This window comes from Primulina tabacum, chromosome 15 (assembly GCF_025594145.1).
Source record: "Primulina tabacum isolate GXHZ01 chromosome 15, ASM2559414v2, whole genome shotgun sequence".
NCBI lineage: Eukaryota > Viridiplantae > Streptophyta > Magnoliopsida > Lamiales > Gesneriaceae > Primulina > Primulina tabacum.
In genome coordinates this window covers 10,185,527-10,329,705 of record NC_134564.1, presented here as the reverse complement: position 1 = coordinate 10,329,705, position 144,179 = coordinate 10,185,527, and the positions used below count along the sequence as shown (strand labels likewise).

Sequence of the window (144,179 nt, the reverse complement as noted above, 5' to 3'; positions counted from 1 at the left end):
CGAACCCCGTGCCAGGGTCCATCGAAGGATCGGTGTAGGCTCGGTGAAAGTAAACCAACGGGAAATCATGTATTCAAGGCTTATTTCTCCTAACTCTATCATCCCGACCATAAATCGCATCTCGAGACCCGTCCTAGAGTGCTAGAACACTCATTCAAACTCAAACAAACGCTCCAAAACAACAACGTCCAACTTACAACGCAATACAACTCATGAACACGAAATTTCACACCAAAATGAATTCTTACGATTTCTAACTCAACCAAGTGCCAAAAGACGCGAAACGAAATACCAATATACATCCCAACATCATTCTCGATATACCTAAACGCAGCAATGACCACCCATCGATGCCCAACAAAGCCTGCAACAAGAAAATCTCAAGAACACATAAATAACATAATTTTTTTTCAGAAAACGCAGTTTGAGCAATCCCACGAAAATGATCATAACTCACTCAATTTTTATCTAAATATTTCGAATTTTATATAAAAGCGAATGTATCAAAAATTTCTACAATTTTCATGTTGAAAGTTTTCTCAAAATCACGATCGAAAAATCGCAGTTTTCGAAAGAACAGTAAATTTCGAAATTTTAGATCTAAAAACTTTTCAAAATCGATCCAACATGTTTCTGCCCAAACCTTGCACATAATACATGGATTTTTACGCATAAAACAATGCAACGCATACTATGACATGATCGACGAAGGAAAAATAGTATATATGTGCCTTTTTATAAATAACTTTACGGAAACGACGACTCCGACGCGGGAAGGAAGCGAGAGGTGATCTGGGACGAACATGGCACTAATTTCTTGCAGCGAAATTAAAGAAAAGTTGCTGGAAAAATCGAAGGAGAGGGGCGGCTGATACAAGGTTGAAGAACCCTAGGTTTATTTTCTCAAAAATCTGAATTAGAGTGTAAAGAGTTTTGTGTGTGTGTTTTAATATAATTAAGGGTAAGGATTGCTTAATTAGGGATTAATAGTGCTAATCAAAATGCTAATCAAATGATAATTAAAATGCTAATCATAAATGTAAATTCTCACTACTAAGCAAAGTCCCCTAATTTAAAACAAAGTGTACATTTGCTAAAATTTAAAAATTTTAAAATCCTAAAATCACTAACTAAATGAATTAGGCTTTTAAAAATACTACAACTAAGTAAATCATTTAAAATGTCCCAAACTTAATTTAAAATAAAATAGCACGTTTAAAATCGCCAAAATCATCATCGGTCTCTTTTCCTCGATCCCGCATCGAATAATCGCCTGAAACATGAAATCCGGGAAAATATTTTAACGGGCATCACATAAACATACATAATTTAAAATAATGAAATTTAAATAGGTTATTCATCCCAAAAAAATCATTTTAAATTTAAATAAATGATTTAACAATTAAATAAATGCATGGGTTATACGTGTACTGATTTTGGGCTCTACAGGACGACCTTCTGATAATCCATATTCCAAATCATCGTTCCTATTAGAACGAACACCAATACTAGAAGCATTTTTTATATATGCACTACAAAATGCCATTCGTTCTTCTACGAGGTAACACTCGGCTATGCAACCTTCTGGTCTTGCCCGATTCTTCACATACCCTTTTAGTATTTTCATAAATCTAAATCACAAAGCAAAATTCACATGAAAGAAGTTGATACGAATCCTCGTACGAATGAAAGGCAAGCACGAATATAGAAATCGCACCCTCAATTCAATAACAAACAAGGAACGATTATGTTGTCCCGATATTTTGAAACAAGTAACGATTTTGTGATATTCACCTCTAAGCGATTATAACTTAGCAACAAATATCAACGATAAAACAATTGAATTTCAAATGAATCTTCAAAGAACTTGTTTTGACAATCCGTGCGAAGAACAATCGACAAACGCCACAAAGATGCAATCTTTGATAAGTTTGATTTTGATAAACACAAAGCACAAGCCTTGCAAATTGAGAGAAATTCCCAATAATTTGATATAAATCTTCAATGATTTCGTTCATCCCCCTTACAATACATTATATAAACAATAAAAATAAGAAAATTTGTGTGAAAAGACTTAAATAAGATAACTAGCAACTTTGACACGGAAGTGCGCCAAAAGACCGCGGGTGCGGTGCTTGTTTGACCGCGGGTGCGGTGCAGCTTCGGGAAATTTTCTTAAATTTGATTATCATGGATCGCGGGTGCGGTTCCTGCTTTAGCACGGGTGCGCTGGACCTTCGGCAATTGCACTTGAATAACATTCCAAAGACCTCCAATATTATTCCCATGATTCCCAACCTCTTCTAATTTAGTCATCCAATTTGTAGATCCTCCTTGGTAGTTCATCATGAGTCCTTGAAGTGCTTCTTTAAACTTCTTGCTACGTCCCCTCGTTATAGGTCCTTCGGGCAATACCAACGAATCCCATGTTTTCTTTGGTGCTTGATCAACCACGTTTGCATCATTCTCCCCTTCTTGAAAAGGATTTGTCCTCAAATCTTGATCATCTCCTACATCAAACAACGAAAGATCACTAACATTAAAAGTAGAACTGACATTGTACTCACCTGGTAGGTCTAATTTGTAGGCATTGTCGTTAATCTTTTCAAGCACTTGAAATGGTCCATCACCCCTAGGTAAGAGCTTCGAACGTCGTTTTTCTGGAAATCTTTCCTTTCTTAAATGCAACCATACCCAATCTCCCTTTTCAAAAATCATCTTTTTCCTCCCCTTGTTGGCTTGCTTCGTATATTGTAAATTCTTCTTCTCGATGTTATTATTGACCTTCTCATGCAAACTTCTAACGAATTCAGCTTTCTTCTTGCCATCCATGTTCAACCTTTTACTCACAGGCAAAGACATCAAATCCAAAGGAGTTAAAGGATTAAAACCATAAACAATTTCAAATGGTGAATAATTCGTAGTAGAATGCACGCTACGGTTATAAGAAAACTCAACAAATGACAAACATTCTTCCCAATTTTTCAAGTTCTTTTTTAGTATAGCACGCAAAAGTATTCCTAGAGTTCTATTAACAACTTCAGTTTGTCCATCCGTTTGAGGATGACATGTAGTAGAAAACAACAGTTTAGTGCCAAGCTTAGCCCACAAAGTTTTCCAAAAGTAACTCAAAAATTTAACATCACGGTCAGATACAATAGTCCTAGGCATACCATGCAACCTAACGACTTCCTTAAAGAACAAATCTGCAATGTTGGATGCATCATCGGTTTTATGACAAGCAATAAAATGTGCCATTTTAAAGAATCTATCAACAACAACAAATATTGAATCCCTCCCCTTCTTAGTCCTTGGCAAACCTAAAACAGAATCCATAGAAATATCAATCCAAGGTTCACTAGGAACAGGAAGTGGTGTATACAATCCATGTGGTTGTGTTCTAGACTTAGCTTGTCTACAAGTAATGCACTTTTCACAAACACGCTCAACATCACGTTTCATATGTGGCCAATAAAAATGCTCATGCAAACAACTCAAAGTTTTAGCCACACCAAAGTGCCCCATCAAACCACCACCATGTGCCTCTCTCACAAGTAACTCACGAATTGATGACTTAGGAATGCACAATCTATCTTCTCTAAATAAAAACCCATTATGCAAATAAAATTTTTCATGTGGACCATGCATACATGTTTCAAATATCTCCTTAAAATCCTCATCCAACAAATACAACTCTTTCATATGTTCAAATCCCAAGATTTTCGACTCCAAGGTAGAGATTAATACGTACCTCCGTGATAGTGCGTCAGCCACTACATTATCCTTACCTTGTTTGTATTTGATTATGTAGGGAAATGTACCTTTGAATGCCACCCACATAGCATGCCGCTTGTTCAGTTTCTGTTGTCCCTTAAGGTACTTTAGAGACTCATGATCGGTATGGATTACAAACTCCTTAGGCCTCAAGTAGTGTTGCCACATCTCCAAGGTCGTCACAAGCGCGTACAACTCCTTGTCATACGTTGGATAGTTTAGTGCTGCTCCATTGAGTTTCTCACTAAAGTACGCCACTGGTCGTCCTCCTTGCATCAAAACACCTCCAATACCTACACCTGAAGCATCACATTCAATTTCAAAAGTATTAGAAAAATCAGGCAAAACAAGTAAAGGCGCATTAATTAATTTTTGTTTAATAATATTAAAAGACTTCTCTTGCTCCTCGTCCCAATGGAATGGAACGTTCTTCTTAATCACCGCCGTCATCGGTGCCGCCAGTGTGCTAAAATCTTTTACAAACCTCCTATAGAAGCTTGCAAGACCATAAAAGCTTCGAACTTGACTAACATTAGCAGGCGTTGGCCAATCTCGAATAGCACTTACCTTGTCCTCATCCACTTGTATCCCCTGTGAACTTATCACAAAACCAAGAAAGACAAGTTTGCTTGTACAAAAATCACATTTCTTAAGATTAGCATATAAATGTTCAGCCCTAAGTGTTGTCAGTACAAGTCTCAAATGCTCAACATTCTCTTCTAAATCTTTGTTATACACAAGAATATCATCAAAATAAACCACAACAAATTTCCCTATGTAAGCACGCAAAACATGATTCATCAACCTCATAAAGGTACTAGGAGCATTAGTTAAGCCAAAAGGCATGACCATCCACTCATATAACCCATATTTGGTTTTAAATGCCGTTTTCCACTCATCACCTTCCCTCATTCTAATTTGGTGATAACCACTTTTTAAATCAATCTTACTAAAAATACATGCACCATGCAACTCATCTAACATATCATCTAGTCTAGGTATGGGATGCCTATACTTGATGGTTATATTATTGATTGCCCCACAATCTACACATATTCGCCATGATCCATCTTTCTTAGGAACTAATAAAACAGGTACAGCACAAGGAGACATAGACTCACGCACAAAACCCCTATCTAACAATTCACTTACCTGTCGCTGAAGCTCCTTAGTCTCATCCGGATTGCTTCTATAAGCTGGACGATTTGGCAATGCACTTCCGGGCACAAAATCAATTTGGTGCTCAATCCCCCTCAATGGTGGTATTCCTTGAGGTAGCTCCTCCGGAAATATATCATCGAACTCCTGCAAAAGGGAAACAACAATGCTCGGAAGATTTCCGGCTATATCACTTGTGTTAAAGAGAATCTCTTTGTAAAGAATCAACACAAGTGTATCATGTGTGTGCAACAATTGTTTCATATCACTCTTTTGGGTCATATATGTTTTCTTTTGGACCTCTTTCCTCTCATTTTCTTTTCCCTCTTTTTTTATCTCTATGGTCATCTCATCATTTTTTTTATCACTTATTTTTTGACCATATCTTTTTCTTGTTTGTTTAAGGCCACCTCACTTTTCTTTTCACTCTCTCTTTCGGCCTCATCTCTTTTTTTCTTTTGTCGTTGGTCTTCCATGATTTGTTTTGGGGACAAAGGAAGTAAAACAATGGGTTCTTTCTTGAGTACAAAAGAATATCTATTTTTAAACCCATCATGTGTCACTTGCCTATCATATTGCCATGGTCTCCCTAAAAAAATATGATAAGCATGCATTGGCACCACATCACATAACACCTCATCAATATACTTCCCAATCGAAAATGCAACCAAGACTTGTTTGTTCACTTTCACTTCAGCACAGTCATTCAACCACTGTAGCCTATATGGTTGAGGATGTTTCAAAGTAGGCAAGCTCAATTTTTCAACCATCTCAAAACTAGCAACATTGGTACAACTTCCTCCATCTATAATAAGATTGCAAACCTTGTCATTGACAAAACACCTAGTATGGAATAATTTTTCCCTTTGGTTAGTTTCTTCTTCCTTGACTTGGGTGCTCATTATACGCCTAGTCACTAATACTTCGCCCACAACTGCCTCATATCCCTCATCAGGATCCTCTAATGCAGGCATCTCATCTTCATCCTCTCCATCATCTCCCTCACTATGAGATTCATACTCCCCATAATTATTCAACACCATCACTCTTTTATTGGGACATTGGCTAGCAATATGGCCAACTCCTTGACACCTAAAACATTAATATCTCTAGAACAATTAATAGTAGTTTCAGGTTTACCTTGCACTCCTTGCTTAGGCGCCTCCTGTTTAATGTCAACTTTGGGTTTGACCACTACCTTGCTTTCTTCAAGTTTAACAACGTTGGAACGCCAAGGTGTTGATGTATTCCCATATTGTGTGGTACGGCCAACTCCTCTCCTCTTCAGTTGTTGCTCCACTTTTATCGCCATCTGCATCATTTCATCTAGATCCAAGTAATGTCTAAGTTCCACATGGTCTTGAATTTCCCTGTTCAAACCACACAGAAAACGAGCCATAGTAGCCTCACTATTCTCATCTATGTTTGCTCTAATCATGACTACTTCCAATTCTTTATAGTAGTCCTCAACACTCTTCACACCCTGTCTCAAAGTTTGTAACTTCTTAAACATTTCTCTATAGTAGTGATTTGGTACAAACCTCTTCCTCATTACGCTTTTCATCTCAGCCCAAGTTTCTATAGACCTCTCATTGCATCTTCTCTTTAGTGGTCACTAATTGATCCCACCAAATAAGTGCATAATCAACAAATTCAACCACGGCCAACCTAACCTTCTTTTGTTCGGAATAATGGTGACAATCAAACACGAATTCAACTCTCTTTTCCCATTCTAAATAAGCCTCTGGATCCGACTTACCATGGAACGACGGAATTTTCATCTTAATGCTACCTATGTTATTATCTTCCTTATTCTCATCATCGTACCTACTCCGTAAGGCTTCTCTTCTTCCCCTGCCAAATCCTCTACCTCTTCTGCTCCTACCCCAATTCTCGTTTTGACTCTCCTCTTCTACTCCTAATTCATAATCATCCTCTTCTTCTTCGACTGTACCCAAACCTTTAGGTTTAGATTTATTTTCACTAGTGCTAACTTCAAGCCTATCCAACCTCTCATATAAAGGATCCAACTCGGCCCTCATCATTCTACTAAAATGCCCAAATAATGCCTCCATTTGAACCTTAGACAATTCCTGGTTCGAACTTTCTCCTACTTCCCTCTCCATTTTAATTTCAGATTTTGTACCTGCAATAAAATGTTAGTAGAAATAAAAGATTTTCCTCACCCAAATTCTCACGATCACTCCAAAGAAATAACACTCGCACTCAAATGTTTTTCACTCGAATTTGATAGTTCTCTCAAAGGTGTGCTCAATCTTTATATTTTCTTTTTATCAAACTAACAAGATTCAACTTGCGAACACTTGCAACTGTCTCACTTGGATTGCACAAAGCCAAGAACACTAGAATAACACGGATTTGAAAACAGAACAAAGGATTACACAGATCTGAAAAAAGAAACGAAGGAATAACACAGATCTGATAACAGAATGAAATTTATATTTTTCTTTTCTTAGATATATTTTTTATATATATATAGAAAGATTTGACAAAAGAAACAAAAGGATACCACAGATCTGATAACAGAACAAAATTTTAGACATATCTGAAAATTAAGAACAAGATACTTACTTAAATTTCAATGAGCCAAAGCTCTGGTACCAAATGATACGAATCCTCGTACGAATGAAAGGCAAGCACGAATATAGAAATCGCACCCTCAATTCAATAACAAACAAGGAACGATTATGTTGTCCCCTACTTGTTGAATAGATAACACTTTTGATTTGCTTCCTTGAGGCTCCATCTTCTCCTTGTAATTTTTATACAGAGAAAGCAAAGTTTCTTTTACTGTCTTTCCTACTCTTGCACCCATTTCATATCCATACAATTCTAACAACATGAATTCAACAAAGTCCAATTTGTGTCTTGGATAGATCACCACCGCAACATAGAGTAAATTATTCATTTTCTCGAGATCTCCCCAGTACTTGTCAATTTTTTTTTCATTTTAACTCCCATACAATATACACCAAAATCGTCACTTTCTTTCCATTCTTTCAATATTGTGTGAATGAAACTAATCTCATGTACAAAAGTATTGGATGTGACATACAATGAACCTGAAACTTTCAAAGTTAGTTCATAAAATACTTGCAATAAAGCAGCAAAAGTCCTAACATTTTCCCAATCGGCACTAGTAGGCCTCCCATCGAAAGTTCTAATTTCTTTTTTAGGTTTACCATCTGCACCGAATACCACCTCTCCACCATCATTCACAACATCAATCCATTTTGTGAGTTGAAGATCCAATTTATAACATGGATCTTGTTCATCAAATCTTTCGAAAGCCCTTTCAAATTTTTGAGCTACATTCAACATTAAGAAAGTTGGGTTCCATCTTGTTGATACGTCAAGACATAAAGAATTCTTGCTTTCAATTTTTTCAATCTTCACACATTCTTTAAACTTATTTAATCTAGAAGGAGATTGTTTAACATATTTCATTGTATCTCTGACCCTTGTCACCGACTCACTCATATCTTTCAAGCCATCAACAACAAGCAAATTGATTATATGAGCTACACACCTCATATGAATGCACTATCCCTTTAATATAGTAGAATCCCAATTTGCCATCTTTCTTTTCAAATTACTGATTGCGACATCATTTGAACTTGCATTGTCAACCGTAATCGTCAAAATTTTGTCAATTCCCCAATCCTTTAAGCATGTCTCAATTGCTAAACTAATGGACTCACCTTTATGACTTGTAATTGGACAAAAATTGATAATCTTTTTTTGTAAAGTCCAATTTTTATCAATAAAGTGAGCTGTCAGACACATATAATTGATCTTTTGAATCGATGTCCATGTATCTGTTGTCAAACAAACTCTTTGTGATGAATTTTTTAAGAAACTTTTTAACCTTTCTCTCTCAACTTCATATAAATCAACAATATCACGTGCAACTGTCCATCTTGAAGGGATTCGAAACTTTGGACATGTTATAGCCATAAACTTTTTAAATCCATCCCCTTCTACAAATTTGAAAGGGAGTTCATTAACCACAATCATTTTAGCCAAAGCTTTCCTACATACTTCTTGATCAAATTTCCAAGTAGTTAAACACGCCTCACTGTCTTTTGCACCTTGTTGTAGACTTAACTGTGCTTGATTAGTCTCAATAACATGTGGGTTTTTTCTACAAGAATTCATATGTGCCCTCAAACTCGCTGTTCCATTTTTATATGGATCACAATAAAATTCCTTCGCACAATACTTGCATTTAGCTTTAATTTCATTTTCAGAATTGGAAAATTTTGTGAAATGCTCCCATACCTCACTTCTTGGTTTCATTGCTTTTCTTTTGGTTGCCTTCACTTTAGAATTCACACATGTTTCTGTTCCAGTTGAAGGTTGTGGAATGGAACAACTATCATCAATATTCATAATTGATATATCTTCTTGCCTTGACATCTACAATTAAATCATAAAATTTTTCATCAAAATAGCAAATAACAAATCAATCTTGAATTTTTTTTGTGATTCCTCAAAGACTTTATGGTTACCGAATCAAACTTTATGCAACCCATTATTGAAAATGATGCATCATGATACCATGCACAAGCTGCAACTGAATTTAAGAGTGGGAATGAGACTAAGAAAGGAAGAAAAATAACTTCAACAAAGTAGAGAAGAATACTCAAAAGTTATTACTCCCTCTATCATGTTTCCATTCAAGTATATCTATAAACAATATTCCAATCCCTAAATGCCATATTTCTTTCTAAAATGTGTTTACTTAAGATTAATGATTTAAAGTCCACTGACTCTCGTCTATCACCTTTGCGGTGAAACTATACAAAGTCTCAAAACTCTTCTTGCCTTAAAACAATACTCCATTTCATAGTTATATAATTCAACTAAGATTAGTCCATCAATTAAAGGCAAATCTAAATCCCTTGTGCAGGTTGTGCTAAACATCTGTACACTGAACCTCATTACAATTTAAACGAACCACCCAACTTCATACACCCACTAATCGAAAACAAAACCAGCCAACACAATCATTAATCCATCATGGATTTAGATTTATTGCACCGTAATAAAACTTAAGATTAATCCTAAAAAAACTATAAAAATAACCAACCCAACACAAAAACTGAAAACTGAATTAACTAGCACACTATCTCATCATCCTCAAATCCATTTACAATCACTGCGAAAGAAGGGGCAGCACATGAAGAGCAAATCAACGGCAGAAATGTCAGAAGAAAACATACTTCTTCAAGAAATTGAAAGTCCACAAAAAAAGTGATGCAAGAACACTTGTACTAATAAATAAAACCAACATTGTCACCTCTGGCTAGCTTGTTTTCGTTGTTGAACAGCCAGCTCAGCACTTGCCGGTCTGCGTGAAATTTAAGCTTGCCGGTCTGCGTGAAATTTAAGTGATGCCTTCTCAATTAGGTCAAATGAAACTTATAATGGGTTGAAAAGTTTGGCCCATATATTAAAAGTTGGGTTTCTTTATCATTAATTTTTAATTACCCATTTACAATTTAAATTAATATTAATTATAAATCGATTTTTTGGGTTTAACCGAATTTTTAAAATTACAATTGAAATCCAACCGAATTAACCGATTCTTTAAAATCTCAAAACCGAACGTCCGAATTAACCGAACCGATTTTTTTAATTAATTCGGTTCGGTCGGTTAATTCGGTTTAACCGACATTTTGCATACCCCTAGCGTCAAGGATATCAAGAAGACCAAATAGTTACTGTAATGGTCCGAGTCTTTATATAATAGTATTATTATTTCTATTATTATTTTGATGACGCGGGAACTTGCAGCTGCTACTTTTCGGTGTGAAGTGGATAAACCTCTGGACTAACACAATAACCCTTTAACAACGCTAGTCAGGTAAATCGCACTGGACAAGCCTTGTACGACATACTCGTCCAAGAATGTGTTGATAGGAAAAATCGAACTTTTGATCACTTGTCAAGCTTTCACCTACTCCACCAACTCGAACATTCTCTTGGGGAAAGTTATGAAGAAAATTATTATTTGAATGGAAGAGAGATTGAATTTGTATGGAAAAAAAACAAGAAATCTTGATATTTTATAACTCAAACTTTTCTTTTTAACATACAAAAATGGGAGGCAACATCCATATTTATACTACAACCACCTCCTTAACCTATGCTCATGATTAAGCCAACACATTTTTAATCTGATGGACATTAAGATATCTAGGAGTTTTTTAATTTTTCTATAATTATCGATCTCATGTATTTCTTAATGTTTATCTAGAACAAGCCAACTGATTTTGTTACAAGATCATTCTAAAAATACACTAATTATTGCTCTAATAAATTCTCTAGAAATTTGGCTCACAATTTTTTATCCTATTCTTTGTGTAGCCCAATCATAATAATTCAAGATCAATTTTTCCAACACTACCTCTTAAACTTGATTTTCTAACTCCAAGCAATTTTCACATCTTGATAAAGTCTATACGAGTCTAATAATGGTTGTAGACTACTAAAAATTAGGCCTCTCGTGATATAGTTTCATCAATCTATCTGCGAGACGAATCGACCCGATCCAAATTCTTAGTGAAAATAAATAACTTTGACATTAAAAATAGAATATTTATAGGTAGGATCGGATTGGAGATTCATCTCACAAAATTGATCAGTGAGATGGTATATAAAAAAACCACTAATGTGATCTCACATAAGTTTTTGAGTAAGTCTCTTGTGAGACAGTCTCACGAATCTTTATCTGTGAGACGGGTCAACCCTACCGATATTCACAATAAAAAATAATACTCTTAGCATAAAAAATAATACTTTTGCATGGATGACCCAAATAAGAGACCTGACTCACAAAATACGACTCGTGAGATCGTCTCACACAAGTTTTCGCCTAAGTTTTTATAACTACTAAAATTCTCAAATCTTTGTTTTTGAAAGAAAATTCCAAATCTTAAAAGAAGTTAAACCCTAATTTTTTTAAAAATCCAAAAGCTTACATATTTAGTTTTCTACTAAACAAAGCAAATAATCGACCTCTGTCGTGCATAGAGATGGGGAAAAAATACCGAACATTCCGACATATCGCACTTACCGTACCACAAAATATATCAAATATCGAATTTTACGGTATATCGAAAATTTTGGTATAGTATCATATCGATACCGCATGACAATAGAAAAAATTTAGTATTTCAGTATAACCACATATAATTAGGGAATCAAGGAACAAAAGAATATATAGTAGCATTCACACCATGAAATATCAGCTACCTTGTGCTATGTTATCTCAGTAGAACAGAGATGGACCTACAAGGTATGGCGAGCAACACAGTTTCTGCCCAAACTATAGCTTTTAAAACTTTATATTTTTTTCATAAAAAACCAAGTTTTGGTGTAGCAGAATATACCAAGACGCAATGCCCAAATCCTAAGGGCCAGAAGCAAAGTTCAACTAACCAGTCATCCCCTTAGAAGTTTCATACCATCGCACACAACCATACACTAACCAACTCCAAAAAACAACTGACAGCCTTACAACTTCGATAATTCATACTTCAATCCACAAAAAAAAATTAAACAAATTGAGCATCAAATATATTTCGCAATAATTTTGATATTTAATCCAAATTATAGTAAAAAAATGACATAATGTTGCGGTTGTGGAAACCGGATTTTTTTTTTCTTAAGCATTATAAATCATTAATTTCAAGGAAAGTAGAATATTGACTTCTTGGGATTAGATGGAAAAGTATATTGTAAATCTTTGTATTGGGAAGTTTTATAGATTGAATATTTTATAGCAAGTCAATTATATCTACACCTTGCATATAATTTTTGAAATTTAGGGGATTATATTACAAAGATGGGAAGGAAATATACTAGACCTAGGAGACTAAGGCATAAATATTGTCTATTCTCGAAAATCTCCTCAAATTAGACACCATATTTTCGAAAATATTAAGGTGGGGAAACTAGGATTTAAATCTCACGAAATTGGAAGATAAATCAGCAACAATGGCAAGGAAATTTGAGTCAAATAATGTGAGATTTATGCCAATCTTGAGCATGATTTTGTGCCTTAATTAACCCCTTCTCCCTCACCTATAAATACACCATCAAGCCTAGCCATTCTTACACCTTTAAATTCGAAAATTCCCCTTGCTGGAATCTCGAAAATTTCAGCATCCCCTAGCCGAAACTCTGCCCGAATATCGTCTCAACATTAGCCTAAAAATCGAAGCCGAAGCGCCGTCCGACCGAAGAACAAGGAGCGACCCAATCCCCGAAGTTGTGCACCACGTTTTAGCATCATTATATACAGTAAGTGGGCTTATTTTTAAACTTTAAAATTTCGGATTTGGGTATGCATGTTTTCGATTTTTACAAGAAAATAAATAGTCGAGTACAATCTCCTTTCTACTCTTTTCGTGTAATTGTCATACGATTTCAAAAGCACTGTGAGGAGTCGACTGTATACGGGAGGGAGTCCCAACCACGACGTACCCTTACGCGGTGGGGGACATAACTGCTATACGGCCTCGCCCCCTTAGAGGAGTAAAAATTAGGGACTCACATCAGTAAACCGTAGAAAGTAGATGAGTCGCAGTGCTGGGTCAAAGTTTATGCATGTGTTATGAAGTACGTGTGAACTCATGATTTATGATTCGAAATTTATGCATGTTGTCTTTATTGTGCTCGATTTTCCCCCACTTGCTGAGTACTTGCCCAAATACTCACCCCCTTACAACCCTCCCCAGATAAGCCCGAAGAACAGATTGAGGAGGAAGAATCCGAGCAGTTTTGGGGATGGTGAATGCTCAAGGAAATCGATTATGTTTACGTTATTATTAATTAGATTTACGTTTCCGCATTAAAACTATGTCGTCTTATTTATTTTGGGAATTGTAAAGACAATGGTTATTTAATTTGAGATTATGATATATAAACTGGTTCGGTTTTATACTGTGCTACAAGAGGCTTGTTGTTGCGATTATGTGATTGTTAAACAACGCCGGTGTCATTCCCGAGTTTCGGGGCGTGACAGCGGTGAGAACCGAAAGATGGTCATGTAGCAAGATGGAAATTTCAAATCTATGATTAAGATGTTGCAAATAAATTAGGATCTTATTATTATTTTTATTAAATTTTGTGGCTTGATATCTTTGATTGAGCTATTATATATTATTCTAGTTTAGTTTGAATAAATAACATAATTTTCAAAAGATAAGTTATGATATGATTATCTTTTAGGATATGATGATCCTTTTATTTTAGATTAGGATAAAGTTATTTTTATTTTTTAAAAAAAATGATTTTCAAAAATTCATTTTGAATCATTTTATTATTTATCGAGTTTAATCTCTTGTCATTTTAGACGAATAAATTAATTAAGAACTTATATAACTTATTTTCAAATTTTTTCTCAAATCAATATTCAAGATATTGATTTTATGTTATATAATAACTGATAATGAAAATAATATATAGAACGAAATGAACCGAAACAAATTTTTTAAAAAAATTATATATATAAACACAACGTATAAAGCAGAATAACATAAAAATCAACCAAATTTTATATTTTTACCAATGAATAAAGGCAAAAACTTGTGTGAGACGGTCTCACGGATCGTATTTTGTGAGATGAACCTTTTATTTGGGTCATCCATGAAAAAATATTATTTTTTATGCTAAGAGTATTACTTTTATTGTGAATATCGTTAAGGTTGACCCGTATCACAGATAAAGATTCGTGAGACTGTCTCACAAGAGACTTACTCATGAATAAATCATAATTTACACAAGTGAAACACATTAATGACAAATAATTATCAATTTAAAATCTCCGTGACTAACTCATTAAAATTAAACAATATCAAAACTAATGACATAGTAATATTGGTAGTAAAATATAACCCATTATATTCAATTTAAATAATATTTAACCTCATAGGGATTTTTTTTTATTTTTAATTCTGTATTACATATAACTAATTATATATCAAAATCGATCTTTCGTAGACTAACATTGATGGATATTAATTCTTGTTAAATACAGTTTTAAAATAATAAATAAATCAACATATGTAAGGAAATACACATTCAAATAAGATTGTATGATAAATATCAAATAAAATCTTATAAACCCATACAATAATGATCAAATATAGATTTTAAACTACTCGTGTAAATATATATTTTAAACTACTGGTGTGATTTTCACCATTAAAATTTGATATATAACTAAAGAAATATTTTTTTAAAATGATACTTTTTGTATTTGTTGAATTAGTTAGTTTGATTTCAAAATAATTTAATAAATATATTAAAATATCATTCATAAAAACTCTAATACTTTGACAAGTGCTAATCAGGGAGCATTATAATTATATTTATTATAAAGATTATGTCATATATTGTTTTTTACAGTATAAAATAACTCACATGTTTTTTATTGCTAATTAATATCTCTTTTCATGCATTACATATTTAGGATTTTGATTGGCGATTGATTTTGACGAGCAGATGTGAGAACCCCAAATTTTGGAAGTGCAATTTTGAAATATAGACATTTATAAGAATTTATTTTCGAGTTATAATAAATTCAAAAATATTAAATAATACATGGTATTGGAAATTCCAAGTCAATAAATACATGAAATTCAATATTCAGTACAAATCGTGTAATAATTTAGAAATAAGGCTGGATATCAATCAATTTGGAAGGAAATATTACACACAAGGTATATTTTCTCAACAAGGTAACATCCTAATATTTAAAGAAGGAGTATCTCGATAATTATGGAATAATTATCTCGAAATTATGGAATAAATATCAATCGAATTATGGTAGGATTTTTACATCACCCTTATAAATAGGAGGACCCTCTCATTCAGAATTTACATGAAATTTTCGAGTTTCTCCCCAAATTTTCGAAATTTTGCTCCTAAAATTCTGCACGAGTCATCAAAATTCTGTTCAAGTTCAGAAATTCGTCTCTCTCACTCGGGTGCTCGGAATTTGATCTCCACCGTTCATAATATGATTTAATATGTTTCTAGTAACATATCCAAATTTCGAAAAAATCCAACGGTTAGTTTTTAGTTTATAGCCTTTGCAAGAAAACTGCCCAGATTTTAGGCCAGAATTCAGCGTACCTACGAGTTTTGTGCATAAGCATGTCAAAAATACTTTCAAACCCGATTCTCACCGTTCATAATTTATATAAAGTACTTGTGAACGTACTGTAAAAGTTTGAGCCCGATCCAACGGTTCAATAAGGTACAAGGAATTTTACAAGACGACTGATTTTTCGGTAGATGTGTTGTTGCAGTTTCGAAGCATGATTCGTCTATGGTTTCTGAGTTCTTCACGTGTTCTTCCAGTATAAGTTAAGTGGGCTTGTTTTAAAATATGTTGCGTATGAATTATTTCGTTTTCGAAAGTTTCGGTTGAGCACCTTCATTCTGTTTCTACGTCTTTTTGAAATTTTGGTACGTTTACGTGTTGGCACTGTGAGGATTCACTGAAAATGGGTGGGAATCCCAACATATGGCCCTTAACGGTGGGATAGAACCGTTTTATGGCCTCGCCCCCTTAGAGGATTAAAACTTAGGGACTGACGTCAGTAAACCGTTAAAGGTGAAAGAATCGCAGTACTTTTATGATATGAATATGATGATATGTTATGGAAAACTATGATATGTTTATGTGTCATTTTCGAAAATTGTGTAAATATTTTATGTTGTGCTCAAACGGCCCCCACTTGCTGAGTGACGACCATATCACTCACCCCTTACTCTACCCTCCCTAGATAAATCAGAAAAGAAAATCGAGGAAGATGAACATGACCAGTTTTGGAGCTGATAATAAGATGATTCAAGAAGTTTACTTTAGTTTTGGCTTAGTAAGTTGTAAACGCTTCCGCATATTTTTATCATTTTAAGAATCTACGTTGTAAAGACAATCTTTTGATTGAGTATGAGTAATAAACTGGTTTTTGGTTTATACTGTACTACGAGGCTTGTTGTTTTCAATTGTATGGTTGTAAAACAATGCCGGTGTCGACTAACCCCGGTCTCGGGGCGTGACATTTAAGTGGTATTAGAGCCGCCAGGTTCATAATCCAGTTGGGAAGAAAAAAAAATTTATCAGATTATGGCGAAAGGCACATGCAGTCCCCTTCGGAACGACCAACGATTAATACCACAACTTTGTTGTGAGGCGTGGTCCGAAAACGAGAAATTCCTTCATCTGGACCTCCGAAATCGTGTTTTTGCTATTTTAGGAAAGTTTCGTAGAACTTATGGCTTTTCGTAGGAAATTCATAATTTAATTCCGTCGACTGTTCTGGAATCCTCTCGACGTATTCTTTCTATCCATGGGTCAATGTCCAAAATTTCTATTTTTGGAAAAATTCTGGAAAATTCACGTTCAACGCGTTTTTGGGATTACTTGTAGAATTCTTATGGAATTGTATTATGGGGACAATTAGTATTTGTCTATATTGTTAGGAATATACCTATCAGAGATAAGTTGACTTAAGCTTTTGAATTAAGAAGAAAAATTTGACTCGAGGATGATAGGTTATTTACGAAAACTAATATAAGAAAAGTTGATATAAGAATTATATTATAAGTTTTGGGTATTCCAATAGAGATGTTGATTTTGTGTTAACAGTTTACTGTGCGAGCATTAAGTTTGGGTTATTAAGAATGTTAAGTGCTAACTTTAAATATTTAGGACCTTGGAATATCTTGTGATACAATATCATCAGGTTAAGGAATTTATAATATTTTGGGATAACAAGTAGGCTACGACCTTACGTAAATAAAATAAGTTATGAGATATTGATGGGTATCAAGGAAAGTATTGTACGATAAGTTTTGACTTTTATGGTATTAAGAATGATTCAAAGAGATTGACATTCAATGAACTCCTTTGTATTAGACCGTGATAGGCTCATGATCTTGATGAAAGTAAGATGTAGTAAAAAAAAAATTATTTGAGGTAACAACTAGGTTATAATTTTGGGAATTTAAGCTATAGATCGATATTGAGTTAAGTTTCAATATTCAATATGGGTTTTAATTTTTGAGATAATAATCATGATAATTTCAAGATAGAATAAAATCAGTATCCATTTGCATATGTTTAGTGCCGACTTGATTCAACTCACTTCAGTGGATTTCGACGCCATCCTAGGGATGAATTGGTTATCTAAGAACCGTGCAATAGTAGATTGACAGAATAAAAATGTCAAACTCTGAACCCCGAACCAAGAAAAAAATCAGGTACCATGGCAATGCCGAGGAACATAAATATATATTTTTTTTTCCACACTTAATATTGGGCGAAGAAATTTACCTAGCAATGGTAAACAAAGTGCAAGAAGTAGATGGGCTGAAGTTGGAAGATATTCCAGTAATACGAAATTTTTTTTTTGGACGTTTTTGCAGAAAGACTTCTTGGAATGTTCGGATTAAGAAGTAGAGTTCGAGATAAATTTAACGGTGATGCACTAATAGACGGCATTTTCGATCAACTTAAAGGAAATACAATCTTCTCGAAGCTTGACCTAAGGACATGCTATCATCAGCTAAAGGTCAGAGGAGAAGACACCCCAATGTCAACATTCAGAATAAGGTCATGTAGGATCAAAATCAGGAATATCAGTGGACCTAAGAAAGTAGAGGCAATTATAGATTAGCCGAAACATAAGAATGCAACCGAAATTAGAAGCTTCTTTGGATTACCAGGTTATTAGCGGAAATTCATCGAGGGCTTCTTTTCAATAGTCGTATCACTGACGAGACTCGTACAAAAGAACTATGTTCAACTGAAGAGAAAGATGTGAAAGAGCTTTCAAACATTAAAGGAGCTAGCTAGCATCTACACCAATGTTGGTATTATCTACTGAGGACAAGGATTTTACCATCTACAGTAAAGCATCAAAGGAAGATATCAGATGCGTACTCATGCGAGACAGGCGAGTCAACTGAAGCCGCATGAGCAAACCTACGCTACTCACGATCTCGAGTTGGCAGCAGTGATCTTTGCTTTAAAAATTTGGAGACGCTATCTCTACGATGCCAAGTGTGAAATATTCGCAGACCACCAAGCCTCGAGTATTTGTTCATGCAAAAAGAATTTAAAATGAGGCAAAGAAGGTGGATAGAGTTACTCAAGGACTATGACTTGACAATAAGCTATCACCCCAGCAAGAAAAATAAGGTTGTCGATGCTTTAAGTCGGAAAAACATGGGTAAGATAACCCTAGCATCACTCTCCGTGCAACCATGCCTTCAGAAAGCAGTCAAGTTAAAATAGAGTGGAGACACGACACTAGAGAAGTTCAAAGAACAAGTCATGGAAATAAAGTTGTCAGATTTTCATCTTGACCCAGACAGAATCCTTGGAATGAGAGGACGATTATGTGTGCCAGACATCAACAATCTTCGATAATAAATGATGTAAGAGGCTCATAAGTCAACATTCCCAATCCATCCAAGCAGTACAAAGATGTATAGGGACTTGAAAGAAAGTTTCTGGCGAAGCAGAAGGAAATAGATGTCGCCTAGTTTATATCTAAACGATAAGTATGCCAACCAGTGAAAGTCGAGCATCAACGACTGGAAGGACTACTGCAACCGTTAAAATCCTAGAATGGAAATGAGAACATATTTCCATGGATTTCGTTGTAGAATTGTCAAAGTCAATACAGAGTCACGACATGGTACGTATAATCGTAGATAGACTCATAAAATTTGCGTACTCTCTACTCGTCCGAAGGAATTATAATATTCACAAGTTGGCTACTCTATACATGGATAAAATTATACGGCTACATAAAGTGCCTACAATCATAATGTCGGATAGAGATCCAAGATCTGTGTCAAGTTTGTGGTAGAGCTTTCAAGAAGCCATGAGAACAACAGTTACTCTTAGTACGGCTCATCACCCTCAAATTGATGGCAAAACAGAGAGAATGATTCAAACCCTAGAGAATGTGGGCATGTGCAATAGACTTCAGTAGTAATTGAATTAAACATTTACCACTGATAGAGTTCGCTTACAATAACATTTATCACAACAATATTGGAATGAATCCATTTGAAGCCTTTTACGGATGAAAGTATCGATCACCATTGTATTAGGACAAAATAGAGAAGACATTCATAACCTGGCTAGAACTAATCCAAGAGACAATGGAAAAGTGGCCATCATTAGAGACAGACTCAAGGCTGCATAAGACCAACAAAAGAGTTAGTCTGATCTTAAAAAGAGACCAATGTAATTCAAATTGAGTGAAAAAGCTTATATAAGGGTCTCGCTAATTAAAAGAATCATCAGATTCAGTAAAACTGAAAAATTGAAACCTCGTTACGTAGGACTATTCGAAATTCTGGAGAGATTGACACATTGGCTTACAGAATAGCATTGCCACCAGATATGTCTAGAATCCACAATGTATTCCACAAGTCTAAACTAAGGAAATACACCTCAAACCCAGGACATGTTATGAAAATTGAACCGTTCATGATCAAATGTAACATGGGGGAAGAGCTGAAATATGAAGATGTCTCTATTCATATTGTGGACACCAAGAACCAAGTATTGAGACGACGTATCATTCCTTACGTCAAGGTGCAATGGTCAAAACAAACAGAACGAGAAAACTACTTGGGAGTTTGAAGATAAAATGCACAAGCAATATCCCTACCTTTTCGAAGGTCAAGCCGACTCAAGTTTCGAGGATGAAACTTCCAATAAGGAGGGAGGGATGTGATAACCCCAAATTTTGGGAGTGCAATTTTGAAATATAGACATGTATAAGAATTTATTTTCGAGTTATAATAAATTCGAAAATATTAAATAATACATGGTATTGGAAATTCCAAGTCAATAAATACATGAAATTCAATATTCAGTACAAATCGTGTAATAATTTAGAAATAAAGCTGGATATCAATCAATTTGGAAGGAAATATTACACACAAGGTATATTTTCTCAACAAGGTAACATCCTAATATTTAAAGAAGGAGTATCTCGATAATTATGGAATAATTATCTCGAAATTATGGAATAAATATCAATCGAATTATGGTAGGATTTTTACATCACCCTTATAAATAGGAGGACCCTCTCATTCAGAATTTACATGAAATTTTCGAGTTTCTCCCCAAATTTTCGAAATTTTGCTCCTGAAATTCTGCACGAGTCATAAAAATTCTGTTCAAGTTCAGAAATTCGTCTCTCTCACTCGGGTGCTCGGAATTTGATCTCCACCGTTCATAATATGCTTTAATATGTTTCTAGTAACATATCCAAATTTCGAAAAAATCCAACGGTTAGTTTTTAGTTTATAGCCTTTGCAAGAAAACTGCCCAGATTTTAGGCCAGAATTCAGCGTACCTACGAGTTTTGTTCATAAGCATGTCAAAAATACTTTCAAACCCGATTCTCACCGTTCATAATTTATATAAAGTACTTGTGAACGTACTGTAAAAGTTTGAGCCCGATCCAACGGTTCAATAAGGTACAAGGAATTTTACAAGACGACTGATTTTTCGGTAGATGTGTTGTTGCAGTTTCGAAGCATGATTCGTCTATGGTTTCTGAGTTCTTCACGTGTTCTTCCAGTATAAGTTAAGTGGGCTTGTTTTAAAATATGTTGCGTATGAAATATTTCGTTTTCGAAAGTTTCGGTTGAGCACCTTCATTCTGTTTCTACGTCTTTTTGTGAAATTTTGGTACGTTTACGTGTTGGCACTGTGAGGATTCACTGAAAATGGGTGGGAATCCCAACATATGGCCCTTAACGGTGGGATAGAACCGTTTTATGGCCTCGCCCCCTTAGAGGATTAAAACTTAGGGACTGACGTCAGTAAACCGTTAAAGGTGAAAGAATCGCAGTGCTTTTATGATATGAATATGATGATATGTTATGGAAAACTATGATATGTTTATGTGTCATTTTCGAAAATTGTGTAAATATTTTATGTTGTGCTCAAATGGCCCCCACTTGCTGAGTGACGACCATATCACTCACCCCTTACTCTACCCTCCCTAGATAAATCAGAAAAGAAAATCGAGGAAGATGAACATGACCAGTTTTGGAGCTGATAATAAGATGATTCAAGAAGTTTACTTTAGTTTTGGCTTAGTAAGTTGTAAACGCTTCCGCATATTGTTATCATTTTAAGAATCTACGTTGTAAAGACAATCTTTTGATTGATTATGAGTAATAAACTGGTTTTTGGTTTATACTGTACTACGAGGCTTGTTGTTTTCAATTGTGTGGTTGTAAAACAATGTCGATGTCGACTAACCCCGGTCTCGGGGCGTGACAGCAGATGCATGTAATTTTTTAGTTATACAATTTAAAAAAATAATCATGTCTAGTACATTTGTTGCATATAATAGTTTTCTTCAACTTTTTAATTTTTTTTGAATTTTTACTATATTTTAAAATCAAAATTATATGTGTATTACATTATAAATTTTAATATGTATATTTATTATTTTACTTGAAAGAAAAAATAGATACGAATATATAATTTTTTTACAATCAAATAATTTTCATATGCATTATATCATTAAAAAATATATAATTTATATTTTTCATCAATTCTTCAAATACAGACTATTGTCATGTTCTCTTTTCTTCTGTATTTGTGTGTGCTTCGTTCTTATATATATACGTACATTGGACATTTCAAATTATTTATTTTTTATGATTCATTTTTTAATATCAAATAGGTCGTAGTATTGAATATTTGAAATAATTTTCTTTTTAAATTTTAGAGTTCTAGCATAGTGAAATTATATACAATATTTATGTTACTTACTTGATTGAAATTTTTTTATTTTCTTATTATTGAATTTTTTTTATTTTCTTAAAATTTCATAAATATTGATATAAATTCTCATAAATAATTTATTAAACTCTTTACTTACAATTCTTTGTTAAAAGCCCATAAAATATGTTAGTATTAAATTTCATATTATCATATTATTCTATATTGTCATGTTATTCTATTACTGCATATATATTATTACGAAATTATATTAAAAAAACATGTAGAGAGAAAATTAAATGGATAAACATTTAAATGTAGTATAAAGATGAATTATTTTAGAAAATTAATATAGGAGTTACTACGATTAATGTATATTGTAGTGATAATTCATTATAATTTGTTAGAAATTTACTTATATATCCTTCACAAGTGGAAACAAAGCTCGAGAGGTTCTCTTCCAACGAGCCTCAAATTCACAATAGACAACCCACTGACATGATCCATAGTGTGGGACCATAAACAACCGATACCAGATCCAATCATCGTGGGGAATTTCAAGGCATTCGAGCAACAATTGGAAGCCTTTATGATGAGTTATCAAGAGGACAAGGCAGCTGCCAAGAAACGACAACAAGCTTTTTATGATCAGTTGGAGAAGATATCTAATTTTTTTCAACCTTGTGCGCACAAGAACGAGATCAGGGCGGAGACAATAACAATAAATGAGGAACAATCAACTAGCATTCCAAAGGAAAATGAGACAACCAGGATGGCTTATTCTATGTACCTCAAAATTCACAGCTAAATTTTCTGCAGTACAATAGCCAATCAGAGTTTTTGGGATGGCTTAATCGATGTGAAAAATTATTTCAATACCAATGAGCGCTGGGGAAAGACAAGGAATGGTTGGCCTCTTTCCACCTTGAGGATGTTGATCAAATATCTCAAATATAAATAATTTATGAATGAATTCCAAGGCACGTTTGCAACGCTTTCTTTTAAGAAATGTTTTCTCCTTCACTTTAGTCACAGGGATATGAAAAATCTCTCTCAGGATACAATGGAGATATTCTATATTTGTAAGTGACTAAATCAAATCAGAATCCAACAAAAAACAATAAAATTTCTTGATCTAATGATGCTATATATATAGAAACTAAAATTCGATTCAGAATAGACGCGACTCTTCATCAAACATTGCACCCCGTAATTTTCGCAGCGGTAAACATTGTTCGTTATCGACAAACTAAATAATTATTGTAGAACGGGTTTCTCAATAGTTTGGGCTGGAAGGTACTGGGCCACACAAAGGTGAAGTCCAATAAGCATGAGGAAGAAGCCGGGCCAATCAATATTGGTGAGGAAGAAAAGGCCCATAACCGGAAGAAACAGGTATGGCGGTTAAGGGGTGACTGTTGAAAAAAAAAACGATTTAACGGATACTGCAACGAATTCTTCATCTTCAAGAACAAGCTTCCAAACAGAGAAAACACAAGAGAGAAACCTGGTAAAACGATTAAAATCAGAAGATCACGAGATATACCGAGTTGATCAAGAGAGCAAGGAGCACAAGGAGATTCAAAGGAATATAAAGCTTGATCGATTCTTTAATATTTTATTTTGCTGAATTGTAGACTATGTATTGCACACTCTTCTGGAAATCAATAAAGGCTGGTGGTGCTTCTCCGTGGACGTAGGTCTCCAAAGGACCAAACCATGTAATCGCTTTGTGTTTATATATTAGTGTGAGTTTGTGTGTTCTAGTGTGCGTACAAACGAGAGTAAATTCCCATTGATAATAGATTCGCTTATCGTGTATGTTATTTGCTCATCTTGGTCACTGCTTGTCCAAGATCACTGAGTTGATAAGTACAACACAATTACACGTAGAGAAGGCGAAGAAACTAAAAAGTGGCATCATCCGTGGGAAAAACAAGAACAATGGGAACGATAAAGTGTGACATTGAAAAGTTTACGGGGAAGAATGATTTCTCACTATGGAGAATAAAGATGAGGGCCATACTTATTCAACAGGGTCTGTTAGAAGGGCTCAAAAAGAAGGAGGATATGTCCAGTTAAATCAAAGAAAAAGAAGAAGCCATGGAAAAGGCACACAGTGCTATCATTCTATGCCTTGGTGATAAACCCTTGTAGGAAGTAGCAAGGGAAATGAATGCAGCTGCTGTGTGGAGTAAACTGGAATTACTATATATGACCAAGTCATGAGCAAATAGGATGTATTTGAAACAGAGAGTGTACTCCTTCAAGATCAAGGAAGAACAGAGCCTTGAGGACCAAATTGAAGAGTTCATCAAGATTCTGGATGATTTAGTATTGAAATCAAATTGGAAGATGAGGATAAGGCTCTCATAATCCTAAATGGACTACCAAGAACCTTTGAACATTTCAAGGATGCGATGTTATATGGCAGAGAACAAAAAATTTGAAACGTCTCACTCATTTTTAAAAATGCGGAAATATTTTTTTTCTAGAAGCATTTTCGATTATAAATTTACATTTAAAATGATCTTAAATATTTGACACTAAAAATAGCGTCGTTTAAAAATTAATCAAACTCATCCATAATCATACGAAAACATAAAATAATAAAAATCTTAAAATCATCAACGTATGAAAATATTCATCTCCTCTCAATCTCATAAATCGTAATGCGGAAAACATGTGGTCCTCGGGTCGTGTCACCCCACCAAGTCTGCCTACTCAGAGTTCGGCACCTCCACTCTCCTCAGCATTTCGCTCACCTGCATCACACACGCCTAGTGAGTTTAAAGACTCAACACGCCTGTACCAGGAATAACAAGTACATATACATAGCACACAACAGTGAAAAATATCACACTCAACATATCTTTCATGAAACGTAAACGTGTTGTATAAAATCATATCGTATTAAGAATGTCATGTCATCATATACGTAAACGTGTCGTGTAAAATCATATGCCAACATACCTTTCATGAACTTTAAAACATGAACATAAACGTGTCGTGTAAAATCATGACGTGTCAAAACAGCTCATCGTTAATCATCATTTATCATTCATTGTTTATCATTTATCGTTCATCATTCATCCTTTATCGTTCATCATTTATCATCCATCCTTTATCGTTCATCATTTATCATTGGTGAATTCAGTTCATTAGAGGTGACTATCGTACATCATCATTTACGATGGATCCATCATACATAGAACCGCGGTACCCGGCGGCTGTCGGACATCAGTGACAGGATCACCCATCCACTGTTCCTAGGCCTCATCATCAGCATTTACATATACGTCTTAACCATTTACATATACTTCGATAGCCACAATTAATTCCCGTCATTCAAAACATTACCATTTTCATCACTTATAAAAATCATGAATAAATGCAATTTTTCTTAAATTCAAGCATGCGACGTATATCTTTATAAAATCTTAAAATCATGATAATGATGCATAAACATTTAAAATATAGTAAATTTGTGCTCAGGGCGCTGCCAGGACCAACATCTCATCCCAGATGCAAAATGACCATTTTGCCCCTGGAAACCCAAAAATTACCATTTTGCCCCTAGACGTAAAATTTCATGTTTTTTGAAATTTTCTTAATTCTATTTACTCTAACATGTCTCAAATAATTATTTAAGTCTACATGAATTTTCTCATATTTTTATTTGGCTTAAATCGATGACCTTTAAATTAATCTTTAACTATAACATATTAATGCGTTTTAATCCCGAATTAAACCAAACCTTAGCATAAAATTTCCAAATTAAAAACTTAGACTTCTAATAATTATTTGAGATTAAATATAATTTCCCATAATTTTATTAAGCTTAAATCTAGGCGTTTCAATTAATCCTTTAATTAACGTTTCGTGCGCTGATTAAATCCCGGATAATTCCAAACCTCGTTATTTTGATCCGAAGCATACCAAACTCCTAAAAATATCCCAAAACATATTTATAAGTATTCCTAGACGTAAACTCGAGCCCAAAACAGAACTTAACCAATTCATTTTAAAACTTATACCGGAGTCTCGGTTTTAATCCGAATCGAACCGAAATTTAACCAAAATTTTCCCAACTTTTTACCACACTTAATGAACATCTAAAAGGTCCTAAAGATATCAAAATTAGGCCTTTAAGCTATCGGTCAGACCCCTGAACAACTGCTAAAAAAAATCTGCTACTTCCTTTCTCCAACCCGCAAAGAACCACTGGCATCCTAGCGCTCCTTGGCTCGCACCAGCTTGCACCAGCCGCGAACCCACCTACTAGGGACCAAGACCAGACCCTAAGGGACCTACTGAACCCACACAACCAGCCCTATGCATGAAGCACAGCTCGCCCGATCGCTACTCTCACCAAAACACACAATTCGAACCCAACTCTCTCTTGCGGCTTCTAGGACAGGACCAGCAGCATTCGTGCCTTTCCAGACCATGGTTCATACCCACCAGAGTCTGTCCAATGTCTAGAGTCGCCCTTGCACCACCGGCCCTCTCCTACACCCCGATCTAACCAAAGAAAACGAGGAACCCCAAGCCCTCTACCCTCTCGGCCTTCACTCTAACCCCACCAAACCTTACACCAGCTTCACAACCTCGCTCTGCTCTCCTGAACGTTCCCTTAACATCAACAAAACAGCAGTCCCTTTGCACAATTCCAGAAAACGTGAGTGGATGCAAAGCATATATACATTTCATGCTCAACCGAAACAAACCCGTAAAAACGATGCATGAACTGAAAACAACATGAATGGCACACATATCAGCATGTATTATGGCGTATAAGATGCAGAAATAATGTACATGGCATGCCTTGGTGATTGAAGAACAAGAACGATGCAATGGACACCCGGAAGAAGTTTTTCCTTTTGCAAACCAAGAGAGAACCGAATTATGCCTACAGCTGTTGTACTCTAAAACCGAGGACAAGGAGTGTTGAATGAGGGTGTCGGCTGGTGGTGATTTAAATGGTGTAGGGTAGTCAATAATATAATATTTAAATGGTTAATAATCAAAATAATGGGTCTTAATTACTAATTAAAAATTTAAAATAGTTTTGAGTCCAATAAACTTAAAAGTAGACCCATTAAATCCAAACATACTCCCGAAAAATAATTCGTGTTGGAAAGTTTTTGAAAATATTAGCCGAACCTTCAAAAAGTCCGCCGATTTGATAAATTCGCGTACCGTTAAAAATACAAATCATTCGGGTAAAAATACCCAATAAAGCCTATTTTTGCAAAACACGCTTAAAAACACCTTAATTTAATTAATAAAATTTAATTATGTAATAAAAATAATTTTCTTGAAAATTTCTCGGTCTCCACTCCTCGTTCGTGCGCGAAATGAAACTTAAAAATCATAGTGCATGAACTTTTAAAATTTCATGAATTGAATCTTATCATGCAATAATAATGCATAAAAATAATTAAACACAATTTAATAAAATAAACATACATTTTATGCTTTAAAAGAATTTAATAAAATACCAAAGAAATTTAATAATTTGCATGCATTAGGTTCACGTGAACTTTTCGATTTTCGGGACGTTACAAAATTACCCTTGAAGAAGTCATGTCAGCAATTAGATCTAAGCAACTACAAAGGAAGATCACATAAAGCACAGAACCCTCAGGAAAAGTCCTAGTGACAAGGGGAAGGCCAGAAAGAAGAACACCAAAATTTAAACAAAACAGATCGAGGTGCAAAAGCCAAGTGAAACTAAAGTTCTTCATATGTCACAAGAGGGTCATTTCAAAAGAAATTGTCCTGAGAGAAATAAGTGGAAACAGCAGAAACCAGCAGATCATGGTGAAGCATCAGTGGTATCAGATGGTTATGAGTCAGCTGAAGCTGTAGAACCCGTAAATCAGTCTACGCATAAGCCATGCATAATTATAGATTTTTAAAATTAAATTGACTTCATTGCATGATTATTTTAATGCATTTCTTTGAAGTTAATTATTTTATTATTTCATTTCAGTAGTTTGATTTTTCGGTTATTTCAGTGAGGCCGGACTGGAGTTGGAGTTTTGAGATAGAATTTAAGATTCGAGAAATATTTTCAGAAGTTAATTTAGCTAGCAAGTAAGTTAATTTAAGTTAATAAGGAGATTTGGGGATTTATTTATGCAACTTGAGGTGAGTAGAAAATAAGCTCATTTGAGTTACTTAATTAAGGATTTATTCAATAAATTAATTAAAGAATTAGTGAGGCTTTTTAGAGTTATTAATTTAGTAAATAAACAACACTCCACATTCATTTTATTAGTAGATTTCGGCCACCCCTTGGTTACTAGAGGATTCAATTGCCAACTCATCAACTTTGACCATTTCTTTGCAGGTAATTAGTAGGATAAATCTAGGATTTTTGGGAGCACCATGTAATTAATTAATGTTAGAACATTATCCTAGTCTAGATGAGCATGTAGAATCGGTCATTGCACCACCATAGTCCCTCCAAGTAGAATTGATAGCAAACCACAATTCAAAATTCAAAAAAATGGAGACTTGGTCTTGATTCTTTCCCTATATTTTGCACCCATCTCCCTCACTCCCCTAACCATCATATCCCCTCCCTTAGTCACGAAATTCAGAGTGTTTTTGAGAGAGGAAAACCGTGGGACTCATAGCTAAGCGAAGGGAGAAAAATCGAGTAGAAGAGGAAAGGAAAGAAGCGCTCCATCTCCTCCGTGCCGCGTCGTTGTGGTTTCGCTCGTTTCTATTTCAAACGATAACCAGGCATGTCTATATCCTTTCAAAAACCTCAATCAAGTCCTATTATCATTTATTTAACATTACATGATTATTTTTTTTGGGTGCAAAAACCGAACACATATCAGATTTTTCAAAAGAAAATGCATGCAGAATTTCGGCCCTTCATGGCAGCTTCACGTTTTTTTTTTAGTTTTGATGGTTTCAGGTTGTGGTTCGACCCCAGGCTCCCAAGGCGACTCCTAGACATGTAATAGGATGCATTAGGACCATGTTGGCCCATTCATTCAGCCCCCATTCTTGGTGGAAAACCGAAATGACAGCAAGTTTCCCATAGGCGTAGATTGGTGTTCGAAATTTCAGTTTTTATGTCAAGGGGTTGGATCTGATCTTGGCTGCCCTAAAGGCTCTTAGCCATGGTTGGATCACTCCCCTAGCATGTCTAAGACGTGACTAAGTCGCCCTTTTGGTGGCTTGGTCCATGGCTCATCGGTTTTTAAATAAACAACAAGAACAGCCCCTCCCCTCTCGGTTTCCCTTCTTTTGACAGCAACATGTTTTTCGAATTGTGTGGTTTGATGTGGATCTTGGTTGGCCTATGGCCCTTAGCCACAGTTCATACCATGCCCCTAGATGTCTAGATCGTGCCATGGTCAATCAAATGGCCACTGGAACGACACGAGACATCAATCGAAGCAACACACTACACACGCATACAAAAGCATTCTCAGTATGAGTTTTCGGTTGTTGCTGGAATGGTGCAAACTATGGCTGGCCAAAAGCCCTTAGCCATGGTTCGAATCATTCCTTGGGACGTTGTGGAGAGGATTTGGTCGGTGGTTCAAGCCCCAATGGCCAAAAGTCTCGCAAACGACGCGATGCAACCAAGGTTGCAGCTGCTGGAAAATTTCAGCAAGTTGCTGTGTCGGTTCAGTGGCTCGTTCGAGTTCTTGGTTGGCTTTTAGCCCATGGCCTTGGACTGGACAGTGCCTCATTGAGTTAGGAAGGTCATGTTTTTGACCATTCGTCATTTGGATCATTTTTGAGGTCGTACGAGAATTTACGGTGCGATGTGCCAAATTGACTCTCGAAAGAGCGTTTCGTGTTTTGGCCTCCATTCCACCTAGATTTCGACCCTATCATTTTAGGAGCATTATTTAATGATTTTTCAGCGTATTTTAATCATGACTATACGTCGGTTTGGTGTCGGTTCAGGTTGGCTCGGATTCATGATTAAATGCGAAGTCATTAGGCATCATAGTCGCATCTTTTGAACGTAAATTGCATAGTTGATCAAGTTTAAGCTATTGCATATTTTTCATGGCACAGTTAGGTTGCAGCGAGCCTAGGGACGATCCAATCCAATCCAGTTGGTAAAATTACGGGACATTTTCATTATGCCAGTTAATTATTTTACGTGCATTAAATAGAAAATGATTATTTTTGAGATTTATGCGATATGGCTTGTGGTTCATTCACTATGTGGGAGTATTATTTTATACGGTCGCCAGTGACCGCTCAGTTCAGTTTGGTACCACCCGGTCGCCAGTGACCGGCCAGCTCAGTTCAGTTTCAAACTCCCCGGTAGCCAGTTACCGATCAGTTCAGCTTAATACAGTGGCCACAGGCGTAAAACATAATCTCAACAGAAAATTTTACCAGTTATTTCAGTACATGCTCCAAGGAGCAAACATTTTTTTTACTGTGATTATCAGTTCAGTTATGCACGTATTATAATTGCTCAGTACAGATTATTTTCAGCATGCCTCAGGACAGGATATGTTATCTCATGCATATTTTAATTCAGATTTTTACTCGTTACCTGCGATATATGCATGCTGAGTCTTTAGGCTCACTAGAATTGATTGTTGTAGGTACTGATGAGGCCAGGGCCGAGGGCGGGGACCAGTGAGCCAGCTTGGGTCGGCAGTAGTGGCACCCGAGGACCTCAGAGCAGCAGTTGTTATTTTATTCCGCAAACATTTTATCAGTCGTTGGATATTTTTAAATTGTGATTTTTGCCAAACTTTATTTTCTTTCGCTGCAATATTTTGAAATATTGAACTTGATTCACCAGTGATTTTATGAATGAGGCCATTTAAGTTCTTTTAAAAAGAAAATTTTTAATTTTCCGCAAATTTTCAAGCAAGAAGTTCTAGGGCCTTTTACAGAAGCGCTTGTCATTACCACTGAAAACTCAAATAATGAGTGGATACTAGACTCAGGTTTTTCTTTCCATATGTGCCCAAACAGATCCTCGTTTGAGGAACTAACAGATGCTGATGGAGGAATAGTTCTGTTAGGGAACAACAAAGCTTGTAGGATTAAAGGAGAAGGCAAATTCAGAATCAAAATGCATGATGGAGTGGATGGAATGTTACAGAATGTAAGATTTGTACCCGAGTTAAAAAGAACTTGATATCATTAGGAACACTGGATTCAGGAGGATACACATGCAAATCTGAAAAGGGAATTATGAAGGTGATGAAAGGGCCACTGGTAGTTATGAAAGCAATGATGAAAAACTCCATGTATCTAATGATAGGCAACACAGTGATAGGTGGAGCCGCTGTAGCACAAAAATTAGAACACAAAACAAAGTTATGGTATAAAAGGCTCGGGCATTTGAGTGAAAAAAAGACTACAAGAGCTGTCCAAACAGAAGCTGTTAGGTGATGAAACAATTCAGACTATGGAGCTCTGTGAATATTGTGTTTTGGGAAAATCAAAACGAGTTAGCTTCTCTGAGGCTAAACACACCACCATTAGACCCTTAGAATATATACATTCTGACGTATGGGGCCCTTCAAGAACATCCACACATGGGGAAGGAAGATACTTCATGACAATCATAGATGATTTTACAGAAGGGTATGGACTTACATACTGAAAACAAAAGATGAAGTGGCTAGTAAGTTCAAGGAATGGCTATTAATGGTGGAAAATAAAACTGACTTGAGAGTCAAACACATCAGGACTGATAATGGGCTAGAGTACCTGTCTGAAAAATTTAACAGGCTGTGCAAAGAAAGAGGCATCACCAGACATATGACAGTGGCAGGCACTCCACAACAGAATGAGATTGCAGAAAGGATGAATAGAACTTTACTAGAAAGGGTAAGGTGCATGATATTGAATGCAAGGTTGCCTAAGACATTTTGGGGTGAAGCTCTTTCCACTGCTTGTTACCTGATTAACAGGTGCTCAGCAAGCTCCATAGGATTTAAGACACCTATGGAGGTTTGGAGTGGTAGTCCAGCCGACTACAAAGGATTAAAAGTGTTCGGATGTCTTGCCTACGCACATGTAAAGCAAGATAAGTTGGATGCTCGAGCTTTGAGATGCATATTCATAGGCTACTCTGAAGGAATTAAAGGTTATAAGGTGTGGAATTTACATTCAACAGGACCAAGATGCTTCAACACAAGGAATGTTGTGTTCGATGAGTCAAAAATTGGATATGATTTAAAAGAGCAAAGCTCAGCAAGGGAGACATTGGAGTCTAAGGAATCACAAGTTGAGGTAGAGCCTGGAGAGGAAACTCACATGAATGATCAAGAAGCTCAAAATAAGTCGGGGGATGTCACAACAAAACAATCACAAGAAGGGGATACAAATGAAGAAATCAAGACATACTCTTTGGTTAGGGACAGACAAAGGAGACAAATTAAGCCTCCTAAGAAGTATGGTCAACTTGATCTGACATGGTATGCACTGTCAATTGATGAGCAAGTGAAAACCATGGAACCTTCATCCTATAAAGAAGCTGTGAACAGCAACAGCAGAAACAATTGGATAAAAGCAATGGATGAGGAGATGGATTCCTTGAAGAATAATGAGACTTTGAAACTAGTTGACAAACCCAAGGATCAAAGATTGTTAGGATGCAAATGGATTTATAAACCCAAGGAATCTAATCCAGGAACCGAGAATCTGAAATACAAGGCAAGATTGGTTGCAAAGGGCTACTCTCAGCGTGAAGGAATAGATTTCAATCTATTCGCCGGCAGTTAAACATAGTTCAATAAGATTAATCCTTGCCTTGGTTACATAGCTGGATTTAGAGTTATATCAACTAGATGTAAAAACCGCTTTTTTGCATGGAGAGCTTGAGGAAACAATCTTCATGGAACAACCAAAAGGGTATGTTACAAATGAACATCAAGGAAAGGTTTGCCTCCTAACGAAGTCACTCTATGGCCTAAAGCAAAGCCCTAGGCAGTGGAATAAGAAGTTTGATGATTACATGAGAGAGATTGGAATGCACAAAAGTGAGTAAGACAGTTGCGTCCACCTAAAGAAAGACAAGAAAAAGTTCATTATGTACCTCCTCATATACGTAGATGACATTCTCATTGCAAGTGACATCATGGTGGAAATCAGGATGTTGAAACAACAACTGAATGTCGTATGGATATACAAAGACATAGAGCAGATAAGAGCCTATTCATAAGTCAAGGACACCACTTAAGGAAGGTGTTAATAAGGTACAACATGCAGAAGGCTAAGGCAGTTACATCTCCACTTGGACAACAGTTTAAACTCTCAAAAGAACAAGTCCCACATGATAAAGAAGAAACTGAGAGAATGAAAGTCATCCCATATGCAAGGGGTGTTGGAAGACTAATGTATGGAATGGTATGTAGCAGACCAGACCTAGCATTTGCCATAAGTGTGGTGTCTCGATTCATGGCAAATCCTGGATCATGGCAAATCCTGGACCGGTTCATTGGGAAGGGCTAAAGTGGATTCTGAGATATATAAAGGAAGCAGCAGACATGGGACTAAAATTCAATCATAGAAATGGAGAAGGACCAGTGGTGGGATATGTGGATTCAGACTTCGCTTGAAACTCAGACACACGAAAACCCATAACTGGTTATTTCTTTACTATGTTTGGAACAGCCATTACTTGGAAAGCAACACTCCAGTCAGTTGTGGCACTATCAACCACTGAAGCAGAGTTTATACCTGCCACTGAAGCCATCAAAGAAGCTTTATGGATGAACGGATTCATAAGTGAACTGGGTATAAAGCAAGTTAAAGTGGTTGTATGTTGTGACGAACAAAGTGCAATACACTTATCAAAACATCAGGTATACCATGAACGATCAAAACATATTGACGTGAAGATGCATTTTGTGAGGGACATTTTGAATAAAGGAGAAGTGTCTCTGGAAAAATTGCAACAGAAGATAATCCTGCAGATATGCTAACCAAAACACTGCCTTATACTAAGTTCAGACTATGCTTGAACTTAGTAAATGTAGTGGAGTTCAAGTAAAGCCTATAAGGAAGAGAAGCAGCCAATCTTTCAAGAAAAGGTGGAGATTGTAGAATGGGTTTCTCAATAGTTTGGGCTGGAAGGTACTGGGCCACACAAAGGTGAAGTCCAATAAGCATGAGGAAGAAGCTGGGCCAATCAATATTGGTGAGGAAGAAAAGGCCCCATAACCGGAAGAAACAGGTATGGCGGTAAAGGGGTGACTGTTGAAAAAAAAACGATTTAATGGATACTGCAACGACTTCTTCATCTTCAAGAACAAGCTTCCAAACAGAGAAAACACAAGAGAGAAACCTGGTAAAACGGTTAAAATCAGAAGATCACGAGATACACCCAGGTGATCAAGAGAGTAAGGAGCACAAGGAGATTCAAGGGAATAAAGCTTGATTGATTCTTGTAATATTTTTTTTTTGCTGAGTTGTAGACTCGATGTATTGCAAACTCTTCCGGAAATCAATAAAAGCTGGTGGTGCTTCTCCGTGGACGTAGGTCTCTAAAGGGTCGAACCATGTAATCACTTTGTGTTTATATATTAGTGTGAGTTTGTGTGTTCTAGTGTGCGTACAAACAAGAGTGAATTCCCGTTGATAATAGATTCACTTATCGTGTATGTGATTTGCTCATCTTGGTCACTGCTTGTCCAAGATCACTGAGTTGATAAGTACAGCACAATTACACGTAGAAAAGGCGTAGAAGACTAACAATTATAATTATGAAAATTGTTCTAACAGAGGATGATGGTGAACCTTGGTTCTTCAATCAGGAACAAGATCGGCTTGAGTTACCGTCGAAGGAATTTAAGAACCAACACCATCTAATCTTGATACTTGAAATGCTCCAACAACTTGAAGAGATTGAAGTGATTTTAGAGAAGATGTTGAAATTATGATGAACAAGTACATATCCTCATGGTTGAGGACAATCATGTGTTGGTTTCTCAAACCGAATTTCAATTTGTTTTAATATATTTTGCCGAACCTTGGCCCAAATCGAATCGTATAAAAGAAAAACATTTTCCACCGAAATGTTGAACAATCGATATCTATATTAATTTAATAGATAATCAACAAGAGATAGAATATACCTTTTTTCGAATGAGATTGAAATGCTTTGAGTTATGACACCGTAATTTTTCCACGCCTAATCTCCTGAACAAACGAATTGACATGTGGGCATCATCAAAACCTTTTCGGTATGTTTATATACCAATTTCTATATTGCTCTCTCTTTTTTCTCCTATCAACACTGATATATTTTTCTATTTATAAATATCAGCCATTGAGAAAAAATTAAGAAAACATATTATTGTGTACATTATCTCAACTTAATAAGATTTTTCATACCAAAATCGTATCTTCTATATATGATAATAAAACAACTTTGTTTATATTTTAATATCACTTCCCTCTTATTAGGGAAGTGCTTTACATGTGATTGAAGTGGATGAGGCATGATCTTCTACACAACTCAAATACTAGAATCCCATCTCCTCCATAATTCAAAAAGCAGTTTCTCAAATATTTAACTAATAAAATTTTAAAGAGAAAATAATTGATATTAATAATTCAAAATTAAATATTTAGAATGTATATCCTTTTGTGATCTCTATCACAAAACATTGTTAGACAATTAATTCAAAATTAATTGATTGAGATGGAAATATAAGTATTAAAATCGCAAAAGAAAAAAACATTTTTCTTTACAATTTTCCAAACAAATTGAAATTGAGCAATAACTTAAAATTCAATAATTTTAAGTTGATAAATCTAATATACATATTATAAGTAAATCGGAGATGGCATGAGGAACTATGGACCAATAATTTCAAGCTCCAATAAAATTGATAACAAATTAAACTCTTTGATTTACATATATTAATTTTATTAATTTCAAAGTTATTCCACTATGAACTTGGAATTGCACTCTTGAAAAATAGCTATAAAATTACTGAACAAAAATGAATAATCCATTTATATATTCATTACATATGAATCAATCCTCCATAAATTGTTCATAATTAATGCTAGGTAATTTTCTCTTAACCTCTTTAATTATATCTTTTTCCTTAAGTATCATTGATTCTCTAATGAATAAAATATTTCTGATCTAACCATAAATTGAGCGCTCTTATTATTCAAGTCCCGAATCAACACTTAAGGGAAGCACTTATCTATCTTCTTTTACGAAAGAATGAATTTTATCTTGTATATTAATATTCATAGCTATTTATTTTATTGTATTTCCAATTTACCAAGAACTTTGACACCGTATAATTTGTCTCATTACTCGGTATGTCAAAAAATACAACATCATAAATAGGAGTTTATTAGTTACTCAGAATTAAGATTGACTCATATATGACCATCAATGATTAATATTGAATTCTCAATATGATACGAAAATTTATAGAGATTCAAAATTAATCATCCTCCTATTCTACATAATCAAATTATATAAAAAGTTTTCATTTCAATAATCTCATTAATAATGATCCGGATAAGATCATTTTATAATTATAATGAACCATGCTAACAATTTTAAATTAAAGATCCCAACTTTAATTTCTAATTTCGGACATATTTGGATCATTATATTTTAAATATTGTCCTCATGTATATAACACTTATATACAAATATTTAAAGTCACGTAATAATAATATTGGGATTTCAGATATTTATAAAGCATCAAATAACATGCATGCAAAACAATATTGAAATATTTCTCACATTGATAAAAATCATTTGTTTTTGGGCATAAATCCGAACACCATGTACTTCAAGAGATTTTTTGGGCATCCCACGTATGGATGGATTGAATCAACAAAGATTATCATAAAAAAAACTATTCATAATCTTGTTTTACGAGATCTAAGTTTCTCTCCCAACAAGCCTCACACCCAAGAGATCGAGAGATCTAAGTTTTCATGAATTATTCTTGATATCTGCAAATTGCTTGAAACTGAAATTGAGTGTGTATGATACGTCTGGCTGCACTTCAATTTTTGTAGTTACTTGGAAAAATCAATTAAAGTTTTGGGTTGACATTTGGAAAGGATTTATTAATGTTTTTAACAATAGGGTCGAAGATAATTTTTGGGTGTAATAATTGTCCCTGGTTGGTAGAGCGATCGAACCGTGGTGCTTGAGCTGTTGTGCGGTTTAAAAGATTTGAGTTGCACCATTTGTAACATACCGTACTTTTTACTACTTAAAAATTTGCGAAAAAATAAAAAAAAATTTCTTGATTATAAAATAACTCTCAACTTCGATTTAAAATAAAGTGTACGTCTCCAAAAGTTTTTGCAACAAAAGATCTAAAAATAAAGTTCACCAAAAGCATCTGATTAAAATCTCATAACCCGTAACATAAATCAGAGTATTTTGATAATTTCAAAAAGCTTAAAACATGGCGGTCCTCGGGTTTAGCCTCCCGCTCAGTCCAAGCCAGCTCACTGGTCCTCACCCCTCGTCTCCTCCAATGCATCCTCGCCTGCATCGATCAAGTCTAGTGAGTCTAAAGACTCAACACGTATAAACTGGAAGTAACGAGTAATACGTAATAAAATCACATGCAACTTCAAAATAGAACGTACATACTTGAACTTGAACGTGCATATAAAAGCTTGAACTTACATACATACATAGACGTGCCACAACGTAAAACTTTTCTTAAACATGCTTGCATACTTATACATACATGAACATACTTAAAATTCATCATTTGCGTAGAGGCAAGTTTCAAAGCAAGTGCCCCTTAACATAATTCGCCTGATCAGACTAAACCACATTACTGGGCTGACAGGGACGAATCCACTACCACATACATGAGATCCCCGTTCATGCTTTAGCGGGTGGATTGGTCCCCGTTCATGCTTTAACGCTTTCCAATCCTAATCTAAACCCGTTCATGCTTTAACGGGGTGGAGAGGTCCTCGGCCACGTTCACCGACTTCCAAACCCATTCATAATTTGGTCACAAGACATTTAGCATACCTCAAAAACTTGAAATATTTTCTTTCCACGTCGCACATACTCACTTGGCATTGAGGGATTCGTTGGATCTCGCTTGGGGCCGCTGCTGCAACATACTAACATGAGTTCAAACACTTATCTTTCATAGCTTAGACGTAGGTACTCGTTCTCACCACCGAAGTAAATAAATAGCTTATGACATTCTAAATCCCTCGTGACTTGACCTCGTTCAATAATTGTAAAGGCCCGTATTTCGTATTCATATTTTTGCGGAATTATTAAAAATTTTTTAAATAAATAATTATCTTGCCTCATTTATAAAATAAACATGTAAATAATTTTAATTTTAAAATAACAGCGGAAACAAATATTGTTTTCAAACAACAATTTTAAAATAATCCAACGTAAACAACAATTTAAAAATAATCCAACGTATTAAAACTGAGTTTGAATAATAAAAGATGTATAAACTAAAACATGAGGTCCTCGGGTTTTCTATTGCTGCCACAAGATAGCTCACTGGTCTACGCCCTCCGTCTCGACCTCATTAGTACCTACAACAATCAAGTCTAGTGATTCTAAAGACTCAACATGTATATATCGTGAATAACAAGTAATATATATCATAAAATCGCATGCAACGTAAAAATATAGTATCGTAAAGCGCATGGTGAAAATCGTATCATGAATAATTATAACTACGTGCATATCTGAAAATCATACGTAAAAGCTTTGCTCAATAGAGCTCTGTCATGTCATATCATAATTTTCTGGTAGATATAATGTTTCTAAGCAAGTGGCCCCTAACATAACGTGAGCGCCTGATCAGACTAAACCACAGTATACTGGGCGGTAGAGATCACCACAGCCCTTGGACTGGATATCCGTACCCATACATAATCGTAAACCGGTCGTAAGTCACCGGGTGGAGAGGTCCTCGGTTCCGCCTACCGACTTCCAAACCCATAAACGTAATGTGGCCACAAGACATATAACATATATCTAAAAAATAAACATTTTATATTTTTATGCACGTAATATAATTATAACCTTATTTTTACCGGATGAGTTGGATCGCTCCCAGGCTTGCTGCAACCTAATTCTAATATGTGACACATGCAAATATTCTTATCTTGACCAAAACTTAGCAATAGAACCAAAAACTCAACAATAGAACCAAAAATGAGACTATTAGGACCAACCACTTGATTTTTAATCATGGTATCGTACCAACCCGAACCAACATTAAACCGACGTTTAACCATGATTAAAAATACCCCAAACATACTGAAAAACATGCACAAGGACTGTAAAACACGAAAATACGTGAATGGAACACAAAACATAAAACACTCTTTCGAGAGTCATTTTGGCACCTTTCACCGTAAATTCTCGTACGACCTCTAAACTCGACCAAATCACAAACGGCCAAAAACACGACTTTCCTAACTCATTAAGGTAGTGTCCAGTCCAAGGCCATGGGCTAAAAGCCAACCAAGAACTCAAACCACCTCCTGAAACCGAACTCAAAGTTGCTGTCAAGAACAGAAATTACAACAGCGGCTGTGTTGCTTATTTAGGATGAAACTCTGAAACAAATGGCCGTGGGCTTGAACCACCAACCAGAGACTCTTACCAACATCCTAATGCATGGCTTGGACCATGGCTGAGGGCTAAAAGCCAACCACAAACCGAGCCAACACCTAGGACAATGTAACGTGCTAGCCGAGAATGCAACCTGCTGTGTCGTGTGATGTATGGACTTGGTTTACTGTCTTGGGTCGTTCCAATGGCCATTTGATCAACCATGGATCGATATAGACATGATGGAATGTTGTGTGAACCATGGTTATGGGCTACAAGCCAACCACAATCCATTCAACAATCAAAACCGAAACCATACTCCTATAGAAATTCAAATTTTTTTTTAAAACCGAAGAGCTCATGTCTTGTTTATGTAGAAATCTTAAAGATCCGTGAATCAAGCTTGGAAAGGACACCTTGCTCACGTCCTAGACATGATAAGGAAGGGTTCTAACCATGGCTACAGTCCCTAGGACAGCCAAGATCCGAACACACTCCTTAACCAACCAAGAACAAGAACCATGGCTCAAATCTGTATCTTTGGAACAAAGTTGCTGTCATTTCTGTATTTGTGAGGTTATGGGTGTAAAACAATGGACCAATAACGCCCTAACACACTCTATATCATGCCTAGAAGCAGCCATGAAAGCCTGGAATCGAGCAACTCCCTGTAATCAACAAAAACATTCAACCCGTGAAGCATAAATCATGAAGCCGAGAAGCAGGTTCTGAGTTTTGAATAAGTTGCTGTCAATCTTCGTGTTGTCACTTGATTCATGAACATATATTGATTTAAAATATCTAATACGACTTGATTGAAGAGCAAAGAAATAATATATACATGCCTGGAATTTGTTTTGTCAAAAACAAATCAAAACGACAATACGACGCGACGGAATCGGAGTTGGCTTTTCATTCTTGTTTCAGCTACTGTTATCACATTCCTAAGCTGCTGATTTCTGATATTTTTCGAGGGTGAGGGTGTGGGCTTGTTAGGCAATGAAGAAGAGTGTTATAGGAGGTGTTAAAGGTGTCATTATAAGCATTAAGGTGGGAGTTAAAAGTCAAGAAGTTGAAGAATTTTGACATGCACTTTGGATTCCCTTAGCTGCCGATTCCCTTTTCTATTTTGCTGCATATTTCGATGATTTACTTAGTAATTAGTTGGGGAGAAATAAGGTGTAATATTGTGTTTGAATTACTACTAATTAGTGAATTAAAAATGGGAATGAATACTCCATGAAGTGCAATTAGGAGTGGTTTGAATGGATAGTTATCAACTTTTGAATTATTTTAAATGTTGGACCCAAAATTATTATTACTAATTTGCATGGTATTTTATTGTTTAAAATCTTGTATTTTAATTGCTTAAAGTTTAGCACCCTCATTATATATTTTAGTGAATTTACACATTAAATTTAGGATAGATTATTGCATGGCATTCATGACCTCAAAATTAAATATTCAAATGCTATGATTAATTTCTTGAATATATTATACCTAGATTAATTCATCCTCATATGTTTACATATTTTAATTTAAGCTTTAATTAAATATTAACTTAAAGAATTTATTTACCAACTTAGCTCTAATTAATTTATTAAATCCCAAAGACATTCTTTTTTTTTAGATTAAATCATTCTTTGACTTAAATTAAATTTAGGAATATTTTTCTTATTATTAATCTTATCTCTAATCTCCAAACACTGGTTCGGCCTCGCGTATTTATCCTGAAAAGATAAAACTAAACATCTACTTTTAAAACAATTAAAACACTACATATATTCATAAAAATTCATTTTTAATTTAAATAATAGAAATTATGCATGACTTATACGTAATCTGATTTTCGGGTTCTACAATAATCGTACTAAGCCATGGTATAGAACCCCAAAACAATCTCAAAGGGAACCCTAAACTATTCCCAAACAGGAGGTACACGGACCCCGTGCCCAGGTCCGGCTCCGGGTCCGTGTAGGTACTATAAAAAGTATGTGAAGGAAAGGGAAGGCACGGACCCCGTGCCTAGGTCCGTGTAAGGGTCCGTGTAGACTCGGCAAAATGGCACTTCGGAAGGAACAAAGACACGCACCCCGTGCCTGGGTCCGTGTCCGGGTCCGTGTACCCTCGGTGAAAGCAAACCAACGAAAATTCAATACATGTGATGCTCAACATTCTAAACATGATTGCACGGACTATGACCCGATGCCTCGAGACCCATCCTAGGATGCTACTACATTGATACAACCCGTACAAACATCCCGAATCCACGACATCCAACCTACGACACGATGCAACTCAAAAACACGGAGATTGACACCAAATCACTTCTTACGACTTTTAATGAATTCAAGTGCCTATCGACACTAACCGGTACACCAATTACCAACCCAACATCATACTAAACATACCTAAATGCAGAAACAACCACTCGTCAATCCCCAACGAAGCCTGCAACAATAAAACTTCAAGAACACCTCAATAACATAATTTTTTTTCAGAAAACACAGTTTGAGCCGTCCCACGAAGAATACCATAACTCACTCAATTTTTATCCAAATATTTTGAAATTTATATCTAATCGAAGGTATCAAAAAGTTTTACGATTTTTATGTTGACAGTTTTCTCAAAATCACGACCGAACAATCGCAGTAATTCAAAGTACAGTAGGGTTCGGAATTTCAGATCTAAAAATTTCTTCAAAACACATCCAATAAATTTTCTGCTCAAACTACTGCATAACGTTCACATGATTTCATACAAAACACAATAAAATTTGTACTATGACAAGATCGACATAGGAAAAACAGAATATACGTGCCTTTTGATATTTAAAACTCACGATACGGCGATATCAAAGCGGAGACGGAGCGAGACTTGATCCGGGACGATGGTGGCTCAATTTTCTTTGAAAAAAATACAAGAAAACTTGCTGGAAATTGGAGAGGGAGGGGGCGGCTGCTATTGCTCTCAAGAACCCTAAGCTTTTCTCTCCTCTCAATAATTAAAAATCTGAAAGTATGTGTGTGTGTGTTTGTGTGTGTTAGTGTGTGTGTGCGCGTGTGTTTGGGTAGTGGGGAGGGGATTAGGGATGTTAATTAGGAAAATAAATTGCTTAATTAGTAATTAACAACTAATAAAAATGCTAATCCACCTCTAACTTTAACAAAATCCCTTAATTTAAAAATAAGGTGCACAAGAAATAAATCTTTAAAAGTTTTAAAACTCCAAAATTCCTAAATAAATAATTTAGGTTTTAAAGATGTGGAAACTTAACAAATTATTTAAAATGTCCCAACCTCAATTAAAATAAAATACCACATAAAAAAAAGTTGCCAAACTCGTCACCGGTCTCTATTCCCCGATCCCGCCTCGAATAATCGCCTGAACATGAAACTCGAAACACAATTTAACGTGCTTCACATAAACGTAAATAATTTAAAATAATGCGTTTAACTAAATCATGCACCACTAAGACTCATTTTAAAATTAAATAAATGCTTTAATAATTAAATAGATGCATGGGTTATACGTGTATTGAATTTGGGCTCTACACCATTACTACTAGCTATAGCTTTTGGTAAAGCGGCAAGCGTTCGGTCCTACAATTGGTATCAGAGCCAAGGTCATGGGTTCGATTCCCATTGATTGCAAGGAGTGCAATTATTGGGAGGGAGATTGTTGGGTGCAATAATTGTCCCTGCTTGGTTGAGCGATCAAACCATGGCGCTTGAGCTGCTGTGCGGTTTAAAATATTTGAGTTACACAATAACTACTAGCTATAGCTTTTGGTAAAGCGGCAAGCGCTCGGTCCTACAATAAGGTAGGTATTATTATTGCGCATCTAGTCTTGAAATTGCTGTATTGTACTTGTGAATAGAAGCCCATGAATCATATCTTGCTTGAGTTGAATGCATAATAGTTATCATAACGATGTTAAATCAACATATAAAATAATATATGAAAGTATTATATGAATTTGAAGTAAATACTTGATATTATATTTAAAATTTGTATTTGGTACATCACTAACCTTTTCATCCATGAAAATTAGTTTTCGAATGGATTTTGAGTTCAACTGAGTCTCCATCTAACTACCTTAGCGAACAACAATTACTCCTATTGATGCATCCTTTTGGTTTTCTTTCAAAGAATTGATAGATACAACTGTGTAATTATTCATAGGAGTTGATATTTTAAAGTAATTCTAAACAAATATTATTTTGCTCGACTTAGTTAACAAAAAATTATTTATATGTATGTCGGGTTTATCGGGTATTTATGGTGCCTAGTTGGGGTTCATGAATTGTTATTAGAAGTAAAAACGAACAGAACCTTGAAAGGCTCTTTGAAAGCCATGTCTTTTCGAATTTAACCACTACTTTAAATAAAAACAAAAAGATCATTGAAAGGCCAAAAGTTCCAATTAATAATAATAAACATAATCATTAATTAAATCCATAAATATAGGAATACAATTCACGAACAAGTCATTAAAATGAAATTATATTTCTCATAGATGAATAGACTTGCTGACATGTGACCATGTTTTTCTTATCTGTACTTACCCCACCCAAAAGACTTGTCTTTGTGATAGCGGTGGAACTATATATTTAATTAAATATTTACACATTTATATGTTTTTTGACCTTGGCTTAGCGGTGGAACCATATATTTAGTTAAATACTTACACATTCATATTTTTTTTAAACCCACATTTACATACTTGTATACTTATTATAACCGAAACGCTGAGCGTAAAGTTCACCAACAAAAATAAAATAATAAAATGAGTTTCTAGATGATTCATGATAAACCTGAGTTCCTTGGACTCCATAATGGATCCAAAATCCAATAAAATTAAACTTGTAGCACGTGAAATAAAAAAAAATGACTTGCTAGATGACTCTAGAGTAAATCATCAACCAAAAAACCGTTGTCGTAGACGTCTAAAGACGACGGTGAAAAACCGTTGTCGTAGGTCTTGTAAAACTGTTGTTAAAGGTCATGTGGTTAAAGAGTGCGCTCGAATACAATGGTGAAAAACCGTTGTCGTAGACGTCTAAAGACGACGGTGAAAAACCGTTGTCGTAGGTCTTCTAAAACCGTTGTTAAAGGCCATGTGGTTAAAGAGTGCGCTCGAATACAACGGCGAAAAACCGTTGTCGTAGACGTCTAAAGACGACGGAGAAAAACCGTTGTCGTAACATTGAAAAATCGCTGTTAAAGGTCAATTAGCGACGGTTTTTCATATTATTTCCGTCGCTAATTAGAGACTGTTGTTCATATCATTTCCGTCGCTATTGTTTTACGTAAAATAAAAAAAAATTACTTTTATAATTTAATAAATCTGACAAAAAAAACTTACAATCTTACTAAATTAATAATATTTATAATCTTAACACTTAAAAATTTATCAAGAATTGAAGCGAAATTAAAATCGTGGAAGAGAGAAAAATTTATTGTAGGAACGCGGATATTTATAAAAAATTTGCGACGGTGTGTGTTTAACCGTCGCTAATAGCGACGGTTGTTTAAACAACTGTCGCAATTTTTAAATTAGCGACGGTTTGATTTACAAAACCATAGCTAATTTAAAAATGCGACGGTTTTATAAAACCGACGCTATATTTAGCGACGTTTTAAGAACAACCGTCGCTAAATAAACTGCTTTGCTTCTTGTAGTAATAGGACAACATTTTTTAAACCGTTGTCTTAGACCCTAAAAATGTACATAGACAACGATTTTATAAACCTGTCGTAGCTACTAAAAAAACCATTGTCTTTCACTGACGTTAATAGACAACGGTTTTTAACAAAAACGCGCTCATAGACAACATAAAAACGCTACATAAAAACGCGCTCATAGACAATAGAATTAATAACCGTTGTCGTAGCTACTAAAAAAACACGCTCGTAGACAACGGTATAAAAACCGTTGTCGTAACCCATAAAAGACAACGGTTTTAACAAAAAGCACGCCCATAGACAACGGCTTGCTAAAACCTTTGTCGTTGACCCATAAAAGACAATGGTTTTGAAACGTCTGCTTAATCGTTTTCTTAAAATGTGCTAGAATTTTTTTTCCTCTTACAAATATATATAAATACTTTGAAAATACCTTGCACCATTTTTAAAAATAAACGATTAACTATTATTTAAAAAACAAAGGAAAATATTTTAAATCGACAAACGTTTTACCAAACCTAAAAATACCATTTGAAAAGCATAGCCCATACTAAACCTCTCAAAAATATCTCTCAACAAGCATAAATAAAAAGTCGAAAAATCTTTTGACATAACTTAAAATCATGAATTATAATTAGTGCGGAAAACTAGCGTCGGTTCTCGGGTTATGTGCACCTTTAGTCCAGCAAAGTCATCCATCAAGACCTCCATTGTCATATTCATAATCAATATCACCTGCATCAATCACACCAAGTGAGTCTAAAGACTCAACACATCATATTTTTGTTAACGAGTACTACATATACATATCACATACAACAGTGAAAAATATTGCACTTAAATATTGTTTTCATGAAGATGCATAAACTTTAAAAAAATCCATTTTCATAAACATTTTCATGATGCATAAACTTTAAATAAAAAAATTTTCATATATATTTTCATATAAACATAAACATATATTCATATTCGTATCCATATTCATATCAATTTATTCATATTCATATTAATATATTCATATTCATATTCGTGTTTGTTGAATTCAGATCGTGATTGTGACTCGTATTCTTAAACATATTGGGCGATGGATCCATCTAGAGAAAACCACAATACTGGGCGGCGAGAACACCAGCAACACTCTCACCGGTCAACTGGGCCTTGGCCAACGTATTAACATATTCGTATTTAATTTTATTCGTATTCGTATCCGTATCCAAGGAAACACGATCGTCGGTCTCCCACTGGACCAAAACCATCACGATATTTCCAACATATCACGTACTTAGTCACAATCCCTTCACGTCCTTCAACATGTTATCATCACTTAATAAAAATCATGCATATACGTATCGTTTTTATTTTTGAAACCAAGCATGCATCATATCTTTTAAATGTCCAACAATTAACCCATAAAAATCCATGAACATTTAAAAATCATAATTTAACATATAAAAATTCATAAACATCCATAATCATTGAAAATAATCATTTTAGCATATAAAACAGCATTTAAGGCACTGCCATGACGTTTACTAATTTTCAGGTGTAAAAAGACCGTTTTACCCCTGAACGTGACATTTTACGTTTTTGACTTTTTCTTGATTTCTTTGACTCTAACATGTCCCAAATAATTATTTAAGCTTAAATTTAAATTCTCATAATTTTATTTAGCTTAAAAACTAGGCTTTTTAATTAATTCGTAATTAATCGTTTTGAAGGCGTTTTAATTCCGAAAAATCCCAAACTTTAATATAAAATTCTTAAATTAAAAATTTAGTCTTTTTATATTATTTTATCCCTCGTGAACCATGACTCAACCCCCCGTGAGCCGTGTTTCAATTAAATTAGCAATTAAAAACCCTAACTTGACCCTTATTAGTTAGCACCGAGCCATGTCTCGAATCCCCCGAGCCACCCTCGAGCCATCATGAACCAAACCCTGACCAACACCCTTAGACACCCTACTGGACCTTAGAAACCCTCGGAAACCATCCCTAGCCCCATAATCGAACCACATCAGCCTTCCCTTGAAGTGGCCGAGAACTCCCATAGTGTTAGGACTCTTCTTTTTGGTGCTTAGGACCATGTACCGTGACCCAGCCCTTGAACCAGACCCCTGTGCACTCACCTAGGACCCTAAAGACTCACTCAAGCCCAGCCCTCAAACTCAAGCCGAGCCCCTGCTACCTACGCAATTCTGTAAACCTGCGCGTGCCTCATGAAACTCTAGGGGAGGAGTCCTTGTGGCAAGGACTCCTCCCAGCCCAGTTAGCTCGAGTCCTAGCATGGCTAGGACTCCACCCTGGACTCACCCACGGCCCTGGCTAGCCTCTGGTCCCAGCCAAACCAAGCCAAGCCCCCAAGACATGAAAATCGAACCCACATGAGCCCCATGACAGCAACAACGATTCCAGCTTGCTTCCTTAGATTATGTGGTGTTTAGGGTGTGTGTGTAGGACTCTAAATCATGTGTAAACCAAGCTTGATCTATTCCTATATCATAACAGCCCTTAATCAATACAAAAACATGCTTTTTGGATCACACCCATGCTTAAAATTCCATGCTTATGAACAAAAACGAAAATAATTAACATGTTACTTGATTTTCATTCAAACATGCATAAAATCATAATATGGTGCGATGATGTTTGAAAGGGAAGGATTATGCGTGCCTTTGCGTTTTAAACGCACGATTATTCGTTGACGATTCGCGAAGAACGGGGCAAGACCTTGGCTAGAACTTTTCCTTGAACTTTTTCTCGATTTTTCCTCCAATTTTTTGTGTGTGTGTGCCGTGAATATGATGTGCAATTTTGTAAAAAGTGGCGTGTAGAAAAGTGTAGGGTTTGGGGTGATTATCATATTATATATTAATTATTTCCTAACAAGACTTTAGGCCTATTAAGCCTAAGTTTAGGCCCACTAGTACTTGATTAGGATTTAATTAAAATATTGAAATAGTTTTGTTAAAGTAAGTTTGTTAATTTATTAGCCGGGTTGCTAAAAAGTTCGTATTTTGTTGAAAAACCAACACCGATAAAATTTACGTCTCAGCGTATAAAATCACCTCAAAACTCCTTAGTTTCAAAAAAATGCAAAACCATCGACCATATTTTAAATAATTAAAAACAATTATTTAATAAAAACATTTTACGTTTTTCAACCGTCGGTTTTCGTTCTTCGATCGCAACTTGAATAATCCTTTAAAAATACAGTTTTATGCATAATGACAATTAAATCCTATTTAACATATAATCATGTATGTCACATAATCAATTAAGCAATTAAATCAATTAATTACTTATTTTTCATATTTCCTAGATTTGCATGCAGTGGGATTACGTCGTCTTAATTTTGGACCTTACAATTCCTCCCCCCCCTTAAAATTAAATTTCGTTCTCGAAATTAGAACTTACCGAACAATTCTGGATAGTGATTCTTCAAGTCCCTCTCGGTTTCCCAAGTAGCTTCTTCTTCCGAGTGATTCAGCCACTTGACCTTGACCATTGGAATGACTTTGTTTCTCAGTCTTCTTTTTTGCCTTGCCAAGATTTGGACAGGTCTTTCTTCATATGTCATATTTGGAGTCAATTGTAGAGGTTCATAATTTAGCACATGTAATGGATTCGACATGTACTTCCGCAACATCGAAATATGGAACATATTGTGAACTCCAGAAAGCATTGGTGGCAACGCCACTCTATAAGCTAGTCTCTCAATCGTCTCCAATATCTCAAATGGACCAATAAATCTTGGACTAAGCTTGCTCTTCTTACCAAATCGCATAACACCTTTCATAGGTGCTATTTTCACAAATACATGGTCGCCCACTGCAAACTCTAAGTCCCTTCGTCTCTTGTCAGCATAACTTTTCTGTCGACTTTGTGCAGTTCTCATTCTCTCACGGATTTTGGATACAAGCTCGGTAGCCTCTTCAATCACATCCGGACCAATATCTCTTCTTTCCCCAACCTCGTCCCAATGAATAGGAGATCTACATTTTCTTCCATAAAGTGCCTCAAAAGGAGCCATCCCGATTGATGATTGATAGCTATTGTTGTAGGTGAACTCCACTAGAGGTAATTTTGGTTCCCAACTGCCTTGGAAATCAATAACACATGCTCGCAGTAGATCTTCCAAAATTTGAATAATTTTTTCTGACTGACCATCGAATTGAGGATGGAATGCTGTATTGAACAATAACTTGGTCCCCATTGCTGCATGCAAACTCTTCCAAAAAGATGACGTGAATCTCGGATCTCTGTCAGAAACAATAAATACAGGAATTCCATGCAGACGAACTATCTCTCGAATATACAACTCTACATACTGAATCATGGTGAATGTCGTCTTAATAGGTAGAAAATACGCTGATTTCGTAAGACGATCAACTATCACCCATATAGCATTGAATCCCTTAATAGTTTTTGGCAATCCCACAACAAAGTCCATAGTGACGTTTTCCCATTTCCACTCGGGAACAAGAAGTGGCTTAAGTTTTCCCGCTGGCCTTTGTATCTCCGCTTTAACTTGCTGACACGTCAAACACTGGGTTTTTTTTCAAACTAATTTAAATTTTAAATTTTTTTTCAAAAATAATGTAAAAAAAAAGTTTTGCAAAATTACGGCAAACCGTGTTTTGTAAGCACGGATTGAAGTCAATGTTGGGTTATTAGCGACGGTTTTCCAAATCCATCGCTAATAGCGACGGTTTTCAAAACCGTCGCAAATTCAAAAGTTGCGACTTAAAACCGTCGCTATATTTGCCGTGAATAATAATATTGACGGCGTGCGATTAATGTACGCCGTTAATGTTCAAACATGATGTTTTTAAAGATATTTTACTATTAACAGCGCACATAAACATGCACGCCATTAATAATACTATTAACGTCGTGTCTTTATTGTGCGCTGCGAAAATTGCATATGTTATTAACAGCGCACATAAATGCAAGCTGCAGATATTACTATCTGCAGCGTGCTTTTATTGCACGCTGCGGATAGTACTATGCGCAGCGTGCTTTTATGCACGCGGATAGTACTATGCGCAGCGTGCTTTCAAGTGCAACAATATTAACCGTGCTTTTAAATTGTTGCACTTGACAGAAATAACGGCGTGCATAAAAGCACGCTGCGCATAGTAATATCCGCAGCGTGCATTAAAAGCACGCTGCGGATAGTAATATCTGCAGCATGCATTTATGTGTGCTGTTAATAACATATGCAATTTTCGCAGCGCACAATAAAGACAATCCGTTAATAGTATTATTAACGGCGTGCATGTTTATGTGCACTGCTAATAGTAAAATATTTTTAAAAACATAATGTTTGGACATTAACGGCGTACATTAATCGCACGCCGTCAATATTATTATTCACGGCAAATATAGCGACGGTTTTAACAAAACCGTCGCAACTTTTGAGTCGGCGACGGTTTTCAAAACTGTCGCTATTGGCGACAGTTTATTAAACCGTCGCTATTAGCGAAGGATTTGGAAAACCGTCGCTAATAAGCCAACGTGGACTTCAATCCGTGCTTACAAAGCACGAACGATGCTCCACGTGTGCAGGGTCCGTGCTTACAAAGCACGGTTTGCCGTAATTTGGCAAAACTTTTTCTTTTTACATTATTTTTTTAAAAAAATTTAAAATTTAAATTAGTTTTAAAAAAAACCCTCAAACACTCGGATACAAATCTCAGATTGTCCCCCTTCATGCCCGGCCACCAATATAACAACTGCAGATCTTTGTACATTTTCGTGCTTCCCGGATGAATGGAATATGGTGTGTCATGAGCTTCCTTCATAATGAGATCTCTCAAAGAATCATCACTAGGAACCCATAAACGATCTCGATATCGAACTATACCATCCATCTCATAATATAACCTCCGGCCCTTGGCTTCATCTCTAGTTCTCAACTTTTGCAATTGCTCGTCAGTAGACTGCCAATCGCAAATTCTGTCTCTCAAAGTCGACTGACTGTACCAATAATGTGGCAAGATTAGGGGCCTCGCCCCTAACATAAACTCTAAGCTCAAACCGCTGTATCTCGGACTGCAACGGTATTTGAAGTGATAGATGCGTGATAACTGCTGTTTTTCTACTTAATGCGTCTGCCACTACGTAATGGATCCAAAATCCAATAAAATTAAAATTGTAGCACGTGAAATAAAAAAAATGACTTGCTAGATGACTCTAGAGTAAATCATCAACCAAAAAAAAATAAAATGACTTTTTTTTGACTCCATAATAGATTCAAAAGCCAAGAAAATCTAAATTGCAACACGTAATATAAAATTTGATATTAATAATGATAATTAGAATCATTAATAATTAAATCATGAAATTTTGACTTGACCAACACAAATGTTTTGACCAAATACCAATATATATTATACACACACGCTTTTGGTTATTATTAATAATAATTAATAATTAAATCATGAAATTTTGATTTGACCATAATTAATAATTAAATCATAAAATTTTGGTTTGACAAAAAATTCCTAATTTTAAGTTATATTGTCCACACATTATCCACATTAACTCATACAAATCACACACACCAAAGGACATAAATGATAATTCACAATGATCAATATTGGCTCTTTTATATAGGTATTTAGTATTTATTTAGGGGAAATTTGCCAAAAAATCCCTATTCCCATTCTCAACCTTTTCTTTACTCCCTACCCCACTAAAACTTTTTTTCAACTCACCATATCTATAAAATTTCCAACTTTATCCATATATCTTTATTTTTAAATAATTGATTTTTCTTTTTAAAATAATGCCCCATCACGCTTCCGTAAAATAAATTAAATCCCTTACCTCTTTGACCGGAGTACCACCGGATTATATCCACCGTATTTTACGAACTGCTCCTCACAGTACAACCACTTGATCGCAACCGATGGTTACCGACGCAGATTCCTTCAGCAGTACTTGGCACAACCCTAATTCGTTTCCTACCTTAGGGTGTACAATAAAAGATAAAATTTTGAAAATAATACATGAGAGGGGCTAAGAGCAAATATTTCTTTATTCAAACACAAACATTTATTAATACATTGAAACCTCCTGTAGAGGTGGAGGAACTTGTTTAGCTACTAATAGAAGCCGAACTCATAAATTAGAAAGAGAAAATGTTACAATTTATTGTTTGAAAGAAATGAGGAAAATGTTCGATGTTCTTCACTTCTTCCTTCCTGCCTTATTTATAGAAGGCTTCTTCGGATTTGAACTTCGGATTTCAAATCTTCATAAACCTTTACAGCTTGCTCATGGACCATGTAGTGGTTGAGTGGTCCCTTGAGATGTTTCTGTCTTTTTCTAGATTATTAATCTAGAAATTAACTTTTCATCTTCTTTTACCTCTCCGAGATACCAGTAACGATGAGTTTGTAAGAGATCTGCGGTAATCTCATCTTCTATTTCCTGGAAACGTTGGACTAGCCATTTAAGAGAATCCGCCTCTTTTCTCTTATACTTGATTCTTCTTTTTAAAACTTTTAGATATGTGTAATACATTTTCTTTATGTTTCTTTCTGGTGTGATTTACTGGTTCCCATTTACCCTTATTTATAGTATAATACTTGGGTCCAGTTTTCTTGTCTTTTTATCAGATTTTCATTATCTTTAAAGATAAGGAATCCAATGTCCTTTGCCATTTCCCACCTATTATTGGTGGTCCTTGTTCTTTTTCCACAGATTATTGGTGGTCCTTGAATTCCACTCACATGATTTTCACATGGAGGTCCTTCTTTTCTTGGTGGGATGATCACATGTTTTTTTTTAACTTTGTCGAGGAATCTTTGGCTTTTTTGTATCCTCGAGGAAAATGTGATTGTGGTCCTTCCCTGCTTGTCCTTGTTTCGGTAAAATGTTTCCGATCAGATCTCGGTTTGAAACCTTTGCCCAATTCTGGTTCTTTCTGATTCTGGCATTCAGGACAGATGTTTTCTGACCATCTTCCTACATGTGCCATATTGCAGAATTTCCGACGACTCTCTTTACTTGCCGGGAGCTTGATGTTCCACAGAAAATTTCTTTTCTTTTCAAATATTTCTTCTGCAAAACTTGTGGTTTTTCCTGTCATTGTATTTAACAGGAACGGTCCATTCAAAGAATTTTGATAAAACTTGAATGGAAACTTGACTTTGTCCATCTCAGTGAGACAGACCCATAAACCCCATGCTCTTCTGGTTGAAATATCATCTTCAGTAATTGAAGCAACCAGTGGTGTTTCTTCTGTCGGAGGGTCCTTGATAAATTTCTGAATATTTGTATCTGGCCTCCTTAACTTGATAAAATGAAAGGCTTCGTGTGAACCTTTCCTTGCTGGTTCTGGTGCTGCACTGAAAAAGTATAGCTCCAAAACATCTCCTCTGGACAAATAATCGTTATTCGCCCAAGTTTCATGAACAGCTTCCTGAATCCATTTAGGTATTCCTGAAATTTCCGGAAAGCTGGGTGAGGTGGTATAAATTGAGGCAAGAGCCCCGAATTCATACTAGGCTTTGACCTCCTTGGGATATGAATTAGGTTTAATCCATACCCTAGGATATTTTCCTGAAACATCAACCCTATTGGTAGCTGGGTTAATGCCAACTCTTGTTTTTAATTTCTCCCAGTTCTGTTGGTAAACCTGAAATGGAGAAATTGCAACTTCATTAGTACCAACCTTAGATTTGCCTTTGTCAGTACGAGGCATAAGGTTGATCTCTCCCTCTTCAATCCCCGAGGTGGAGGGTTGACTTGAGGACTCAAGATAAGGATCAGGAGTCTCAATTTTTGTTCCAGCCGACTCATCTGGAGATGATCCCGACTTAACACTTGTGCAAGGGGTATTGGAATCCCCTGCTCCAGGTATAGAGTCCTGTACTCGAAAACTCAACATTTGGGAAACCAATGGCTTCTCAATGCCTTGGAGGATAGACTTTTGTGTTACAGACCATAACTGAGTATAAGCCTGTAAACATCCTGTAATTCGATCAGAGACAACTCTCTTATCGGCTAGTTGTAGTCTTCCCGTAACTTCTGCATTTAAGACCAGCTTGTTAAACTCGTTTTGAAGAATTTCAAGGTGTTTCCTCAAATGGCTCTGCATCTTGATGATGGCATCGATATCACCGCTGTTCATTTCTTGTTAAAAAATCTGTAAGAATATTTTCATGAGATTTTATTATCACAATATCAAAAATATAATTCTGACATAGTGCCTGCCATCTTAATAATCTGGTCTTCTCAGGTTTAGACTCAATTCTATTCCTTAAGAAAGCTTTTACCTATGCGTTATCAACCTTCAAAGTAAATTTCTTTGCAAGTAAAAATAATGGCCATTTTTTAAAAGCCCTTTTTACTGCATAAAATTTCTTCTCGTTGATATGCCATCTGATGTCTTTTGCATCTGAGAATAACCCACTGCAATATCTGCATGGTTGTTCTCCATCTGGTGTGAGTTTAGTAAGAACTGCTGCCCACCAATGATCACTGGCATCGGTATATAATACCAGATCATCTTCGTCTTGAGGAATAGCCATTTTTGGAAGATTCTTACAAATCTCCTTTAAATAGAAAAGTCCTTCTGTGTGTTATTTTGTCCATATAAATTTTGCATCTTTTTTCAATAATGGACTGAACACCTTCCTATGTTTTGCTAGGTTTTTAGTAAACATCCCAGCAAAATTAATAACTCCCAAAAAACTTTGAAGTTGTTTCTTGTCTTTGAGACGTTCTCGAAAATTTTGCACGTTTTCGACTATATGGTCTTGCAGAATTATTCCTGACACATCGATTTCAATTCCGAGGAATTCAATCTTTCTTGTTGCAATGACTACTTTCTTTTCAGATAAAACCAGTCCTTCTTTTTTACAAACCTTAGAGAAAATCTCCAAGTGTTTAACATGTTCATCCATATTTTAGATGCTATTAAAACATCATCAATATAAACAAACATAAATTTAAAATAATCTTTGAAAAGATTATCCTATTTTCCTTTGAAATATCTGGGGTGAATTAGCCAATCCCATTGGTAATACTTCCCAAATATAATGTCCTTGAGGTGTGGAGAAAGCTGTGAACTTCTTGCTTTCTTCCTGCATCCGAATTTGATAAAATCCAGACTTACAGTCGAACTTAGAGAATATCTTGGCGTTGCGTATGCAACTAATCAAGTGTTCTCTATTAGGTATAAAATACCCATCAAACTCCAGAATATTATTAATTTCTTGATAATTAATAACCAGTCTGGGTTTTCCTCGTTTTATCTCACCATGATTTCTTACCAGGAAACCTGGATTGCTATATGGTGACATACCTGCTTTGATTAAACCAAGGTCTAAAGTTCCTTGATTATAATCTGCATATCCCTTTGATCAATGATATTCATTGGGATAGGCTTGCAACGGACAAATTCATACTCTTTGCCTTCGTTAATTTTAAGGCAAGCTTTGAGTTGATTTCTGTCCCACCATGCCAAGGGATCTTCATTGTAATTTTCTTTGATCCTCTTCTTGACATCTTCCAATGATACCTTAGATTCGAACTCTACTTCATTCGTTTGTAGAGTTATCTTCAGGCATTCTATATCTTCTGGTTGGAGTACTTTGTCTGCTCTTAACTGGAGCATTGTTTCTCCAAACCGTCTGGAATCCTTCATTTTGGGTTCAGAAGTTGTCCTAAATCACCACGCTTGCTGCGAAACTGGATCGGAAATTTTCTGTAAAATGCCTCTCGTAGTCTCTGGAGTATGATTTTGTGATTACAGGGTGTTGTGAACACTAATCGTCGAGTCTCATTCTCCTGAGTATAGGACTTGAACATTTGTAGGAAATTGTTTCCTAACAATATGTCAGCTCCTGTATCATTAAAATAAATTGGTGGTGTTTCCACCTTGTACCAAGGTGTTTTTCCAGCACCGCCAATCATGATTTGAGTCATCTTAATCCCTTTACATAAGATTAAGATTCTTCTGGAAAAATCTCTTCCAGCTATCTTTGGTAATTCTTCTTCCAAATTATCTGGAAAAACCCCTCATTTTTCTGTGCAAATTCTAGCACCTGAATCAATATAAGCAGCAAAATATTCTGCCTTATATTGTTCATATAACATTCCTACTGGAATGTATATGGAGAATGGACTTGTGGTCATTGGATTTTCCACATCTTATCATCTGCCATAAACTCCATTCCATACTCTAGTCGTTTCCAAGGTTTGTGTTCTTCGAGAAACTCTAGTCCAAGAATCAGTCGATCTGATTATTTCCCTGAAATTCCTTGAATATGAACTTCCAATTCTCCGATATTAATCAGTCCTTGGTAAGTTCCTATCATAGGTTGTTCCAAATAGTATATTGAATTACAAGGAAATTGATTCCTTTGCTTCGTAATATCAAATACTATTTCTACTTCTTTCCGCCCTTCTGGGCATCTAAGTTTTCCCATTGTAGAAAAACTTTTCGGCTCCTGTTGGGTTTCTATGACAGGCGTTTTTCCCCACCTGTAACTAGTAATTCTATCTCCCTGAAAAGATAGTCTTCTTGATTCTAATCTAAGACTTTGATTCCTTTGTAAAATTGGTTTGTCTTGTATTTGGATATCTGTTTCCTGTATTAAAGGAAACTCAACTCGTTCTGGATAAATTGCCTGAGCAACTTTCCCGAATATCTCAGGGATTTCAATGAACTCATTTCTAATAAACAATTAGGAATGATGTGTATTAGATCGAGCATATGAAATCTGATAAGTAATAGAATATGGTCTATTACCTTCTTTCATCAGCCTCTTTTCCTTGAAATTCTGATGTAATGTCAAGGCTCGGCTGAAATCTCGATCTGCCAAGTTGTAGGCTATCCTTGGATAGATTACTCCTACAATCTTTCCTGCACAGAGATTTCCTGATATAGTTTGCAGTACTGAATCTTGTAGATTCTTCATTCTTTTATCGCATATAGCAATATCAATAGGCGAATCTATTTCTTCTTTGAAAGTAGCCTTTATCATAATCTGGATTGCTCCAATATGAATCTAGGACATAGTCCTTGCTACTTCTATCTTGAGTTTTTGTAATTCCTCCTTAATTTCTTCGGAAGGAATTAACTGCATCTCCATTCTATTGCCTGTAAGTTCTATCGGGATTGTCATTTCCCTTCTAGAAACTTTATAGATTAGATGATACTTTCTGTTTCTTAGGCCAAGACTTCCTAAGAACTTTTCTACCTGTCCTGCAGAGAATCCTTGATATCTCTCATGATTCTTTGGACCATGTTATGAGATATTGTTGTCTGGCTGAAAAACCCAGACAAATCTTCATGTGTTTCGTGTCGAAACACCTCGTCTTCAGTCAGATTCCGATTCTGTTCCATCAGATTCTCCCTGACTTAAGACCTCTTCTTCTTCATATATACTTTCATCCGAGGCAATGTCCTCAAATCGGTATACCTGAATAAGATCTTGGTAATAAACTGCTTCTTCAATATCCGGGGTTGGATCGAAGCGTTTAATACCTCTTTTTTCATTTTCTGGACAGTTGGTCGAGATATGACCTCTTGCTCCACATGTCCAACAATTACAATCCTTGAAACTTTCATTTGCTCGAGTATGAGCTCTTCTGAAAGTTTTCTTCGTAGGTGTTCTTCCTGTGCTTCGAGATGTACTCGATGCCTAGGATGATATCCTACTTCTTGATGGTCCACTTTTTTTCCCAGATTTATAAGATTTGGCTTTTTGTCTAGACCAAACAGTTCTTGGCTTCCAAGAACTTCTTCCATTTCTAGCATAAGGATGAGTCCTGAAACTTTTCCTCTTATGCTTCTGTGGTTTACTTCCAATAATTTTTGGAAGATCATTTTCCTTACAACACAAAGGAGTTCTTTTGTTGATACCCCTTAAGCGTTTGTAATTATTTTGTAATGCTGCCATATGACACCATTCTGCCAATTTTCCTTTATGGAAAGAGGCTCTTCTTGCCAACGTATCTGGATTTCAAGGTACGCATTCCTTTATGAGCATTTCTCTCCAGGGACTTGGCATTTTTGCGAAGAAAAACTGCATAGCTATATCTTCTTCGACTCCTGAATTCCATCTATATTTAGTGAATAACATGATGTATTCATCCACTAAACATATATCATGTAATTGAAGACTATACAGAGCTTGAGTACATTTTTTCTTCTTCTCTGTATCTTGACTGTTAAAATAGTCTACCCCTATAAATTGTGCTTTAAATAGGGTAGCCATTTTTCGGGCTATCTCGCTAAGAGATTCTCCGGCCAGGACTGACTCTTTCATTTCTAATGAATTCATGTCCCAAGCAATTTTTACTGATCCCAAAAGACTCATTTCTAGAAGTTTAATGAATCCTTCTTTGTTGAGATCTAGTGTTCCTGCTGCGATTCTCACAGCAGATGTCCAGTCATCTATGAGATCTTCTCTGTTTTTGAAATCTAATACATCAAGGTTAAGCATAACCCCACAAGGATGTACCGGATCTAAAACAATTTTCCCATAGGGTGTTTGGTGCAAGAGAATTTGATTTCTCCTTGTCCTTGTACCCGCTGGGTGTGATCCTCCACCAGTATGGAAATCAGATTGGGATTCTCTCATATTAACATTCTGAGATCCCACACTTTCCCTTGGTGGTTCCTGTGTAGATGACCAGGTTATAGCAAGTATTCACCTCCTGCTGTGTTCATCTTTAGATCTACAACTTTGAGATTTGCGAAGAATTCCGCAAGCTCTTGTAAATCCTCCAGACCAATCTTTTCTAAAGTTGTCATCAGATAAATTTCTTTTCTGAGACAGATTTAATTAGATTGATCATCTTTTTTTCTTCAGTCAATGGTTTTGACACCACTCTGGCCTTCCCTTGTTGATGTAACAAAGGTTCGGTGCCAAATGATGGTGGTAACCATCCTCCTAAAGTTCTTTTACTAGAACTTGGTTGTTGTTCTAGTTTCTGAATTCTTGTTTGAATATCCTTTAATATTCCAAGAATTTCTTCCTAGGTTTTAAAGATTTCTTCAACTCATTGGGGTACAAAATATAGCATGTTGCTATAATTTTATACTGTTTTCTGGATTTCTCTAAGATCTAAAGAGAGCTTAGAGGAGTCTGGTACTATCTCCAGAAACTTATTTGCTTGAATCATAAGTTTACCTGAGAGTTTACCTGAGGGTGCTGATGTGTCCCTTTCTGTTCTTGATATCTAACCAGGATTAGATAAACTTGTGTATATTCCAAAATATTGGAATAGATCTTGTAAATTATTTTTCTCGGACATAAGTTCGGATTCATAATTTTTTCGAAATTCTCCTCCTCAAACATTTCGTTTCTTTGTAATAATAAATCATATGTTTGAAATAAATCAACCTTAAGCTCTGATACCATTTTCGGGAGCGCGGGGATCAATTAAAATCAAATATGGAATAAGGGTAATCTTGTCAATTTTATGGTATTAGGGAGTTTAAAGAAAGATTTTGGTGTGTAGGGAGTTTGGGTAAAGTTGAGTTTGGTTTTTGGGAGTTATGGGCAATTTACCCTTTATTTATTATATAAGTATAGGTATAATAATAATAATAGATAGATAGATACCAAATGGTGGGCAATATAACTTTTCTCTTCACATATGTGTGTGTGTGTGTGTGTGCTGTTTGATATGATGTCCAACAACCGAGTGTCAATCTATGTGTCAACTAATGAGGTGACACAGGTATTGGATATGATGTATCATATGTCACTTCATTGGTGGGCACAGATGTGGACATGGTTGGTGGACAATATAACAAAACTATATGTGTATATGTTTGTAAATGAATTTATAATAATATCTAAATAACCCACACCTATAATTCAAAGAAGCATAATTAATATTGAAATTTTTTACAAAATACTATAAATATGATTGACCTCCAAGAAATTAAAATCGATTTTTTTAAAAAAAATACTACTTAATTAACATGATCATTATTAGCCTCAAAGAATAAAATTTTAAAAATACTACTGAATTAATATGACTGGCCTCCAAGAAATTAAAACCCATTTAAAATGCATTCCCAACAAACCTTGTTTTTGGTGTTTTCCCAATGGCTTCTCAATGCGCATGGTTCCTTTCTCTCCCAGATTCTCTGAAGGGGGTCATCTTCAATAAACTGGAGGATATAAAGGCTTTACCAATTCTACAATGTTTCCGAGAAATAGGCGTCACTTGTTTATGATAGTCGCTCTCTTTGTCTCGTAGTGCCATATGACATGGCATTGGCATCTAGAGAAAAGTGTTAAAGACCCGAACTTGGCACGCGAGTCGATGAGCAATGTTTACAAGATGTTATGTTCATTCCGGAAAGTTCTAGCCTCGTATGAGGAAAGAAAAGTCTAGAAGGTTTTGGAACACTCAACAGTTTGGCAGAAACAAGTTGATTCATCTAGGATGTTCATGAAGGGCCTTGAATATCCTAGAATCGTGTATAAGGATCCGGATTAGTACAAGATTATTCTGGAATGGTGTAGCAACTTGAAGGGCCTTGAATATCCTTGAACATCCTAGAATAGTGCTAGATTATTTCAGAATGGTGTAGCAACTTAGAACACCTTAGAATAATATAGTTGTATATGGAAGACAATAAAGTAGAGCACTCTATAATCTTTCCATTGTACATAATTTTAGAATATTCTAGAAAGTATTATGAGTAAAATAAATAGGTTGATACCTTTCATTTATAAATGGCCCCAAGTTTCTCAAGTTATAGCAACAATACATTTTCTCTCCAAACATCTATAAAATTCTCTTGTGCTCTTGTTTGGTTAATGCTTACTTAAGCATCTTTTGGAGAACTTTTCATAAGTGTCGCACGGTGCTCCACTTAACATGACAAAAGGCTGAATGGCCGAAGGGTCTTATGGACTTTCTTGAAAAATTTGTATGCATGAGATCCATCACCGTAATATTCTCTCCAACTTCTCCATTGGATAACATGAACCATATCCTAAGTTGGAGAGGAGACATTAGGATTCGTTTTCGGTAAAGCCTGAAGATTCGATTCCATCCAGGAAAAAGTGGATTTGACACACAACAGGCCGCCATTGCCTGATTTTCCAACTAGGATTGGATACATAATGGATCTTGCATTATGCATTTGATCCTAAATCATTTTTTGGTACATTATGTATTCGATCCTAGTTGGAAAATCAGACAATGGTGGCCTGTTGTATGTCAAATCCACTTCTTCCTGGACGGCATCGAATCTTCGGGCTTTACGGAAAACAAAGCCTAATGTCTCCTCTCCACCTTAGGACATGATTCATGTTATCCATTGGAGAAGCTGGAGAGATATTACGATGATGGATTCCATGCATACAAATTTTTCAAGAAAGTCCACAAGACCCTTCGGCCATTCAGCCTTTTGTCGTGTATTGATTCTTTAGATGGAGCACTGTGCGACACTTTGTACTTATCTACTTGATTAGATTCGATTATCCAAAATTTTAGCCAAAGATATTTTGGTCTTTCGATTCTTTTACTTTTGTGTGTTTAGAATTATAAATGACAAATAATAATATTATTATATTAAAGTTAGGTCCACGTTAAACTATAAACTTTATTGTGCATGTTTTTCTTCAAATTTTAATCTATCTCCCTACCTTTTTTGCACTTCTTTATTTGATTATTATCTATAGTTTTAAGTCTCAAATGTTAATCAAAAAACTCATTGTTCCCATTTAGCTGTCCAATTAATTCCAAACCATATTCTTTACTAGTTATATAAGAAAAGAAAAATGTTTAATTAAATACAAGAAAACCATAATCTTGACACATTATAAATATATATGTATCATGGTCGTTACAAGTCAGAATTTCTACTATGAACATCAAAAAAATCATCCAATCTGTTGTGCAAATCAACCAAGAGCATACAACACATCCTATAAAAATTAAAATGAAAAATAAAATAACCCCACAATGCCACAAAATTTGCTGGGACACACCCTCCTCCAACAAAAACTCAAATCACTTCCACAACCTCCAAGTATAGGATCAAATTATCCAGGTAAAATCTAAATTTCCGATCAGATGAGTGGGGGATTGCAAAACATTGGGAGATATTCGATGAAGTGATAAATAAAATCTATTTGTCGACTAAGGTTATCTCGAACGGGATCACTTTCAGGTTAAAAATACCTTGACCAAAAACATTCCCAGCCCATCAACAGCCAACGATGCTAAGACCATGGAAAACTTGATGGGTTCAACATATGGAGTTTCACCTCTGTCGTGTCTTGTATCGCAATGTGATCTTATGGAACTCACATTTTCTCATGCAAGGATGTTAAGATTGGCGAGCTGATGCATGACTTGACATTGTATACGTGTTATGTTCGATAGCTGCCACAAAAGTTTGACCAAAGTCAATTTTGGTAACTAATGTTATAGGCAGAATCCTGCAATAGGCCAGCCCCAACTTCCTATTTCATATCTTGTCTAGGCGATGGTTCTTTAATGGTACACTTAATGACGAATTTCTTGCTTCCTCCCAATTAGCCAAAGAGTCTTCTTTGATAGGAGATGGTTCTTTGGTCGGACTTTTGTGAAGTCGACCTAGATACGATAGGTCGAAAACGATGAATAAATCAAGTGAGATGGATATTCTTACAGAAGCTTTACATACATTATTACATCTAAATTTTAATTAATTTACCCAACTTGCCGATGCTGCTGGTGAGTTTCTGTTCATCTTCAACATGTTCTTATATGTGCATCCCCTGTATGAGTGTGACATACCCCCACTAAATCAAGTAACAAAATAGTTCAAGGATACGATGCCCTATCACTTGATTAAAACGGTAATGGTTAATCGTGGAAACTCACATACAATATTAATAGATAGATATCCATTGAATCGAGACAGTTAAAACTTTTATTTTTGAGCTTACAAGAAATTAAGTTCGGTTATACGCGAGGAACTCTATTATGGCAAGAATCCAACTCATATCACTATAAATACGCATATTATTAAATACAGCTCACTAGCACAACACTTGAATAAAATTCATGCACCACAAAAATTTATACATTATCAAGAAGTAAGAACATCTGGAGACTCAAAATATATAGGATAATAAATGCACCTTTTGAGATTATTGATTCTTGTTGGGGCCCTTTCGGCTGAGACTCTGGAAAGTGCTTCATTAGGACTTGAGACAAGATCCTCATCTATGCTAAGTTTGGTTCTCAAATCATCAGGCAAAGCCTGTCAATATCAAGATCAGAAATGCCTTTGGGAAAAAAAAGAATAAGAAGCATTAAAAAAAGGTATGCTATTTGTCATACATGACATCATTGATCATTTTCTCAAGCTGTATTTATTCAATATAAGTACGTAGAACATATGAACCTTCCAATCCCAGCTGTTCAGCTAGACATTTTGTCATATTTTACGACGAGGCGGTCTCTAAATTGCACCTGTCTCAAATAAAGCAGTTTCAACTTCTTAAATAACCACATGGAACGCAAATACGCCAAAGTCCATCACTTCACTGCTAGTTTGCCCCCTTTATAGATAACTATCTCATGAAAAAGGAGGAAATTTGAGCTATATACGCGTTAATTATCAGGAGGAAGATCGTGATAGAATGAGTAGCCACACTGAAAAAATTTAAATTGCATACGTTTAAAAAATGGAAATGGGAAAACAAGAATGGAAAGGGGAAAACAATGGCAAAACCATACGTAGCAACTGACATTAGCATTGGCCTCAGAAGTTTCATATCATCGCACAAAACCATACGCTGACCAACACCAAAAAGCAACTGACGGACTTAAAATTTCGATAATTCATAGATCAATCCACCAAAATAAATTAAACAAATCGAACATCAAGTGCTCAACAGCATATCTTTCGTAATACTTTTGATTTTTCATCCAAATTATATTATAATAAATAAAATGACATTGGTATTGCACTGAGAATCGAAAGATGATCAACATTAGAACAATGTGCAAAAATTACAAGAATGCACTAATAAAAATCATACGCAAATTAACAATTACAAGAAAATCAATTCTAAACAAAAGTAAGAAAAGAAAAGCTATAATTTAAAGCGCAAAAAAAAGAGAGAGTTATTGATACGCTTTCTGATTTAGATGTCAAAACAAACCAAACCAATGCAGCCTAACAACAAATAACAGATCAAATCAGTGTCCCATTTAAAAAAAAAAAAAGAATCAACCCTAAAAATACAGGAGAGAAACAGATATACCTGATTAACAATATCAATATTTAAGTACACTAATCACCCTGGGCGATACTCTGATTCAATTATATAAGTGGGGTTCAACAAGAAAGGAAAAGGGTGTTAGCATATGAGCATGAACTCCTTTATACCAGCTGATTTTTAGCATAAGCGTTGGATTCTGCTTTTTTTCCGGATTTTCTCTATGTTCCCTCGTTTTGTGTGCTTGACTTTTATTTACAAATTACACAAGATTGTTTGATGAGATGCGAATTGTGATTTCGTCCGGAGTTTTTGAGGAACTGGGAAATCTTGAGAATTTGCTATAAAAATTTCTGCACAACTGCACAAGAGTCACAAAAGATCGTAGAAATTAACAAGGGGTGGATCTGTTTTGTTTGATTAATAAAAATCCACTTTTCAACAATGGTACTTACCAAGAGCCGTGGTATGAACTCTGTGAATATATTCTTGGAAGGAAACACACTAGTCCCAAATTGTGGTTATTTCCTTCCAATATGCATATAAAAGTGTATAGGTTGTCATGGCATGAACTTTGTGAATAGATTCTTAGCTTCCTATCGATTAGTTCCGGTTGTAAACAAAATGGCATTCTCAAATTAATTAATATACGCAATCATACAAGACTGAAATATAATCAGAAGAAACAAAAGTTGAATCTACCTAGAACAATGACACCAATCAAATAAAAGTGGTTGGTTATGGGCAACACTTGAAACAAAATACTGAAAGTTTTTTATAAGATTAACTCGTTGGGAAATAATAAAAAAAAAGTTGCATAGATGAAATCTAGTTAGCCATCAGATAGACGGAATAGTACGAAATCGAGAACACATGTTGTCTCCCACCCGTCTGGAGCCGGAACGCAGCGCGACATGAAGGAAGTTTCCTTACAGGGATATTCCTTCATCATGGTAGCGGAAAGTTCACGATATTCGTCCTCTTCAAAGCAATTCATCTCATGGCCAGGTTCAATTTCTTGGATGGAAATAAGAATTGCATCGTTGATCGCACATCCAGAACATGGCAATTTGACCAAGGGTGCTGTCCATAGCTTTACACAGAAATCCTTCAACAGCTTTTCCTTTGTTCTTCTGGCAATGTCTTCTTCCCAGCAAATAGTCCCCAGCTCCGTGGATTCAACCGCCCAAATATTCTTCAAATTTGGAAATAAAGCAAGAAGCTCTTTCTTAAAAGCAAACCTACGCTTGAAATGGAACATGTGCCTGATAATTGAAGCAAGTAAGGCATGACGATACTCAATTTCGTACTCAGACGTGGCTTCAAGCATGGGATCAAAGCTTGTAGTATCATCAATAAGGCTCTTGGCAGAATCTAAGATGAAGCTCGATGAATCCGATGTATACACAAGGAAAGGCAAACATCTTGGTAGTTTCAAATCGCAGGAGAATTGGATGCTTACATATTCAACGCAAGATAACTTTTTCAGAAACTTGTGAATTCCCGGTGACCAAGAACAACTACCCAAGAGAGCAAGACGAATTTGCACAGAAATAAAGCGGGCGTGAAGAACAACTGCGGCAAAAAGCTTAGACACTGAAGAACAAATGCATAGACATTTGGCATCACTGATTTTTTCGAAAATATAGACAATTACCTCCGTTGGAAGGCGATCGAAATCCGCAGAGGCCATCGTTTTCTTCCATAGAAGCGACTAATAATATTTTATCTTTTGCCCTAGATATAAATTATAATATTTAAATTAATTAGATAACATCTCTTGATAGTCCAACCCAAATCAAATATTTAGGAAAGTGTACTGGTTCTAGATTTTTAATGATTTTTATGGAGTTTAAATGTCTAAAGGTATTCAAACTAGACTTTTATACTCTATAAAAGTTTAGCGATATTCAATTTAAAGGGGTTAAATTTGTTGGTAATTTTTATATGAGCTGTGCGGAGATCAGGTTCAATAAACGCCTTATACATAGGATATACCTGCAAGGAGAAGTGTGGCTGAGAACTTGTGGAAGGGGTACGATGTATTTCATGCTTTACTTAAATTAGTTACGAGGAATACCCCCACGGTTTCAGATATTTGGTGAATTATTTCTTCTGGTTCCTGCCCAGCAAGCTGTATGCTCCGTATAATCCGTTTTACGAGATCAAAGTGAACACCACCTGTCACAGATACCCGGAGATCCAGCAGAGGACGCAATTTTTCACTTAAAGCATAGATGCCTTCTATAATCACAATACGAGAGCTTGGGACTTCAAGAGTCCTGCAGTAGCATGTGACTTCATGAGATCACAAATGTAGACTCCACTGGCAGTAAAGAAGAGTGATGAGATAATAAAAGAGGTTTGCAACATCAAACAAACCAATCAACTTTTATGACTTGAATATTAAGAGTAAGGTAAAAAAACCTCAACTTAAATTGCTAAAATAAAGGTGAGAAAAAAGGAGAAAACTTCTCCACCATCACCCCCAAAAATAAAAGTAAACAAGACAACTCTGTATCAAGAAATAATACTGCTCACTTATTAACTAAAATAGCCTCTGAGAAACTTGAAGAAAAAGTTATCTGTATTCCATTTGTTCCAAGCCTATTACAAGTTGCAGATATCCTAACTAAGGGCCTATCCGAACAAACCATTGAAGAACAAGTGAGCAAGTTGGGGATGATGAAATTCTTTGCACCAACTTGAGGGGGAGTGTCGAAATAGTTAGGATTTCGTAAGACGATCAACTATCACCCATATAGCATTGAATCCCTTAATAGTTTTTGGCAATCCCATCCATAGTGACGTTTTCCCATTTCCACTCAAGAACAGGAAGTGGCTTAAATTTTCCCGCTGGCCTTTGATGCTCCGCTTTAACTTGCTGACACGTCAAACACTAGGATACAAATCTCAGATTGTCCCCCTTCATGCCAGGCCACCAATATAACAACTGCAGATCTTTGTACATTTTCGTGCTTCCTGGATGAATGGAATATGGTTTGTCATGAGCTTCCTTAGGAACCCATACCATCCACCTCAGAATATAACCTCCGGCTCTTGGCTTCATCTCTAGCTCTCCACTTTTGCAATTGCTCGTCGGTAGACTGCCAATCGCGAATTCTGTCTCTCAAAGTCGACTGTACCAATAATGTGGCAAGATTAGGGGCCTCGCCCCTAGCATAAACTGTAAGCTCAAACTGCTGTATCTCGGACTGCAACGGTCTTTGAAGTGATAGATGAGTGATATCTGCTGTTTTTCTACTTAATGCGTCTGCCACTACATAATGGATCCAAAATCCAATAAAATTAAAATTGTAGCACGTGAAATAAAAAAAAAATGACTTGCTAGATGACTCTAGAGTAAATCATCAACCAAAAAAAATAAAATGACTTTTTTTGACTCCATAATAGATTCAAAATCCAAGAAAATCTAAATTGCAACACTAAATATAAAATTTGATATTAATAATGATAATTAGTAATCATTAATAATTAAATCATGAAATTTTGACTTGACCAACACACATGTTTTGACCAAAAACCAATATATATATACACACGCTTTTGGTTATTATTAATAATAATTAATATTTAAATCATAAAATTTTGGTTTGACCAAAAATTCCTAATCTTAAGTTATATTGTCCACACATTATCCACATTAACTCATACAAATCACACACACCAAAGGACATAAATGATAATTCACAATGATCAATATTGGCTCTTTTATATAGGTATTTAGTATTTATTTTTTTTTGAAGGTGTATTTAGTATTTATTTATTATATAAGTATAGGTATAATAATAATAATAGATAGATAGATACCAAATGGTGGGCAATATAACTTTTCTATGCACATATATATGTGTGTGTGTGTACTGTTTGATATGATGTCCAACAACCGAGTGTCAATCTATGTGTCAACTAATGAGGTGACACAGGTATTGGATATGATGTATCATATGTCACTTCATTGGTGGGCACAGATGTGGACATGATTGGTGGAAAATATAACAAAACTATATGTGCATATGTTTGTAAATGAATTTATAATAATATCTAAATAACCCTCACCTATAATTCAAAGAAGCATAATTAATATTGAAATTTTTTAAAAATACTATAAATATGATTGACCTCCAAGAAATTAAAATCGATTTTTTTAAAAATAACATGATCATTATTAGCCTCAAAGAATAAAATTTTAAAAATACTACTGAATTAATATGACTGGCCTCCAAGAAATTAAAACCCATTTAAAACGCATTCCCAACAAACCTTGTTTTTGGTGTTTTCCCAATGGCTTCTCAATGCGCATGGTTCCTTTCTCTCACAGATTCTCTGAAGGGGTCATCTTCAATAAACTGGAGGATATAAAGGCTTTAACAATTCTACAGTGTTTTCGAGAAATAGGCGTCACTTGTTTATGATAGTCGCTCTCTTTGTCTCGTAGTGCCATATGACATGGCATTGGCATCTAGAGAAAAGTGTTAAAGACCCGAACTTGGCACGCGAGTCGATGAGCAATGTTTACAAGATGTTATGTTCATTCCGGAAAGTTCTAGCCTCGCATGAAGAAAGAAAAGTCTAGAAGGTTTTGGAACACTCAACAGTTTGACAGAAACAAGCTGATTCATCTAGGATGTTCATGAAGGGCCTTGAATATCCAAGAATTGTGTATAAGGATCCGGAATAGTACAAGATTATTCTAGAATGGTGTAGCAACTTGAAGGGCCTTGAATATCCTTGAACATCCTAGAATAGTGCTAGATTATTTTAGAATGGTGGAGCAACTTAGAACACCATAAAATAATGTAGTTGTATATGGAGGGCAATAAAGTAGAGCACTCTATAATCTTTCCATTGTAAATAATTTTAGAATATTCTAGAAAGTATTAGGAGTAAAATAAATAGGTTGATACCTTTCATTTATAAATGGCCCCAAGTTTCTTAAGTTATAGCAACAATACATTTTCTCTCCAAACATCTATAAAATTCTCTTGTGCTCTTGTTTGGTTAATGCTTACTTAAGCATCTTTTGGAGAGGTTTTCATAAGTGTCGCACGGTGCTCCACTTAAAGAATCAGCACATGACAAAGGGCTGAATGGCCGAAGGGTCTTATGGACTTTCTTGAAAAATTTGTATGCATGGGATCCATCACCGTAATATTATCTCCAGCTTCTCCATTGGATAACATGAACCATGTCCTAAGTTGGAGAGGAGACATTAGGATTCGTTTTCCGTAAAGCCTGAAGATTCGATTCCATCCAGGAAAAAGTGGATTTGACACACAACAGGCCGACATTGCCTGATTTTCCAACTAGGATTGGATACATAATGGATCTTGCATTATGCATTTGATCCTAATCATTTTTTGGTACATTATGTATTCGATCCAAGTTGGAAAATCAGGCAATGGTGGCCTGTTGTATGTCAAATCCACTTCTTCCTGGACGGCATCGAATCTTCGGGCTTTACGGAAAACGAAGTCTAATGTCTCCTCTCCACCTTAGGACATGATTCATGTTATCCATTGGAGAAGCTGGAGAGATATTACGATGATGGATTCCATGCATACAAATTTTTCAAGAAAGTCCATAAAACCCTTCGGCCATTCAGCCTTTTGTCGTGTATTGATTCTTTAGATGGAGCACTGTGCGGCACTTTGTACTTATCTACTTGATTAGATTCGATTATCTAAAATTTTAGCCAAAGATATTTTGGTCTTTCGATTCTTTTACTTTTGTGTGTTTAGAATTATAAATGGCAAATAATAATATTATTATATTAAAGTTAGGTCCACATTAAACTATAAAACTTTATTGTGCATGTTTTTCTTCAAATTTTAATCTATCTCCCTACCTTTTTTGCACTTCTTTATTTGATTATTATCTATAGTTTTAAGTCTCAAATGTTAATAAAAAAACTCATTGTTCCAATTTAGTTGTCCAATTAATTTCAAACCACATTCTTTACTAGTTATATAAGAAAAGAAAAATGTTTAATTAAATACAAGAAAACCATAATCTTGACACATTATAAATATATATGTATCATGGTCGTTACAAGTCAGAATTTCTACTATGAACGTCAAAAAAATCACCCAATCCGTTGTGCAAGTCAACCAAGAGCATAAAACACATCCTAAGAAAAATAAAATGAAAAATGAAATAACCCCACAATCCCACAAAATTTGCTGCGACACACCCTCCTCCAACAAAAACTCAAATCACTTCCACAACCTCCAAGTATAGGATCAAATTATCCAGGTAAAATCTAAATTTTCGATCAGATGAGTGGGGGATTGCAAAACATTGGGAGATATTCGATGAAGTGATAAATAAAATCTATTTGTCGACTAAGGTTATCTCGAACGGGATCACTTTCAGGTTAAAAATACCTTGACCAAAAACATTCCCAGCCCATCAACAGCCAACGATGCTAAGACCATGGAAAACTTGATGGGTTCAACATATGGAGTTTCACCTCTGTCGTGTCTTGTATCGCAATGTGATCTTATGGAACTCACATTTTCTCATGCAAGGATGTTAAGATTGGCGAGCTGATGCATGACTTGACATTGTATACGTGTTATGTTCGATAGCTGCCACAAAAGTTTGACCAAAGTCAATTTTGGTAACTAATGTTATAGGCAGAATCCTGCAATAGGCCAGCCCCAACTTCCTATTTCATATCTTGTCTAGGCGATGGTTCTTTAATGGTACACTTAATGACGAATTCCTTGCTTCCTCCCAATTAGCAAAAGAGTCTTCTTTGATAGGAGATGGTTCTTTGGTCGGACTTTTGTGAAGATACGACAGGTCGAAAACGATGAATAAATCAAGTGAGATGGATATTCTTACAGAAGCTTTACATACATTATTACATCTAAATTTTAATTAATTTACCCAACTTGCCGATGCTGCTGGTGAGTTTCTGTTCATCTTCAACATGTTCTTATATGTGCATCCCGTGTATGAGTGTGACATACCCCCACTAAATCAAGTAACAAAATAGTTCAAGGATACGATGCCCTATCACTTGATTAAAACGGTAATGGTTAATCGTAGAAACTCACATACAATATTAATAGATAGATATCCATTGAATCGAGACAGTTAAAACTTTTATTTTTGAGCTTACAAGAAATTAAGTTCGGTTATATGCGAGGAACTCTATTATGGCAAGAATCCAACTCATATCACTATAAATACGCATATTATTAAATACAGCTCACTAGCACAACACTTGATTAAAATTCATGCATCACAAAAATTTATACATTATCAAGAGGTAAGAACATCTGGAGACTCAAAATATATAGGATAATAAATGCACCTTTTGAGATTATTGATTCTTGTTGGGGCCCTTTCGGCTGAGACTCTGGAAAGTGCTTCATTAGGACTTGAGACAAGATCCTCATCTATGCTAAGTTTGGTTCTCAAATCATCAGGCAAAGCCTGTCAATATCAAGATCAGAAATGCCTTTGGGAAAAAAAAGAATAAGAAGCATTAAAAAAAGGTATGCTATTTGTCATACATGACATCATTGATCATTTTCTCAAGCTGTATTTATTCAATATAAGTACGTAGAACATATGAACCTTCCAATCCCAGCTGTTCAGCTACACATTTTGTCATATTTTACGACGAGGTGGTCTCTAACTTGCACCTGTCTCAAATAAAGCAGTTTCAACTTCTTAAATAACCACATGGAACGCAAATACGCCAAAGTCCATCACTTCACTGCTATTTTGTCCCCTTTATAGATAACTATCCCATGAAAAAGGAGGAAATTTGAGCTATATACGCGTTAATTATCAGGAGGAAGATCGTGATAGAATGAGTAGCCACACTAAGAAAATTTAAATTGCATACGTTTAAAAAATGGAAAGGGGAAAACAAGAATGGAAAGGGGAAAACAGTGGCAAAACCATACATAGCAACTGACATTAGCATTGGCCTTAGAAGTTTCATACCATCGCACAAAACCATACACTGGCCAACACCAAAAAGCAACTGGCAGACTTAAAATTTCGATCATTCATAGATCAATCCACCAAAATAAATTAAACAAATCGAACATCAAGTGCTCAACAGCATATCTTTCGTAATACTTTTGATTTTTCATCCAAATTATATTATAATAAATAAAATGACATTGGTATTGCACTGAGAATCGAAAGATGATCATAATTAGAACAATGTGCAAAAATTACAAGAATGCACTAATAAAAATCATACGCAAATTAACAAATAACAAGAAAATCAATTCAAAACAAAAGTAAGAAAAGAAAAGTTATAATTTAAAGCGCAAAAAAAAGAGTGTTATTGATACGCTTTCTGATCTAGATGTCAAAACAAACCGAACCAATGCAGCCTAACAACCGAATAAGAGATCAAATCAGTGTCCCATTTAAAAAAGAGAGAATCAACCCTAAAAATATAGGAGAGAAACAGATATACCTGATTAAGAATATCAATATTTAAGTACACTAATCGCCCTGGGCGATACTCTAATTCAATTATATAAGTGGGGTTCAACAAGAAAGGAAAAGGGTGTTAGCATATGAGCATGAACTCCTTTATACGAGGTGATTTTTAGCATAAGCGTTGGATTCTGCTTTTTTCCGGATTTTCTCTATGTTCCCTCGTTTTGTGTGCTTGACTTTTATTTACAAATTACACATGATTGTTTGATGAGATGTGAATTGTGATTTCGTCGGGAGTTTTTGAGGAACTGGGAAATCTTGAGAATTTGCTATAAAAATTTCTGCACAACTGCACAAGAGTCACAGAAGATTGTAGAAATTAACAAGGGGTGGATCTGTATTGTTTGATTAATAAAAATCCACTTTTCAACAATGGTACTTACCAAGAGCCGTGGTATGAACTTTGTGAATATATTCTTGGAAGGAAACGCACTAGTCCCAAATTGTGGTTATTTCCTTCCAATATGCATATAAAAGTGTATAGGTTGTCATGGCATTAACTTTGTGAATAGATTCTTAGCTTCCTATCGATTAGTTCCGGTTGTAAACAAAATGGCATTCTCAAATTAATTAATATACGCAATCATACAAAGACTGAAATATAATCAGAAGAAACAAAAGTTGAATCTACCTAGAACAATGACACCAATCAAATAAAAGTGGTTGGTTATGGGCAACACTTGAAACAAAATACTGAGAGTTTTTTATAAGATTAACTCGTTGGGAAATTATAAAAAAAAAGTTGCATAGATGAAATCTAGTTAGCCATCAGATAGATGGAATAGTACGAAATCGAGAACACATGTTGTCTCCCACCCGTCTGGAGCCTGAACGCCGCGCGACATGAAGGAAGTTTCCTTACAGGGATATTCCTTCATCATGGTAGCGGCAATTTCACGATATTCATCCTCTTCAAAGCAATTCATCTCATGGCCAGGTTCAATTTCCTGGATGGAAATAAGAATTGCATCCTTGATCGCACATCCAGAACATGGCAATTTGACCAAGGGTGCTGTCCATAGCTTTACACAGAAATCCTTCAACAGCTTTTCCTTCGTTCTTCTGGCAATGTCTTCTTCCCAGAAAATAGTCCCCAGCTCCGTGGATTCAACTGCCCAAATATTCTTCAAATTTGGAAATAAAGCAAGAAGCTCTTTCTTAAAAGCAAACCTACGCTTGAAATGGAACATGTGCCTGATAATTGAAGCAAGGCATGACGATACTCATTTCGTACTCAGACGTGGCTTCAAGCATGGGATCAAAGCTTGTAGTATCATCAATAAGGCTCTTGGTAGAAACTAAGATGAAGCTCGATGAATCCGATTTATACACAAGGAAAGGCAAAGATCTTGGTAGTTTCAAATCGCAGGAGAATTGGATGCTTCAATATTCAACGCAAGATAACTTTTTCAAAAAATTGTGAAATCCCGGTGACCAAGAACAACTACCCAAGAGAGCAATACGAATTTGCACAGAAATAAAGCGGGCGTGAAGAACAAGTGCGGCAAAAAGCTTAGACACTGAAGAACAAATGCATAGACATTTGGCATCACTGATTTTTTCGAAAATATAGACAATTACCTCCGTTGGAAGGCGATCGAAATCCGCAGAGGCCATCGTTTTCTTCCATAGAAGCGACTAATAATATTTTATCTTTTGCCCTAGATATAAATTATAATATTTAAATTAATTAGATAACATCTCTTGATAGTCCAACCCAAATCAAATATTTAAGAAAGTGTATTGGTTCTAGATTTTTAATGATTTTTAGGGAGTTTAAATGTCTAAAGGTATTCAAACTAGACTTTTATACTTTATAAAAGTTTAGCGATATCCAATTTAAAGGGGTTAAATTTGTTGGTAATTTTTATATGAGCTGTGCGGAGATCAGTTTCAATAAACGCCTTATACATAGGATATACCTGCAAGGAGAAGTGTGGCTGAGAACTTGTGGAAGGGGTACGATGTATTTCATGCTTTACTTAAATTAGTTACGAGGAATACCCCCACGGTTTCAGATATTTGGTGAATTATTTCTTCTGGTTCCTGCCCAGCAAGCTGTATGCTCCGTATAATCCGTTTTACGAGATCAAAGTGAACACCACCTGTCACAGATACCCGGAGATCCAGCAGAGGACGCAATTTTTCACTTAAAGCATAGATGCCTTCTATAATCACAATACGAGAGCTTGGGACTTCAAGAGTCCTGCAGTAGCATGTGACTTCATGAGATCACAAATGTTAGACTCCACTGGCAGTAAAGAAGAGTGATGAGATAATAAAAGAGGTTTGCAACATCAAACAAACCAATCAACTTTTATGACTTGAATATTAAGAGTAAGGTAAAAAAACCTCAACTTAAATTGCTAAAATAAAGGTGAGAAAAAAGGAGAAAACTTCTCCACCATCACCCCCAAAAATAAAAGTAAACAAGACAACTCTGTATCAAGAAATAATACTGCTCACTTATTAACTAAAATAGCCTCTGAGAAACTTGAAGAGAAAGTTATCTGTATTCCATTTGTTCCAAGCCTATTACAAGTTGCAGATATCCTAGCTAAGGGCCTATCCAAACAAACCATTGAAGAACAAGTGAGCAAGTTGGGGATGATGAAATTCTTTGCACCAACTTGAGGGGGAGTGTCGAAATAGTTAGGATTTGATAGAGATTTGTTAGGCTCTATTTTGAACTAGGATCATATATTGTTGGTATGATATGATAAGATCCTATATTAATGGTGTGATAGGATATTTCCCATATATTATTGGTATGATAAGATAGGATCTTATATTATTGGTATGATAAGATATTTCCCAAATTTAGTGGGATTTAATGTCTCTTTGTTGACATATATAAAGTGTACCAATCCATGTCTTTAGAAAACAAGAAATAAGAGAAATCATTAACCGACTAGCATAAACAGAATACCTGTTGTTCTGTCATTTGTAGGAAACCAATGGTATAGTAAACCAACTCTTTCACATTGTTCATAACAACCTGAATTGGAAAAATATTAACATTTCTGGAAACTGACAGTCTCGTGTAACAAAAAGAAGAAAAAAACTGATTAAAAAAAGTCAAAGCATACCCTTACAAATTTTGGGCTTCCAACAATGCTCAATAAAAATTCAAATAACTGCATCCAAAGATAAGCAGGCATGTCACGAGGCTAGCAAGTGAATGCCAATAGTTTACTCTTAACAACAAAAACAAGGAAAATATTACAAGAAAGCATACTCCTATGTCGAAATGTAAATCACAGGCTTATTCCTGAACAGAACAGGTACTCCAATTTTTGCAATATGAAAGAGTTTCTCAGATCACTCGAAGGATTTACAGAGGGTACAAACTGAAACTGTTATTTTCAATGTCGCAATTTGAATTTTACCATAACAATCTTTTGACTGAAAATCCTTACATAAATCGACGAGGCACAAATTGAATGGTTAACTGTAATTATAATTGACCAGATATATGAAAGCTGGCTCATATAAACTTGCTTGGAGAAAGGTTTGGTGCTATATAATATGTCAGAAAACATGCTGATTCTACACACTGATTGATAATATTCAGCATCTTTTTTTGTTCATTTCCTTATGCCAATTATCTTTTGATAGCCAAAAGGTCTAGTGAAGAAATTTGGGTCATAAACCCAAATAAGTACTCCTAGAAAAGATAAATAGATCTGGATTAAACTATTTTTTTTTACTTTTTTCTGGCCTGTAGAAGACGGATGCATGATCGATAACAATGTTGTACACTGAATGTTCAACTCAAAACTTTTTGGAGAAATAATAAAGTAGACATTACACGTAAAGTTAAAAGATAAAAACCAATGCGTGAAGTCCTAAAGCCAGTAGGAAAAACAAACAAATACCATTATCCTTAGTCCATATGTTCAAGATAGTTTTCAAATAACGAGTCAAATATGATAAAATCGTGTATAAAAGGACAGAAAAGTTCAGTCTGCAAGTAAAGAAGTAAAATCAAGCACTAAAGATGAAATTAAAGCAAGACCACAGTTTGCTAATAAAGATAATGTGGTACTGCCACAGTGTCAAACAAAAAGCAAAATTAACAACATGAAACCAATAAGAATGTTGTACAGTTTTGATATTTCAAAGGAAATTCAAATCTTCAGCATTGAACACCAGTGCCGTAGTCAATCATATTTTACAGTAACACTTATAAGTTGTCAAACATCATTACACAGTGATTATTATAATTAACCTGAATGACAAAGGACTCCAGACTTTTTTCTGCACCGTCAGAATCATATCTTCCATCATAGGAATCTTCAACACCTTAAATTGAAGATCGCTCATAGACTCCCAAGGATGTTATAAATGTATGCCACAATAACTGAAACACCACCACAGTGTCAAAAAAAAAAAGGAAAGAAAAAAGAACAAGAACAAGTAAAAGGAAAGTAAATGTATCAGCACATTCAATAGATTACTGCAACATACCCGTAAAACGAGTATCGGCTATGGCTGGAAAGTATTGAACAAACTGATTCAGGAACTTTAAAACCTGTACCAATAATGGAAAAATTTTTCTAGAAGTCAGAACTTTTCACAGAGCATCATGAGAGACAAACCAAAAGAATAACAACCTCCATCTGAATGCTCCAATCATCCGGATCTTCAGATGGCACTGGGTGCTTTAGGATTGAAGAAAATTTCTCCATTCAAGGCTGGAGCATTGGTAACAGAAAGGCGCTTATTTCCATCTAATTACCAGTAATCAATCCACTAATCATTAGCAATAACAAATACATTCATTCAATCAGCCAGCTTTTAGAAGCAATATGCCTTATATACACCACTCAAAACCCCGAGCACTGAAGTACAATTGTACACTATTGAAGAGCTTTAGACCTGAGACATTTATCATAGATCTGTAGTGATAAATATCCAAAAAGAAAAAAATCAAAGATAAGTGGATTCATATGATGCCTTGTACATCAAATAAAACATTTCATAATAATTTTGCAAACCAACAAATAAAGCATCAATTTTTCTCATATACTTCTTGAATAGAAATGAACATGGATATGTAATCAGAAGAAAGGTAAAACGTAACTTGAGTGCCTCTATTGTTGCATCAAGTTTCTGATTTGTTGAGTTAAAAAAACATCAGGTGAAGCTAAGACAAATGAAAAGTTTCAACCAAGCCACATAATAGACTACAATTCACACCCTCCTTAGGCATACACAAACACCTTTTTCAAAAATATGATCAGAGGACAAACACCACAAATAGCATTCTTCAGTCAGTAAGTACTACACAAGAACCTTTTTAGAAAACAACCTCCTTTTCTGACATGGATAAATATTTAAGGATGAAGTTATCGTCTCTAAATTATATATTAAATACATCTTCTAATCTGTAGAATAAATTGTTCTAATAGAAGTACAGAACATAAAAAATATAACTAATTCTAGAACAAGTCAGCAAAGGCATACGTTCCCAGAGCTAAATATTGGGGAAACAAAAGAATTCTTCAGGCTCTTATTTAGGATTATGCATCCCATACACAAGTGCAAACCTCTAGCCTATACATTATTATGTAAAGTAACAAATAAAGGGGTATAAAGTGATTAATCAAGTTGTGCTGGTGATCTCTTTATTAACCAAAACTGTACTGTACCTTTAATATGACTAGGTCTTCTCATGAGACGGATCATAAACCTAGTGCAACCGCAAGCCACAGTTTCCAATACTTGCTGATAAAGTGATGGACTCATACAATTTATATTTCTTGTCTAAACATGATAGTTATAGCCTAAAAGTTTAAACCAATGTTTCATATCACTTATTTGTAGTTTATTAGATAACTACGATATGGAGGTAATAACGACATTTACCTGAGGATATGACACAATAGTGAGCAAGCACGGGAATAAAACTGGTATAAGTTTAAGAACAATCTTATCATCCATATCCAAAGAAATAAGTGCCAAGCATCTTATAGCCCCATGCAATGGGACGATCAGCAACAAAGATTAGATTCACTCACAAAAAATGAATCCACAACTTCAAAGGAAAACAAAGGACTCACCAGCGTTCAGTTTACTCTGGTCATTAATCAAACTAAGAAGGAAAGGAGCTAGATCTGGCCAATAATCCGGCCAGTCATACTGTGCAATTGTTGATACAGCCACACTAACTGCAGTACAGATCTTCTTTTGTGGATCATCTAACAATGAAAGAAGTATTCCACGTATGGATGCCTGAAAAATTAACAGAATGAGTGTCATTTTATATGTAACAAAGTTAAAAGGTATCTAACTTCTAGTGCTTTCCAGTTTCCACTTTATGAAACCAACCCGGGGAAGCATAGTATGAAATGGAATCAGTTCGGAAAGAAGATTCAAAGGCCCAAGTTTCAGACAATTGTGTCCATTTCAGTTAGGCATGTGATAAATTTGAAACAATAACAAATAGCAGTTAAAGGACACAAAAAACTGCAACCTAAAAGAGGGTTTAGAAATTAAAGTAAAACTCAAGTTTTAGATAACTAAATGAAGTAAAATTCAAAGTCGAGATCTTTAGACCAAGGCATTCCCATTTCTGCTGAAATGCGTAGATTTGATCCATGGTGAGACATTCATCAAGAAAAAGGAATAATATTTTCATCGCTGGAAACAACAGGATGCTCAAAGCCTTCCTCATCTTCATCCCAGTGTTTCTTTATATATTTGCTTTAGCAGGACTGCCGCTAAGTAATGATTGTTAAGCACACAACCAAAATACAAAAGGAAAGAAGAACAAAATGCACTCACTGAATAGACATTTATTTTAATAAAACATGGAAAAGATAGGCTATTAAAACAACTGGAGCACAGGATATCTGTCGCAATCCAAATGAGAGTTTCCGATTTGCAGCAACGCAAGCTAAGGCCACACCAAAGCCTATTGAAAGAAAAACAAAATCAGTTCCCATACTTCAATGAGGAAGCATAAAAACAAATCATAAAAGAACTTTTCAGAAACAGTAAAGTTAGAAAATAAAGACAAGGATAAAAATAGAAATGGATTGCATTGTGAAAACGAACAATAATATTTCTAATGATTCAATTACAAACAAAGCTCTCCCTTATTTATACACTCCTATGGCTAATAGCTAACTGACCAATGGAACTAATATGCTAAATTGTTACAACAAGAATAACTAACTAATATTCCTCCACAAGGGATAAAATCTATCAACTAGGTTCTCTCGATTCTTCTTAGATTTGGACCGGATCATCTTGCAAACTTTATGGGCTAGCTGAAATAGATTTGTCAAGAGTTGGGCTTTGTGCTAATTGGGCTTGATCCTTATCTTGCCCCCTCAAGTTGGGGCGAAGTTTTGGGAACAACACACAGCTTGGAACGTAGGCGAGTAAACGTGATTGCTGTCAAAGGTTTGGTCAAAACATCTGCTGTTTGATCTAACGATGGAACATATTGAACATTAAGCGAACCTGATGCAACCTTATCCCGAACAAAATGAATATCTAACTCAAGATGCTTTGTTTTGGAATGAAGAATAGAATTAGCACTTAATGCTACAGTGCTAATATTGTCACACCATATAATGGGAATGCCATAGCATTGAACCCGAAGTTCTGTCAGAAGAGCCTGAATCCATAACAATTCTGAAGTGGTATTAGCTAAGCTCCGATATTCTGCCTCTGTACTAGATCTTAAAACAACAGTTTGCTTCTTCGAACTCCACGATATAGGAGAATTTCCCAAGAACCAACAGAAGCCAGAAGTTGATCTCCGATCATTAATATCATTTCCCCAATCTGCATCACAATAACCACGAAGAGAAAGGGGTGAAGACGCACTAAACTAATGCCATAATCTAATGTGCCAGCGAGATATCGAAGTATGCGTTTCACGGCTTTCCAATGAGTTAAGAGCGGAGTTTGCATAAATTAACATACTTGATTTACACTGTATGCAATATCAAGTCTGGTGATTGTAAGGTATTGCAGGGCTCCTACAGTGCGTCTATAGAGTGTAACATCCTCAAAGGCCTCACCATCTTTAGAAGAAAGCTTAGCTCCAGTAGACATCGGTGTTGGTAAAGCATTGGCAAGATTCGTTTTGGTTTTGACCAGTAAGTCTTGAACATACTTGGTCTGTTTGAGCAGCAAAGAGTGATTAGAAGTTTTGACAACTTCAATACCCAAAAAATATGATAAAATACCAAGATCCTTCAGAGAGAATTGCTTGTTGAGCTGCCAAATGATTTCGATCACTCGATCTTGATCAATGCCTGTGATGACAATATCATCAACACAAATAAGAATGTAAATAATAAACTTGGAGTAATGTTTAATAAATAAAGACGAATGAATCAGCCCTTGAATAGTTGAATTGATGAATCCGAGGAGATGAAGAATACTTCGGAGCTTATCAAACCACGCTCTAGGTGCTTGCTTGAGCCCATAAATTGCTTTGTGTAATTTACAAACAGGAGGTGTGGAACCAGTTTGAACTTCATACCTAGGAGGTTGCTTCATCTACACAGTTTCAGTGAGAGACCAGTTCAAGAATGCATTGTTAACATCAAGTTGCTTAAAAAGCCAACCCCTCGAGATAGCAATAGTTAACACTATGCGAATTGTTGTCGGTTTGACAACTGGATTAAAGGTCTCAGTATAGTCTAAACCTGGTGTTTGTGAGTAACCTTTGGCCACAAGTCTCGCTTTGTGACAAGCAACAGTCCTATTATGATTCATTTTGAGCTTATAAACCCATTGCAGCCGATAACAGGTATCTCAGAAGGTAAAGGAACCAATGAGCATGTATGATTAGTCATCAATTCTGCATATTCTGAATCCATTGCCTTAACCCAGACTTGACTGTTCTTAGCCTCCCATACTGTCTGTGGCTCATGAAAGATAGATAATTGAGCAGTAATAACTTTTGGCTTAAATGTTCCATCTTTAGATCTAGTAATCATATGATGTTCATTTACAGGGACTGGAGAAGAGTTGTCTTGCACAGTAGGAGTACTCGAATTGCTGGAGTATGTTCCAGAGGTGGAACTGGAATTAGGAGAAGAAGAACCAGATGGAATGACAGAAGACACAGACTTAATTGAGTTAGAAGACAAGGAGGTGGATGGAAAACTAACATTGGGTGGTAAAACGGAAGGAAGAAAAAGCGGAATTGTTGAAAAAAAATGTGGTTGAGGAACTTTAGAACCTTCCACAAAACTATGAGCAAAAGGAAATAAGCTTTCATTAAACCGAACATTTCTGGAGATAAAAAGACGACTATCACTAGTAATGCATTTTTATCATTTATATTTGTCACTATAACCAATAAATGTGCATAGTTTTGACCGAAATTCTAGTTTGTGGCTGTTATAGGGATGCAAACACGGAAAACACAAGCATCCAAAAATTCGAAGCATAGAATGATCAGGAACTTTGTTGAACAACTTTGTAAGAGGAATATCTCCAGAAAGCGCAGAAGTAGGAAGCCTATTAATTAAAAACACAGCTGTAAAGAAAACATCTTCTCAAAAAGAAAGTGGCATAGAGGCATGAGCTAATAGAGTGAGACCAGTTTCGACAATGTGACGATGTTTGCGTTCAACAATCCCATTTTGTTTGGATGAATGAGGACAAGAAAGTCTATGTTGAATCCCATGAGTGTGAAGAAACGTGGTTAAGGATCAAAATTCACCTCTCCCATCAGTTCGAAGTGCTTTAATTTTGTGATTGAATTGAACTTCAATGTATGTGGAGAATGTTTGAAACACGCTGTTGACTTCCGACTTGAGCTTTAAAAAATAAATCCAATTATAACTAGTGTAGGCATCGACAAAGCTAATATAGTATCGACAACCATTTCTAGAAATTGTGTTTGAGGGACCACATATATCTGCATATATTAGATCAAAAGGTGCAGAAAAGACGGTATGAGAATGCGAAAAAGGGAGTTGATGGCTTTTTCCTAATTGACAAAAAGAACATAAAGTAAGCTTTTCATTTCTTGAAAAAGGAAGATTACAATGTAGCAACACATTTTTAACAGTAGACATTGCAGGATGGCCTAGCCTAAAATGCCACTGATTTAGGGAATGAAAAGATGTTGGTGTTGACTCTCGAGGACTGGAAAAACTTGAAGAAAGAATCGGCATGAAGACAAGCAGCTGGACCATCTGGAGTAGACAAGGGCTTGCCAAGATGAAATTTATAAAGACCATCATGTAAACTTCCTCGAAGAAGCACCACTCGAGTTACTACGTCCTTCACAAGACAAAAGTTAGAACGAAATTCGAAGAACGCATGATTATCAGAAGCAAACTTACTGATACAAATGAGATTTTTAGTTATCTGAGGAACATGTAAAAGGTTTCGCAAAGAGAAGGACCAAGAAAAGGAACGAAAATTCGAGTGTCCTACATGAGAGATAGACAAACCTTCTCCATTGCCGATATGAACTTTACCAGTACTAGAATAATCTAAGGCAAGAGATAGATTGCCTAAATCAGATGTAACATGATGAGAGGCCCATGAATCGGGATACCACCATTCCTCCATATATGGATCAGTTTGTGAACAAGCAACAACAGCAACAGGGGATTGTGATGAAGAAGTAAATGAACGTGGTGTCGGAGAAGAAGAGTTGCTAGGTGAGCGTTGAAGGGGAACAAAATCTGTATCAAAACGATAGTAGCACTTCTCAGCAATATGACCAGAAACGCCATATATTTGACATACCAGACGTCCGGAATTATTGTTCCAACCACGACGACCTCCACGAAAATTCTGTCCACGACCACGTCCTAGAAAAGGAGAACCAGAGTTTGGGTTTCGAGAATAGGACTTTGATGATGGCCGAAATGTAGTGGCGTGCACAGAAGGAGATGACGACTCAACATGAGTAGTATAAGAATCAATCCTTGCTTCATGTGCTAATAATAGAGCAGCAACATCAGATAAATGAACAGAATCAACTCTAGAAGTAACGTGAATAACAACAGAATCATACTCAAGCCCAATGCCTCCAAGCACATGAAGAATCTGATCCATCTTCAGAAAGGGGATGACCACAAGTGGCAAGAGTGTAAATGAGATTCTTCATTTTTCCCAAATAATCCTTCATAGAGAGATTGTCTTTCTTTAATGTCTGGAGTTGCAATTTATATTGCATTACCTTAGCTTTGGAATGAGAAGCAAACAAACGTGAAACCCGAGACCAAAGCTGGCTCGAAATGAGACACCCAATCATTTGTCCCTGTACTCCTTCAGTCATTGAGGCCAAGAGAAAGGAGAACAATTTCAGCTGATCTTGCCGACACCAAGACATAAAACTAGGATTGAGAATTTCAGCTCCTGTGTCGTTTGGAATAATTTGGGAAGGGACGGGTGGGTTATCAAGAATAAAAAGATCAAGACCCAACCCACGGATCCCAGCCAAAACCTGAAGATTCCATCAAAGAAAATTATCATCACTGAGCTTGACGGAATTGATTTGGTTGGCAGGATTCACAATCAAAAGGGGTGAGCCACCATTGCTGTTTGCTGGAGGTGAAAAGGCTTCCGCCATAGCTCCGATACCAAGTTAGAAAATAAAGACAAGGATAAAAATAGAAATGGATTGCATTTTGAAAACGAACAATAATATTTCTGATGATTCAATTACAGACAAAGATCTCCCTTATTTATACACTCCTATGGCTAATAGCTAACTGACCAGTGGAACTAATCTGCTAAATTGTTCCAACAAGAATAACTAACTAATATCCCTCCACAAGGGATAAAATCTATCCACTAGGTTCTCTCGATTCTTCTTAGATTTGGACCGGATCATCTTGCAAACTTTATGGCTAGCTGAAATAGATTTGTCAAGACTTGGGCTTTGTGCCAATTGGGCTTGATCCTTATCTAGTAATACTCGTGTCATTTCTCAAATCATTACAAAATTGCATCAAAATAATCGAAATACCTGCTTCGATCCTCCAAGGTAACGCACTAATCAGGAAAAATTAAATTCAACTACACAATTTGCATGTATTTGAGTTTAAAGTTTCATCTCCAAGTTCCTGATATTGGGTTTTCCTTTGAAAGTTTCGGAAGTTTCATCTCCACTCACAATGGAAAACCCGACGTCAAAAACTGACAAAGCACACAAACCGAACCAACCAATTTCACATCACCACGTGAAATGAATTACAAATCCTCAATTAAAAACCTTTTAACCATCCAAGTAACAAAGATTATCAGAATCAAAGACAGAAACATCACGTTTAACGACCGACTCTCAACAGAAAAACATAGCGGATGGACCTGACTGCGAAGACGCTTGCTGAAGTAAGGTCTCCGCGAATGTTCGAACTTGATGGTCGGGATCGAGCGACGCGTTCAAGCAGTTGATCAGCCATTGCAGATCTTGATCCATGAACAAATACTTTTCAGATATGTACAACGTATAATATGTGTGACTGTATCTATATGTGCGCGTTAACTCACCACAACTGTGTGTTTTCGATGGGAGAAAAATGGTGTTCCCCGTCAATAGCTGAAATTACCTTTCTGCCCCCAATAATTTTATATTTTTAAAAATAAAACCAAACAAACAATAGAAAAAAAATTTCTTTTTGATTTCAATGACCTTAATGAAATTTTTCGAACGTCTAGATAAAAGCATCGATCGAGAACTCTAAGATGGAATCTGGGGGAGATTCGCCAGATTCTTCAGCCCATCAGCATTCCAAGAAAAACAAAGCGCCCCTTGAAGGTGAAACACCCGTCAATGGAGGAATTCCCTTTCTTCCTGAAGAAATTATAGTGGAAATACTTGCAAGACTACCAGTCAAATCACTCTTGAAGTTCAGGTGTGTTTCTAAATCGTGGCTCACATTAATTTGTACCCATCAATTCATCAAAAGCCACCTCAACAGTTCTAGAGTGGGTGGGAATTTATCGAATTACGGAATCATGTTGACCATCTGCGTTCCCGCTTTTGACCTCAAACATTGTCCGTTGAGCTCCTTGATGCAAGAACCTTCGACTGATGCATGTAGCATTGATTATCCTAAAAAATATAAGCAAAGAGCTGTTTGGTTTGTGGGTTCCTGTAATTGTTTGATTTTCGTGGCTTTACATGAAAAAGAATTGTTCTTTTGGAACCCATCCACCAGAAAATCGAAAAAATTACCGACGAATGTCGATATCAAACGAGGTTTCTACAATATATATGGCTTTGGTTATAATGCGTGTGATGATGATTACAAGGTTGTGGGAATTTTCTGTGTCTTCGGAAATGAGGGTGCATATGAGTCGATGGTTAAAATTTATAGTTCGAAGACCAATTCTTGGAAGAGGATGGGGGATTTCAAGGGCGGTGTTCCTCTAGATGACTCAGGCAAGTTTGCTAGCAGGAAGCTTCACTGGTCCATCTCTAGTAAACTTGGTTTGGATTTCAGGTGGGATATTGTCTCTCTTGATATGGAAAATGAGGAGTATGGGACAGTGGATCAACCAAATTATGGCGAGAGAGAATTTGACTCAACTCTAGGGGTGCTGGGAGAATGCATTTGTGTTCTTTGTAACTGTCAATGTATCAATGCAGATTTGTGGGTTTTGAAAGAGTATGGTGTTAAGCAGTCTTGGACTAAAGTGGCTACCGTTCCTTACATGGATATTCCTGGGAAATTGTTGTACTCGAAACCATTATTCATGCTACAAAGTGGTGAACTGTTGTTGGTCTTTGGGATGCATTTTGTAGTTTACAATCCGAGAGATAATTCTGTCAGGATTACTGAAATAAGTAATCTCGAGAAGTTTCTGGTAGCGAATATCTATTTTGAGAGCCTTGTTTCACCTTTTGCAAATGGAAGATGAAGGATAATCTCAATTGATAGCAGAAAGGTGCCAATACTTTTCTTGGTATTGTATGTTTTTTTAAATATCATAAACCTGCATTTCAAATTATGATGGCATTATAAATTTGATTCCTTAAGAAAAATAGTATGATGCTAATTCTCTAGGCTCGGATGACATCCTATTCCTTCTAGTAGTTTATAATGTTATTTAGGATCAAGCAGACGTTGAAATTAAGATGGGGGCTTCTGTTTCATAGTTTCAAATAATGTACTGAATCAACTGGCATAAACCAGTTATTTCATGTGTACACTCAATATATTATGTGATTTGCTTGGAAGGAAGCTGATGAAAATCTTGAGTTGTAAATGGAAATTGTTTCTTGATTTTCTCATCCTTGTCTAGTAACATTCATGCAAGTATTAGTTACCATTCATTTCTTGCTTAAATGTATTCGTGTGTTGTTCATTCCATAAATTGCAATCACATTAATCCCTTTTTCGCCAAGTATTTTAATTTTTAGTGTAAAAAATTATTCACTTTTGAATCTATATATGGCTGTGGAATATAATGTTCTCTCAAACCAATTCTTCCCTTAATAGGTCTGGTTGATAACCATAGTTGGCTAAATTGCTATCACCAACTTTGCACCGACGGATATATTTCAATTTTGATTAGTTGATGAAATTTAATAGTTTGTGGATATTTTCATCTTTACTTTCGTAATTAACAAGAATTAACTCCTTAATATGACATTTGATCAATATATTGTCCTTTTATGTTGGGGCACATAGAATTAGATAATGTGGTCGATCATTTTCACGATGATAAAAAACTGAGGAACATGCCAATTGACCTTCAAGCATGCTTAATGTCTGGTCCAGCTTCTGGACCGATTGCCAACAATACGAAGTTCCAGTTGGTGAAAGTGGAATTCCTAGAATGCCATTTTTTGTTGGAAAATCGGTGATTTCTTGGTCGTGGCAAAAGTTCGTGTGAGACGGTCTCACGGGTCGTATTTGTGAGACGAATATCTTATTTGGGTCATTAATGAAAAAATATTATTTTTTATGCTAAGAATATTACTTTTTATTGTGAATATGGGTAGGGTTGACCCGTCTCACAGATTAGGATCCGTGGGACGGTCTCACATGAGACTCACTCCTTGGTCGTTGGCTCGTGCAAACTAGAACTGCTGTTATGGAACATTTCTGTTTTTTGGGTATCCTGTAATGATATGCTTTTTAACGGATCACGGCGATTTGTTGGCATCCCAGAATTGGTATTGGACAAAATGTTTTTTTGTTGGTATTTAATTTGGTGGTGACTTTCTTTTCTCAAAATCATGATTTTTTAAGCCTTTTATGTTTATAAATGCTTTTTAAAAAATATTCCAAATTTTGTGATTATTCTACGAAAATCCGCTGCCAGTTTGGTTTCTCGTAAATTTTGATGATGTTTGTGATTTCGGCCGTGATGAAGATTCTATGCAAATGGAACATAACATCTGATATTGTATATTTCTCAACTCTCATCAGTCGTAAATGCTTCTTGGTTCTGAATAAGCGATCACTTTCTTCATGTCCTTGCCCCAACCATTTCCATTATCCACCATATGGTTTCAACAAATCAAGGTCCATGCAGAAAATGTTATACCGAACAATTTTACTTTAATCAACCGACGATTCTTTCGCAGTAAATATCGGAATGCCATATTGAAGCTTTTTCCAGGAATCTATTTGAAAAGGTGTTTTAAAAACTCGAATATTTGGAACTCAGTTTCACTTTGGCCTTTGTGCCTTATGGCATGTGTCATTTAGGAGTTGACACCAGTAATGTTTTTTTGTGCTGCTTCATACATGCGTATAAGCAAATTAAACATAGAAAACCAATTCCCACATTATAATTTTTTTTCAAAAAAAGAATTGCTTAGTACATATGAAAATGAAATTTTTTAAGAGAAAAAAATAATTATTGAATTTTTTAGATATAAATATTTTTATATAATTTTCTCAAATTTTATATATAATATAATCATGTGAATTGATAATATAGATTTTGGATAAATGATGTTTTGTAAAATATTTGAAAAAGATTTAAAATTTATGAGTAAGTTATATAAATTTAAGACTAAAAATAATTTTATTGTTTTTCAAATTCAAATCTATTAAATACCAATCATATTTTAAAATCCCATTTTGTCAAACGTCTGAAACCAAATCTCATGCAAATGCATGAATGCTACCAAGCACCACTGTTAATATATAAAATCCCATCAAATTCTTCCTCTGTTTGAGCTTGTTCTTCTGCATAACTCTATTTCATGATCTGCAGCCATAAACATCAGTGATCTTCGCCTAACAAGCTCTCGTGAATTCTAAGATGGATTCGGTCTCCAATATTCCTGAAGACATTATAGTGGAAATACTCGCAATGCTACCAGTCAAAATCACTCTTAGGATTCAGGTGTGTCTCCAAACCGTGGCTCACATTAATTTCAAGTATCAGAATGCACCTTGATACTTGTACACAGGATATGAATTTTTCTCATTACAGAATCATGTTAACCGTTTACGACCCCATTTTTGACCTCATACACTGGCTTCTTGATGCATGAAACTTCAACTCATCGTGTATCCTATGCATGGAACATCCAGAGAGAGCTGTTCGGGTTGTGGGTTCCATTAATGGTTTAATTTTCTTGATTGTCAAGGAAAAAGAATTGTTCTCATCTATCAGAAAATCGAAAAAATTGCCGTCAGTGAAAATCGATGTTAAAATAGGTTTCGATTATATCCATGGCTGACAAAGATTACAAGGTTGTGGGAATTTTCTCTACGTATCCAGATCTGGATGCACACGAGTGAGTGGTTATGATTTATAATTTGAAGGCTAATTCTTGGAGGATTTCAAGGGTGGCGTTCCTGTGGATGATCCGGGTAGGTTTGCTAGTGGGCATGATGTGCATAATGAATATTAATTACTGTTAATATTTTAATTTCCAAATTTAATATATTTTTTAATTACCTTAAAAGTGGGCATATTATTATTTTCTTAAATGGTATATGTCTTCGAAAACCTTGTTGAGTTAAAAATTTTGACATCTAACAATCAAATTTGATAATAAGATTTAATACAAATTAAAACTAATGTATTAATTAACGAATTCATAGTAAACATGCCATACTCGGAAAGAAGTGGGACAAAAAGTTAAAAGCAACTATATATATGATGATAAACATATTTAAATACAAATTTCAAATAAATCAAATTTTGACAAACAAAATTTTATATTTATTGAATCAACTAAAATGTTAGTTAATGAATTTTCATTTCCTGAATTCGTCTATAGTATTAATATTTTAAATTTTTATTAGCAAATTTCTAGTTGTTCGAAATATTTTCAGCTATACTTACACTTCTCACAAACCCTTATTAAAACTCAATTAAGAAAAGAAACATATCTCCTCAGCGAGCTCATTTTCTGAATTATCACGACTTCCATTTCAATGACTTCTGAATTTGCGGATCTTTTTCTAATCACGACATCCATTTCAATGACTTCTGAATTTGCAGATCTTTTCTTTCGCCTCCCCCCATTCTCTTGTGGTTGTCATCTTTAATAATTAAATTGAATTATGTTAAAAGAGTATCATTTCTATTCTATTTCGGACAAATTGGCCTCCCTTATTATTCAAACTCGCTCCATCTTTGTTGAACTACCATACAACATGACTTTATCTTTTGGATACGATGCTGAATGGCCAAAGGACCTAATGAACTTTTTGGGAGAAATTTCATGCATTGAATCTACCAGCCATTGATTTTCTTCATGATAATATCAACCATTGCAATGCAAAGAAACTTTCTATTAGTGCTCTAGGAGAAAAAATGGCCAAGAACTGATTCCCAACGAGAGCAAAATACATAAAAGCACTAATGGAAAGTTTCACATCAATAAAGAAAATATCCACTTTTGATTATGCAAATCAAGGGGTACACATTCTCAAGAACAAGAATTCAAAGTCGGATGGAAATGTCCATGTTAAAATATGGAGGATACCATTAGAATAAACTTTTATAACTTTAAGAAAGAAATAAGAAAATTATTATTATTATTATTATTATTATTAGCGGAACATTGCACACGTCTTATCTGTATAACATAATTTATGAATATTATGTTTACTATTTGTAACATATATGTTTGTTTTAAATTATGTATTAACAAGTGCAAAATTAATAAATGACTAAATAAATAATGTAGGTGTGTCATATAATTTTCTATATCATAATACAAAAAAAATTATTACTTTTTTTGTCTCAAGGGTTTCAAAGTTCTACTTTAAAAGTTGTAGGACCGAGCGCTTGGCGCTTTACCAAAAGTTATAGCTAGTAGTCATGGTGTAACTCAAATCTTTTAAACCGCACAGCAGCTCAAGCACCACGATTCGATCGCTCTACCAAGCAGGGACAATTATTGCACTCAACAATCTCCCTCCCAATAATTGCACTCCTTGCAATATGGGAATCGAACCCGTGACCTTGACTCTGATACCAATTGTAGGACCGAGCGCTTGCTGCTTTACCAAAAGCTATAGCTAGTAGTAATGGTGCAATTCAAATCTTTTAAACCGCACAGCAGCTCAAGCACCACGATTCGATCGCTTTACCAAGCAGGGACAATTATTGCACCCAACAAAGGTTCAAGCGTCAAGGATGTCAAGAAGACCAAACAATTACTATAATGGTCCGAGTCTTTATATATTATTATTATTATTATTATTATTATTATTATTATTATTATTATTATTTTGATGACGCGGAAACTGGCAGCTGCTACTTTTCGGTGTAAAGTGGGTAAACCTCTGGACTAACACAATAACCCTTAAACAACGCTAGTCAGGTAAATCGCACTGGACAAACCATGTACGACATACTCGTCCAAGAATGTGTTGGTAGGCAAAATCAAACTTTTGATCACTTGTCAAGTTTTCACCTACTCCACCCAACTCGAACATTCTCTTGGGGCAAGTTATGAAGAAAATTATTATTTGAATGGAAGAGAGATTGAATTTGTATGGGAAAAAACAAGAAATCTTGATATTTTATAACTCAAACTTTTCTTTTTAACATACAAAAATGGGAGGCAACATCCATATTTATGCTACAACCACCTCCTTAACCTATGGTCATGATAAAGCCAACACATTTTTAATCTGATGGACATTAAAGATATCTAGGAGTTTCTTAATTTTTCTATAATTATCGATCTCATGTATTTCTTAATGTTTATCTAGAACAAGCCAACTCATTTTGTTACAAGATGATTCTAAAAAGACACACTAATTATTGCTCTAATAAATTCTCTAGAAATTTGGCTCACAATTTTTTATCCTATTCTTTGTGTAGCCCAATAATAATAATTCAAAATCAATTTTTCCAACACTACCTCTTAAACTTGATTTTCTAACTCCAAGCAATTTTCACATCTTGATGAAGTCTATACGAGTCTAATAATGGTTGTAGACTACTAAAAATTAGGCCTCTCGTGATACAGTTTCATCAATCTATCTGCGAGACGAATCGACCCTATCCAAATTCTTAGGGAAAATAAATAATTTTGACATTAAAAATAGAATTTTTATAGGTAGGATCGGATTGGAGATTCATCTCACAAAATTATCCGTGAGACGGTATATAAAAAACCACTCCTGTGATCTCACATAAGTTTTTGAGTAGGTCTCTTGTGAGACGTCTCACGAATCTTTATCTGTGAGACGGGTCAACCCTACCGATATTCACAATAAAAAGTAATACTCTTAGAATAAAAAATAATACTTTTTCATGGATGACCCAAATAAGAGATCCGTCTCACAAAATACGACTCGTGAGACCGTCTCACACAAGGTTTTGCCTAAGTTTTTATAACTACTAAAATTCTCAAATCTTTGTTTTTGAAAGAAAATTCCAAATTTTAAAAGAAGTTAAACCCTAAATTTTTTTAAAAATCCAAAGCTTACGTGTTTAGTTTTCTACTAAACAAAGCAAATAATCGACCTCTGTCGTGCATAGGGATGGGGGAAAAAATACCGAACATTCCGACATATCGCACTTACCGTACCACAAAATATATCAAATATTGAATTTTACGGTATATCGAAAATTTTGGTACAATATCATATCGATACCGCATGACAATAGAAAAAATTCAGTATTTCGGTATAACCACGTATAATTAGGGAATCAAGGAATAAAAGAATATATATTAGAATTCACACCATGAAATATCAGCTACCTTGTGCTATGTTATCTCAGTAGAACAGAGATGGACTTACATGGTACGGCGAGCAACACAATTTCTGCCCAAACTATAGCTCTTAAAACTTTATATTTTTCATAAAAAACCGAGTTTTGGTGTAGCATAATATACCAAGACGCAATGCGCAAATCCTAAGGGCCAGAAGCAAAGTTCAACTAACCAGTCATCCCCTTAGAATTTTCATACTGTAGTGCCCAAATTCAGTACACGTGTAGCCCATGCATTATTTAAATTGTTAAATATTTTATTTAAGCTTAAAGTGATGTTAGTGATGCATGATTTATTTAAATGCATTATTTTAAATGAATTATGTTTATGTGATGCACGTTAAAATGTTTTTCGAGTTTCATGTTTCAGGCGATTATTCGAGGCGGGATCGAGGAAAAGACCGGTGACGATTTTGGCAATTTAAAATTTGGTATTTTATTTTTAAGTTGAGGACGGTGCATTTTAAAGGATTTACTAAGCTCTAGTATTTTTAAATAAGCCTTAATTGTTTATCTAGTGACTTTAGAATTTTAAAATTAGCATTGTGTATCTTATTTTACTAATTAGTAAATTTTGTAAAAATTAGTGTGTATTTTTACTTCAATTAGGGGAATTGCTAAGTTAGTGTTTGATTAAATTTTAATTGGTGTCTAATTATTTAGTTAAGCAATATTTTAATCCCCTAATTTAGCTAAACACACACACACCGAGATACACACTCACACACGTTCTTCACACACACACACACACACTCTATTTTCAGGTTTTAAAATTTTGAGATGAGAGAAAACCTAGGGTTCTACAAGTCTTACAGACGCCCCATCCCCTTCATCATTCCCAGCAATTTTCATGTGTTTTCTTCAAAGATTTTAGCGCCACGTTCGTCCCGGATCAACCCTCACGCAATCTCCGCTTCGGTATCGTCGTTCGGTATTTCAAATCATCAAAAGGCACGTATATTCTGTTATTTTTGCATCGATCTCGTCATATTATGCGTTGTGTTGTTATTTATGCGTAAAAATACATGTGTGATGCGTAGAAGTTTGAGCAATTATGTTTAGAACACTTTTGAAACCATTTTAGTTCTAAAATTTTCGATTTTTGCTGTCTTTTAAATACTGCATTTTTTCGGTAGCGTTTTTGAGAAAACTTTCAACACAAAAATTGTAGAACTTTTTGATACCTTCGATTTGACAGTAAATACGAATTTTTTGAATTAAAATTGAGTGAGTTATGATCATTTTCGTGGGACTGCTCAAACTGCGTTTTTCAGAAAAATTATGTATTGATGCGTTCTTGAAGTTTTAATGTTGCAGGCTTCGTTGGGGATCGATGGGTGATTGTTGCTGCATATAGGCGTAATGGTAATGATGTTGGGAGTATTATTGAGGTTTCGTTTCATGTCGATAGGCACTGGGATTAATTAGAAGTCGTAGGAAATGATTTGATGTCATTTGCCGTATTTTTGTGTCGTATGTGTCGTAGGGTGAACGTCGTTCCTTTGGGGCGTTTTTACGAGTTTGGTTCGATGTTATGGAATACTAGGATGGGTATCGGGGTGTCAATTTATGGTTTGTATAATCGAGTCTAGGATAATAAGCTTGGCGTGTACAAAATTTTCGTGAGTTCGCGTCAAACGAGGGTACACGGACCCGGGCACGGGGTCCATGTCTTTGTTTCTTCTTGACTGTCCATTTTGCGAGCTGACACGGACCCCCACACGGACCAGGGCACGGGGTCCGTGCCTTTAATTCTTTTCGGTGTCAAATTTGCGAGGCTACCCGGACCCCCACACGGATCCTAGCACGGGGTCCGTGTCCTTTTACTTTTTGGTATGTCTTTTAGCGAACCTACATGGACCCGTAGCCGGACCTGGGCACGGGGTCCGTGTAGCACCTGTGTTGGGAAAAACTTTATTGTGCTCTTGGGTTTTCATATCATGGATCAACGCAATGATTATATGAGGTCAAGTCCCGAGTGATTTAGAATGTCTTAAGTTATTTATTTAATTCGGTGGTGAGTACGAATACCTACGTCTAAGATATGCAAGTTAAGCATTTGAATTCATATTAGTATCTGCAGCAACGGCCCCAAACGAAATTCAACGAACCCCTCAACGCCAAGTAAGTATGTTGACGTGCAAAAAAAAAATATTTTCAAGTTTTTGAGGTATGCTAAATGTCTTGTGACCAATGTATGTATGGGGTTTGAAAGCGTTAAATCATTAACGGGGACCAACCCACCCCGTTAAAGAATGAACGAGTTTAGATCAGGATTGGAAAGCGTTAAAGCATGAACGAGGACCAATCCACCCGTTAAAGCATGAACGGGGATCTCATGTATGTGGCAGTGGGTTTGCCCCTGTCAGCCCAATACTGTGGTTTAGTCTGATCATGCGATTTATGTTATGGGTCACTTGCTTTGAAACATGCTTCTACGCAAAATCATGAAGTTCAAGTATGTATAAGTATGCAAGCATGTTTATGAAAAGTTTCACGTTATGCCACGTCTAAGTTATGTATGTATGTTCATGTTTAGTGTGAGTTCAAGTTTCAAGTATGTACGTTCTATTTTAAAGTGCATGTGGTTTTATGACGTATTATTCGTTACTCTCAGTTTATACGTGTTGAGTCTTTAGACTCACTAGACTTGATCGATGCAGGTGAGGATGTTTATGAGAAGGCTGGAGGTGGGGACCAAGGAGAAGGCTTGGACTGAGCGGGAGGCTAAACCCGAGGACCGCCATGTTTTAAGTTTTATGAAAACATTCAATACTTTTGGCAAACTTTAAATTTCAAATCTTTTCTTGCCACAAATTATGAGACGTACAGTTTATCTCTTTTATCGAATCTTGAATGTTCACGTTTCAATTAAGGAAATTTTAAATTTTTTCGCAAATTTTTAAGTAGTAAAGGTACGGTACGTTACACATAGCATCGCACACAACCATACACTAACCAACTCCAAAAAACAACTGACAGTCTTACAACTTCGATAATTCATAAATCAATCCACCAAAATAAATTAAACAAATTGAGCATCAAGAGCATATATTTCACAATACTTTTGATATTTCATCCAAATTATAGTAAAAAAATGACATAGTATTGCGGTGAGAACCGAAAGATGGTCATGTAGCAAGATGGAAATTTCAAATCTATGATTAAGATGTTGCTAATACATTAGGATCTTATTATTATTTTTATTAAATTTTGTGGCTTGATATCTTTGATTGAGATATTATATATTATTCTAGTTTAGTTTGAATAAATAAGATAATTTTCAAAAGATAGGTTATGATATGATTATCTTTTAGGATATGATGATCCTTTTATTTTAGATTAGGATAAAGTTATCTTTATTTTTAAAAAAAATTGATTTTCAAAAAATCAATTTGAATCATTTTGTTATTTATCTGAGTTTAATCTCTTGTCATATTAGACGAATAAATTAATTAAGAACTTATATAACTTATTTTCAAATTTTTTCTCAAATTAATATTCAAGATATTGATTTTATGTTATATAATAACTGATAATGAACATAATATATAGAACGAAATGAACCGAAACAATTTTTTTTAAAAAAATTATATATACAAACACCGTGTATAAAGAAGAATAAGTTAAAAATCAACCAAATTATATATTTTTACCAATGAATAAATCATAATTTACACAAGTGAAGCACATTAATGACAAATAATTATCAATTTAAAATCTCCGTGACCAACTCATTAAAATTAAACAATATCAAAACTAAAGAAATAGTAATATTGGTAGTAAAATATAACTCATTATATTCAATTTAAATAATATTTAACCTCATAGGGAATTTTTTTTATTTTTTAATTCTATATTACGGATAACTAATTATATATCAAAATCGATCTTTCGTAGGCTAACATTGATGGATATTAATTCTTGTTAAATACAGTTTTAAAATAATAAAAACATCAACATATGAAAGGAAATACGCATTCAAATAAGATTGTATGATAAATATCAAATAAAATCTTATAAACTCATACAATATGATTAAATATAGATTTTAAACTACTGGTGTGATTTTCACCATTAAAATTTGAATTATAACTAAATAAATAATTTTTTTAAAATGATACTTTTTGTATTTGTTGAATTAGTTAGTTTGATTTCAAAATAATTTAAATAAATATATTAAAATATCATACATAAAAACTCTAATACTTTAATAAGTACTAATCAGGGAGAATTATAATTATATTTATTATAAATATTATGTCATATATTGTTTTTACAGTATAAAATAACTCACATGTTTTTTATTCCTAATTAATATCTCTTTTTATGCATTACATATTTAGGAATTTGATAGGCGATTGATTTTGACGAGAAGATGCATGTAATTTTTTAATTATACAATTTAATAAAATAATCATGGCTAGTACATTTGTTACATATAAATTTTTTCTTCAACTTTTTAAACTTTTTCGAATTTTTACTATAAAATCAAAATTATATATGTATTACATTATAAATTTTAATATGGATATTTATTATTTTACTTGAAAGAAAAAATAGATAACGAATATATAATTTTTTACAATCAAATAATTTTCATATGCATTATTTCATTAAAAAATATATAATTTATATTTTTCATCAAGTCTTCAGATACAGATTATTGTTATATATTTTTTTTCTTCTGTATTTGTGTGCGCTTAGTTCTTATATATATATATATATATATATATATATATATATATATATATATATTGGAAATTTCAAATTATTTATTTTTTATAATTCATTTTTTAATATCCAATAGGTCGTAGTATTGAACATTTGAAATAATTTTCTTTTTAAGTTTTAGAGTTGTAGCATTGTGAAATTATATACAATATTTATGTTACTTGATTGAAATTTTTTTATTTTCTTATTATTGATTTTTTTTATTTTCTTAAAATTTCATAAATAATTATATATATCTTAAAAAAAATTATATATATCTTAATGTATAAATTTTTTTATTATTGATTTATGAATTTTTATTATTTTCTTATTACTGAAATTTTTTATTTTTTTAAAATTTCATAAATAATTATATATATCTTAATGTATAAATTTTAAACAATCTTAGTAGATGTTTAAAATACTACCAACTTTTCATATTGAATTTATACTTTTGTCATATATATTTTTAAAAAAAGTGCCATTAAAATCTTTAAATTTCTTATTATAGCTAAAATTTTCGAATTCTTCTAACAAATTCAAATTTATGATATTATTATTATATTAACCTTCATAATTATTGATATAAATTCTCCTAAATAATTTATTAAACTCTTTACTTACAATTCTTTGTTAAAAACCCATAAAATATTTTAGTATTAAACTTCATATTATCATATTATTCCATATTTGGCATGTTATTCTATTATTGCATATATATTAATTTTTTTTATATATCTTCTTGTGATACTATAATTTATTACTTAATTAGAAATTGTAATAAAAATATAATCACAAAATTATATTTAAAAAAAAAAGATAGAGAAAATTAAATGGATAAACATTTAAAGTTAGTATAAAGATGAATCATTTGAGAAAATTAATATAGGAGTTACTACGATTAATGTATATTGTAGTGATAATTCATTATAATTATAATTTGTTAGAAATTTACATATATATCCTTCACAATTGGAAAACAAAGCTCGTGATCCACGCATATATATATATATAACCCCCTGACAAGATCCATAGTGTGGGACCATAAACAATCGGTACCAGATCCAATCATCGTGGGGAATTTCAAGGCATTCGAGCAACAGTTCGAAGCCTTTATGATGAGTTATCAAGAGGACAAGGTAGCTGCCAAGAAATGACAACAAGCTTTTATGATCAGTTGGAGAAGATATCTAATTTTTTTCAACCATGTGCGCACAAGAACGAGATCAGGGCAGAGACAATAACAATAAATGAGGAACAATCGACTAGCATTCCAAAGGGAAATGAGAGAACCAGGATGGTTTATTCTATGTACCTCAAAATTCACAGCTAAATTTTCTGAAGTACAATAGACAATCAGATTTTTTGGGATGGCTTAATCGATGTGAAAAATTATTTCCATACCAATGAGCGATGGGGATAAACAAGGAATGGTTGGCCTCTTTCCACATTGAGGATATTGATCAAATATATCGAATATAAATAATTTATGAATGAACTCCAAGGCACGTTTGCAACGCTTTCTTTTAAGAAATGTTTTCTCCCTCACTTTAGTCACAGGGATATGAAAAATCTCTCTCATGATACAATGGAGATATTCTATAATTTTAGGTGACTAAATCAAATCAGAATCCAACAAAAACTAATACAATTTCTTGATCTAATGATGCCATATATTTAGAAACGAAAATTCGATTCAGAACAGACGCGACTCTTCATCAAACATTGCACCCCATAATTTTTCGTAGCGGTAAACATTGTTCGTTATCGACAAACTAAATAATTATTGTAGATCGAGTTTCTCAATAGTTTGGGCTGGAAGGTACTGGGCCACAAAAAGGTGAAGTCCAATAAGCATGAGGAAGAAGCTGGGCCAATCAATATTGGTGAGGAAGAAAAGGCCCATAACCGGAAGAAACAGGTATGGCAGTTAAGGGGTGACTGTTGAAAAAAAACGATTTAACGGATATTCCAACGACTTCTCCATCTTCAAGAACAAGCTTCCAAACATAGAAAACACAAGAGAGAAACCTTGTAAAATGATTAAAATCAGAAGATCACGAGATACACCGAGTTGATCAAGAGAGCAAGGAGAACAAGGAGATTCAAGGAAATAAAGCTTGATCAATTCTTTAATATTTTCTTTTGCTGAATTGTAAACTCGATGTATTGCAAACTCTTATGAAAATCAATAAAGGCTGGTGGTGCTTCTCCGTGGACGTAGGTCTCTAAAGGGCCGAACCATGTATTCGCTTTGTGTTTATATATTAGTGTGAGTTTGTGTGTTCTAGTGTGCGTACAAACGAGAGTGAATTCTTGTTGATAATAGATTCGCTTATCGTGTATGTGATTTGCTCATCTTGGTCACTGCTTGTCCAAGATCACTGAGTTGATAAGTACATCACAATTACACGTAGAGAAGGAGAAGAAGACTAACAAGTGGCGCTGTCCGTGGGAAGAACAAGAACAATGGGAACGATGAAGTGTGACATTGAAAAGTTTACGGGGAAGAATGATTTCTCACTGTGGAGAATAAAGATGAGGACCATACTTATTCAATAGGGTCTCCTAGAAGCACTCAAAAAGAAGGATGATATGTCCAGTTCAATCAAAGACAAAGAAGATGTCATGCAGAAGGCACACAGTGCTATCATTCTATGCCTTGGTGATAAACCCTTGCGGGAAGTAGCAAGGGAAATGAATGCAGCTGCTGTGTGGAGTAAACTGAAATCACTATATATGACCAAGTCATCAGCAAATAGGTTGTATCTGAAACAGAGATTGTACTCCTTCAAGATTAAGGAAGAACAGAGCCTTGAGGACCAAATTGAAGAGTTCATCAAGATTCTGGATGATTTAGAAAATATTGAAATCAAATTGGAAGATAAGGATAAGGCTCTCATACTCCTAAATGGACTACAAGAACCTATGAACATTTAAAGGATGCGATCTTATATGGCAGAGAACAAACAATTACCCTTGAAGAAGTCATGTCAGTAATAAGATCTAAGCAACTACAAAGGAAGATCACATCAAGCACAGAACCCTCAGGAGAAGTCCTAGTGACAAGGGGAAGGCCAAAAAAGAGAACACCAAAATTTAAACCAAACAAATCGAGGTCCAAAAGCCAAGTCAAACTAAAGTTCTTCATATGTCACAAGGAGGTTCATTTCAAAAGAAATTGTCCTGAGAGAAATAAGTGGAAACAACAGAAACCAGCAGATCATGGTGAAGCATCAGTGGTGTCAGATGGTTATGAGTCAGCTGAAGCCCTTGTCATTACCACTGAACACTCAAATAATGAGTGGATACTAGACTCAGGTTGTTCTTTCCATATGTGCCCAAATAGATCCTGGTTTGAGGAACTAACAGATGCTGATGGAGGAATGGTTCTGTTAGGGAACAACAAAGCTTGTAGGATTAAAGGAGAATGCACAGTCAGAATCAGAATGCATGATAGAGTGGATAGGATGTTACAGAATGTAAGATTTGTACCCGAGTTAAAAAGAAACTTGATATCATTAGGAACACTGGACTCAGGAGGCTACACATTCAAATTTGAAAAGAAAATTATGAAGGTGATGAAAGGGTCACTGGTAGTTATGAAAGCAATGATGAAAAATTCCATGTATCTAATGATAGGAAACACAGTGATAGGTGGAGCCGCAATAGCAAAAAAATTAGAACACAAAACAAAGTTATGGCATGAAAGGCTCGGGCATTTGAGTGAAAAAGGACTCCAAGAGCAGTCCAAACAGAAGCTGTTAGGTGATGAAACAATTTAGACTATGGAGCTCTGTGAATATTGTGTTTTCGGGAAAATCAAAACGAGTTAACTTCTCTGATGCTAAACACACCACCACTAGAACCTTAGAATACATACATTTTGACGTATGGGGCCCTTCAAGAATATCCATACACGGGGGAGGAAGATACTTCATGACAATCATAGATGATTTTACAAAAAGGGTATGAACTTACATACTGAAAACAAAAGATGAAGTGGCTGGTGAGTTCAAGGAATGGCTATTAATGGTGGAAAATAAAACTGACTTGAGAGTTGAACACATCAGGACTGATAATGGGCTAGAGTACCTGTCTGAACAATTTAACAGGCTGTGCAAAGAATAATAAAACTGACTTGAGAGTTAAATACATCGGGACTGATAATGGTCTAGAGTACCTGTCTGAACAATTTAACAGGCTGTGCAAAGAAAGAGGCATCACCAGACATATGACAGTGGCAGGCACTCCACAACAGAATGGGATTGCAGAAAGGATGAATAGAACTTTACTAGAAAGGGTAAGGTGCATGATATTGAGTGCAAGGTTGCCTAAGACATTTTGGGGTGAAGCTCTTTCCACTGCCTGTTACCTGATTAACAGGTTTTCAGCAAGCTCCATAGGATTTAAGACACCTATGGAGGTTTGGAGTGGTAGTCCAGCCGACTACAAAGGATTAAAAGTGTTCGGATGTCTTGCCTACGCACATGTAAAGCAAGATAAGTTGGATGATCGAGCTCTGAGATGCATATTCATAGGCTACCCTGAAGGAATTAAATGTTATAAGGTGTGGAATTTAGAGTCAACAGGACCAAGATGCTTCAACACAAGGAATGTTGTGTTCGATGAGTCAAAAATGAGATATGATTTAAAATAGCAAAGCTCAGCAAGGGAGACATTGGAGTAAGGAATCACAAGTTGAGGTGGAGCATGGAGAGGAAACTCACATGAATGATCAAGAAGCTCAAAATAAGTCAGGGGATGACACAACAAAACAATATCAAGAAGGGGATACAAATGAAGAAATCAAGACATACTCTTTGGTTAGGGACAGACAAAGGAGACAAATTAAGCCTCCTAAGAAGTATGATGAACTTGATCTGACATGGTATGCACTGTCAATTGCTGAACAAGTAAAAACCATGGAACCTTCATCCTATAAAGAAGCTGTGAACAGCAACAGCAGAAACAATTGGATAAAAGCAATGGATGAGGAGATGGATTCCTTGAAGAAGAATGAGAACTGGAAACTAGTTGACAAACCCAAGGATCAAAGATTCTTAGGATGCAAATGGATTTATAAACTCAAGGAATCTAATCCAGGAACCGAGAATCTGAAATACAAGGCAAGATTGGTTGCAAAGGGCTACTCTCAGCGTGAAGGAATAGACTTCAATGAAATCTATTCGCCAGTAGTTAAACATAGTTCAATAAGATTAATCCTTGCCTTGGTTACATAGCTGTATTTAGAGTTACATCAACTATGTAAAAACCGCTTTTTTGCATGGAGAGCTTGAGGAAACAATCTTCATGGAACAACCAAAATGTATGTTACAAATGCAAATCAAGGAAAGTTTTGCCTTCTAAAGAAGTCACTCTACGGCCTAAAGCAAAGCCGTAGACAGAGGAATAAGAAGTTTGATGATTACATGAGAGAGATTGGAATGCACATAAGTGAGTATTACAGTTGCGTCTACTTAAAGAAAGACAAGAAAAAGGTCAATCTGTACCTTCTCATATACGTAGATGACATTATAATTGCAAGTGACGGCATGGTGGAAATCAGGATGTTGAAACAACAACTGAATGTCAATTTTGAAATGAAAAACTTGGGTGAAGCCATGAAGATTCTGGGTATGGATATACAAAAACATAGAGCAGACAAGAGCCTATTCCTAAGTCAAGGACATTACTTAAGGAATGTATTAATAAGGTACAACATGCAGAAGGCTAAGGCAGTTACATCTCCACTTGGACAACAGTTTAAACTCTCAAAAGAACAATCCCCACATGATAAAGAAGAAACTGAGAGAATGAAAGCCATCCCATATGCGAGTGGTGTTGGAAGCCTAATGTATGGAATGGTATGTAGCAGACCAGACCTAGCATTTTCCATAAGCGTGGTGTCTCGATTCATGGCAAATCCTGGACCGGTTCATTGGGAAGGGCTAAAGTGGATTCTGAGATATATAAAGAGAGCAGAGACGTGGGACTAAAATTCAATCACTAGAAATGGAGAAGAAGGACCAGTGGTGGGATATGTGGATTCAGACTTCGCTGGAAACTCAGACACACAAAAATCCATAACCGGGTATGTCTTTACTATGTCTGGAACGACCATTACTTGGAAAGCAACACTCTAGTCAGTTGTGGCACTATCCACTGAAGCAGAGTTTATAGCTACCACTGAAGCCATCAAAGAAGCTTTATGGCTGAAGGGATTCATAAGTGAACTGGGTATAAAGCAAGCTAAAGTGGTTGTGTATTGTGACAACCAAAGTGCAATACACTTATCAAAACATCAGGTATATCATGAGTGATAAAAACATATTGACGTGAAGATGCATTTTGTGAGGGACATTTTGAACAAAGGAGAAGTGTCTCTGGAGAAAATTGCAACAGAAGATAATCCTGCAGATATGCTAACCAAAACACTGCTTTATACTAAGTTCAGACATTTCTTGAACTTAGTAAATGAAGTGGAGTTCAAGTAAAGCCTATAAGGAAGAGAAGCAGCCAATCTTTAGAGAAAATGTGGAGATTGTAGAATGGGTTTCTCAATAGTTTGGGCTGGAAGGTACTGGGCCACACAAAGGTGAAGTCCAATAAGCATGAGGAAGAAGCTGGGCCAATCAATATTGGTGAGGAAGAAAAGGCCCATAACCGGAAGAAACAGGTATGGCGGTTAATTGGTGATTGTTGAAAAAAAACGATTTAACAGATACTGCAATGACTTCTTCATCTTCAAGAACAAGCTTCCAAACAGAGAAAACACAAGAGAGAAACCTGGTAAAATGATTAAAATCAGAAGATCACGAGATACACCGAGGTGATCAAGAGAGCAAGGAGCACAAGGAGATTCAAGGAATAAAGCTTGATCGATTCTTGTCATATTTTCTTTTGCTGAATTGTATACTCGATGTATTGCAAACTCTTCTGGTAATCAATAAAGGCTGGTGGTGATTTTCCGTGGACGTAGGTCTCTAAAGGGCCGAACCACGTAATTGCTTTGTGTTTATATATTAGTGTGAGATTGTGTGTTCTAGTGTGTGTACAAACGAGAGTGAATTCCCGTTGATAATAGATTCGCTTATCGTGTATGTGATTTGCTGCTTGTCCAAGACCACTGAGTTGATAAGTACATCACAATTACATGTAGAGAAGGCAAAGAAGACTAACAATTATAATTATGAAAATTGTTCTAACAGAGGATGATGGCGAACCTTGGTTCTTCAATCAGGAACAAGATCGGCTTGAGTTACCGTCGAAGGAATTTAAGAACCAACACCATCTAATCTTGATACTTGAAATGCTCCAACAACTTGAATAGATCGAAGTGACTTTTAGAGAAGATGTTGAAATTATGATTAAAAAGTACATATCCTCATGGTTGAGGACAATCATGTGTTGGTTTCTCAAACCGAATTTCAATTTTTTTTTATATATTTTGCGGAACCTTGGCATAAATCTAATCGTATAAAAGAAAAAAATTTTCCACCAAAATCTTGAACAATCGATATCTATATTAATTTAATAGATAATCAACAAGAGATAGAATATACCTTTGTCGAATGAGATTGAAATGCTTTGAGTTATGACACCCTAATTTTTCCACGCCTAATATCCCGAACAAACGAATTGACGTGTGGGCATCTGTTGCATATTTTCACTACCGCAAGTGTACGGTGTCAAGTTTTAGTACTGGTATGAATACAGATGTCGATCCCACGAAGAGTAATTATTTAAAATTGTATATTAAGTACCATAATTGACATAGTTCAACTTTATTTTGAAAAATCAAAGAGTTGATTTATAATCAATTCAGATAAAATAACGAATTATGTAAATCTTATGCACACAGTCGAGATTCAGTGAGTAAAACAATCTAGAGATATGATTTCGTCGAGTCTCCCCTATGCTATATTAAAATCGTCTAACATATTATTAATTTACACCATATTTATTAACCAAGAACTCACAATATTTTCTATTCCCTTTTTCAAGTGATAAATAGAATTGTATTACCTATTACCGATTTTAATATGTCTATTCAAAATTATGTAACACGTAATAAATGCAAACAAGGTTCTCTTATGGATTCGCCAAAGTTATACGTCTTTTGCACGTTATAAACATCTGACGATATGATTTCCTCTGTCCTAATTTCAATTCCCTCTTTCGAGTGTTAGATCTCAATTATTAGATCAGTCGAATTATGGCCAGTAATCCAAAAGCATTAAATACAAAAAATCACAAATTAACACGATGAATTAATTCAATGAAAATTCAAAACGTCAATAACATAGGTTCTACCACGACTACGTCAATCTCTAGAAAATAAAATTAGTTCACACTCAAATCTAGATCACAACAAAACCTGTTTGTAATCATTAAAACGTAAAAGTAAAGAACCGAATTAGAAACATGTTGAAGAGAGATGAAAATGCGTCTCCGTGTCCGGATTAAGCGTCTTCAGTCTCCGTTCTTCGAGCTCCGTCTCCGTTGGCTCTCACTTTTTTCACTCCTTTTCTCTATGATATGTCGGCTGTGTCAAGAAATTTTCGAACCCCTTCCAAAGCCCACGTCGAAACCTGCGCGACCTAGACCAGCGCATATGCGCGCCTCTTTCTGTATGGAGCTTCTTCTCTCGCGCATATGCGCGCCCAAGTTCCGCGCATATGCGCGAGACTCTCTGTCTTGTGCGTCTTGAATTTATTCTTGCGCGCATATGCGCGACCTAGACCGGCGCATATGCGTGAGTCTTTCTGGTTTGCTATGTCTTCGGTGTATCTTTCGCGCATATGCGCGCCTTTGACTCGCGCATATGCGCGGATCTTGCTGTCTTCAATAGAGGGCCATTTTCGCCATTTTCTTCTAAGCGTCATTTTCGATCCTTTTTACGCCCATGTAGTAGCTTCCCCTATATTCCTGCAAGTACACCAAAAAATAACAAAAACACATAATTCTGCCCAAGAAAACTAACACTCTATATGAATTATAAGGATAATTTAAGTGCACCCCCCAAACTTGAACTTTTGTTAGTCCCGAGCAAAATAAAATAGTAAAAAAAACATTAGCTAGTCTAAACTTAACACATCCTAAAGAAAGTAACTGAACGAACAAGAATTGTTGAATAAAAGGATAACCAATAGCCTCAGAGATTACAGTCCCCATCATATTGAATCAAGCACATGCCACATTACTCACAGTTCACGTGCGTGTGTGTTTTGCTATTTTTGTTTACCCAATCCAAATGCCACGATAAGTTCATAACTTTTTATCTCAAAAAAAATTCTGGACTCCTCGACACATATGTAATTACCAAAACCATTGAGGCACACATTTACCTTCACAAATCAACATGACTTATAGGGTAACATTTGGCTAAACAAAATGGCAATCTGAAGACAATAATTAACCAAACAAAGTCCAATATCATGAGATGTGCACATGTACACAATCAAATTCTATGTCTATCGATGGCATTTTTCAAGTGTCCATAGGCTTAACTTTGGCAACTCTTCTCCACTAGTATATTGGGTACATGTGACTTGGTTAATAGGTCTTTTAAGCTTATAACGTTAGGCTATGGTTAATGGCTACAAATGAAGACAGGGAATCAAAAGTGAGAGAAACAAACCAATTTATTTTTCAACACGCTTCTCCTTCTTCCTCTTGTTTCACATCCACTTGCTTTGCCACAACATATTCACCATTTTGTCCTCTTTTTCACGTCAATACGTCATACTCTTTTATTCTTTATTCATTTTTTTCCTTCTCCCTTTTCTCAACATCTTTTTTTTTTCTTTCCATAGAAATTCATTTCTTTCTTTTCATATTTTTCCTCTTTTTTCGATGATATTCTTATACGCGCACAAGGGAGAAGAACTTTTGTAGTGATACACAGGTTCGTTTTCTCTCAGTTTTCGGTAGGTACTAGTGTATATGCTCAAAAGTTGGTAGTTGACGTAGAGATTTAGAATTGATACGAATGGAGGCTTTTGTGTGCCTTGGCACACTCCATTCGATTTTCATTAAGCTCAAACATGGGGCACTAGGGTATAATATGATGTTATGGGTAGGCTTGAAAGGCTCAAACGTTCCAAAAATCGCCTAAATCATCCCTAAGTCCCACAATACCCGTATTTTGCCTCGAAGAGTGCCAAACCAAGTTCTAGACTACTTTCAATTTACCAATCAACAAACACAGATATATCATGTTTTCGGGTATTCAAACAGAACAAATCACACATCTCCTTCTCATTTAGGCTCAAAGGGCTAACAATTGACAAATTATTCAAGGAAAAACAGGCCCAACATAATTCAAAGATTGCCTGAATCATTTTTGTGTTAGTGAACATGTAACCCAACAAGAAGTAATCAACATGCAGGTTTTGGAGTCCATTCATACATTCCAAATCACAAATCACATGAACACTCTCTTGACATCAGATGTATAAACAATCATAGCAATCGTGAATTAGTGTGTAAACGGTTAAGTAAACGACATGCATTTAGATTCGTAATCATGGAACAACATGTGTTTCGGGTCAACTTTCATAATTGTTTGGTTATTACCTTAATTCCACAACTCTAAACAAAAAAAAAAAATTTAAAGACTAAAAATGGACATAAAGACTAAACTAATTTTTTTTTTAAAAATCAAAATTAAATTACTCCCCAAACTTAAAGTATGCATTGTCCTCAATGTATAAACAGGAAAGAACGGAACAATCATACCTCCCACGACGAGCGTTAGTGCTCGCTGTCACCATCGTTGTCATCCTCGTCCATGTTCTGGGGTGGGGGATTGTAAGGGGCTCCAGGATACTGAGCTGGCCATGCAGGTGGCTGGGGAAACATCGGATCCTCTGGACCTATAGATGGGAACCGCTGAGCAAGAACGGAAGTGAAGTCCATCATGTATCCCATGAAATGGCCGGTGCGTTACTGAAGCGAATCCAGCACCTGGTGCTTCTCAACGAGTAACCTCCTCTGGTCCTCCATCTCTTTCTCAAGTCTACGAAATCGGTCTCCCCTGCGCTGTCTGGCTGCCTCAGGTGGTGGTGGCGGTGGAAGCTGTGGCTGTGGGAGCTCCTCTTCATTTGGATACTCGTGGGGAATATAAGAGGCAGCTCCAAAGAAGGCAACAATGGGGGCCTTCGGCTTAAGCACTTGCTCATCAGGGGACCATGACATGCCGACCTGTCTGCATAGCTCGGTAACAATATGAGGGCATGGAAGGGCGACCGTGTCGAACCCTGTGCCGGTTCTCATAATCGATCTATAAATTATTTTTCCCAAGTCAACAGATTTGCCCATCCAAATAGCAAAGAAAAGTGCAACTTTGTCTTTGGTTACATCATGGTAGTGCGAGTATGGGAGAACCCGGGCCAACACGAACGATGTCCACGCACTTGCATTGGGGCCCATATCGGATTTCTTTAGAGAAATTGGACCACTAGAGCTCATTTTCCATGCAGCACCTGCCTGACATACGGTCCGAATGACCTCTGAATAATCAACCCCCTCTTCCAGAAATTCACTGTACTCGTCTTGGTCGAGGCTAGGCATCTGATAGATCATGTTTATCGTTTGAGAGTCAAACGATACCAATTTACCTCTCACCAATACTTTCGACTCGTCATGGCGTATCCGAAGATTAGCATAGAACTCCCGAACAACTGAGATCACAGCATCTAGAGGGGGGTGAGCAAATTCAACCCATTGTCTTCGTTCCAGTTCATTCACAATCACATCACGTGGAATCGATAAATTAAATCCCCTCTCCGGGATGATGGACTGAGTCATAGAGCTCTCATAAATTTGCTGGGCTTCCTCATTCCAAAATCGGTGCGTATCAAAACTTGCGGAAGAAGAAGCACCCTTCTTTGATATATTTTTCGGTGCCATATCAATTAATAATGCAAGACTCACACCCACACACTTAATTCAACAACTGAAGAGCCAAAATCCGGTAATCGCACCCCAATGTGCGTAGCAGATATAATCTAACCCACAAACTAATCCGGTTAGCAATAGAACGTGCAAACCCAGTCACAAACTACTTTAGAACAACGAGAAGTAACAAATTGATGATATCAAACACTCCCCAAGTAGATCGAGCACAAATTCCAACTATTCTGAAGAGTAGAACAAAATCTGAATAAAACCTTACTTGCACGAGAAAACGGTCAGAAATCGAAGTGTGTCGGAAATTGTGGCGGTGATTCAAGCTTCGGAGTGCAACTTGTAGAGAGGGGCGGCGGCGGAGTTTGGTGTTTCGGGCGAGGAGGCGACGACTTGTTTTTGAAGGAGGGGTGCGGCTGTGTGTTCTGAGAAGAATGGTTCGCGATTCACCTTTTTTTTTCTTAAATTAAGTCGCGCATAATGCTCGCCATAAGGCGGCGTATATGCGCCGAGGCTACTGTCAACTTTGTTGTCAAATGGCTCATATGCGTGTCCTTTGTGGCGCATATGCGCGAATGTCTCTGCCTCACATTTGGTCTTTCGCGCATATGCGCCACTCATATGCGCGTCCATGAGTGGCGCATATGCGCGGGACCTTCTGTCTTCCGAGTGTAATTGACTTGTCAGCTCGCGCATATGCGCGTCCTGAGTGGCGCATATGCGCAGCACCTTCTGTCTTCCGTGCTGGGGTCTCGCGCATGTGCGCGAAAATAAATTGCGCATATGCCCGAGGCACACTGTCCAGTAGCTTTTCGATTTTTTATTTTTTTTAAATACCTGCAAAAATGAAACAATTCAAATTAATACTTGAATAGAGAAAATTAGAATTAATAAACTAAAGAATTGAAATAAAATAATAAAAACAAAATGAATGCAAAAATAAAAAAATAAATGTGGGTTGCCTCCCACATAGCGCTTGGTTTATAGTCATCACCCTGACTTTCTCCTGTCTACTTTGGTTCTCCAAGTGGAATGTTGTCCATGTGTCGCACTTCACTTCCAAATTAATGCTTGACCCTCTGACCATTTACTTTAAATGTCTGACCATTGTTGCACTTCAACTCAATTGCACCATGTGGATACACTGTTTCCACTGTGAATGATCCAGACCATTGTGATTTTAACTTCCCAGGAAACAACCTCAGTCGAGAATTGAACAATAACACATGTTGTCCTGGTTCGAAGTCTCGTCAAAGAATCTGTTTGTCGTGCCATCTCTTGGTCTTTTCTTTGCATATATTTGCATTCTCGTATGCATCATTCCTGAATTCCTCCATTTCATTCAGCTGCAGCAGTCGTTGCTCGCCAGATGCTCCCATGTCAAAATTAAGCTTTTTCACAGCCCAAAAGGCCCTGTGCTCCAGTTCCAAAGGTAGATGGCAAGCTTTCCCAAAGATCAACCTATAAGGTGACATCCCGATAGGTGTCTTGTATGCAGTCCTGTACGCCCATAACGCATCATCCAGTTTAATTTCCCAATCCTTCCGATTTGTCTTCACTGTTTTTTCTAATATGTGCTTAATTTCCCCGTTGGATATTTCTGCTTGTCCATTAGCTTTCGGGTGGTATACCAGTGTCTCCCTGTGCTTCACATCATACTTAGCCAACAGTGAGTTAAAAATTTTGTTACAGAAATGTAGAGCACAAAATCAGTACACGTAAATTCAATGAATTTATTTAATGATTAAATCTTTTATTTAAGTTTAAAATGATTTTAGTGGTCATGATTTATCTAAATTGCATTATTTTAATGTATATGTGATGCACGTTAAAAATATTTTCTTGAGTTTCATGTTTCAGATGAATATTCGATGCGAGATCGAGGAGAAGAGACCAGGGACGATTTTTGGTAATTTTAAAACGTGGTAACTTATTTTAAGTTAGGATTGGGGTATTTTTAAATGATTTATAAGTTTTTAGCATTTTTAAAGTCTAATTGAATTATATAGTAATTTTAAGATTTTAAAACTTTTAAAAATTTAGTACATGTGCATTTTTATTTTTAATTAATAGACTTTTAGTAAAGTTAGTGGTTGATTAGCATTTAATTAGTTGTTAAATTTTAATTTCAGCAATTTTACTCCCTAATTACCTCCTAAAGACACGCACACAAACATTTTTACACACACATGTTCATGCCTACACACACACACACACACACACTATTTCCCTTGCACTTTCATTTTATTTTGGAGAGCAAACCTAGGGTTCTTGGGCTTAAGAGCAGCCGCCCCCTCCTTTAGAATTTCCAGCAAGTTTTCGGTGATTTTTATTGCAAGAAAATCGTTCAACGATCGTCCCGGATCAACCCTCGCTTCTTTCCCGCGTCGGAGTCGTCGTTTCGATAACGTTAAAGATCTAAAGTCACGTATATTCTTTCATTTCTGCATCGATCTTGTCATAGTAGTGATTTTTATGTTTATTGTATGAGAAACATGTGGATGTTACGAAGAAGTTTGAGCAAACATGGTTGGATCGGTTTTGAAATAAATTTTAGATCTAAAACTCGAAGTTTGCTGTCAAATTAAATACTGCGACTTTTCGGCCGACTTTTTGGAAAAAATTTCAGCTTATAAAACATAGAACTTTTTGATACCTTCGATTTGACAGTAAACTCGAAATATTTGGATAAAAATTGAGTGAGTTATGGTGTTTTTCGTGGGACTGCTCAAACTACGTTTTCTGGAAAATTATGTTTTGATGCGTTCTTGAAATTTTTGAGGTGTAGGCTTCGTTGGGAACCGTTGGTGGATCGCTGCTGCGTTTGGGCATTGTGAGTATGAAATTGGGATGAATTTTGGTGCTTAGTCTTGTGTCGGTAGGCACTTGGTTGCATTAGAAGTCGTCGGAAGTATTTTGGTGTCAAAATTCATATTTATAGATTATGTTGCATAGTTGTTGTGCATCGTTGTTTTGGGGACATTTGTTTGAGTTGAATCCGTGTCATAGCGTCCTAAGATGAGTCTCGTTGCATCGGTTCGAGTCGTTTAAGTGTGACTTTTAAAATTGCATCAAAATGTGTCATTTTTGGGTTGGTTGTGCGCTGGATTAGCGGCGCAGCATTCGCCAGGGGGCGCCGCAGCGCCCGTTCTGCGCAAGCCACGCACCGCGGCGCCGCAGCGCTTGGCCTTCGGCAATGCTAGCGCCGCGGCGCTAGTGCCTAGCGCCTAACGTCATAAGAATATTGACATTTTGGGTGGTGAGCACGATCATTATGTCTAAGTATGGAAATTAAGTACTTGAACTCTTGTTAGTATGTTGCAGCAGCGGCCCCAAACGAGATCCAACGAATCCCTCAACGCCAAGTAAGTATGACGTGCAAGGAAAATATTTCAAGTTTTTGATGTATGCTAAATGTCTTGTGACCAATTTATGTATGGGATTGGAAAGCGGTAAAGCATGAACAGGGACCAATCCACCCCGTTAAATCATGAACGGGTTTAGATCAGGATTGGAAAGTATTAAAGCATGAACGGGGACCAATCCACCCGTTAAAGCATGAACGGGGATCTCATGTATGTGGCAGTGGATTCGTCCCTGTTAGCCTAGTACTGTGGTTTAGTCTGATCAGGCAAATTATGTTATGGGTCACTTGCTTTGAAACATGCCTCTACGCAAAATGATGAAGTTATGTATGTTCAAGTATGTTCAAGTATGCAAGCATGTTTAAGAAAAGTTTTATGACAATGGCACGTCTATATATGTATATACGTATGTCCAAGCTTTTGATATGCAAGTTCAAGTTTCAATATGTACTTCCTATTTTAAATTTGCTTGTGATTTTATTACGTATTACTTGTTACTTCCAGTTTTGTAAGGCCCGAGATTTTATTACTGTAATCTGAGATTAATCTGAAATGATTTATTTATTAATCGAGATGACTATAAACGGAACGGATCAGACCGGGAGAACCGAAAGAAGATTTGACATGAAGTACAAGAAGAGTCCCCGCGCACATGCGCGACAGGTATCGGCGCACATGCGCGAAAATTACAGAAGCATCGGCGCACATGCGCGAGATAAGGCGCGCATATGCGCGACCCGTCCAGAAACTTTGGCGCATATGCGCGAGATGAAGCGCGCATATGCGCGAGTGGTTAAAAGCCGAGACCCGTAGGTCTCGCGCATATGCGCGGATTGTGTTGCGCATATGCGCGAGACGTGTTATGTGAAGGAGTGAGCCACTTGCCTTGCATGCACGAGATATATATATATAGATATATATATATATATACAAGACACAAGCCAACCTTCAGAAGCAAAGAAAAGAAGGAATCGAAGGAAAGTATTGAGGAATTTCTTCGTGAAATTCTAAATCAAGATTTCACAAAATCCGCCCGTCCGATTTTAAATCCGACTTCGGTACTGAGTTCTTATCGATGCAGGCTACAACTGGACGTAAGTTTTGTTACGTTTAGACATGATTTGAAATCATGATATTGTCAGAATTGAATATGAATCAGATATGATGTTTCTGCTACAGTAGATATTGTATAATTGAAGTCAGATTAAAGAATAGACTGATTATACAATTGTTATGATTTTCAGAGTTGAATTGATTGAGATTTGATATCAGAGTTGAGTTATTACTGATTTTAAGTGTACCGATATTGAGATTAGGAATTGTATTGTTATGTCATTGACATTAATCAGATTGTGTTTGATTTGAGTATTGATCAGAACAGGTTTTGAACTGAGTTATATACTGATATTGTATTTATGCGATCGTCATTGTCAGATTCGGTATGGACAGATTGGAACACAAGACTTCGTCTTCCTCAGACCGAGAAGAGAAAGGTATAAATTGATGTTAATTGGGAGATCGAATTGAGTTAGAGTTAACTCGAGTTTACCTAAACCACATACTTGTATGGTATTGTTTTTATACCTTTGTGTTTTAATGATTATGTTATTCTATTGAATTAGAAGTAGAAAGCAGAGAGCTATTGAGTGAGAGTCGCTGACAGAGGGGGTTAGATTTTGACAGTATAGTCACTGACCCATTGCACATTGTCAGACTAGGCTTAGTCTTGGTAGATACGCCAAGGCACTGGACGTTTGGTGTATCGATATGCTTAAGATACAGACATTGTTCTTATTGTAGATTATTCGATACAGCTAGACCAAAGTCCAGATATAAGAACGTACCGCCACTGCGACTGGTAGTAGTAGGTGGGAGACTTGTTACGTTCTTATTCACCGGGATCCCTAGATTAGAATGAGAGATGAGTCGAGTCTTAGATATCGAGACTAGAACTTGATTACAGATTTGTATTGATTTATGTTTCGTAGATTACGATTCATATATTATTTACAGATTGGTATTGATACATGTTGGTTGATTATGCTACATGTGATAAGATATAATTCATGCTTTTATGTTAATTCAGTTAACTGCATGTATACATTATTTATACTGAGATTTATTCTCACCGGAGTATCCAGCTGTTGTCTTGTTTGTATGTGTGCATGACAATAGGTGGGGAAGGATCAGGGTCAAGAGGATGATGAGAGATTGAGATTAGAGTGGTGATTCCGGACTTGGATGTAGACTTGGTTTAACACTGGAAATTAGTAGTTGAACCTTAGACTAGTTTGAATAATTGTTGTACATTATTGTACTTTTATACTGAGATGTATATTAGTTAAATTCCATTACGTTCTGCTCTTATATTTGAAAAAGAAAAATTTTTAGACCCTGTTTATCTTAATTGATAATTAAATCCCAAAGATGATTAAGAAGATGATTAGCGTCCGGGTCCCCACAAGTTTATACGTGTTGAGTCTTTAGACTCATTAGACTTGATCAATGCAGGTGAGGATGATTTTGAGGAGACTAGGGGTGGGGACCAAGGAGCTGGCTTGGACTGAGCAGGAGGCTAGACCCGAGGCCGCCCAAGTTTTTAAGTCTTTATGAAATATCAAATACTCTGATTTCACGCTGCTGGTTATGAGATTTCAAACAAATAATTTGGTCAAACTTTATTTTTAGATCTTTTGTTGCAACTACTTTTGGGACGTACGGTTTACGTTATCGAAATTGAAGTTTGATTACTCTTTTAAGAAAATTTTTAATTTTTCCGCAAGTTTTAAGAGGTAAAAAGTACGGTACGTTACAGTTGGTATCAGAGCGGTGTTCTTGTAAAGGGTTATGCCTTCTGCCAGTTGCGAGAAGCTCACGAAGTCACACCTCAAGTCTGTAAGTTTTAAGGTTTTAAATTTATGTTATGGAGTAAGCATTAAGTCATGATTTCAGCATGTCCATATTTTAAGCTCAAATTACGTGCATCTTATGTCATTGATATCATGTTCATGCATGTTGTGTTTACGTGTTGGGTGAATTGTTGGAACAGTATGCCTCCTAGACGTGTGATTGACCGTGAGGCAAGGGAAGAGAACCGAGAGCCTCGAGATGAGGGGAGGGCCAATCCCCCACCTCCACCACCAGATATGCAGGCACAGATGCTTGCAGTCATGACTTCAGTTCTTCGCACAGTTTGCGGGGAACCAGGCAGCAGTGGATACAGGGGTAAGGCCCAGACCGGAAGCAGTGTATGAGAGGTTCAGGAGGATGAACCGAAAGGAGTTTTCGGGGACCACTCACCCGATGATAGCTGAAGGATGGATTAAGTCCATCGAAGTAATCTTCGATTTCATGGAGATGACAGACGCAGACCGGGTCAGGTGTGCCATTTTCCTTCTGTCAGGGGACGCCAGACTATGGTGGGAAAGTGCGTCAGTATCAGTAAATTTGCAGACGTTGACTTGGAATGGCTTTAAGGAGGTATTCTACTCCAAGTACTTCACTGAAAAAGTACGGTCCAGACTGTCCACGGAATTCATGACGTTGCGTCAGGGGGATAGCAGCGTTGCGGAGATTGTGAGGAAGTTTGAGAGGGGGTGTCACTTTGTGCCCCTGATAGCTAATAATGCCCAGGGGAAGCTGAGGCATTTCATGGATGGTTTGCGGCCGATCTTGCGCCGTGATGTCAGGGTTGCTGGTCCTACTACCTATGCGGTTGCCGTGTCTAGGGCCTTGGCGGCAGAGGAAGACCAAAGGGATATCGAGGTTGATAGGCAGGGCTAGAGGCCCTATTAGGCACCTCAGCAGCAGCAACAATAGCGACCTCAGTTTAAGAGGCCGTTCCAAGGGCATCCAGGGAAGAAGCCCTATCAGGGACCACCGAAAGGCAAGGACCCTGTTCCACAGCAGAAAGCTCCTTAGAGGCCGGGAGAGTACCCGGTGTACCCGAAGTGCAATTGCCAGCACCCGAGACAGTGTTTGTATGGGTTAGGCAAGTGTTTCAAATGCGGAGCAAGTGACCATATGTTGAAGGAGTGCACACAGTGGAGGCAGCCGACCCAGGGCAGAGTGTTCGTCATGCATGCACAGGAGGCGAACCCAGATATGACATTACTGACCGGTAAACATTTCTACGTAAGCTCCGTATTATTTTGCCTTGCATGTTGAAATTTTATTTGGGAATTATTGGTGTGCTAGTGATATTTTTGAATGACTTGGAATATTAATTTCTACGATGCTTGAGGCTAATGTAGAATTTTGGGGATATTAATTTCTAGTATCCACAAAGACCCTGATAGACTCAGGAGCCACTCACTCCTTTATCTCAGAATCGTTCGCTAGTCACCTAGACGTCAAGTCTATTGGGCTTGACATGAGCTATTTAGAGACAGTCCCATCTGGGGAAAAATTGTCAGCTACTAGCGTGGTCAGGGACATCGATCTGGAACTGCAGGGCCACTTAGTGTACGCCGATTTGATAGTGTTGCCGATGCCAGAATTTGATATCATTTTGGGAATGGACTGGCTGACAAAGAACAGAGTCCTGATTGACATTCAAAAGAGATCAGTATTGGTTAGACCGTTGGGCATGGAGCAGTTTCTATTTGAACCAGCCAGATGGAGAAGTTTCCCTCGCATGATCTCTTGCATTCAGGCACGGAGACTTATTTCCAAGGGATGTCAGACTTTCTTGGCCAGTATTGTTTCCGCACCTGACATACGCACTCTGTCATTATCAGATGTGCCAGTAGTCAGAGACTTCCCAGACGTCTTTCCTGACGACGTCACAGGTCTTCCACCAGAGAGGGAGGTGGAGTTTGCAATCGATCTTATGCCAGGCACAGTGCCAATGTCTAAGGCACCGTACCGTCTAACTCCAGCTGAGATGTTAGAACTCAAGCAGCAGATTCAGGAGCTTCTTGACAAGAAATTTATCCGCCCTAGTTTCTCACTGTGGGGCGCACCAGTGCTCTTTGTGAAAAAGAAAGATTGAAGCATGAGACTGTGCATCGATTACCGAGAGTTGAACAAGGTAACGATCAAGAATAAATACCCACTTCCTAGAATCGAAGACTTGTTTGAACAGTTGCAGGGAGCTACAGTGTTCTCTAAGATAGATCTTCGATCAGGTTATCACCAGTTGAAGGTGAAAGATGCAGATGTGCACAAGACAGCCTTCAGGACCAGGTATGGACATTACGAGTTCTTAGTGATGCCGTTTGGACTGACGAATGCTCCAGCAATTTTTATGGACCTCATGAACCGAGTATTTCAACCTTACCTTGATCAGTTCGTCATAGTATTTATTGACGACATTCTTATTTACTCGAAGAGCCATGAGGAGCACAACCAGCATTTGAGGACCGTTTTACAGGCTTTGCAGAGTCGCAAGTTATTTGCAAAGTTCAGTAAATGTGAATTCTGGCTGGAGAAGGTAGCGTTTTTGGGTCACATAGTGTCTAGCAGTGAGATTGAGGTGGATCTAGCAAAGATGACAGCTGTTAAGGATTGGGTTGAACCGAATAATGCTTCAGAAATCTGTAGTTTCTTAGGCTTGGCAGGTTACTACCGTAAGTTTATTAAAGGGTTTTCTTCGATAGCAGTGCCACTCACTTCACTGACCAAGAAGAATGTGGGGACCCGGACGCTAATCATCTTCTTAATCGTCTTCGGGATTTAATTATCAATTAAGATAAACAGGGTCTAAAAATTTTTCTTTTAAAACACAAGTGCGGAGCGTAATGGAATTTAACTAATATACATCTCAGTATAAAAGTACAATAATGTACAACAATTATTCAAACTAGTCTAAGGTTCAACTACTAAATTTCAAGTATTAAACCAAGTCTACAATAAGTCCGGAATCACCACTCTAAACTCGCCTTCTCTCATCATCTTCTTGACCCCGATCCTGTCCCACCTGTTGTCCTGCACACATACAAAACAAGACAACAGCCGGATACTCCGGTGAGAATAAATCCCAGTATAAAACATGTATACATGCATATACACAATATAAATCATAAAGCATATTATCATACATAAAATCCATAACAATAGGTTTCATAGTTTATGAAACTAAATCAAAATAAGCATGCAACTCAATTCAATTCATATCTTGACTCAATTCAACTCTAACTCTAGGGATCCCGATGTGAATAAGACGTCACCGTCTGTCACCTACCCTCCCAATCAGGGTGACTGTACGTCTTATTCCTAGATTTCAGCCATGTCTGTATCGAATATCTACAATAGGAGTGACTCTGATCCGAAGCGTCGATACCACCGAACATCTAGTAATTTGGCGAATCTACCAAATGACTTTCCTATCTCAAATGCTTGAATATAAATCTATAAACAAAGCATAATCATATAAAAAGATAAACAATAATTCTAGTATGTGATTTTATTGGAAAACTCAAATTGAATTTCATTTGAGTTGTGTCTTCCCCAAACAAAACATGAATTATACATTTGTCTTCTCGGTCTGACGAAGACGAAGTCTTGTATTCCAATATGTCCATACCCAGTCTGGCAATGACAATCACATAAATATAATATCAGTATATAATTCGATTCAAAACCTGTTCCGATCAATACTCAAATCAGTATATAATCTGATCCATATCTGAACAAGGTAAATCTAATTCATATCAACGATATCATCAAAATCATTACTGAATCTGATCACTCTAAATCAACTGATGTTTCGATGGCATAACGATACAGTCTCGATAACCCCGTCAATCTCAAGATCACAGAGATACTACCAGAATTCACAATCAGTATCAATACAATTCATAATCTTAATATCGGTACACTTAAGATCAGTAATAACACAACTCTGATATCAAATCTCAATCAATATCTTTCGAAAATCATAACAATTGTATAGACAGTCTTTTCTTTAATCCGACTTCAATTATACAATGTCTACTGTAGTAGAAACACCATATCCGATTCATATTCAATTCTGACAATATCATAATTTCAAATCATATCTAAACGTAACAAAACTTACGTTCAGTTGTAGCCTACGTTGATAGGAACACAGTACTGAAGTCGGATTCGAAAACAGACGGACGGATTGCTCGTAACTTAAATTTCACCCGAAGCTTCCCTCGGTTTCTTCCTCTTTCATTCTGAGGAACAATTGCTTGTATATACATATATATATATATATGCACGTTGCCCCTAAAAGACAAGTGGCTTGTTGCATGTTCTGCACGTCGCTCGCATATGCGCGCACAAGGCCGCGCATATGCGCCGGAAGCCTTATCCGAACTACCGGACTGCTCGCGCATATGCGCTCACATAAGTCGCGCATATGCGCGAGACCTACTGTCTCGTGCCTTCACCATTCGCACATATGCGCGCCTTCTGCCGCGCATGTGCGCCAAACTCTATGGACGTTCCGCGCATGTGCGCGTATTCCGCCGCGCATGTGCGCCGAACTCTCTGGACGTTCCGCGCATGTGCGCGCATGGTTCTGTCTTCCTCGCGCATGTGCGCCCAACACGTCGCGCATGTGCGCGAGGACTTCTCCTTACATCTCATGTCAAATCTTCTTTCGGCTCTCCCGGTCTGATCCGTTTCCTCCATAATCATCTCAATTAATAAATAAATCATTTCAGATTAATCTCAGATTACGGTAATAAAATCTCGGGCCTTACAAAGAATGCTAAGTTCATGTGGAGTGGCGAGTCTCATACCTTGAAGCAAGCTCTCATTTCAGCGCCAGTATTAGCCATGCCAACAGGGCAAGGAGATTTTGTGCTATACACCGATGCATCTAAGCTCGGGTTAGGCACAATGTTGATGCAGCATGGTCGGGTGATAGCTTATGCTTCCAGAAAATTGAAGGTGCATGAGAAGAATTATCCAACTCATGATTTAGAATTAGCCGCCGTTGTCTTTGCATTGAAGATTTGGAGACACTATTTGTATGGCGAGAAATGCCAGATATTTACTGATCACAAGAGTCTCAAGTATTTCTTCACGCAGAAAGAGCTGAATATGAGACAGAGACGGTGGTTGGAGTTAGTAAAAGACTACGATTGCGAAGTTATCTACCATCCGGGAAAAGCTAATGTTGTCGCAGACCCCTTGAGCAGAAAAGTGGCAGTTGTAGCACAGTTGTCAGTGCAGAGACCTCTTCAGTCTGAGATTCAGAGGTTTGGATTAGAGGTTTATTCCAAAGGAAGAGCTCCCGGACTATCTAGTCTGACAGTCAAGTCTGATTTGCTAGACCGAATCCATAGTGGACAGCCTTCAGATGAGCAGTTGTAGAAATGGAGGCTGAAAGATGAGGCCAAGGGCAGTGTACTCTACACAGTGTCTGATGGTATTGTGAGATACAGAGGTAGAATGTGGGTGCCTAGTGTTGATTCGATCAGAGAGGATATTCTAACAGAGGCACATGCATCTCCGTATTCCATACATCCAACAGGTACCAAGATGTACAAAGACTTGCAGATCTTGTATTGGTGGCCGTGTATGAAGCGAGACATCCGTCGATTTGTATCTGAATGCCTCACTTGTCAGCAGGTGAAGGCAGAACATTAGAGGCCAGTAGGGATGCTCAAGCCGCTCCCTATCCCCGAGTGGAAATGAGAGAATATCACCATGGACTTTGTTTTGGATTGCCGAGATCAGTTAGAGGATCCAATGCCATTTGGGTGGTGAGCACTATCATAAGAAAATTGCCATTTTGGGTGGTGAGCACTATCATTATGTCTAAGTATGGAAATTAAGTACTTGAACTCTTGTTAGTATGTTGCAGCAGCGGTCCCAAACGAGATCCAACGAATCCCTCAACGCCAAGTAAGTATGTTTGACGTGCAAGGAAAATATTTAAAGTTTTTGAGGTATGCTAAATGTCTTGTGACCAATTTATGTATGGGATTGGAAAGCGGTAAAGCATGACCAGGGACCAATCCACCCCGTTAAATCATGAACGGGTTTAGATCAGGATTGGAAAGCGTTAAAGCATGAACAGGGACCAGTCCACTCGTTAAAGCATGAATAGGGATCTCATGTATGTGGCAGTGGATTCGTCCCTGTCAGCCCAGTACTGTGGTTTAGTCTGATCAGGCGAATTATGTTATGGGTCACTTGCTTTGAAACATGCCTCTACGTAAAATGATGAAGTTATGTATGTTCAAGTATGTTCAAGTATGCAAGCATGTTTAAGAAAAGTTTTATGACAATGGCACGTCTATATATGTATGTACGTATGTCCAAGCTTTTGGTATGCAAGTTCAAGCTTCAGTATGTACTTCCTATTTTAAAGTTTCTTGTGATTTTATTACGTATTACTTGTTACTTCCAGTTTATACTCTTGAGTCTTTAGACTCATTAGACTTGATCGATGCAGGTGAGGATGATTTTGAGGAGACTAGGGGTGGGGACCAAGGAGCTGGCTTGGACTGAGCAGGAGGCTAGACCCGAGGACCGCCCAAGTTTTTAAGTCTTTTTGAAATAACAAATACTCTGATTTCACGCTGCTGGTTATGAGATTTCAAACAAATACTTTGGTCAAACTTTCTTTTTAGATATTTTGTTGCAACTACTTTTGGGACGTACGGTTTACGTTATTGAAATTGAAGTTTGATTACCCTTTTAAGAAAATTTTTAATTTTTTCGCAAATTTTAAGAGGTAAAAAGTACGGTACGTTACAAGAAATGCATACCTTCATCACTGATTATGGCTCTAGGGGTTCCAAATCTTGTGAAGATGTTCCTGTGGACAAACTTAACAACAACTCGAGCATCATTAGTACTGGTGGCAATTGCTTCCACCCATTTAGAGACATAGTCAACAGGGAGTAAAATATAAGATTGACCAAAAGAAGATGGGAATGGACTCATAAAGTCAATACCCCAGACATCAAAAAGTTCCACCTCCAAAATATTTGTTAGTGGTAATTCATGGCGTCTAGAAATATTGCTAACTCTTTGGCATTTATCACACGACTTTACTAAAGTATAACTGTCTTTAAACAAATTAGGCCAATAAAAACCTGACTGTAATACCTTAGCTGCTGTCCTAGATGCTCCAAAGTGTCCACCATAGGGTGAGGAATGACACTGCTCCAAAATCGTACCCGTTTCTTCCTCTGCTACACATCGTCTAATTATCTGATCAGCGCATCTCTTGAACAAGAAAGGATCGTCCCACAGATAAAACATGGCATCATGAAGAAATTTCTTCTTTTGGTGATAAGTTAAATCTAGTGATAATTTTCCTGTAGCAAGAAAATTAGCTATATATGCAAACCAAGGATGTGTAACATTTACCTTGAAGATTTGTTCGTCTGGGAACGACTCATTGATCACTCCACCTTCAGTTCTTTTTCCAGCTCTAGGCGTGACAAGTGATCTGCCACCTAGTTCTCACAACCTTTCTTGTCTTTGACTTCAAAGTCAAATTCTTGAAGTAGGAGTATCCATCATATCAACCTGAGCTTTGCGTCTTTTTTGGCAAACAAGTAACGAAGAGCTGCATGGTCAGTGAAAACAGTTACCTTGGTGCCAATGAGATATTTTCTGAACTTATCGAATGCAAACACCACTGCTAGCATCTCTTTCTCAGTAGTTGTGTAATTGTGTTGGGCTGACTTAAGTGTACGACTTGCATAGTAGATAGCCTTGAACATCTTGTCTTGCCTTTGTCCCAATGCTGCTCTCACAGCATAGTCGCTAGCGTCGCACATGAGCTCAAAGGGCTCCTTCCAATCAGGCACTATCATAATGGGTGCAGAAATCAGTGCTGTCTTGATCCTGTTAAACGCCTGCAAACAATCATAGTCAAAAATAAAAGTAGAATCTTTCTCTAACAAATTACATAAAGGTCTAGTAATTTTAGAGAAATCTTTAATATAACGACGATATAACTCGGCATGTCCCAAGAAACTTCGGATCCATTTCACATTCTTCGGCGGTGGGAGATTTTCAATTGCCACAACTTTGGCTCTGTCCACTTCTATTCCTTTAGCCGAAATCTTATGCACAAGCACAATACCTTCTAGCACCATGAAGTGACATTTCTCCCAATTCAACACTAATTCTTCTCCCGACATCTCTGCAAAACAAGCGTTAGATTCTGCAAACAATGATCAAATGATGAACCAAAGATAGATATATCATCCATAAAAACTTCCATTATTTCCTCGACCATGTCAGAAAATATGGCCATCATGCACCTCTGAAAAGTAGCAAGTGCATTGCAAAGACCAAATGGCATTCTCCTGAAAGCAAATGTACCGTAGGGGCAAGTGAAGGTAGTCTTCTCTTGATCCTCCGGTGCTATGACAATCTGATTGTAACCTGAATAACCATCTAGAAAGCAATAATAATGATAACCACCTACTCTATCAAGCATCAGGTCAATAAAGGAAAGAGGGAAGTGATCTTTCCTAGTAGCATCATTCAATTTCCTGTAATCTATACACACTCGCCAACCAGTCACTGGACGAGTTGATATCAATTCGTTATTCTCATTTCTCACCACAGTTATACCCCCCCTTTTTAGGCACTACTTGTACTAGTGAAACCCAAGAACTGTCAGATATAGCATAAATAACACCAGCATTTAACAATTTTAATACCTCAGATCTCACAACCTCTTTCATGGCTGGATTAAGCCTCCTCTGATGATCAACATAGGGGGAATAGGATTCCTGCATCAAGATTTTATGCATACAAACTGTAGGGCTAATCCCCTTGTTATCAGAAATTGTCCATCCCAAAACAGATTTAAACTCTCGCAATATTCTCAACAACTTATCCTTTTCTTCAATAGTAAGAGCAGAAGAGATGATTAACTGATAGGACGAACTCTCGTCTAGGAATGCATAGCACAAGTGACTCGGTAAATCCCTTAATGCAGGGGATGCTTTTAATACCTATTTACTTGCATCTTCAAGTAACTCTTCATGATGGGCATCAATCTTTTCTTTAGGCAGCGTATTGAGAGAAAGTAGCTCCTCTCGCACATACCAATCCTCTTCATCCACTGTAGAAATTGACTCCAACAAGAATCTCTCCAAAGAGTCTTTCGTCATCCTACCTACACCAACATGGGATACACAAGAATCAATGATATCAATGCTATTACAAGTACTTACCTCATTTGGTCCTCTGATGGTGTTGTAGATGTTGAACATGACTTCCTCTCCACCTACTCTCAATGTGAGCTCGCCGTTGTGCACATCAATCAAAGCTTTTCCAGTGGCCAAGAATGGTCTTCCAAAGATAAGTGGAGTCTTCTGGTCCTCTTCCATATCTAAAATGACAAAATCAGCAGGAAATATGAATTTGTCTACCTTTACCAGCACATCCTCTACTATCCCTCGTGGATAAGTAAGTGATCTGTCCGCCAGCTACAAAGTAATAATGCTAGGCTTCACCTCACCAAGATCCAAGGTCCTGTAAATAGAAAAAAGGCATTAAATTAATACTGGCACCTAAATTACATAAAGCCCTATTTATTCTAGAACCACCAATAACACAAGGAATAGTAAAACTCCCTGGATCTTTGAGTTTCTGTGGTAGTTTCCTTTGGAGTATGGCACTACACTCTTCGGTTAGCTTTACAGTCTCAAATTCTTGAATTTTCCTCTTCTTGGACATCACATCCTTGATGAACTTAGCATAATTGGGCATTTGCTCCAATGCATCGGCAAATGGGATGTTAATGTGTATTTTCTTGAAGATTTCTAGGAACTTCGCAAACTGATCATCTAACCCTTTCTTCTTGAACCTTTGTGGATATGGAAGATTCACCTTTGGTAAGGGCTGCTGTTTAAGTAATTTCTCAGGTTCCTCTACTTTGTCATTTTCAACACTTACACCCTTTTCATCATCTCTCTCAACAAGACTCTCTACATTCTCTTCAGCTGGCTCTGGGATTCCAATTTCCTTGCCACTCCTTAGTGTGACAGCTTTGCATTGCTCCCTAGGATTTACCTCTGTATTGCTTGGGAACTGTCCTCTATTACGATCTTTCAAAGCATTTGCTAGTTGCCCAATCTGTGTTTCCAAGGATTTCATCGTGGCACCCATGTTTCCCATGTGTGTCTCCATGCTATCAAGACGAGACTCAGTACTCGCCATTCTTTTCCCAGACTCAGCCACAAACGTCCCGACTAGATCCTCAAAAGATGGCTCTCCTTCCCCCTTCTGTGTATTGAACCCCGGTGGAGGATTCAACACGTTCTTGTTGTTCGCATAAGAGAAATTCTCATGATTCCTCCAACCTAGATGATAAGTATTAGGGGGAGGGGGGGATTACCTCGATAACCTCCATAGCCACGATTGTTATTGATGTACTGAGCTTCCTCCACAACTGGCTCTTCTTCGGCAGTCACCAGTGCTACATCAGACGTAGATTGGCATGCTTTGTTCATTGCTGCAATCTGTGTGGTTAATGCCGAAACCTGTGCAGTAAGTGATGTGATTGGGTCTACGGCATACACTCCAGCAGGTTTCCTTGATCCAGATATTTCACTTGGCCACTGTTATTTGTTAATGGTCATCTGTTCAAGCAATTCATAAGCCTCATCAGGTGTTTTAGAAAAAATAGTACCTCCGGCGGCTGCATCCACATTCTCTCTAGTTGGTCCATCCAAACCATTGTAAAATAACTCAATCTGCACCCATTCTGCATATCCATGATTTGGACACTTCCTGAGTAATTCTTTGTATCTCTCCCAAGCCTCATATAACACCTCAAATTCTCTCTACCTGAAGTTGGTGATATCTATTTTCAGCTGAGCAGACTTGGCTGGAGGAAAATATTTTGATAGAAACTTCGTGACCAAATCTACCCATGTAGTAATACTTCCCAGAGGTAGAGATTGAAGCCAAATCCTTGCTTGATCCCTAAGAGAAAACGGAAACAGATGCAATCGAATAATTTCAACAGAAACACCGTTAATTTTTCCGTGTCCGTAATCTCTAGAAAAGTTCTTAGGTGAAGATGGGGATCTGCAGTGGCTGCTCCTCCAAATTTGATCTGTTGAACCATGTTAATGAGTGCGGGCTTTAGCTCGAAGTTTTTAGCAGCAATGGTTCCGCGAGCTATTCCAGAGTAGTGAGCGTTGATGACTAGGCGAAAATGTTCTCGGATTGGCACCTCTCTTGGGAGCTCATTCTGATTATCTCTGTTTTCAGCCATTGATTTAATTTCGTCTCTCCTTGCTTTCCTTAATCTCCTGTGTAATATCCAAGCTTAGTGAACGGTACGGTTTAAGATTCCTTATGTTTATGGACTATTTGGTCAAGTTTAGGTATAGTTTTGATGCTAAGAATTTTGATTTATGATTTATAGTATTGTTGATTTTAGATGATGTGTAGTTATATTGTAGCGACGTTACGATTAAATTCATGATAATTTTTATGTTGAGCCAATTGGTATGAGGCCAATTGGAGTGGTTAGATAAGACATAAATGTGCAACTTTCATGTTGAGAATGTTGCCAAAATATGAGGAGAAGCGACGTTGCGATTCAATTCTAGTTGCAAAGTATATTGTTGGCTTCAGGAGACGCTGCACCCGCGCCAGGAAAGCTACCACACCCGCGGTGTTTGGACAGAATGGCTATCTCACCCGCGGTAGAAGACGCAGCGCACTCGCGGTCGTTTCTTCCGGATTTTGGATGTGGTTCTACCTATGTAGTGCACCCGCGGTGAGAGGACTAGCGCACCTGCGGTGCGTGAACAGTGAAGTCGTGTTTTGAAGTTTTAAGTGATTAAATACAAGGGTTTGCTCATTTTCCCTCATTCTACTCCACTCTTCTCGATTCTTCAGCTCAAGGGAGAGCTAGGGTTCTCATTTCTTTCTTTTGTTCCTTTGATTCAAGCTTCTAGTTGGGTTATTGAAGTGAGAGCAAGATCATTTTGGATTTAAGGAGCTAAGGTAATCTTATGGTTTTAGTTATTCTTGGATTATGGTGTTGGGGGAAATTATAGGATTTATGATTGTTTTGGTTTTATGGGTTTTATGGTATGGTTATTTGATTATTAAGTTGTTGATGGTTCAATACATGGTTTATTGTGTTAGGATTTGTACCAAGAGATTAGAATCAAGCTTTCCATTGGTTGTAAGTGGAATTCATTTCTTGTGCTCACATGAAGTATATGTATTGTATTTCAATGGTTTTAACATGCTATTCCCTTCCACTTGATTCATGTTATGTATGGATAGACTTTGTTGTATATTAGAGGCTTTTATATGTCTCAATTATATAAAAGGGAATGTAAATGAAAAGAGTATTCAAAGTGTTTGTTTTAATGTCCAAGAGAGAGTTCAAATGATTTATTGGATTGATAAATAGATAGTCAGAGATTGCATGCAATTAGTTGATCAACGACCATAGGCTTATATCCCAACAGAGTAATCGATTTATATCGATGGGATATAGGTACAGAGACAGAGATACTGTTTAGATATCAATCCACCAGAGAAAAGAGAAATCATCGTTATTGTCATGTTATACTATGTTATTCATGTTTTAAGAGTTAGATGGTATTTAATGATTTCAAAGTCATGTTTTACAGAGTATGATATGTATAAATTGTTATGTAAGAGTTTCACTTGCTGAGTTTTATATTCATTCCAGTTATTTCATGTGATGCAGATAAGAGTGACGAGCCGGGACGTTGATTGGAGCTGAGGTCATATGTACAAGAAGATGGAAGGAAGAAAGATATTTTGTTAGAATTTTGACATGAATGCAAAATGATATTTTGTATTTTGATACAACACTTTATTGATCCCGTATATACTTTTGATTGTATATATATTGGGAATATATTCATGTCAAGAAAATTTTAAATCCTTCTTTCCTCTAAGTAAAAATTTTAAAATTCCGTTGTTATTTTATAAAATCAGTCAAGGGCGTTACATCCTGGCAGTTCTTTCGATTTTCGGATCAAAAATCAGCAAGTCGGGATTTTGATATCTTCGCATGCACTGCAAAACAGAAAAGATTATAGATTAACAAAATAAATAAAATAAAATAAAGTCTAAATTAAAATCAATAGTACTTAGTAATGATATCAATATGCAATTAAATACTTTACTCCCCGGCAACGGCGCCAAAAACTTGTTGCGTTTTTTCACTACCACAAGTGTACGGTGTCAAGTTTTAGTACTGGTATGAGTATAGATGTCGATCCCACGAAGAGTAATTATTTAAAATTGTATGTTAAGTACCATAATTGACATAGTTCAACTTTATTTAGAAAAATCAAAGAGTTGGTTTATAATCAATTTAGATCAAATAAAGAATTATGTAAATCTTATGCACACAGTCGAGATTCAATGAGTAAAGCAATCTAGAGATATGATTTCGTCGAGTCTCCCCTATGCTATATTAAAATCGTCTAACATATTATTAATTTGCACCATATTTATTAACCAAGAACTCACAGTATTTTCTATTCCCTTTTTCAAATGATAAATAGAACTGTATTACCTATTATCGATTTTAATATGTCTATTCAAAATCATGTAACATGTAATAAATGCAAACAAGGTTCTCTTATGGATTCACCAAAGTTATACGTCTTTTGCACGTTATAAATATCTGTCGATGAGATGAAAGTGAGTCTCCGTGTCCGGATTAAGCGTCTTCAGTCTCCATTCTTCGCGCTCCGTCTCCGTTGGCTCTCACTTTTTTCACTCCTTTTCTCTATGATATGTCGGCTGTGTCAAGAAATTTTCGAACCCCTTCCAAAGCCCACGTCGAAACCTATTTAACTCTGAAGTTAGCGTCGCGCGTATATGCGCGACCTAGACCAGCGCATATGCGCGCCTATTTCTGTATGGAGCTTCTTCTATCGTGCATATGCGCGCCCAAGTTCCGCGCATATGCGCGAGATCTCTGTCTTATGCGTCTGGAATTTCTTCTTGCACGCATATGCGTGCCCTAGATCGTTGCATATGCGCGAGTCTTTCTGGTTTGCTATGTCTTCGGTGTATCTTTCGCGCATATGCGCACCTTTGACTCGCGCATAGAGGGCCATTTTCACCATTTTCTTCTAAGCGTCATTTTCGATCCTTTTTACGCCCATGTAGTAGCTTCCCCTATATTCCTGCAAGTACATCAAAAAATAACAAAAACGCATAATTCTGCCCAAAAAAACTAACAATTTATATGAATTATAAGGATAATTTAAGTGCACAAAATGCATTTATCAGCATCATCAAAACCTTTTTGGTATGTTTATATACCAATTTCTATATTGCTCTCTCTTTTTTCTCCTATCAATACACTGATATATTTTTCTATTTATAAATAGAAACCATTGAGAAAAAAATTAAGAAAACATATTATTGTGTACATTATCTCAATTTGTTAATATTTTTCATACCAAAATCGTATCTTCTATATATGATATATAAACAACTTTGTTTAGATTTTAATATCATTTCCCTCTTATTAGGGAAGTGCTTTACATGTGATTGAAGTGGATGAGGCATGATCTTCTACACAACTCAAATATTAGAATCACATCTCCTCCATAATTCAAAATGCAGTTTCTCAAATATTTATCTAATAAAATTTTAAAGAAAAATAATTGATATTAATAATTCAAAATTAAATATTTTGAATGTATATCCTTTTGTGATCTCTATCACAAAATATTGTTAGACAATTAATTCAAAATTAATTGATTGAGATGGAAATATAAGTATTAAAATCGCAAAAGAAAAACACATTTTTCTTTACAATTTTCCAAACAAATTGAAATTGAGCAATAACTTAAAATTCAATAATTTTAAGTTGATAAATCTAATATACATATCATAAGTAAATCGAAGATGGCATGAGGAACTATGGACCAATAATTTCAAGCTCCAATAAAATTGATAACAAATTAAACTCTTTGATTTATATATATTAATTTTATTAATTTCAAAGTTATTCCACTATGAACTTGGAATTGCACTCTTGAAAAAATAGCTATAAAATTACTCAACAAAAAAGAATAATCCATTTACATATTCATTACATATGAATCAATCCTCCATAAATTGTTCATAATTAATGCTAGGTAGTTTTTTCTTAACCTCTTTAATTATATCTTTTTCCTTAAGTCTCATTGATTCTCTAATGAATAATATATTTATGATCTAATCATAAATTGAGCGCTCTTATTATTCAAGTCCCGAATCAACACTTAAGGGAAGCATATATCTATCTTCTTTACGAAGGAATGAATTTCGTCTTGTATATTAATATTCATAGCTATTTATTTTATTGTATTTCCAATGTACCAAGAACTTTGACACCGTATAATTTGTCTCATTACTCAGTATGTCAAAAAAGACAACATCATAATTAAATAGGAGTTTATTAATTACTTAGAATTAATATTGACTCATATATGGCCGTCAATGATTAATATTGAATTCTCAATATGATACGAAAATTTATAGAGATTCAAAATTAATCATCCTCCAATTCTACATAATCAAATTATATAAAGCGTTTTCATTTCAATAATCTCATTAATAATGATCCGGATAAGAACGTTCTATAATTAGAATGAACCACACTAAAAATTTTAAATTAGAATTTTAATAATGATTCGGATAAGATCGTTCTGCTTAATATCTTTGATTTAATATATTTTGTTTTATTTTAGTTTGAATAAATGGGATAATTCTCAAAAGATTGTAAGTTAATATATGATTATCTTTTAGGATATGCTGATTCTTTTATTTTAGGTTAGGATATGATTATCCTTATTTTAAATAATTGTACTATCCCACGTATTGATGGATTGAATCAACAAAGATTATCATAAAAAAAACTATTCATAATCTTGTTTTACGAGATCTAAGTTTCTCTCCCAACGAGCATCACACCCAAGAGATCGAGAGGTGCTCTCTTAAAAAGTCTCAAATTCACAATAGACAGCATCCTGTCAAGATCCATAATGTGGGACCATAACAGATGATCAACATTACAACAATGCGCAGAAATTACAATAATGGACTAAACGAAATAAATCTCATGCCAGATTAACAAATCACCATAAAATAAACAAAAAAAAATTAAGAAAAGAGAAATCACAATTTGAAGTAGGAAAAATGTTTTGATACGCTTTCGGATCTAGATACCAAAACAAACAAGACCAATGCACCATGCCTACAAATAAGAGATCAAAATCAATATCCCATTTCAAAAAGAGAGAAAATCGACCAGGATAACATACGAGAGAAACAAATATACCTCATATACGATATCATCTTTTAAGTACACTAATCGCCGATGTGATTTTTAGTATAAGTGTTAATTGGATTCTGCTTTTTTCCCTCGTTTCAGAATATACATTTACACACACTTATACATACTAGGTAAAGACACTGCGTTGCACGTGACAATAATAAGTAAGGTTATAAGCATATACTATCGATAATACAAACAATAGGCACAACAATAAAGATAATAATTTTATTGTAAAGTAATGATTTTCAAAGTTGATCAATTTTACAATCCTTCATAGTTTTTTATTTTTTGATATTAATATCTTTCTTTTCTGGTGTCTCTTGGGTTTTAGCTTGTTTTCGACTTCTACGAGTGAACGTTGATAGCTTCTCTTCATCTCCTATGTCAATTGATTGGATTTTCGGCTTCTCTGTGATCTTGTTGTGTTGACCTTTTTTCCTTGTTTTTCTGGTATGTGGTGAACTATTTTTTTCCTTTGGACTTGAAGCTGAAATACTCCTTTTCTTAACATCTTCTGAGTTGGCTTGTAATTTTATATCTGTCACCAATCCTTCCGCTATGATGGACACTGTGCCATTATGTTGTTTTACATTGCTGTCTAACTTAAACAAGAATTTGTGTTTGACATTATTTTGCTCCTCAAGTTGTTTGAGATACTGTTCACGTATTTCATCCTGACATTAAAAAATGATATTTTTTATCGATGTGAAATCGAAGATGAACTGTTGTTATATTATGAAATATGTTACCTTCAATGTCTTGTCGATGAACTCTTGTACTGGGAAGCCTATAAACATCGCAAAAATATCCTCAAACAAAGTAATCCATGTCACCAAATCATTTTCTTGTACAATTAGTGATAAACGATACTTGTTTATATTTCATTGTATGTTTTAAATATTTAATTATCTTATTTGTATTTATATATTGTTGTGATTATCATCTTACCTTGGAATGATCTTACTGTTGAAGTCAATGCAGTGGATGCAATTGTCTCCTTCAGTTGGTTTTGTGATTTATTTCAAACAGTTCTCGCATTCATCATGCCGTGGGATCGAATTGTTCTCAATCTTTGAAATAATTCCTTCGAGACAATAGTAATGATTTTGTAGACGTAGACAATAACATGGGTAAACAATAATTGATATTGGATTGACTACTACAATGTTTTTGTTTGGAAAAGGTGATTAAAATTTTCTATTGTTTTTATCAAGAGTATATATGGAGTGTGTATGTTAAATACTGCAACATATTGCTTGTTAAGCATTTATATGCTAATGATGTAGATAAGGACAAGATCTAATCATGTATACCTCAGTTAGAATATATGTTTCCTTTTGCAACTTTGCAATAGTGACAGTCTTCCACTTGATACCATCTTTTCCATATACATCATATTCAAGTTGCTGCTGTTTTGATCAGTTTCCAATATGTTCATGTGTACAAAATAATGACATTCTAAAGGTGTGAATATTATTTTACAATAATATAAATGAGGTGTATATTAGAATTTACTATAGATTATACCATGAGATCAAGTCCTTAGCTTCGATGCAAATTGGGCTCCGCAGCCTTCCCGTTGTTGAAAAAGATAGCAATTGATTTACTCCTGAATCATTTTTCCAATGAAGAGAAACGTATGTTATTAGAATTTTATCTAATGATATGAGTAGTTAAGTTTTATGACCTTGGTAGGATTGTGTTAAAAAAAGGCTATCATTTAATGTTCAGTTTCCATAGCCTCTAACAAAAGGCCTTCATTGAATGCTAGGTCGTCCCATAAAGTTAACGTAATTGTATCCAACCTACATAGAAATCTACATGTCATTGATATTTGATTAAACTATAAGTATTAATTTGGTAAGAACTTACATTGGATTGATCAATATGATCTCCCTTCTATATGCAATAGACTTTTTTGACGTTTTGAAACAGACCAAATGCTTAACTCTCTTTACAATTCCTATAACATCTGTTAGGGCATACAAATTTTGATCAACAAATAATATTTCGATATGAACATAAAAATGTATAAAAATGATCATCTTCATCTTTCCATGAACTATTCTTGATATCTGCAAATTGCTTGAAACTGAAATTGAGCGCGTATGATATGTCTGGTTGCACCTCAATTTTTCTAGTTACTTGGAAAAATCAATTCAAGTTTTGGGTTGACATTTGGAAAGGATTTATTGATGTTTTTAACAATAGGGTCGAAGTTAAGGTAGGTATTATTATTGCGCATCTGGTCTTGAAATTGTTGTATTGTACTTGTGAATAGAAGCCCGTGAATCATATCTTGCTTGAGTTGAATGCATAATATTATCATAACGATGTTAAATCAACATATACAATAATATATGAAAGTATGATATGAATTTGAAGTAAATACTTGATATTATATTTAAAATTTGTATTTAGTACATCACTAACCTTTTCATCCATGAAAATTAGTTTTCGAATGGATTTTGAGTTCAACTGAGTCTCCATCTGACTACCTTAGCGAACAACAATTACTCCTATTGATGCATCCTTTTGGTTTTCTTTCAAAGAATTGATAGATACAACTGTATAATTATTCATAGGAGTTGATATTTTAAAGTAATTCTAAACAAATATTATTTTGCTCGACTTAGTTAACAACAAATTATTTATATGTATGTCAGGTTTATCGGGTATTTATGGTGCCTAGTTGGGGTTCATGAATTGTTATTAGAAGAAAAAACGAACAGACCCTTGAAAGGCTCTTTGAAAGCCATGTCTTTTCGAATTTAACCACTGCTTTAAATAAAAACAAAAAGATCATTGAAAGGCCAAAAGTTCCAATTAATAATAATAAACATAATCATTAATTAAATCCATAAATCAAGGAATACAATTCACGAACAAGTCATTAAAATGAAATTATATTTCTCATAGATGAATAGACTTGCTGACATGTGACCATGTTTTTCTTATCTGTACTTCCCCCACCCAAAAGACTTGTCTTTGTGATAGCGGTGGAACTATATATTTAATTAAATATTTATACATTTATATGTTTTTTGACCTTGGCTTAGCGGTGGAACCATATTTTTAGTTAAATACTTACACATTTATATGTTTTTTAAACCCATATTTACATACTTGTATACTTATTATAACCGAAACGGTGAAAGTAAAGATCACCAACAAAAATAAAATAATAAAATGACTTTCTAGATGATTCATGATAAAACCCCCTCCAAAAAAAGAAAATAATAAGATGAGTTCCTTGGACTCCATAATGGATCCAAAATCCAATAAAATTAAAATTGTAGCACGTGAAATAAAAAAAAATGACTTGCTAGATGACTCTAGAGTAAATCATCAACCAAAAAACCGTTATCGTAGACGTCTAAAGACGACGGTGAAAAACCGTTGTCGTAGGTCTTGTAAAACTGTTGCTAAAGGCCATGTGGTTAAAGAGTGCGCTCGAATACAACGGTGATAAATCGCTGTCGTATACGTCTAAAGACGACGGTGAAAAACTGTTGTCGTAGGTCTTGTAAAACCGTTGTTAAAGGCCATGTGGTTAAAGAGTGCGCTCGAATACAACGGTGAAAAACCGTTGTCGTAGACAACTAAAAATGACGAAGAAAAACCGTTGTCGTAGCACTGAAAAATCGTTGTTAAAGGTCAATTAGCGACGGTTTTTCATATTATTGGTTGTTCATATCATTTCCGTCGCTATTGTTGTACGTAAAATAAAAAAAATTACTTTTATAATTTAATAAATCTAACAAAAAAACTTACAATCTTACTAAACTAATAATATTTATAATCTTAACTAACACTTAAAAATATATCAAGAATTGAAGCGAAATTAAAATCGTGGAAGAGAGAAAAATTTGTTTTGGGAAGAAAATGGACCGAGGACGCGGATATTTATAGAAAATTTGTAATGGTTTAACAAAAACCGTCGCTAAAGCTAAAGCCATCGCTATTAGCGACGGTTGTTTAAACAATTGTCGCAATTTTTAAATTAGCGACTGTAAAAAACCGTCGCTAATTTAAAATTGCGAAGGTTTTGTTACAAAACCGTCGCTAATTTAAAAATGTGACAGTTTTGTGAAACCGACGCTATAAAAATAGTCGCTAAATAAACAATTTTAGACTACCGTTTGCTTCTTGTAGTAATACGACAACATTTTTTTTAAACATTGTCTTAGGCCCTAAAAATGTACATAGACAACGTTTTTATAAACCTGTCGTAACCGTTAAAAACCGTTGTTTTAGCTACATAAAAACGCGCTCATAGACAACGGAATTAATAACCGTTGTCGTAGCTACTAAAAAAACACGCTCATAGACAACGGTATAAAAAATTTTGTCGTAACCCATAAAAGACAACGGTTTTAACAAAATCGTTGTCTTAGCTAAATAAAAAAACCAGCACAACACCGTTGTCTTAGCAACCAAAAAGCACGTCCATAGACAACGGCTTGTTAAAACCTTTGTCGTTGACCCAAAAAAGACAACGGTTGTTTTCTTAAAATGTTATAGAATATTTTTTCCCCTCTTACATATATATATAAATACTTTGAAAATACCTTGCACCATTTTTAAAAATAAACAATTAACTAAAATTTAAAAATCAAAGGAAAATATTTTAAATCGTCAAACGTTTTACCAAACCTAAAAATATCATTTGAAAAGTATAGCCCATACTAAACCTCTCAAAAAAATCTTTCAACAAGCATAAATAAAAAGTCGTAAAATCTTTTGACATAATTTAAAATCATGAATTATGTGCACCTTCAGTCCAGCAAAGTCATCCATCAAAGACCCCCATTATCATATTCATAATCAATATCACCTGCATCAATTATACATAGTGAGTCTAAAGACTCAACATATCATATTCTTGATAACGAATACTACATATACAGATCACATACAACAGTGAAAAATACTTGTACTTAAAATATCTTTTTCATGAAGATGCATAAATTTTAAACAAATCCATTTTCATAAACATTTTCATGATGCATAAACTTTAAATAAAAATATTTTCATTCACATTTTCATATAAACATAAACATATTCATATTTGTATCCATATTCATATCAACTTATTCATATTCATATTAACATATTCATATTCATATTCGTGTTTGTTGAATTCAGATCGTGATTGTGACTCGTATTCTTAAATGTATTGGGCGATAGATCCATCTAGAGAAAACCACAGTACTGGGTGGCAGGAACACCACCAACACTCTCACCGGTCAACTGGGCCTTGGCCAACGTATTAACATATTCGTATTCGTATTCGTATCCGTATCCAAGGAAACAAGATCGTCATGCTCCTACTGGGACCATAAACCTCACGATATTTCCAACATATCACGTATTTAGTCACAATCCATTCACGTCCTTCAACATGTTATCGTCACTTAACAAAAATCATGCATATACGTATCGTTTTTATTTTTGAAACGAAGCATGCATCATATCTTTTAAATGTCCAACAATTAACCCATAAAAATCCATGAACATTTAAAAATCATAATTTAACATATAAAAATTCATAAATATCCATAATCATTGAAAATAATGATTTTAGCATATAAAACAGCATTTAAGGCACTGCCATGACGTTTACTAATTTTCAGGTGTAAAATGACTGTTTTACCCCTGAACGTGACATTTTACGTTTTTAACTTTTTCTTGATTTCTTTGACTCTAACATGTCCCAAATAATACTCATAATTTTATTTAGCTTAAAAACTAGGCTTTTTAATTAATTCGTAATTAATCGTTTTGAAGGCGTTTTAATTCCGAAAAATCCCAAACTTTAATATAAAATTCCTAAATTCAAAATTTAGTCTTTTTATATTATTTTAGCCCTTGTAAACCACGACTAAACCCACCGTGAGCCGGGTTTCAATTAAATTAGCAATTAAAAACCCTAACTTGACCCTTATTAGTTAGCACCGAGCCATGTCTCGAATCCCCCGAGCCACCCTCGAGCCATCATGAACCAAACCCTGACCAACACTCTTAGACACCCTACTGGACCTTAGAAACCCTCGGAAACCATCCCTAGCCCCATAACTGAAACACATCAGCCTTCCATTGAAGTGGCCGAGAACTCCCAGTGTTAGGACTCTTCTTTTTGGTGCTTAGGACCATGTACCGCGACCCAGCCTTTGAACCAGATCCTTGTGCACTCACCTAGGACCCTAAAGACTCACTCAAGCCCAGCCATCAAACTCAGGCCGAGCCCCTGCTACCCTACGCAATTCTGCAAACCTGCGCGTGCCTCATGCAACTCTCGGGGAGGAGTCCTTGTGGCAAGGACTCCTCCCAGCCCACTTAGCTCGAGTCCTAGCATGGCTAGTACTCCACCCTGGACTCACCCACGGCCCTGGCTAGCCACTGGTCCCAGCCGAAGCAAGCCAAGCCCCCAAGACATGAAAACCGAACCCACATGAGCCCCATGACAGCAACAACGATTCCAGCTTGCTTCCTTAGATTATGTGGTGTTTAGGGTGTGTGTGTAGGACTCTAAATCATGTGTAAACCAAGCTTGATCTATTCCTATAACATGGCAGCCCTTAATCAATACAAAAACATGCTTTTTGGATCATACCCATGCTTAAAATTCCATGCTTACGAACAAAAACGAAAATAATTAACATGTTACTTGATTTTCATTCAAACATGCATAAAATCATAATATGGTGCGATGATGTTTGAAAGGGAAGGATTATGTGAGCCTTTGCGTTTTAAACGCACGATTATTTGTTGAAGATTTGCGAAGAACGGAGAAAGACCTTGGCTAGAACTTTTCCTTGAGCTTTTTCTCGATTTTTCCTCCAATTTGTTGTGTGTGTGTGCCGTGAATATGGTGTGCAATTTTCTGAAAAGTGGCATGTAGAAAAGTGTAGGGTTTGGGGTGATTATCATATTATATATTAATTATTTCCTAACAAGGATTTAGGCCTATTAAGCCTAAGTTTAGGCCCACTAGTACTTGATTAGGATTTAATTAAAATATTGAAATAGTTTTGTTAAAGTAAGTTTGTGAATTTATTAGCCGGGTTGCTAAAAAGTTCGTATTTTGTTGAAAAACCAACACCGATAAAATTTACGTCCCGGCGTATAAAATCACCTCAAAACTCCTTAGTTTCAAAAATATGCAAAACCATCGACCATATTTAAATAATTAAAAACAATTATTTAATAAAAACATTTTACGTTTTTCACCCCTCGGTCTCCGTTCTTTGATCGCAACTTGAATAATCCTTTAAAAATACAGTTTTATGCATAATGACAATTAAATCCTATTTAACATATAACCATGCATGTCACATAATCAATTAAGCAATTAAATCAATTAATTACTTATTTTCATATTTCCTAGATTTGCATGCAGCGGGATTACGTCGTCTTAATTTTGGACCTTACAATTCCTACCCCCCTTAAAATTAAATTTCGTCCTCGAAATTAGAACTTATCGAACAATTCTGGATAACGATTCTTCAAGTCCCTCTCGGTTTCCCATATAGCTTCTTCTTCCGAGTGATTCAGCCACTTGACCTTGACCATTGGAATGACTTTGTTTCTCAGTCTTCTTTCTTGCCTTGCCAAGATTTGGACAGGTCTTTCTCCATATGTCATATTTGGAATCAATTGTAGAGGTTCATAATTTAGCACATGTGATGGATTCGACATGTACTTCCGCATCATCGAAATATGGAACATATTGTGAACTCCAGAAAGCGTTGGTGGCAACGCCACTCTATAACCTAGTCTCCCAATCCTCTCCAATATCTCAAATGGACCAATAAATCTTGGACTAAGCTTGTCCTTTTATCAAATCGCATAACACCTTTCATAGGTGCTATTTTCACAAATACATGATCGCCCACTTGCAAACTGTAAGTCCCTTCGTCTCTTGTCAGCATAAATTTTCTGTCGACTTTGTGCAGTTCTCATTCTCTCACGGATTTTGGTTACAAGCTCGGTAGTCTCTTCATTCACATCCGGACCAATATCTCTTCTTTCTCCAACCTCGTCCCAATGAATAGAAGATCTACATTTTCTTTCATAAAGTGTCTCAAAAGGAGCCATCCCGATTGATGATTGATAGCTATTGTTGTAGGTGAACTCCACTAGAGATAATTTTGGTTCCCAACTGCCTTGGAAATCAATAACACATGTTCGCAGTAGATCTTCCAAAATTTGAATAACTCTTTCTGACTGACCATCGATTTGAGGATGGAATGTTGTACTGAACAATAACTTGGTGCCCATCGCTGCACGCAAACTCTTCCAAAAAGATGACGTGAATCTCGGATCTCTATCAGAAACAATAGATACAAGAATCCCATGCTGACGAACTATTTCTCAAATATACAACTCTGCATACTGAATCATGGTGAATGTCGTCTTAATAGGTAGAAAATGCGCTGATTTCGTAAGACGATCAACTATCACCCATATAGCATTGAATCCCTTAATAGTTTTTGGCAACCCCACAACAAAGTCAATAGTGACGTTTTCCCATTTCCACTCGGGAACAGGAAGTGGCTTAAGTTTTCCCGCTGGCCATTGATGCTCCGCTTTAACTTGCTGACACGTCAAACACTCAGATACAAATCTCAGAATGTACCCCTTCATGCCCGGCCACCAATATAACAACTGCAGATCTTTGTACATTTTCGTCCTTCCCGGATGAATGGAATATGGTGTGTCATGAGCTTATTTCTTAATGAGATCTCTCAAAGAATCATCACTAGGAACCCATAAACGATCTCGATATCGAACTATACCATCCACCTCAGAATATAACCTCCGGCCCTTGGCTTCATCTCTAGCTCTCCACTTTTGCAATTGCTCGTCGGTAGACTGCCCATAGCGAATTCTGTCTCTCAAAGTCGACTCTACCGATAATGTGGCAAGATTAGGGGCCTCGCCCCTAGCATAAACTGTAAGCTCAAACCGCTGTATCTCGGAATGCAACGGTCTTTGAAGTGATAGATGAGTGATAACTGCTGCTTTTCTACTCAATGCGTCTGCGACTACATTAGCTTTCCCCGGATGATAGCTAATCTCACAGTCGTAGTCCTTTACTAACTCAAGCCATCTTCGTTGTTTCATATTCAATTCCTTTTGAGTGAAGAAGTATTTCAAACTTTTATGATCGGCGAGTATTTTGCACTTCTCCCCAAATAGGTAATGTCTCCAAATTTTCAATGCAAAAATACTGCTGCAAGCTCAAGATCATGAGTATGGTAGTTTTTCTCGTGAATTTTCAACTGTCGCGACGCATAGGCTATAAATCGGTCATTTTGCATCAGAACTGCGCCCAAACAAGGTTTAGAAGCGTCGGTATACAAAACATACTCTTCTTGCCTCGATGGCATAGATAACACTGGCGCTGAAATCAAGGCTTGCTTTAACTTATCAAAACTGTCTTGACACTCAGATCTCCAAATAAACTTTGCATTCTTTTTAGCCAAGGATGTCAGTGGTACTGCAATAGATGAGAATCCCTTGATGAATTTGAGATAATAGCCAGCTAGTCCCAAGAAACTGCGAATCTCGGTAACATTCTTCGGTACTGGCCACTCTTTCACTGCCTCCACTTTACTCGGATCAACTTCAAATCCATCACTGGAAATGATGTGGCCTAAGAAAGCCACTCTATCAAGCCAAAACTCACACTTGCTGAATTTTGCATAAAGCTTCCTGTCTTGCAGTACTTGCAGTGCTGTCCTCAAATGACGACTATGCTCCTCTTTATTCATCGAATAGATCAATATATCATCAATGAAGATTATAATAAATTGATCCAGATACGGCTGAAATACGCGATTCATGAGATCCATGAAGATCGCTGGCGCATTGGTAAGCCCGAATTGCATGACCATAAACTCATAGTGCCCATATCTTGTACGAAATGCTGTCTTGTGAACATCCGACTCTTTAACTTTCAATTGATGGTATCTAGAACGAAGATCAATCTTAGAAAATATCGATGCTCCTTGCAACTTATTAAATAAATCTTCAATTCTTGGCAGTGGATAATTATTTTTGAAAGTGACCCTATTAAGCTCTCGATAATCAATGCAAAGACGCATAATACCATATTTCTTCTTCACAAATAATACCGGTGTGCCCCACGGAGAGTAACTAGGGCGAATAAAACCCTTGTCTAGCAATTCTTGGATTTGATCTTTCAATTCTTTCATTTTAGCGGGTGCTAGACGATAAGGCGCTTTAGATATAGGAACAGTGCCCGGCATTAGATTAATAGAGAATTCTACTTCACGATCGGGTGGAATACCAGAAACGTCTTCGGGAAAGATGCTAGGAAAATCTCTGACAATATCGACATCCCCCAATTTCTGACTGATAGGAGCATGTGCGGTAGTGACACATGCTATAAAACTTGGCATCCATGCTTAATAAGTTTCCTCGCACATAGACAAGAGATAATGTGCGGCATTTGCTTGTTTCTCGCCGCCTCAAAGACAAAAGATTTACCACTAGGCGGTCGAATAGACACTGTTCTCTGACGAAAATCAATCGAAGCTCCATTCACTGATAACCAATCCATCCCAAGTATAATATCAAATTCAGGCATAGGAAGCACAATAAGATCTGCCCGAACCCTATCTTTGAATAAACGAAGCTCCAGATTCTTGACAATTTTAGACGTGAGCATTTGATCATCGGAAGGAATAGAAACTTTGAAACCCAAACCCATATCTTGAGGAGTAATATTCAGTCTTCTAATGAAGGTTTCAGATATGAAAGAATGTGTAGCTCCATAGTCTAAAAGTGCATAGGTTGCCACACCTTGAATGATAATCCTCCTTGCGGCGAAAACGTCTTTTAAAATATTTTCGTGTTGAAGCTTAAGGATTTACTATCATTAATTTCCCAAAATTATGTGTAGATTACGCGTTGATCTTATGCATCTCTTGAAAAACTGCATTTTAGTCCTTCACTTTTTCGAAATTTGCATTTTAGCCCCAAATTTTTTGATATTATTGTAATTTAACCCTTATATAATTTTTTTTTCGAGAATTATTATTTTAATCCTTTAA

The 144,179-nt window shown here is 36.0% G+C and overlaps 2 protein-coding genes, 2 long non-coding RNA genes and 1 pseudogene across 4 annotated transcripts; 1 reads left to right on the top strand and 4 right to left on the bottom strand.

Annotated features, from left to right (window-relative positions):
* Positions 1 to 37,676: 37,676 nt before the first annotated feature.
* Positions 37,677 to 135,844, bottom strand: LOC142527498 (uncharacterized). Its single transcript, XR_012815471.1, has 3 exons — positions 135,529 to 135,844; positions 135,241 to 135,397; positions 37,677 to 37,768 (listed from the first exon to the last, which is right to left on the bottom strand). It is a non-coding gene; the product is annotated as an uncharacterized LOC142527498 (long non-coding RNA).
* LOC142527004 (uncharacterized) lies at positions 65,963 to 67,508 on the bottom strand. The gene is made up of 3 exons (XM_075631711.1): positions 67,210 to 67,508; positions 66,869 to 66,948; positions 65,963 to 66,786 (listed from the first exon to the last, which is right to left on the bottom strand). Exons 1-3 carry the CDS (start codon positions 67,260 to 67,262, stop codon positions 66,044 to 66,046), a joined length of 876 nt encoding a protein of 291 aa, XP_075487826.1. The 5' UTR covers positions 67,263 to 67,508; the 3' UTR covers positions 65,963 to 66,043.
* LOC142527010 (inorganic pyrophosphatase TTM2-like) lies at positions 71,244 to 76,839 on the bottom strand (annotated as a pseudogene).
* LOC142526520 (uncharacterized) lies at positions 78,839 to 86,229 on the bottom strand. Its single transcript, XR_012815275.1, has 2 exons — positions 86,017 to 86,229; positions 78,839 to 80,629 (listed from the first exon to the last, which is right to left on the bottom strand). It is a non-coding gene; the product is annotated as an uncharacterized LOC142526520 (long non-coding RNA).
* Positions 86,266 to 87,784, top strand: LOC142526519 (F-box/kelch-repeat protein At3g23880-like). The gene has a single exon (XM_075630979.1). The coding sequence runs from the start codon at positions 86,395 to 86,397 to the stop codon at positions 87,571 to 87,573; it is 1,179 nt and encodes a 392-aa protein (XP_075487094.1). The 5' UTR covers positions 86,266 to 86,394; the 3' UTR covers positions 87,574 to 87,784.
* Positions 135,845 to 144,179: the final 8,335 nt, after the last annotated feature.

What these genes read in the sequence shown, in the direction of transcription:
- LOC142527004 (XM_075631711.1), bottom strand. Translation starts at nt 67,262, where the DNA reads ATGAAATACATCGTACCCCTTCCACAAGTTCTCAGCCACACTTCTCCT. An exon ending in AGCCACACTTCTCCTTGCAG is followed by an intron (nt 66,949 to 67,209) that starts GTATATCCTATG and finishes ATTTATATCTAG; the next exon opens with GGCAAAAGATAAAATATTAT. An exon ending in TCGATCGCCTTCCAACGGAG is followed by an intron (nt 66,787 to 66,868) that starts GTAATTGTCTAT and finishes TTTTTGCCGCAG; the next exon opens with TTGTTCTTCACGCCCGCTTT.
- LOC142526519 (XM_075630979.1), top strand. Translation starts at nt 86,395, where the DNA reads ATGGAATCTGGGGGAGATTCGCCAGATTCTTCAGCCCATCAGCATTCC.